The following is a 144,179-nucleotide window of genomic DNA, read 5'->3' on the forward strand; positions in this document are numbered from 1 at the left end:
TAAAGTAACTTTTCTTCTTAAACCTAGACAGCAATCCTTGCTAGATTATTACATCCATAAAGAAAGGAGTTCTTAAACTTCAGAGGGCATAAAAATCATCTGGAGGCTTTTTAAAAAACCCAGATTGCATGTAGCCATTCTGCACAGTTCTGGATTAATGGGTCTGAGATTAGACCCAAACAACTGCATTTTTAACAAACACCTTTAGTGATTTCTCAGTCAAAATGTCAGAAGATCTCACATTAAGGTCCAATAATAATTTCGTTATGTTTTGAATTTTCCAAGATTCCTTCTAAGAGGATTTTTTAAATTAAACGTATCAAAGTAACATTGGTTAATAACATTATATAAGTTTCAGATGTCCAAGTCTACAATACATCATTTGTATACTGCATTGTGTGTTCACCACCCAGAGTCTGGTCTCCTTCCATCACCATATGTTTGACCCCTTTTATCTTCTTCATCTTCCTCCTACCTGCCCTTTGTCCTCTGGTAACCACCTTAGTGTTTGTGTCTGAGTTCGTTTTGTTCATTTGTTGCCATGTGAGTGAAACCATGTGGTTTTTGTCCTTTTCCTTCTGAATTATTTCACTTAGCATGATACTCTCAAGATCCATCTGTGTTATCACAAATGGCAAGATCTCAATCTCATCCTTCTAATGGCTGAGTATGACGTGTATATGTGTACCATATCTTCTTTATCCAATCATCTTTTGAAGGACACACGTGGCTTCCATGTCTTGTCCACCATGAATAATAATAACACAGGGGTACATATATCTTTATGAATAAATGTTTTCAAATTTTTCAAGTAAATAGCCAAAAACAGGATTGCTAGGTCATATGACAACTCTAGTCTTAATTTTGTGAGGAACCCCCATACTGTTTCCCATAGTGGCTGTACCAGTTTACATTCCCATTAGCAGTGTACCAGGAGTCCTTTATCTTAAGAGGATTTTTTTAAAGATTTTATTTATTTATTTATTTATAGAGAGGGGAAGGGAGGAAGAAAGAGAGAAATATCAATATATGGTTGCATCTTGCACGCCCCCTGCTGGGGACTTGGCCTGCAACCCAGGCATGTGTCCTACACTGGGAATCAAACTGGCTACCCTTTGGTTCGCAGGCAGATGCTCAATCCACTGAGCCACACCAGCTAGGGCTTAAGAGGATTTTTTTAAACAAAGATATTTGGGGAGGAATTCAGTGTGTTTAAATCTAGCAAATAGCAAAAATGACCAAAATTGGTTTACTAGGCATGATGGGCATCTGTTTCCTTGTAACAAAAGCCGTATGTACAATCATGAAAGAGAACTCTCATATTATTCTATGGATACCAGGCTGCCAGGGCTCTTGGGGACACTAAAGGCATCTGCAGTGGTAGACAGCAGAGGCTGGCTCTTCAAGCTACTTGCTGTCTGGGCTGAGAGATACATACTGGTTCCATATACGGCAGTTACATTTTATCTGGTCATGCTGAGCACTTTGAGGGCATCTCTCCCATAGTGCCTTAAGATCACAGACTCACATATTTATTGAATAAATTTAATGGATAATAAAATACACCAGATTCTTCTTCTGAAGATACCTTTCCCTCACATTGGAAAATATAACTTATAAAAGTGAAAACAAGGAAAAGATGTCTAACCTTTATGCAAAATACCATTTAGTCTGATATTTCTAGACTGAAGTACTAAAAATGCCTTTAAAAAATGGATTTGAAGATCTACAGTTCATATTTTCTAGAAGAGCTCTCAATTACAATAAGCTTTTATCTCCGTTAGGGTCTTTGGATTAGCTGGCCCCTCCCTCTAGAATGCTCTTTGCTCCTGTGCTCCCATCCTTTTTGGCCCAGATTAGATGACACCTTTGGCAGAGGTCTTCCTGAACACCCAATCTCATTCACTTTTATTCCATCAATCTCTTTTGTTTTTGTACAATAACCATCCAATTGTTTTACTTTTATGTCTACCCTCATGTCCACTGGACTAGAAGTGTCTTGAGGTTAGAGGTCAACTCTCTAAGTTTACTGCTGTTTTCTGAGTATCTATAAAGCACCAGGCACTTTGTAGGTAATTCATAACTTGTCAATTAGTTGAATGCCAAAAAACCAAGAACTGCTCTTCTGGGATTATTCCATTGCAAATCAGTAATTTTTCATCTTTTGCATCAAATTCACCCTTCAGAATTCGGTTAAAATCATGAAACCCCTTCTTAACATAAATTTACATGCACAAAATTTTGCACATAATTTGAGAGTCCACAGACCTCAGGCTAGGAAATTGAGTCCTAAAAGTGTATGTATAAATAGTAGTTTAAAAAGTTAACTACAATACTGAGCTAAATATCACCAAAAAATAATTACTATAAACACTGGTGCCTTAATGTTCAACATTCATGATAATAAGTTATATATTGCATGTTGCCTTGGGAAATTTTGCAACCCTCTGAAGGAAAAACAAGGCTATCTATAATAAATGTTGTATATTTTATTTATATGCTGGAAATGATTTAGGCTTATAGAAAAAGGCTAATAAATATACTGTGTAGCCATATAAAATATGTTTCAAAAAGGTAAGGAAAAATAAGTCAAAGTCAAAAATAAGGCTAAGAACAGAAGATAGAGCCAGGAAAGACATTCACACTCAAATTCATGCCATGAAATTCAATACTACTGCTATAAGATTAGTAACAAATTTTGTTCTAAGTTTTTTTTAGCAGCCAGTGTGAAGCAAAAATGATCAGTTATGCCTTCCAAAGGGTCATATTTTATATGTGATTATACATGAATATATATGTATAGTACATGTGTTTAACAGCAAACTACTTATTTATTTATTTATTTAATGCTGCACCTGAGGATATGTTTTTATTGATTTTAGAGAGAGAAGAAAGGAGAGCGAGAGAAACATTGATGTGAAAGAAAAACATCAATCGATTGCCTCCCATACGTGCCCTCACTGGGGATCAAGCCTGCCACCTAGGTATGTGCCCTGACGTAGAATCAAACCTGCAGCCTTTTGGTATATGGGATGATGATCCAACGAACTGAGTCAACCTGCTAGGGCTAGCAAACTGCTTCTTAAAAGAAAGAAGCATGAGTATAGTGATAAGAAATATCAATTATATTTCCCGTGTTTGTTTTTGGCAAGAACCCCTGTACCTAAGCCTGAAATAACCCATAATAAAATATTTAAAAATTAAGATTTTATGGCTCTCTCTAATTTTTGTTAGGAGTAGGCCTTGCAGAAAGCAGCCTCATTAAGTCAGTAAGGCCATCCTAGAACTCAGGTGAGGAAGGCTGGGGGATGGATGGACAAGGGAGAAAAAAGTTTTTCCCCATTTTTTCACACCCCCATCAGTCCCTGCAGCATTCCGGCGTCTCTGTTGTTACACACTATTTATTTTTTTAATTTAATCTTTACTGTATTTTTTACATTACCATTTAGTCCCATTATACTCCTCTCCTCCAGCGATCACCACACTGTTGTCCACATTCATGAGCCCTTTTTCCTTTTTTCTCAATCCCTCTACTCCTTGACCTCCCCACTCCCACTAGCTGTCATCCTGTTCTCCATCTGTGAGTCTTTCTCTGTTTTGCTTGTTAGTTCAGTTTGTTCATTAGATCCCACATATGAGTGAGATCCCATGGTATTTGTCTTTCTCTGACTGCCTTATTTCACTTAACAAAATGTACTCCAGGTCCATCCATACTGCGGCAAAGGGTAAAGTTTTCTTTTTTAAGGCCAAGTAGTATTCCATTGGTTACACACTATTTAAATGAAACACCTGAAGCTCTCATTCTCGCCTTTAAGGGGTATGCACCTGGGGATGTTGACTAATGCAAGTTATTCTAGCTAACCTTAGTTTCCTTGGAGGGAAGTCCAGTGGGGACTTCTCTGCCTTCTTCTCTCTTTTAGAGAGCAAACACAATAACTGGTTTCTCAGAACATTAGGTGGATTTGAGGCATTCTCTGAAGAGCTATAAATGGATCACATTGACAGCTTTATTTGTCATTCTTACACGGAATGTGTTTCCCCCTTTTGTGTTAAATCAAAATCAGATGGCATTTCTTATTTCAATGTGGAATTTTTACTCTCATAATTACAAGAGTTCATTTATAACTGATACATTCTAATTTGCAAAATTTGTGTTTCATTATTAGGGGGTCTGTATTTGTAATCTAACCTAGGGAAAACAACTTATGCAACATTTTCATTTTGTCTATTTGATGAGATCCTGATGCAGTTGCTAGAATTCTGTCACCATATGGAAGCAGCAGAGACAATTACATTTCATGTAATGACATGGATTTTAGAATCAAGCATACAAAAAAAAAAAAAGAAGAACCAGCAGATATCCTGAATGAGACACTTAAACTTTTTTAAAACCTTTCCTCCTTTTTGCCTTCCCAGCATGTCTCTGGTCCTAGTCCTCCCTTCCTCTCTTTGCAATGGCCCTTGTTCAATATATGCAGTGGCAAAAAATGGCAAGAATAGAAATGAAAAGTACTACTTTCATATCTTAGCATATTTCTTGTATGCTAAAACCAGTTGCTCCAGCCCAGGTGAAATTTTCATTAAAAACATCCCAATCATTCCCGTTCATGTACTACTGAATCTATGTGAGAAAGGAATCCCTCCTATTGTGATTTCTTAAATCCATCAAAAGCTTTTAGTGTTCTTGTTATAGATATGAATACTGGGTTTATCTTTAGAATTTTTAAATGGCAGACCAAGGGTACATTTTTTTTCCACTGAATTTATATTTGTTTATTTTCACATTCATTTCATCTACTCATGTTTTCAATACAATCATCTTTATGAATGAGTACTCACTACATGCCAGGCATTGTTAGGATGCAATGAATTGCATCAGGTATTCACTGCCCTCATTTGGCCTAAATGCTGATGGGGAAAACAGACAGTAAAAGAATGACACAAATAGGTATGAAACTGAAACTGTTCTAAATGCTACAAAGGAGAAATACAAGGTCCTGGAAAATGAGATCTCAACGTATAGCAGCCAACTAGGCAAAGAGTATAGGCAGAAGTCACGATGTATGGAAAGCAGAAGAGAGCAGTGCAATGCGAGAGACAAAAAAAGTCAGGTACTTGCAGTACAGAGAGCAGGGGTGAACATTTTGAATCTAAAGACGTAATCAGAGGTCATCACGCACCGTGGCAGGCTTTTTAGCCCTATCAAATACTGTGCCTTTAACCTAGGACCAATTAGAAGGATGGGGTGGGCTTTTTTTGGAGGTGGGGATTGTAGTTAACATCATCAATTTCATATTTCAAAAAAATACTTCTGGCTATACTACAGAGTATTAGCTGGCAAGGGGTAAAAGTTATGTAAACCAGTTGAACTTTTCAGCAAAGATACAATTGGTAGCTTTCCCTAGGGGAAGAAGGATGGGATGTTGGTGATTTCTAAAAAGTCAATAGATTTAAGAGATATATAGGAGATAAAACTAATGAGCTATCTTCTGAGAAACTGTCAGAGAACACTGGAAGGGGAGCAAGTTTGCAAAGATAAATGCTAAATTCAGTGCCGGACATGATGAGTTTAAGAAGTCTTGGATACATCACAGGACAGGGCAAACACTTATTTGATCATGGCTGTGGGGCTTGTCAGAGACCTCTGGGGTTGGACATAAACTCATGACTGATCTTCACATTCATAGGTCTGGATGTGACTGATATGACCCATAGATGGATCTGATTGCCTAGAGAAAGGTTATAAAGTAAGTCACCCAGAGGTAGCAGAGTGGAAGTCAATATATCAGCACAGTGCGCAATGTGATGTGGTATGAACTGAAAATGAGAGGTAAAAAAATAAAGATAAGCCTCAGTAATTATTTGCCATAGTTTGGCTACAAAGAGGGAGAGGTTGGGGAACACAGCTGAGAGAGAGATAAGTGAATGAGTAAGCACTTACTCATTCAACAAATATTAAACTAGCTTATATGTGCCAGGCATTAGGATGGGGACCAGAAAGACATTTTCCATCCCTAATGGGAGAGCTGCCAGAAGAGGGAAATTGAGAGATATTTCTTGGGAGATTGGAAGTGAGATCTCAAGGAAGCCAAGAAAAACATGTGGAGTTCAAGAAAGAGGCCTCCTGCTGTGACTTGTTGCACTTATATAATCATGTGATATATTTCATGTGATAATCTCAAATCCATAACTAAATATTTTGTGATCTGATTCATTACAACAAATTCAACATTGTCCTCAGATATAAGCCCTTACTTTTTATAAAATCATCAAACAAATGCTTTAAATAAAAGAGAAAAATAACACATCCATCTGTGCTCGGTTCTCTTCTTATCCTCTTTCCTTCCATTCCTTCCACCTTTCAAATGTGAAGTCTTACGATTGTCACTTATTAGAAAACATTTTCTAGAATGGTGTTCTTAAAAATCATCAGATATTCTGTTATTTAGAGAGTATGCACAACATTCAAGCATTGAATATTATCCTACGGAAGTCAGAAATTTAAATAAAGCAGGGTTTCCCTACTAGATCATGAGCTTTTTGAGAGCTCTTGACCCTGCTGTATGGAGTTATATAAAATGAAGTGAGAATACTATCAATGAGATTTTTGTAGTAAGGCGACAGTTAAGCATCCTTGGGTATACGAAGGAAAGTACAATGAATTCTTACTCAGAAATTCCAGAAGATCCCCGAAAGAGGTGGTATTTGAACTGGGTATTAAAAGACAGACATTTCAGAAGCACAAAACTATTGACCAGAGTCATGGAAACAGGAAACAGCTTTTGGAGGGAGTAGAAACAGTGAGGAAAAGAAGTATACTGTTACTAGAAGAGTTATGTGGAAAGTGGAAAATGTACTGATCTCAGATCTTAGAAAAGCTCTGCTGAGAAGCTTTAGACTACATTCTACAGGGACTGGAGAGTTGTTATAATTTTTCAAGCAAGTAAAGAAGCATGAGGTTTAGGAAGAAAACTGAAGTCATCGTGAAAGTTGGGAAATAAATTTTGGAATCAGGGAGTACATGAGATGGGAGGCCATTGCTTTGAAGGTAGATGGTGGATGGTGAATTTCTGATATGACAATGGCCTTAGATGTGTAAAAGGGAACTAGAGCTTTGTGTGGGCAAAGTAGCCACAATCAGTTGCATGTGTGTGTTGTGGAAGGGTGCAGTGATGGAAACGGAGAATTAAGATGATGCCAAGCATTGACGTCAGAAAGATTTCACATATGGACAGAAAAGCAAATTTGGGAGATGAGGGGATGAGGATCTAGCCTGGAAAAATATTTTTTAACAAAGATAATTAAGCCATGGGTGTGAATGAAATTGTTGCCAAGTGGAGAACCTTGAAGAAGGCCCACATGTAAAGGGAGGTAGAAAAAGAAAAACCAGAAGAGGGAAATTGAGAGATATTTCTTGGGAGATTGGAAGTGAGATCTCAAGGAAGCCAAGAAAAACATGTGGAGTTCAAGAAAGAGGCCTCCTGCTGTGACTTGTTGCACTTATATAATCATTTGGTTGTGCCTTTTCCCTTTCTCCTCCTTTCCTTTTTGGAATGTCTCCCCCAGCTGGGCTCTGCAGCTGTCAGTACAGTACTACACACCAGCACTGTATCACACATCAAAAGTGTATCACATCAGTACTGCATCACACTTCATCTTACAGTTCTAGCCTCTATTTATCAGTAAGCAGCAATCAATGGCTTGGTTCAGAAACTCCTCCTCTGTTGAGAATATGACTTCAGTAAAGAAGTTCCTCCTATGTTTGTTAGGAAGGCACAAGGGAAGAGAGCTGGATGATTTGTTAATTGAGAGTTAGTAGGTTTATGTTGAGGATTTCCCTAGTTCAAGCTTCAGGTTTGTCTCTAAGAAAAATATAAGTTTTACAGCAATAACAACTACCTCCAAGCAAAAGTACTGTTTTGCCCTTCAGTTTCCATGGTAAGTAGTTAGTCCCACTCTTGTTAAATAGAATAGTCCATTTTATCTCAGTTTTTCTGTATCATGTTTTACATGAAAATTTTTTTCTATGGATTTCATATCAGAAAGATAAAATACTTGGTTTCTTAGGAGGAATGATATATTTTCTCCTTTCTAATAATAGGAGTTATAGAAGAAATTGTTTTCCTTTTACTTAAATTACCAAGAAATTCAAATCCAAATTATAACGTCCATCAGTTCAACTACTAACCACCATAGATAGTATGTATACTTCCTCCTTTTTTTTACTCTCGACCTTATTTTATTTTCATTCACATTTCATTATTTTTCCTTTTGGAAACCATCTCAAATTCTTAAAGAGACAGGGTACAAATAAATACTTTCATTGTTAACTAAAGGTCTTTTCACACATCATCTCATTCCACCATCAGAACAGTCCATTGACCAGCTGGTACCATTACTTCCACCTGAGGAAGAAATGGAGCCTCACTGAAATTAAGACATAAAGTTCACCCAGACAAATACTGAGCAGGATTCAACCCCCAGGACTTTCTTGCTCAAACTTTTGTGGATAGCTGGTTGATTTCTAAACGGCATATGGCTGACTGATAGTTCTCATTCAGGTGAGAAATAATCAGTGACATAAGAAACTAGTATTGTTTGAGCAGTCTTCTTCTTGACAATGAAATATTTCATGCTTATATCTCCTTCCCAGGTTTTGTGGCAATCAAGAAGCACGTGGAAGGGGCCTCTTTCATCAAGGGTTCTTGATTAGGTTATGAAAATGGAATTGAAGTTTCTTTTCCCTCTTTCTATGGTAAGTAACTACTGATCTGGGTAACAGAATTGGCATTTCCTCCATCTCACTCTCTCTCAATATTTACAAAAGAAATGGAAATGCTTCTTGTGTGAAGATGATTTAAGAATAATCTCCACATTTGTCTCCAAAATGTTTCATAAAAAAAAAAAGGCAATATTCCATTTTTCGGTTCAAATGTGGTTTTTATAAATTCTAGTTTAATATGTTTTATCTGGTTTAGAATTTGAGTCATTTTGACCTACATATGGGTTTTGATCATTAGAATAACATAACTTATGTACCCACTTGATACACACTTCTAAAATTCTTTGGTGAATAATGTCTTAAGACATAAAACTGCCAGTTATTCTATCATCAAAATGGATTTATGTGGGACTAGGAGAAAATTGCAATTTGGTACAGGCAATTTGGTACAGGCAATTTGGTACAGGCAATTTGCAAGTTCAACTAGCAAAGGTGAGGAACATTACAGAGAAAAAGCAGGAATTTGGGAGGGGCTTGTTTTGCAAGACCACCGGGGAGAAAACAAGAGTCAGGGCAGTGACAGTTTCTCATTGGGTGAGTTGCTGGACAAGGAAGGAGATCTTCCTTCCTGCTGCAGTTGTCTAGTAACACGGCTTTACAAGGTATCCCCTCCTGTTGACATGTAATTGACATGGAGTGGTAGTAAGTGATGGCTCCCTCTTCTGGCTTCCTGACTCCAGTTTAAATGAGATTTCCCTATATTAGTTTTCACTGTAGCATCTTATGCAGAAAGTGGACATGTGGACTTTCAAAAGTCATGGCCATATACAAGCATGATTTAGAAATGCCAGATTGCTGTGAGGTGGCATTTCCCTTCTCCCAGATGCTCTTGTTTGGAGCATCCACTGCTTTGGGCCTGCACACTGACTGCCTTTAATAGGAAACACTATTTTTTTTTTTTGCAAGTTATACAGTTGAGTCATCCTAAATAAACAAAATCAGCTTTTGAAGAAAGGGTCCGATTATTGAATTCTTCCCCGCCTCCCTCGCCCCGAGTATTGTACCTAAAGGACTTAAAATGGTTTGAGATTATTAATCTCCTTTGTCTACCCACAAAACATTTATTTTCACTCTTCCTTGTATTTTATTTTTCTTTATATGTTCTAATGCATATTTAAGAAAAAATTATATATGTAGAACTGTGAATATTGTAAAATTTCATTTATTCTAATAAATTAGAAGGGTTGGTGTATTTGAATTTGTAGGAAGGTTGAATTACAGATAAGTTTTAAACAAATGTGTCTTTTATTACTTTAAACTACATATGGTAACTTCAACAAAACAAAGTAGAAATCCTTAAGGAGACCTGCTATAATAAATCATATGAACATTTTGTTATTAGCATATAGATTAGATGTATGTAGGAGCTTGTAAAGTGCCTGAGGTTCATTGAAAATAGTTTATTCTGCACCTAAAAAGTGTACATAAGATTGAAAATAAATGTTTAAAACACCATATATTATCTACCTACAAATAAATGTGATTGCAAAGCAAAGGTAAACGTCAGCCCAGCTCATGAACAAACTATCAAAAGATTTTTAAATTTACTGAAGCACTAAATTAATGAGATATTACCATGTGTGCATAAATAACTTAAAGGATAAAATTTGCTGATCCTTCTCTCATATGGGTATTTGTGCTAATGAATCAGGATCCTATTTACACTATTAGTCCCCAAAGTAATTGCTTATTTGAGGAAGTTCTGTCTTATGGGTTTTCAGTTAATTAAACCATTTACATTTTATACACACATTTTAAATTCTCAAGTCCTATTTTTCATAAGCCTGATTCAAATATGTTCGTGTAATAATACTTCTCATTAAGTCACTGGTCTTTCATTTTTTAAATAACTTTCAGAATAGCCATATGCATAAAATGCTTATTAATTAAATCCACTCAATATTTTAGAAAAGTCAACCCATTAAATGTTATTTTTTTAGTTTAAATTTTCCCATTTGTAATGGTGATTACTATGCTAAACATACCACCAATTTCTAATTTTTCAGTTAGCTTAATTTATTCAATAATTTTTTTGCTTTGATTTTGCATGGCAATTTACTTCTAGTAATGCTTTTAGAATTTCAAGCAACCTTTTCCTAAAGAGCAGCTTTTTCAAGGTATGTGCATATTAGCTGATTGATCTGGCCAACCCGATTGGGAGATCTCTAAAACATGGAGCAAAACGTGTCTAACACTGAGGAACAGAGTACAATAATTAACAAAGTAAAGGATGTTATAAAAAGCATAGTTTCTCATAGTGTCCAAATATTTGAGAAGTTGGGAATTAAAATACATAAGTGATTTAAAAAATTGTAGAATGCCTTAATCAAGCCCAAGCTATGGAAATCTTTCAGTGTTATACTAGTTTGGAAGCTTGGAAAAGCTACTGAAGCTAAAAGAGGAGAAGCAGAGGGACAGGCTAAATGGGGTGCGGGGTGGGGGGGGCGGAGGAGGAGGAGCCATAGGATTCATGCAGTGGGCCCAAGACTAAAATCAGAGACCGTACAAGGTCAGATCCTGGGAAGGGCATATGGGCCCAATTTGGAAAGTAGATCTGAAATCCAAGTTTGAAATCATACCTAACTGAACTGTTTCTAGGTGGTTATTAGATGTTTATGTAGTTTAGTTTATCTAAGTATATTAGTTCCTCTTTGCAAAGAAGTCATCAAATGCAGAGTCTGGATACATTTGGATTCAAATGGCAGCCTGAGATAATCTATGAATAAAATTTTTTTTTAAAAGTAGAGTACCAAGTGGAAAAAAGAAAGAAATAGGTAAGGAGGGAAGAAGGGAGGGAGGGTGGGAGTAATATCCTAAAATCAGGACTATAACATTTTGTCCTTTTTAGCAGTATTGGACAATAATGTATTTTTATTGTCACCTTCACAGGAGATATAGGTATAAAATGCAAAACAATTTTTTTAAATATTTTATTTATTTATTTTTAGACAGAGGGTTAGGGAGGGACAAAGAGAGGGAGAGATGCATCAATGCATGTTTGCCTCTCATGCACCCCCTACTGGGGACCTGGCCCAAAACCCAGACATGTGCACTGATTGGGAATCATACTGGTGACCCTTTGGTTCGCAGGCCAGTGCTGAATCCATTAAGCCACACCAGCCAGGGCAAAAAATGGAAAACAATTTTTGATAGGCTGAAAACCTCATACACTTTCTAAAAAAAATAAATAAATTTCATTCAATTAAATCTTACTGATTCATTCAAGCAATGATTTATGGAAAGCATAATACCAACAGACTCCAAAGAAGGCAACATTTTCTTTGTAGCTGGAATCACCCTAAGGAAGCATTTCTTCTCATTTAAAGAAAATAAGAATAAAGCACTTGTAATAGCATTTGTATAAATTTTTAATACTGAATAAAATATTAGTGTTTAGTGTAATATTGATTCTCAATGTAAAACTCCTCCATAATGGCATGCTAATTGGTTAAAATTAAATCAGACATTCAAAAGCCCTGAGAATAGACCATCTAACACTTCTAATTTTTTTCATTAGTTTCCAGAATTCCAATTAAAATGGAATTGATCTGTCAAATAAAAGGCCATGATACAAAACTAAGTTATGTGCCCTATATTATGGGTACCCCTCCTTTTCCCCACTGCTCCACCCCTGTGATGTCATATAGGAATAAAGGGTGGGAAAGAGGGCAGATCTTCCCTTGTGTGTTTTAACCACAACAACAGCATTGAAGAGGCAGGCAACCTATGCACATTCGTATCTCTAATTTACTAACTGTGAGACTACAGGCATTTTATTTAAACCTTGTGGAGCCACAGTCTTCTCATCAGTAATATTATTAGTCTAATAGTACCAACCTCTTAGAGTTACTAAGAAAATAAAACAGAGGATTTCAACTGGGGTTGATTTTGACCACCAGGAAACATTTGGCAATGTCTGAAGACAATTTGAGTGTTGCAACTGGAGCGGGTGGGTGTGCTGTAAGTAGAGGCCAGAAATATTTCTCATCTTCCTAAGGTGCACAAGACAGCCCCCAGCACCAGTTAGCTGGCCCAAAAGGTCAATAGAACCAAGACTGAGAAACCCTGGAGTAAAGTGATACATGTAATGAGCACAGTGTTGGGTACACAGTAGGCCCTCAAAAATATTAAAATAACTACATTGTTATTGTCACCTTTCTTTATGTTAGGAGGAACTCCAAATCATCCCCATGGTATCAGAACTGAGTATGATAAGTAATTCAGTAAGCCCACCCCAGCATAGTCAGTCATGCATACATGCTAAGTCATCTGCTTGGAGTGGCCAATTTTTAAATGCCTTCAGGAATGAAATGACCCACTTAATATTTGACCAGTCTAGCAGACTCCTAGATAGAACTGTACCAAAGTTCATGGGCTATCATTTAATTTGTACCTTCTTAGAAATTAGAAGAAAATAGGAAAAGACAAATAAAAGGTAACTTACAATACCAGGTAATTATTACTTTTTAACTTCTACTATTAGTAATGGCTCAGGGGTCTCCTGATGATCATTTACTTTACAAAATATTTGGACACATGGGTAGCAAATATGGTCTGGGCTAATATAAGATCCTAATTAACTGTTTATATGGTACATATCAATTTCAAAACCAGTTCACTGCAACAATATAGTTTTAGCTTAATGTTAAAATATTTTAAGGATGGAAAACTTGTTTAGTGCAAAATTTTTTAGGTCAAACAGACCTGAGTTTGAATTTCAGCTTTTTAGCCTTCAAGCTGTATGACCTTGAATAATTTGTCTGACTTCTCTAAGCTCAGTTTCCTCATCTGTTTAATAGACATAATATTATATGATAAGGCTAGTGAGAGAATTAAATGAGACAGAATTTGACATACAGGGTGGGGCAAAAGTAGGTCTGCAGTTATTTGTATGGAAAATAATACAATAATTAAGAAATAATAATACAAGAATAAGCTGTTTTGCATATTCACAACTGTAAACCTACTTATGCCCAGCCCTATATATTAGTAGTGACTAAATGGTAACCGTTATTATTTTCATCGTTAATATTATTTCTTCTGGAGACCTTGCATTACATTGAAGTTATTATCATGGCCATGGGTTTTCATTGTGAAGAATAATTACAATGTGCAGGTACTTTTTTAAAAGCTTTTATTTATTTATTTCTAGAGAGAGAGGAAGGGAAGGAGAAAGAGAGGGAGAGAAGCATGAATGTGTGGTTGCCTCTCATACACCCCCAGCTGGGGGCCTGGCCTGCAACCCAGGCATGTGCCCTGACTGGGAGTTTAACAGGGGATTCGAATACACAGGCAAGCACTCACGCCACTGAGCTGCAGCCAGGTGCAGGTACCCTATATTATCCGAGGAAGCTCAAATTACTTCCATTACCTCAATAAACAAAAACTCTTAGACTTATTTCAATAAATTGATATAAGAAAAAAGGAAAATGTACATGTTATACATGAAATTTCCCAGTGAGAATTTTTTAAGGAAAAAGTGGATTTCCTAAATTAAAGACTGAATGATATGCACATCTTTCCGGCATATTTTAATATAGCTGATAATCCACTTTTTAATTAGCCACCTAATTATAATTCAATAGAAATTTCCCTAGGTAAATGTAGAACCTACTTGAGAGAGAGAAATGGCGCTCTGAGTGGGCACTCCTACTGTGAATTTTGACACTTTTTCAGGTCCAATTTGTTCTAAACCTAAATGGCCCAGGGGAGATGGGGAGAGCTCTGTTTCATAACCTAATAATTCTAACTGCCAGAAAGGCTGACTATAAAGCTCAATTCACCTTTTGTCAGTATTTTTATTTCTTCACTTTCTTTGTTCCCTGGAGAAGACCCAACTATGTTTTTTTTCAGTCTTCCCGTGACTCAATGTTTTATATTTGACAATAACAACATTTATGATTAATCTAAACTATGGCTCCCTTCATTTTTCTTGATGGCTCGCTTTCTTCTAAACTCAAGTTTCCCCAACTTCCAACTCCTGAGAAGCAAAGAACTAAAAGGTACCTGAAGAGACAATCTCCGCATCATAAGAGGCACTGGTTTGATCCCACAGCCTAGGCTGTATTACAAAGGGGGATTTTTCACATATTCCTTAGCAACAGATGTTCGAAGTTGTCAGACTTTAATGTTTGGTTTTTTTTAATCTCTGGTTGTTCATGTCCTTAGTTTAAAATGTTCTCAAACTTACCTCTTGGTCCTACAGAAATGAAAATGATTGCTTTATTGAATTGTCTCCAACCAGTTTTAGCTTTGTGTTGTTACAACTTCATTGTGGTCGCATATAATTTTAAACTATTATCTCATAAATTTCTGGCTCCTAGTCATTAAATGTATGCAGAGAGAAGGGTTGAACTTTTCATTTTAAATAATCTCCTTTCTTCCACCCTTGCCCATTAGAGCCTATTTTCAATAAAGTATAGGTCAGGTCACTTTGCTCCTTAACTGAAAATTCTCCAGTGGCTCCCTGTTGGAATCAGAGTGAAGGCTACAGTCTAACAATGGTCCTCAAGGGCATATATGTTTCAGCCCACCCTGACCGCCAGATCTCCGACCTGTGCTCCCACATTCACCCCACTCCCATCACTCTGACTTCCTTACCGTTCTGCCAGCACCCAGGGGAGTTCCGGCATCAGTGCATGTGCTGTTTCCTGTTTGGGACACACTTGCCCATGAAATCCACATGACTTGCTGCTCTCTCGTATCCTTTAAGTCTTTGCTCAGGTTTCAACTTCGCAATAATAACTCCATTGATCACCCTTCTAAAAATGCAACCTCTTCCCACAATTCCTATTGTCCTTCCCTGATTGGTGTCCGTAATATCTGCCACCCTCCAATAAATTATTAATTCTCTTTCTCCCTCAACTAGAATGTAAATTCCAGGAGAAAAGCAATTTTCATCAGTTTTGGCTAGTTTATCCCAAGCATCTACTCCAGTGTCTGGTATGCAACAGACACCTGATAGATATTAGTTACACTAAATTGAATTATGTAGAATTACACCCTTATTGACTCTTATTTCATTTCTCTCAAAGCCTTAATTTGCCTTCTGTTAGTTTTATCTTCTGGTGTTCTGCCCTTATTACGTATTGTTCCTTTACAAAAATTTTGATTCTCCCTACCAGTGGGTTAGATTTAGGAGGTGGAGGAGCAATTCTGCTGTGTTTTCTTTTGATCACTGACAAGCTTTAACTGGGATAAGATTGCATTTTAGCCATATTCCCTTCCCTATTATTTTTCCTGTCATACAAGGAGACTCTTATCACCAAAATGGTAAATTGACTAGCATAAATTAGATTCCTGATCAGAACACTCTTGGGTGAATCCTGATGCAAAAGAAGAGGCAGATACAGATGGAAGTGTCAAGCTCTATAAATAGTCAAATGAAAGAAAATGGGAGGATTATTTTCCTTTGGACCTAGGAATGCTTTTTCTAACACACATGTTTCTAGCATAAATATTAGAGCCTTAAACCTAATTCAAGAAAATACCTACCTTCTGATGACAAGAAAACCATAAATATAGTTCATGACCAAAGATTAGACCCTGTTTATTATTGCTGGTAACACATGATACACAGGGGAGATTTGGCAATATTTCAGACATCTCCAGTCAGTCATTTATCACTCCAAAGTTGAAGATGAGAGGTATTTCTTTATTAATGGCCCCAATAAAAGGAAGTGAGTAGAGAAACATCTGATGTTTTTTATCATTGAGAGTCAAAGGAGCATTGACAATATTAAAAATGTGCTGAGTGGATTACAGGCTTTGTATAAGCTGGTCTTCTAAATAATAAGAGTCCACTTATTTAAAAAGTAGCTGAGGAAGAATAGAGGAACTATGTTCTGTGTTGCTTATTTCTCCTTAGCTCTGAAGCCTTTAACATTCAGAACAGCATGACGGCCTTGAGAGGCTGCTGCTTCAGGCCATGCGGCTGTCGCAGCACAGAAGGTTTATGCGGCAGATCGGTTTCATACAATATGCAGAGACCCCCCGCACCCCCTGCAACTTAACATTACTTCCCTATTTCAATCTATAATTTATAATAAACCAAAGTACAGAGCATATTAATAACTTCTCCCTGATTAAAACATTCAAACCCAAGTTCCCTTCATAACTACTATGTCTATACAAGTGAAATACATAAAGCCCTTTGAGAGAAGACTTTAAAAATGGGGTTGGGGATGTGAACAGTGAAGAACTTTATCTTAGGAATGGTGGAAGTGAGCCACTGAAAAGTTTTTAGTATTATATAACCAGTAACTTATGTGCTGCTTTGCAAAATTCCAAAGATGCCATTAAAATTAAATAAAAAGCCTCAACTTGGTTTTGTATATGCTTCAATAGACAAAAGGATATATTTAATGCAGAGGATGTTGAATCTGAATTAGTACAAATATTATTAAATTTAATGTTCACACTGTACTTTATGGTTTATAAACTTCTAGCAATAATTTTATATATTTTCCCTCACAGCAACACAGTAAAATATATCAGCATTTTATTTTTCCCATGTTATAGATGAGGCAATCTTTAATAAGTGATCTATTTCTTTCCTGTGCATATTGGTTAACTGGTAAATGATTAATTTATGTCTACATGAACTTCATCATGCAGAGTATTTATTTTAGTGAGAGTTGGTATTTATTTTACGCGCAAAGCATTACAGTGTCCAATTATATATGCATGTTTTAAAGTCAGTAAAGCAGCCACCAATAGTTAATGCAGCATTAAGTCAGAGATTTTAAATCACAGTAAATTCTGAGTTAGGGTATTTAAATCAACCCTCTTTCTCCCCCCGCTGATTCATGCGGGTAAGAAATGATCCTTCTATAAAATGTTCACGTAGCACCTGTCCAGTGACACAGGAAAGGTGTGTCAAGAGTTTCAGAGTTTAAAACCTTAACTGTAAAATAAAAGAATCGAAAGGTTTATAATTACATTGTGCTAGAGTGGAAGGGTAAACAAATGTGACCATTTAGATCTGCCCACCGAGTAACTAGCGATTGTGTGGCTTCCATCCCACCCACTTCCTTCCTTCCTTCTTTCTCTGCTTACATTTCTTCCTTTGGTTTTCTCTGTCAATTTCTGCAACAGTAAGATGGTTGTTGCAGCTGCTTATATGGAGAAGTCAAACTAACTGGCACACATAAGTGATACATTAAGATTTAATAAAAAAAGGCAACGTCCCCTGCATTACTATTGTTTGCATTATTTGTCCATATTGTACTCTGCTGAGCTGTTAGTAAAACTGATTCTCTAATGCATGTCACACTGAAAGTCTGTGGTTCTCAGAATACTTCTAACACTCCTCTATTACCATTTTACTACTTCAGTCCTATAATTTAGAGAACAAAGCACTAAAAAGATCAGTCATTTTCCAAGTCTAATTTTTTAATAAATTAGAAATGTGCTTTCTTTTGATTAGAAGGTATTATATATAATTCTCCTTCATTTATTAGTCGCAAACTCTTAAATTTGGCCAATAAAAGTAATATTTTAAAAATTCATTGCAAAGAGTCCCTGCCCTAATTTCGTATGCAGAAGTTTCTCATAAAGTCTAAATATTGGCATGTTAGCTGTCAAAGGCAGATGATTTAAAACACATTGTGTGTGCTGGGTATTTAAACTCTTCCAGAATCCAGTAATTGTCTCTTTCAAAATTAAAATGTATTTTGAAACCAGGAAAGTACTTAAAATCCAGGAAGTGCTATGATAAGAATTTTATGAAAATAATTTTATTATTAAAAATCTGTACATACTAAAAAATAAACTTCATTACCTAAGATCTACCAATAAGACAACATATTATGAAATAACATTTTTAAATTTGTATGATCTGCTACAGGATCCTTTATACAGTATCTACTTAATTGGGACATAAAAGTTTTAAAAATGATTTTTAAAAATAAACAAGGAACATTACTACAGAGAAGATCATTGAAATATTCTCCTTGGGCTCCTTGCTTAGAGATGAGTTAGAAAAGGAATCAGCACTTCAATGTGAAGTTTTCTAACAGAATTGTATATGCTCAACCCTTAAATAGGTACTGTGGATTATTTTCATATAATCTAGAGACATATATCTTAAACATAAATTCGGAGATTTTAGACATAATATTCTCTGTTATAACAATAGAAAAATACACATATAATCAAAAGAAAAATTTTGAATAGTAAGTATAATATACAAAGAAATTTTATTCTTTTTAAAATCCTTCCTACTAATAAATTATCCAAATGAAATGCTATTATAGCTTTCTTTGTATGCCACTGTTCCAATACCTAATACCTCAGAGCTCTTCCCAGTCTAAACTTTTTGACAGCATTTATTATTCCCATTTACATTTATTTGACCTATATTCCAGTTTCTAAATTAAGTATATAATTTTCCCCTGAGAACTCCATGTCCTTATATAGCCATACAGGAGAACTGTGAATTTATATCACTTTCTGGGGTAGCAATAAACTAAATGGGCAGAGAACCAGATAGGACTCCCTTACACTTCCTCATTTTCCACAACCCCTCATAGAACATGAGATACAAGTGAGCGTCTCATTATTGTAAATGCTGAACTGGGCTTGGTTCCCAGGTTCTCAGTCCTGTAATCCCAGAATCCATTATTATGGGGTTTCTGTTTTCATTGATTGTCATCTTTTTATGTAATTCTGTTAGCTTTTACTAAAAAGAAACATTTCGAGGAGGGTTTCTTACATGGGAAATCTGGAAAATAATGTTCATGCTAAGTAAAAACACTGTATTCTTTTTTCAAAGAAAAAACGTACATGAACTCAAGTATTTCTGATTTTTCAGAGCTGCATATGGAGAAGCTGCTGAAACTCAATCTGTCTTCCAGACAAAGTCAGTACAGCATTTACACAATTGTTACCTAGCATTTCCAGGCTCACTAATAGAAAAAAAAGTACTTCAGCTTAAAATTTCAGCTTTTAGTCTCCATGTAACTTAAGAATTCTTACAAGTACATACTCTTACAAGTAAGCATTTAAGCATTCTTGTCCATCAGAAGTTGGTACACAAAAAGGAAAGTCAAAAGGGCAAGTGTGGGCTGCGCCTGCCCAGCCCTGACAGGGAAAGAGGATCCTGGCCCAGAACACAGGTCTCTGGGCCACGTGAGCAAATGTGCCCCTGAGGGAGAAGAATACTCCATTAGGTTGGCATGGCTTTGAAACTTCATCCACTTCCACTTCCCACGTATTCCCATGGTTCTAAACCCAGATTCACTTGTTAATCATTTCATTGATTATAACTCCCCTTCCCATATACTTATATTCACATCTATATACCTATACTTACAAGGAGAAACTACAGCAGTCAATATAACTCATTAGCTTGATGGATGCATTTCTTATTATAAAGTAACATATTGGCATTCTGCTATAAAGAAGCTTTTTAATTAAGGTAAATATTGTCAATGAGATCATTTTAAAGTCGTAACTTGAGCCGCACAGAGATAGAAGTTCCGTCTCTGGAACATAGGACTAGTGAGAGTTTTTCCTCCTCTACATTTGCTTATAAAATACAGCCACGTGCATACATGCTATCACAAAGCCTTCCTTACCCCACAGGAAGGGAAACTGATGCTTGCAAGAAATGATGGTGATTTTACACTTTCCTCAGAGAAATAAAGTTCCTTGTGCAGGCTCACCCAGCCAGTAAGTGACAGAGATGAGATTAAAACTTAGGTCTGACAGATGCCCTATCAAATAAACTTGTGTCTTTACTTTCGATCTCTACTAGCAGCAGACCTTGTCTAGAAGAAGCAGATAAAAGAAGGCTGCTAGAGAATAAACCCCAGTCCTATTGCCTATCCCTTCCAAACAAGTCTAAACCCAAATGTCACACCCAAGAAATGGGTGTTCTGTAACTGGTACTCTTATCTCCATGGACATGGGGAGGAACCTTGTCTGATAACTTCACTATACGTATATTTTAGAATCTGATTTTTAAACAAATGCAACATAAAGATATTTGTTCATGGTAAACTTAAGAGTTCAATGCATACTACTTATCAGGCTATTGGGAAGCAAAACAAATGTTATTTCATCAAGAAGTTTTCTAGTTCTCTTAATATCGATGTATATCTCTTTATTTGGTTTGCTATGTAATTAGTTATGAGCCCAGTTTCCATTATTACATTCTGTTAGTTGAAATATAGTTTTATTTCCAAGTACATATTATTTTGTTTACCTAAAACTAATCTGAAAAGGTCTTAAACCTATTTAATTGGAGCTGTTAAGGATAGAGCTGAGAGTACTCCTGACTACTTATAAGCTTAGTGATGCACAGGTAAAATATTTTAAATTTTGACTATGCATGCTAGGTATTAGGAGTAACACATCTCATGTTAAGGAGATAGAAAAACATTCTGGAGATTATTTTTTTCATCTTAAAGAATTATAGGTATTTAACAGCATTCATTAAGTCATTTAGATTTAACTTAAGGAGGTCATCCTTCAATCTTCCAACTCAGTTAACTATTTTACCTAAACTAGTTCAAACATTAGAACATTTTCTTTAAGGAAAGATTATCACTGATGATTAACACTGTGTAGCCTATACAGGAATTCATAGCACACACTCTCTCTTTGAATAAATTCTTTCTAATATCCCACTCAAATCTCTTCCAAAATATCCCATATCATCATCACTGCAATATGTAATACCAAATATTTGGTATACATTACCAAATAATGTAATACCAAACTGTCTGCCTTATTCTTAGTTTTACACTCTTTTAATGCCTGGTCTTAATCTATATTCTTTTCTCCATTGTGCCAGGCCTCAAGCTTTCTTTCAGACCAATGTTTCTTAATGTGTCCCACCTGTATGCAGGTGTCTAGGCTGTTTCTTTTGAGTATAAAACCCAAAGGCTGTGGCCCTCCTCATTGCAGCTCTGATGTTACTGATATAACCCCCAACTAATTTTTTCAAAATTCCTTCAGAAATTAAGCACTCGTTAAAAACCACAAAACAAACAAAAGAAGGCTAGCTCAAATCAGGCTCAAATGCAGTTTATGCTGAAAATTTTCAAGATTAAGTTTTCTCTCTCAGATGCTATTTTGAATGGAGATAGGAAGATGAACTAAATAACCTTTGGATGATCCCCCAGCCCTGTGATTTTTGTGATAATCTTAGCTTCCAGCATCTCATTTTCTTCAAACAGTAAAATCTAATCTGCTTCAAGATGTGAGAGTGTTTAACAGATGAAAACCTTTTAATAGAGGAGAGATTCTGCTTGTTTTCTTGAAAATACTTCCTTAACAATTGCTTACATTTATATTTGAGACAACCCATAATGAATCACTAAATCCAAAGAAAATTATAAAAGAAAAATTAACACACATATTATGTAATGACACGCAATTTATTTCTTGACGTGCCTTTGTTCCTCTGCATTAGAAACATTTACCCCTACAGGCATGGTTACAGGACTCATGGACTCTACTTTCTTAAATCTAAAATCATTCTTGCTTTCTATTCTATTTAAACAGGAGAGCTTTGTTAACATCAGTGGACATTTTACTTCCAAATTAAACTACCGTCTGAGCAGGGTTGCCATAGAGCAAATTACATCAGATGAGCCTGTGTGATGAAGATTAGCAGTAGTTAGATTAAGCAGTCCTTGAGTTTGCCATTCAATCCACCACTACTGACTTTGTGTAGTAAACCAGTGAGGATACTTGAAAGTACAACAATTAGGTTACTAGTTTTCAATTCTTTTTAGTCAGTTATTTTGGTACCTGTGGAAAACTTTAGATTAAAAAGTAAAAAACAGACCTCTCGCATATCAAATGGATGATCTACTTGTCTCTAGATTCAAGTGCTAATATTGTTGTTAATTACATCATTACTACTAATAATGGCAACAATAACAACATTCCATTAAAAACTAGCTACCTTGAGCTAATCCCTCACAGAGTTTTACATGTATTATTTATATTGAGTGATCTCAACAAGTTTTTCCAAAATAAAAATGGTGAGTTACTCATATAGTCTGAGGTGTTGTTTGTTTGTTTTGTTTTTTTTTTTTTTTTGATATTGACCCTGGGCATCCATGGGTATTTTTACAATGAATTGTTCAGCATTTGGTTGATTATTTTTTGTTGTTGTTGGCTTGGTCCAACTGCAGTTCAGATGATATAGAATGAACATAGAAATCCATAGCATTAATCTTAAACTGTAAAAGCCCTATTTGTATTGCGACACAAATATAAATGTAAAGCAAGCAGAAAAAAAATGCTATATAAGCTCTTTTCTGAGCTTAGTATTGTTAGAAAATATTTAACTCATGTTGTTTGGTACCTTTTTGATTGTGTGTACTGTAAGTGCAAAAAGAATTATGCTAGGACCAAAAATTATTCTGAAGTTAAATAGTAAACTATTTTTATCAAAAAATGTAATAGTTCTTCAGGTAAATGTGCACCATTGAACTTAAGAAAATTATCAAGAGCCATGGAAAATAGAGTTAATATTCAATACAGATCTGAATTGTATTGATCAGCAAATATTTGATATAAGGCACTACAAAGAAAAAAAGTATGTTGTTATTAATGTTCTTTGTTTCTTGAGTGTGTTATGGTTGAAATAATGGTTTTATATACCTAAAGAGGGTAGCATTTCATTGTGACAAATATAAACTGCGACTATCACACATATCACATCGGCCCCACTGTAATCAAAACTGGGAAGCATTTTTTAAGCAATGGAATAATTAGAATTATCAACAACCACCACTTTTTTTTTTAATCCTCCCCTGGAGATATGTTACTGATTTAAGAGAAAGAAAAAAGAACATCAGTGTGAGAGAGAAACATCAATTGGTTGCCTCCTGTACATGCACTGTCCAGGGATCAAACCTACAACCTAGGTATGTTCCCCGACTAGGAATCAAACCCACAACCTTGTGGTGTACGGGACGATGTTCCAACCAACTAAACCACCCAGCCAGGGCCCACCTATATTTTATCATGGCACTGAGAGAAAAGTTGATACTATTATAGGCAAATGATCAATGATTATAATGGCATTTTGCTAAATGGCAGACGGCACAAAGAGCAAGTTTCATCCATAGCACTGAATGATCCCTCTACCAGACAGAATTGGAGACCCCAGTGGAAATGAATCCAGGTGATGGTTTCACCCACTTGGCCTTGTATGTTTTAACTAAGTAGTTACCCTAGTTGCTGACATCAAGGAGGCAGGTAAATATGAAGTGCTAGATGTAGTCTGCTCTCTAGGGCTCTCCCATTAGGACAGGTGGAGAGATGGTAAGATCTCTATTGCTTCATACCACAATCCCTAAAAGTACAGTCAAAAGTGACCCAAAATTCCTAAGTGCTTCTTAAATATCTAAGCCAAGTCACGTGTGCCCCATCCTGTACCTGTGTAGTTTTGAGTTTTTATCTTTTTGTTTTGGACCACCATAAACTTCACATTTATTTCCATTAATGTTACCTCATTAAATGTGTTCCATCCCACCAGTTTAATTTTTCCGTCAATTTGGAAGGGGGAGTGTATTCTAATTCTGCCATCTTATTCACTAAGTGAAATCCTAACTCATGGCATTGGTAAATCTGAATGGCATACTTTCTATTTATTCTACTGCCTGATTTTTTTTTTAAATTTTGACAATAACAGGACCAAGACATCACCATTAAAAGTGTCCTTCCAGACAGTGATTGATCATTCACTGTCATCCTCTGGGTGTGGCTGTTAAACAAGTGACCAATGCCCTTGATTTCTAGTTCATATTTCTTCATCTTAGCCACCAGGATGCTATATGAGGCCTTGGCAAATATCCTATAGAAATCCTGATAGATTAATTATCTCCACTGGTTAGCCCAGTAACCCTTTCAGAGAAGGAATGGTGTTCATCTACAATATAATCCTTGGGGAATCATTTGGAGCCTACTTGTGAGCCTTATCATGGTTGATTTGAGGCCCACTGATATGTAGGTTCTGAGAAACTGCCTCCCTCCTCTTTTTAAAAATCACATTTATATTTGCCAATCCTTTGCTGGTATTGGCACCTGTCCCACTTTCCACAGTTCCTCAAAGATGTTCAGCAGTGGTTTAGTTGGTCTCATTTGCCACAGAGCCCTCATATTACTCATGATCCCTGGAGCTTAGCAGAGTGTTTAAAACATAAGAGGTATCTTGCTATTTTTAAGGATCAAAACATGCAAAACTTGGTATTTTGGTGGTTATATCCATGTTTTAAAATTCTGAAATAGGAATGACATATGTCTGGAGACAAAATTCATTTGTACACTACATTAGAAATTTGAACTGGGCAAAGAAACACTCCCAACATCTGTCCACATGCCACACCTATTTAACACCTATCCAAGTTCTATTCCTGTTGTAAATGACATTCCACAGGTCTCTAGAAAGATTATTTGCATTCCACCCAGAGACAGTATGGGCACTAGCTTTCCTGATGAGGAACACGTGGAGCCATATTTGAATTGTTTGGTATAGGATGGAGGAAGAAGAAGTATGGCTGGGCCCTGGACCATGTGGCCCAGTTGGCTGGAGCGGCCCTGCAGACTGCAAAGGGCCCAGTTTCGATCCCCAGTCAGAGCACATGCCCAGGGTGCAGGTGTACAAAAGGACCACCTGTCGATGTTCTCTCACAATGATGTTTCTCTCTGTCTCTCTCTCTGTCTCTCTCTCTCTCTCTTTTCCTTCCTCTCTCTCTATAAGCAATGAAAAAATGTCCTCAGGTAAAGATTTTTTAAAAGTATGGGTGGCATTAAAGAACCTAAGAGGAAGGTGATAGGACATCAGAGGAATAGAAAAGGACACGGTTTCCAGGCCTCATCCCTCTGTGCCCCTAGGACAGGAGTTCCTCTGCTCCCTCTTTCTTTTCCTCCAGGGCCAGTTTCTCTGAGGACCTGGCCCCTCTTCCATCAGCATAACATAATCTATACCTCTCCCTTCATCACCCTCCTTAAAGAAATTTAAGCCAAAAGGACAGATTTTCACGTGGAAGAGCTAAAGATAACAAGCAGAAAAGGTGATGGCCAGATCTCACATTTCAATAAATTTTGGTAATTTACTAAGATTATGCTCGAAATAAGTATAAAAGCATCAATACTGTCTCTTGGCCCAGGGCAGCAATCATTTCTAAGTGATGAAAAGTTGAATGCCCAGGGCCACAGCTCCCACCAACCAGAATCCTTAAAGTCACCCTCTTAGACCCTCTTTATTCATCTTCTCTCCCCTCTTAGCAAGAGTGGTCTATCATTGCCACTCCAAAGATCAAACTCTCCTTGACAGAGACAAAGAAAACAGAAATCCCACAATTCTGTTCTCTTTCTCATCCATCAATGTTATCATCATCTCTTAGCTGCAGGTCCATCTTTTATTGGATCATAGTGCCCCTTGAACTTAAAAAGCAGACAAACAAAAATATATGTATACTGAGATTTTTTTTTAATTGGTCTCAGATCATTTGGGATTTTTTTCTTTATATTTGCTATTTCCTTGCCTGGACAGCTCTTCACCTGGCTCTTCCCAAGGCCATTTTATAGCATTGAAGCTTCTGGTTAAGAGTTGCTGCCGTCTCAAAGAGGACTTTGAGACTACCTGTCTGAAGCAACCACAACACATTGCTCCCTCGCCTCTTCCCTCGCTTTATTTTTCTTAAAAGCACCATTGCTGCCTAGAATTAAAGATATGCTTTAGTTGTTTACTTTCTTTCTCCCCTACTGTGACATAAGCCCTCTAATAACAAGGACTTTGTCTTGTTCACATGGTGTGGTGTCCCCAGTGCCTGAAACAGAGCTGCTACATAGAAGTTGCTCAATACACACATGCTCAAGGAATGAAGCAATAAATGGATTATTTGAAGCAGAGATGCAGAGAAACTAGAAAGATTATGTAAAAACCACCACAGTGGTTACTTCTTTATTATTTCCAACTTTCTTTCACATCAGAATTATGTGAAACTACGTGGTAGAAATTGTTTTAAGGGAACTTTTGTTTAACTTTTTAGATTATGACATAATCAGAATTGTTTTGATCACCTGAAAACCACTTTATAGACAAGTTAAAAATATAAAGAGGTAAAACTTAAGAGAAATTACTCATAATCCTTATACCAGAGAAAAGTGCTATTAAGAGGTTTGGGGCATGTTTAGAATTTTTGCAAACCTCTCAGTCTTCCTAAGGCATTTTCCTTTTCATATTCTCTCACTACAGAATTCTCTTAATCTGTTTCCTGAACTTTTAAAAATCTGCTCTTACAAATTTGCCATATTTGTCTGATATTTTTCAGACCCCCTATCCCATCACAGTTTTTAAAACTATATTTTTATCGTTCTATAAAATTCCTGTTACTTGTTACTTCTATGTTGTCAACCAGTTCCCCCTTGTTAGAATTCAATTTTTTTTTGCACTATTAGTTCCTCCATTCATTTCCTCAAATTTTTGGAAAATGAAATTGCCAACAAGGCAGATCCATGACCTACCAGATGTCCTGAGTTTAGCTGAAAATGAATTCCAAGACAGTTGGTTATAGACTACCATCAATACTGTATCTCATAACACACGTGTCTCTTTTGGAATTAAGAATTTATTCTACTGTTATTGATATACCATAAGAATTAAGGTAATTACAAGATACTCAAAAGAGACTTCCTAAAAAAATCTGTTCATTCATTTATTCAACCATTAATTATTGAGGACTTATTATGTAACAAACATAATAGTTTGAAGTACTTGAGATACCAAAATGAAAGCAAATAATATACTACTTAGAAAAAGCACACCAATTAATTCTTTCGCAAATATTTACCAAACTCCTACTATGTGCTTGGCACCATGAGTAACTCTTCCAAAATATCACCCTTAATTTTCTCTTAAAGCAAAATACTTACTTTCAAAAGCTTCATTTTAGTATTAGTTATTTAAATTCTCCTTTCAGATCTTGAAAGGAAAGAGTAAATTAATTTCTGCCTATCAAGTACAATTACAATAATATTATCACAAAGTTTTCAAGTTTTATGTAAGATTGAATGACCTGAGGGCATTTTAAATTGGATCTACCACGTAAAAATCACAAGTTGATCTTTCCTCTTCACTTTGAATTAGTGAAGCTTCTTTTTCCAGAAATAAGTAACAATTTGGCAACTTTGGAAATATTTGCATATTTTCCTCTGTACAAATTAACTTTAGTAAGAAATAATGAAGGAGCTGGGGTTTCTGGAGAATTGAAAGCTAAAAGCTTAAAGTATAAACAGTGACTAACATATTAGTCATAGTGAGCAGCTGTTCCCTAATAGGACAAGAAATAACATGTTAAAATACTGCAGGAAAATTAGGATAGACAAAATAAAAAGTTTTTATCTTCTGAGAGTGACTCTAAATTAGGTGACTCTAAAAAAGTATGCAATGTAAAGATTTTTTTAGGATTATACAGCTATCCTTGAAGTAATTTCAATTAGTTTCTAATTGCCTTCCTTAATAAAAATTGGGTAGACCAGATAATTTTCCAAAGTCGTCTCAAATTTCTTGGTGTAAGAGACTTTTTTCATTTTTCCACGCATCCCCTAGAGGGCAGTGGTGACCCAAAACACAGGAAAGGATTTTCTGTCTGGTTCCCTCTCTGGCATCCACTTTCACTCCAGTCCCTTCCCCATTTCTCACAGGTCTTTTGTAAGCAAGTTGGCAGTGGTATGTTTATTTCTGAGTAGCAAACTAGTAAAATCCTTAAATGTTAGGAAGGGACATTGCAGGAAGTTTATTTTTACAGAGACCAGAAAAAAAAAAAGGAACATATGAAGATTATATTTTATGCTTGTATACATCATTTAATACACACACACAAATACACACACCCTAGTTGGTTTTTTTCCTTCATTTGTCGTGCATTTTGAAGTGGAAAATGATGTGGGATAGCAGTGTCAAAGCTAAGAAATCAATGTTGTTTTTTTCCCCCTTTAGTTGGTTAGGAAAAAAAAAACAAAACATAGCATTACTGAATGCCTATTAATTCATTCAGGTACTCATTCCAGAGTTAACCTATGTGTAAGATACTCAATATATTAGAAACTACATTTGGTAATGTGAGGCACAAAGAAACTACTGCAGGGAGCTTATAATTAAGAAAGTGACACTAAGTTGCAAGATTCAGGGAAGGGTGACAAAGGAATATACTCAAGGAGTTACCGACTTTGGTAGCAATGTAACATAAAAACCGTTGCTTCTTTTATAAATGTTTTGGATTTCTTTTGGAGGCTCACAGGTCCAAAAACCTTGCCCTGGTCCAACAGAACTTTATATTTAACTTTGTATCTAAAACGTGATGACAAACCACAGGCAGCTTCTTAAACAGGGAGAGCCTCAGTGTATGTTTTTCTAATGCTGAGGTTCTCAATATTAATTAATGTTTCTATTTAAATATTTTATTCTGCTCACAGACATTTTTATGCAAAGGGTGCAACTTTCAAAACAGCCTTTTTGCAAGGCTGCCCTAAAAGCCTTTTATAATACCTGTGAATTTATCCTCCAGGATCTCTTTCATTGTATTTGGGTTATTTGCTGATTAAAACTTTTTTATTCATTTTTATCTTGTGAAATTAGGAGCAAGATATAAACCACAAGTATGTGAAGGAAAAGATTAATGATGTCAAGAGTTATAATGTAGTCAATATTTACTGAGCCATTTGGGTTTTCTGTGTGAGGCAGAGGGTAATAATATCTGTCTACCTGTAGAGCAATGAGTGGCTCTGAAAACATTCCTGCCATAACTTTTGGTCAAACCAAATGGTGAGGCTTGTTTATGTGATTGCTTGTTTATGCAGATGGCTTTGGGTGGACATTATACATATTTGCAATACTTCCTGGGGAATTTTGCCATCACATCTGTAGCCGTGCTCTGCCTTACAATCAAGACTTTATTGAGATGTTAGAAAACGGACTTTCAGTCCTAACAATATGACTGGTAATCATTTACAATGGTCTAATTTTAGAATAGGAGTGACATTTGTTTAAGTATATTAAAAATTGTGCACATTTTAAGTGGCATTGCTTTAAAAAGTTAAAGTAGCAGAATCAGTGCTGTCAGTATACAAGTTAATGTTTACGAGGCCAGGACTAATCCAGCAAGGGGACTGTTAAATATGAATTTTTTAAACTAGAATTTATTTCTATTTTCCCAGACAGGAATAAGCCCACTGTTATTTCCCAGGCTGTAGTAAATAATCTTAAGACTTTATCAAAGGACAGTTAAGCTTCTAAGCACTTGTCAAGTGGCAAAGGTCTTTAGAAGAAAACAAAAAATTACGACTGTTTGAAAAAGACCTAGACATTTACACGAGACAGTTTATGAGAGGAAGAAAAAAACACTACATAATTTACTTCTTCCTGAAGGTGTGGAAATTTCCCCTAAAAGGCAAAAAAAAAAAAAAAAATGTTTGAAGAAAGAGTAGGTAGAAGAGCCAATTTGGACTCCTAACTTTATTTTGCATTTGCAGTTTGAGGTGAGCCTATAAAATGGCTACTGCATTAATCATTCCTTTCTCCTGCCAGTTCTGAGTGCTTATATTTAAAAGAAAAATATAACTGTTGTGTATATTTTGATATATTATTTGTATAAAAAGAGCCTCTTTTTTCCATTGGGAAGAGTTATATTGGAAGTCACAGATAACCAGGTGATTTTAATGTTGGTTCCAACAAAGAACCACAGACAGCTAACTACACATAAGTCTTATAACCAGCAGACATTTTTGATCATGTTGCTCATTTTGAAAGCTTCCACTCACACCAGTCCTACTGATGAATCTTAAGGAGCAGAAAAATGGTCAATTTCTTTTTAAAAATTATAAACAATCATTATATTTAATAGCATTGCAATAACATACCAACAGAATAATAATAACCTGTGTAGCTTGTAAAAGCACTTCCGCTCACAGCAGTGCTGATCCTCAGTGAATGTAGTTAAGCCCATCCCAGGCATTTCTAAGAATGGGAGAGCCCCGAGGGCTTCCCAGGTCACCTATCTTGAAAATTACCAAAATCTGTCAGACAAGGTCTGTTCACTCTGAGTCTAGACTACAAGACCTTCTAGTGAGGTTGTATGTACTACATCACTGCATTCATTTTATTATACAAGGCAGCCTACTTAGGTGTTGATGGAACATACACAGAACAGTGCTATTATTATGTGCCAGGCAATGTACTCAATGCACAGGTCTCCCTCTGAGAGAGGAGAAAGCAGAGTCCCAGAGAGGTTAAATAATGCACCCAGAATCACACAGCTAGGGAGCAGTGGAGCCAGGTGTGTCTGATTCAGGTGGTCCAGCTCCAAAGCCACACTACCTGCGGGAAATGCACTTCCTTTTCAGTGCATTTCTAGACTGCACTTTCAGTCTAGACTGGGCTTTCATTCCCCTAATTCTATTTTAAAATCGCCACACAGTTCTGTGCTGACTTTTGCCTCGCTGCTGTAGTTTTCACTGGGTACAAGGTTTTCTACATGCTCCAGATCATGTTGGTGTGGGCTCTCTACTGAGTGTAATCTGCATGCATGGCACAGCCTCTTTTGAACATCAATGGAGGACCAACTGAAGTAATCTGGGAAGCCGCCCTCAGGGCCCTCTGAGAATGAGGGTCACCCCATCCCTCTTCCATTGGTTGGCTGGATGACGGGGTGGCGGGGAAGAGGGCCTGGGTAAAGTAATCTTGACTGTTTGAGTACAGGGATGAGTTCTGACTCCCCTACCCATAAACCCAACCCTCAAGTCAATAAATAGACAAGGAAGAGCAATAGAATGTAGTCTGGAAAAGACTCCACAATCCTGCTCTCACCACATCATAGTGACAAGGCTCTCCCTGAGGTAGGAATGATAAGTTCGTAGGTAGTAGAGGTGGTAAGCAATGGAGTAGCAGTTAAGGGCACCAAAGGGTGCAGGCCAGCAGAGGCAACCAACCTGCCAGTACTTCCTGAAAGGCCAGCAAAAATGCAATCCAACTGTAATTTATTACAAGCTCTTCATGACTTGAGCTATGATATGATTGCAAGTAAATAAGAAAGCGTCAGATGGTGGGGGCATGATACACAAAGTAAAATCATTTAAACCTCTCTCATGAGCATTTCCAGTTTAAATATTTGGCCCAACCAAATATTTCAAAGTCTCAGATACTATAAATATTACTTTGGAAAAAAAAGCAGTCATGTATTTGATACAACATGTTATGTTGCAAACGCAGATGATTAAATTTCCGGTTCTCTACGGGGGTCCTTTGTTCGTGTGAGCAGCTTATTTACAACTGGCAAAAACCACATGTCTGGCTGTGGACGTCAGACTCTGTTGGGTTACTTAGATAAACATACTATTTGATTAAATTTACTAGTGTAATCAATAGGGGGTTCTGGTTGTCACATTAATTACATTCTATGGAAATTCTATGGACACATCATTTAATTAAAATTTTCACTTAGTACTTATCAGAGTATAAGAAATGTCATCATAGTTTTTTGCACATGGTAATGAAATCATTGGTACATTACCAAGATTAAATCATGAAGAAATATCTAACCTTCTGTTTTCCTTCCTGCTAAAATTATCAAGCTTCTTACAGTACCACCTCTGATGACAGGCAGAATATACAGAATTTCAAAGCTTTCCACAACATCTCCATGTCAGAACAAATTAGTATTCCCAGTCTACAATTTATCGTTATTGCATTTTAGAGCCTTAGAGCTAATTCTTAACAACATTAATAACATCTACCTTTATTGAGCGTTCAATATGTGCAGTGAATGTATTAAGCATTCCACCTACACAATTTTATTTAATCTCAGAGAAATACTTTGAGGTTTCTTTCCATTATATAGATGTAGAAAGTGAGGCACAGGTCACATAGATGTTAAAAGCTAGATCCAAGACTGAAACCCAGATTTGACTCATCCTGAGATCCTTCTAGTCTAACCCACATATTCCGTAAATACAGAAACAGACCCAGAGGGATAATCTGTCTTTTCAAAGGGCATACAGCTGGATAGTAACAGACAAAACTAGGGTTCAGGTTTCTACCAGTTATCTTTATTGCAAAGAGCCAACACTATAGGCCAAAGCTATTCAGCTTTTTATCTTGTTGCATTTCTGTTTCAGCATAAAGTAGCCAGAGACATGTAAGTAATATCCATTATCACTGCTGCCTATGATATATAGAGCAATCACATTTTTAATGGACCCTGTCTGAGTCCTTGCTTGTCTGCATAGCTCTTAAAGAGGTCTGGAGTGAATCTATTGCTCACTTAGTAGCAGTCAGCATTTGGCTTAGTTCCTCAAATGGTAGAGTTCTGTGGATTTTCCTTTCTCCCTTATCTCTGGAAAGTTTTCCTAGACATAGTCATACTGTAGCTCCCTATTCCAAGACTAAGAACTGTGACTGTTTCATAAAGAAGTCTTCTATTTTAGACAGCCTTTCCCTTGCTTTAAATACTCAGACAGTTTTTTTAATCATGAATGGACATTGAATTTTATCAATTGCTTTATCTTTATTGAGATAATCATGATTTTCTATTCTACTAGTATGGTGATTTACATTATTTATTTTTTTAATGTTAAACCAACCTTGCATTCCTGACAACTTGGCCTTGACATATTATCTTTTGTTAAATTGCTGGATTTGCTAATAGTATTTTTTCTTTGCTAATATTTTATTCAGATATATGTGTGTCTATGCTCGTGATATCCTTGTCAGATTTTGTCATGAGCGCTATGCTGGCCATGTCTTGGTCCAGATGGTGGTCACAAAGGTATTTACATAAATTAAAAGTCATTGAACTTGAGATATTAGACACTTTGCTCTATGTAAATTATACCTAATTTAAGTACAATTTTTAAAAACTCATTCAGATGGTATCACCTTGTCCTGAAGCCAGATTCATTTGAATGTTATTCAAGGCTTCTGTCTGTTTGGACAGCTGGGTAATCCTTGCTATTTTACCTTGTGCATGGCTACACACAACTACTTTTAGTTACTCAAATCTATCATATTTTTTTCATATTGTCAGAAATGTGCTGATGCATTTCATTCAAGACAGAAAGTTCTCTTCCATACCTGTCTTTCTCCATCCAGGAGAATTCCTTTCATCCTTCAAGGCTTAACACAAATAATGTTCCTTCTAGGAAATTTTCTGGAAGATTCTGTCCCCCTCCCTCGCCACTGCATGAATGAGTTAATCCCTTCTCTATGCTGTCATTACACTGGGCACAAACATTCTAGCATACAAAACAGATCTTGTGTGTGAGTATTTCTGTCTCCTCTGTGGGATGAGAGCTCTTCTAAGTCTCTTTCTCCTTTGTGGGTATCTAAGGCACAATAGCATCCAACAGGGGTACTTGACAAACATTTATTGAAAGAATAAACGTATGCTCCAACATAAAAATTGGGGGAAAGTGAAGATTTTAACATGGTGAAGTTGTTACCATTCTATAAAACCAATAAATGAATGAATGCCTCCTCCAAAACAAAAAAAGATGTGGTATTGTATTTATATATCACTGTATGGCAAATTAGCCCAAAACTTGGAGTCTTAAAACAATAACCATTTCACTTATGTGCTCTAAATTCTGCAACTTGGGGAAGGCTCAGTGGGGACAGCCCATATGTTCCACGTGGCATCAGCTTGAGTGGCTGACTTTGGGCTGGCACATCCACTTCCAAGATGGCTTCACTCACCTGCCTGCCAGCTGGGAGCTCAGCTGAAGCTATTTTCTGGGACTTGGCTTCTTATCCACAGGGCCCCTCTATGTGGCTAGGTTAGGATTCTTAAGAATGGCAGTCCCAGTGTAGTCCACCTTCTTACATAGCATGTGGCTTCCTCTGGAGTGCACAAAAGAAGCTGCCATGCCTTCTTAAAGCTTGGGCCCAGAACTGGTACTGCTTCTCTTCAATGATATTCTATTGGCTAAAGCAGGTCACAGGGCCAGGATCTCCAAGGAAGGACAACCCATGGGCAGGAATATCACAAGGGCTGGTTCATTAGGGGCCGCCAAACTAACACACTAACATGGTGATGATGTTGCTATATTAACTGTAAAAATCAGGTCTTTTTTTTTTCATTCAAACTCCTACTCTGTCCTCTCTGCTGAAGAAGTGGTTTGTGGTGGATATTTTGTCAGATTTTACTGAAACAAAAATATTTGGAAATTCATTTTTACTTAATGTTTTAATGTCAAACTTGCCTTATAGATCCTGTTATATGCTTACTCACCAAACAAAAAGAAAAAATATAGCTCCTCTGACCTATGCAATATTAAGGCCCCAAACCCTTTTAAAACTAAAACCTGTTGGCTTCTTTTGCAAGAGGGCTGGCTCAGAAACTTTGGTTTCTAAAAAGAAAAGAGTTTAACATTTTTGTACTGGAAAATTTTTCAGAAAAGGTAGGGCTGTATCAGCATTCTTTGTAACACAGTGTGCTCAAAGCTAAATGTTTTCAGGTGTATAAGAATGGAATCAAGTCAAGTTCCCTGTGACTTCTTCCTTCAAAGGTGTTGACTTTTTTTACTGCCTTTAGTTTAGCATTAGCCTTTTTGTTCTTGTACTGAGTCTTTTAACCACATGTTCTGAGGACCTAATTATTGACTTTTTAATCCAATTAACAGTGGGGTCTGTGTCTGTTTTGGAAAAGCACAGAAAGCACACTCACAAGTAGTGTCTGCTCACAGTGAGTCCTTCCACTTTGCAACAGTATGGTATGGCAATTATGAATTTGGGTTTGAATTTAGACTTAGAATGTTAATCCTTGAACTCCTGTTTCTAAGAATGTAATCGTTCACAAGTGGCTTAACCTCTCTATACCTCAGCTCCCCGCTCTCTACAACGGAGAGGACAACAGTACCTTCTGGGATTGCCATGCGGATTAAATGAGATAAAGCATGCAAAGCATCAAACAGAGTGTCAGTCATGGGCCTGGAGTAAGCATTCAGTAAATATTGTTCCTGTTACTGTCATTGGACAAATTGTTAAGAATACTCTATCATTTATCCAGAAGGAGATTACTAAATTTGCAATTATCCCAAAATCTTGAGGTCCCCCCTGACCCCACCGACCCACCCCACTTAATTCACTTTGGACCTGCCTTTTAGCATTCTCAGTATCAATTACCATTCGATTCAAGTTGGTTTTAAGGATGGGGGAAGGAAGGAATGTGAGTTGACTCCTAAGACTTAGTAGTGGTTACACCACTGTACCAAATTGTTTGGGAGCAGCTGAAGTCACTCAGAAAGGTATTACCAGCTTATTCAGAAATAAGGCCCAACTGTAAAACTTTTGTAGAATCCCACATGATAGTAGTTCATTACTGTTTATGAAGAAAATTAGTGGATTAAAAAAAGTTATGAATTTAATAACATGTTTAAATGCAAAATACTTCACCAACCATGATAGTGCACAATTAATTTTCAAAATAGTGATGTTCTTTTTCAAACAAAAAACAAGCTTGGTGCATATGTGAGTTCCTGTTTCCTTTGCATCAAACACTGGATGTGTTTGAGTATCACTGACAAGTAATGCACCACAAATTTAGACTAAGAGAATGCTTTCTAATTAATACTGGGGCACTACTTCTATGCTACCCTAACTAACTATAGTGTTTTATAGTCAACATTGCTGGTATATACTGGACTGCCAATTTAAGTGAAAGCATTTATGCTGTGTAATGATAGCTGGCAATTATCTGTGGGTTGGGATAGCCCAGGGTGGCTAGTCCTTAAATAATTGACTACAATGACCCACATGCCGGCCCAGTCAGAGGGAAGCCTCCACGTTAAGCTTTTTGGAATGACTGATCCATCAGTACCCCGTATTTGTATCATTTACTCTGATGTTCACAAAGTGTGTTCAGTGGAACACTGGATTGTTGATCACAAAGAAGGGTTCCTTAGTCAAATAAGTACGGGCAGCCCCCACACAAGATTCTTTCTTTCTTATAAAGGCATAATTTCCTTTCATATAGAAATGCCCTGAGAAGTCTTCCAATAAGAAGTTCATTTAAGAAAACAATAAAATATAAAGTATTTCTAAAACTTACTTGACCATGTGAATATAAATAAAGGACTACTCTCCTTTATTAATAGAGTTTCACACAGGGCTGGTCCAACAGAATATACTTTGGGAAATGCTACCTGACTAATTTATCTTTCTATTTACATTCTAATTCTAAAAAATGCTTGTCTACTTGCCTTTCATCCAATTTTTCTCCTCTCTCCTCACCCTTTCCAACCAGACTGCCAGATTTAGCAAATAAAAATACAGGATACTGAGTTACATTTGCATTTCAGAAAAACAATGAATATTTTTTAATATAAGTATGTATCAAATATTACATAGGACATTAAAATGTAATTAGGTGTCCTGTATTTTATCTGGCAACCCTAACCCCAAGTCAAATGAGAGCCATCTATAAGTAATTAATGAAACTCAGCTTAATTCAGTCCTAAGTACATGGAAGTAAGTCATTCAATGATTGTTGAATATTTTTTTAATTTCTCATAATAACACCAAGTATGAAGCACTTTTTGAGACCACTGTATCTTTGGCCTTTTTATAACAATTTCAACATGAATAGCATTAATTGCTCTGGAACTCTAAACTGAAATAAACTCTTTTATTCCAATATGAGCTCTTTCATATTACAGATGAGGAAACAGCCCTGAGAGGAGGGACTTGACTCACACAAGGAGTTGATAACAGTCAGTCTTGAGTTCTCTTTACCTAACTTTCAAGCCAATGATCTAGGCTCACAACCAGGCTATCTTGACTGTTGTTCACTGTATTTGGCAGGGCTGAAAAAATACCAATCCCAACAACAACAACAAAAAAGTGATAAACTGGTGTTTTAAATTATAGAGCTATCTAAGTTTACCTTTTTAATTAATACAGTCACAATAAAATACATTAAAATAAATTTAAAGCTTAAATTGTGCTGGATATGTTAATGTTTCTTTTATCCTTCAGAAGGCACTTCAGTATTTCCCCGTGTCTCAGTTGCTATATAGTATGCAACAGTACAGAGCTGTCTTTGTGTGACTATGTGTTTCTATTTATAAACTATTGTTCAGGATATATATGGGTTGTTTTTTTTTTCATCCATTAGCCACCTCAAATGTGTTATTGAGAATAAACAAGCCGAGCAATAATCACACAGTACAAGCAGTAATGCTCATTAGATCAACAGCTATGACAGGCCCCTTTTTATAAAAAGCGGTATAACAATTTATATGCACAGGAAATGTTATATCACCTTTATTATTTTTAAAAAAAGGCATTGTCAGGATTGGAGTATTGAAAACTGCTAAGGAAAAAAGTTACAAAGTCACTTAGGTATTTCCTTTTGTTTCCCGTGAGTGTCACACTTAGTAACCATCTCAAACAAATACCTTTGTCCCCTCAGGTGCCATGTAACTTAGAGAAAGGAGTGAGGGACTCAGGGTCTTCAAGGAGGAACTCTGGGTTGGCCAGGAATTAAGAAAAAAGAAGCATCTCTTTAACTAATGGTCTCTTATGTGTCTAGCTTATTCCTTTTCTAGATAGATGCACACATTTAAATGTTAAGAGATATTCTTTACTTGAATACTTGGGAATGATACCCTTACTAGGAGCCTAAGTCCCTGCCTTGCCCGGGCTGCCCATGAATTTAAATCAAACTTCATACTCACATCATCTGCTAGGATGGGCTGCATTCTTCCTGCATAACCTTCCCGTATTATCTCATCACCCTGACATTGCTGGCCCAAGGTGAAACCGGCGTAGTGCCCCACTCGTTTCATTAGGAAGTGGAGCCATAATTCAATTTCTTAAGGAAACATCAAGGAATGAATTGGAGATTACATTGTACATTTTTCCATAAATGTTTAGTTTTACGGGACATGGTGGTGGTGAGGTGATATCACTCATAGACAAATGACCCTCAGCTGTCAGCTGGCTTGTCAAGGACCCTGCCAGATCTGACAATGACATCTCATGAAGATGAACCCTCTTCAGCTCTACTTGACCTTTCGCCTACCTGAGGTTTCTGAAATGTAAAGTATTAAGGTAATTTAACTGAGTTTGATATCAGTTTAAGAGAAGCTGCAGCCCATTAGTCGTCCTATTACTCAATGTGGTATTATGCATTGTAATCAGCATTACTTTGAATGAATAAGGAATGGTAAATATGAAGTGCTAATTATATGAAAGTAGTTTTTTCCCCTATGAGGAGTTCCTGCTTTAAGATGAATAATATTTAAATAGGTATTTGAGCTCCAGCAAGTGAGTTGACCTTTCTTGTCCTCCGTATCCTCATCCATAAAGTGGGGATGATAGTGGTACCTTCTGCATAAAGTCATTGTGAAGAGTTAATGTGAGTGTGGAAGCATTTAGCATCCTGCCCAACACATTGTGGGTGCTTGCTAAAACATTAACTAGTATAATTACAGATTAAAAAGTCAGTGGTGACCTTAATGTTTACTACTATTATTCATGTACCGTAGGTACCTTACCTGTTTATTACACTTTATTCTTTGCAAAATATTTTCATAATCTCCAATGTCTTTTCATAAATGACCAAGGTAACGCTGGCAATGATTACAGTGGAACAAATAAAAACATGAATCATAGTTTTCCCTTAAAATTGCCACAAAGATGGCATCTTGTATCTACCAGAGGTTATAACTACGGTGTCTTGTAAAAGTCTTATCATTTACCATATTAAAAACCACCTACTACGGGCTCTCTTGCTGTTTGAGGCACTATGGGGGTGAAAACACAATGACACTTCCATGTCTTCCACCAGAACTTCAGTTTCCTCTCAGACTGATGCTGTGATGGCAAGCGAGACTTTGTGCCCAACCCTAGGAGTCATCAGTTTATATTTACAAGCTAAGGGATGACGCACCTTCAATATTGATCTGACGTGTTTAACTGCTTATAGCACTCACTTGCAATGCAGTTAACTATGTGTCCACAAAGGGGAGTTTACCAAGTGGTAAATTAGAGGTCATATGAAATATTAAAGTAAATATCAATATTTACAGAGCTAAGAAGAGTGTGCACTGTGTTGGTGTCAAGATGTTCTTGAGTCGGGTCCTCTGTGCTTTTACATCAGGGACCATTATAAAGGGAGTGATGCCAATTAAGGAGAAGCCTCACAATTCAGATTGTTTCTGGGGACTGACTGGTTATGTGTCCTTCCAGGTCACTGGAGTTTCTAAAAAAATTATCTCCTTTTAAAGGGGCACCTATACATAAGTTAGTGTTCTATGCACTAATTTACTTCAAAATATTCACTTCCACATGATCAGAAGATCAAGGTTAGCATTCTGGGTTAAGTAGAATTCTGGTTTCCCCTCTGCTAACATGGAGCAAGTCACCCTCCAGGAAACTTTATTTTCCCATCTCTCATGTTTGAGATAATAATTCTCAAGGCTGTCATGAAGATTAAATGACATGTATATTAGGGAAGTTTGGTAAATGGAAAAATGCGATATGAACTGAGGTGGAATTATTTTTCTGAAATGGGCTGTGTGTACATATGTGCGTGTGCAGTCCATATATTTTTCTAGTTTCTGCATGTAGTTTAGCTCACTTCTATAGATGGAACAAAATGCCGCAATTTCAAGTCATTGGCAGAGCAGAAATATCAAATACTATACTCTCTATAGAGAGAATTTGATGGAGGCTATTATGTATAATGCTTACAGTCAGCATTTGGGGGATGAGTTGTGGAAATGATATAGTTCCTATGTGATTGATCTTCGGTGCTCCCAAATCAAATGATACCTTGTGCCACACATTATTTTTAAATGGCCTCATAATTTATGAGTCATTTTTAAATTTACCAGTGTGTACAGAGCTTCACATTTTATAAGACATTTTGCACAAACATTATTTCATTAAGTCTTCTTAACAACTTTTCAGAAAGTTATTATTCTCATCTTCATTTCATATATGGAACTCTAAGTTGCTATGGATTGAAGAGCTAGCACAGGATTGCATGGCTGGTTAGTGGGATAGTTAAAAAGGTACAATCTCATTTTTCTGTGCTTTTGACTACCCTGTGCTCCCTTAATGTGTGTTTAGGAATTTTTTTTTAACTTGTTTCATGAAGAGAAACACAGTTTTGTATTTTTTGTATGAAACAGTCAGTCAGGCAAGATAGTCTCAAACATGCTATGACTTGTAAATCTTTTCATTTATTTTTAATTAAGTTGAAATCTAGCATTAACACCTTCTGCAAATATTAGGAATGTAGTTTATTCCTGAAACAAACGTCCTTTTCACATGCAGATTTTTTCCAGTACGGAATCATATTTTTACTCTAAAAAAAATCAAAGATACACATTGTGCATTAGACTGTTGTTTTTCCTCTTTCTAGAGGTGTGACACACGTACTTTCCAATTAGTAATGCCATACTAAACAAAGCCAGACAGATGCCCATAAAAGCTGTTTGCACCCCTCTTATGCATGCTGAGCTAGACCAGTGGAACACCACCATCTTGGTCAGAGAGATTTTGACAGGAAGAAGACTGTAGTTAGAATTGTGGAGCTTGCATAATCACATTTTTACCAAACCAGCCCCACCCCCAACAGAAAACCTAATGAATGGATCCATACAGGAAAGATTTTATGCAAACGTGCACAAATACTTTTAACATGCTAAAAGAAAAGCGTACCTTTTTGTTGATTTCCAGCTCACAAACTATATCCACTGGTGCTCAGAAAAATAGGAACACCAATGAAAATAAAAAGCGTTTTTGCCTTTGTAGAAATGACAACTAAAGAGCACACAGTGTTTGAAGCTTCTCTCTTTAAATGGATAATTATGGAAATTTCAGGACTGGATCCATCAGATTAGCTTAAGTAGTCATGTATTCATCTATAAATACATATAAGCACTTTTAAATATATTTTTAAGATAAATTCTTTTGAACGTTTTTTAAGAGCATTAAAAAATATTCTCCTAGAAATGACATCAGGACTGACAGCGATAACTGAACTAAAAACCCAAGACTGGGGTTAATTTCCACTTGTAGTTCTTAAGTAAAGAACATCTCTTTCAGTTGATTTCCACAGCCAAGAATAACTCAGATTACCCCAGAACAGTGGGCAGAAAATAGGAGCATCAAAGATCTCAAGAGCTGGCTTGAGTAACACCTGAGGTAAATTCCCAAGTAATCAAAATCCCACACAGCTAAGCCCCTTGGGCTGAAGGGTTTTCACACTTTCCCAAGTAAAAGACCTATTAACACAGATTCACGCAAAGCCTGCCTGTGTTTGGAACACTAAGGAGGAACAGAAAAGAATCACGGTGGGAGCTTATCCATGTCGTGGCTGTATCAACCACACGAAAGCTGGGGAAGGGGCCTAGGTGAATGCAGAGCATCATCTGGCCCCACTGCAGTCTGCCAGCTGAGAGGAGCATCTACTCTAGCAGAAATACTACAGTTCCCGAACACGAGAAAGTGTTTCAGGAGGTCCCTGGAGGATCAGGTCATTTTCTTTATGACCTTTACTATTTAACATTAACGAAGGGCCCCAGAGCGGGGTCAGTCTTACCTTTCTGTCATTAGCTGGGGCCGCCGCTGGCCTTTGGGGCCCACACTCCCCATCACCTGGCGGTGGGAGCTAGAGGCCCAGTTCTTCTGGGAAGCTGGAATGCGAGACGATCTGTACAAGGAAGTCCGCACTAAACCACTACAGCCTAGGGTCCAGAGGCCTTACTCTGTTCGAAAGTGCAGAAGTGTTTCTCGAAAAGCCAGAATACCCGAAAATGTGAGTCAGCATGTCGACTATGTTACCAGCCACTTCATCTTTAGAGTACTGGAAAGTCGTGAAAGCCACCGTGTTAACTCCAGGAATCGTCTCCCACAGCTGTTTTTTTCGTGTCTTGCTACCAGACACATCTATTCTTAAAAACGGGCGTTAAGAGTGAGTTTATTCTCTTCCACGTCTTCAAACCCCAGTAGTAAAAACTCTCTGCAACACCCGAAACTAAGGTAATAAATGCCCTCTCTATAGCTAATGACAGCATGGAAGGAGGAAGAGACCCACTGCCCAAAGGGCTTTTCCCCGCAGGCGTGGGTTGCGCGGTTGGGATGTGTTGGCGGCTGGAGGCAGTGTCCGCATCTGCGCCTGCGCAGAAGCCAGGACTCGCCTCCTGGGGCTGTTGCCACGTGTTAGCGGGCTCCCAGTGTCGGTTGGCCACCAATGAGATACACATGTATAAAAAATAGCGAAAAGACCCCATCTATAGCAGTTTTATGTAAGTACTTGAGTATGCTTTACGTAACTACCTGAGACTATTCTGTAAAATAGATGGCAGCAGAAATGCTGAACGGTAGTAATTGAATTTAAAAGTTATCTTGAGGTAGTGTTTAATCTGCAGTTTGAACAATCTCATGGTCCGAGACTATACTTCTTTAAAAACTCTCAAAACTCAGTAGTAAAAAATAAGTAAACAATCCAATTATGAAATAGACCAAAGACAACAAACAGATGTTTTAGCAAACAGATATGGATGGCAAACGGGCCGCGTGAAAAGATTTTCAACATTATTAGCCATCAGAGGAATGCAAATTAAAACCACAATAAGATGTCCCTACAAAACTATTGACCAACTGACATTTTTTAAAAAATAATGATAGTACCAAATGCCAGTGAGAATGTGAAGAAATTAAATCTCTCCTACCTTACTGATGGGAATGTAAAATGGTACAGCCACTCTGAAATGTAGTTTGACAGTTTCTTAGCATATGACCCAGCAACTCCATTCTTGGGCATTTATCCCAAAGAAACAAAAACTTAAGCTCACACAAATACCTATATACCAATGTTTACAGAAGTGTCACTTGTAATTGTAAAATACTGGAAACCACTCAAACATCTTTCAATGAGTAAATGAAGGAACATACTCTGGTATGATAGCAATTTACTTAGCAATAAAAAGGAATGAACTACTGATACATGCAACATGCTGGATGAACCTCAAGGGCATCATGTTTAGTAAAAAAAAAAATCAATCTCAAAACATTACATATTATATGTTCCTATTAATATAACAATCTCAAAATGACAAAACTCTAGAGATAAAGAACAGAAGAACAGCTGGCGAGGGACACAAATACAGAGGGGAGGCCTGATGGAGTACCGCTGTGATTATGGAACAGTTCTCTGTCTTGTAGATTTTTTTAATTCTATGACTTTGGTAAATATTTACCATAAAAGTTAGCCAAAAGTTTTTACACCCACTTTGGTTCAGTATAATCCTGAAAATACTTAAATAAATAGTGTTGGTTTAATTATGCTTAAATAGCCATTTTTATATTTATTAAAAGCAAACAGTATTGATTTCATTAGAAAACAATTTTAGCATACAAGCGTGAGTTATTTTGTGGCAAGAAAAAGGACAGGGATAAATTCATGACAGTGATTCTGGAGATTAATTTGCTCTTGTTTCCTTTTTCCCCTTTTCTGTTGGCAAAATAGAGTCTGTACTCCTTGCTGCAGTTTCTCCAACTTTTCCAGGATTTGGGGTTTCATGTGTAAAATTGGGAGCTACATAGCATCATTGTGGCAAACTGTCAGATCAGTGCCCTAGTCCGGAAGGACTTCATAGAATAGTGACTTTTCCTCTCCATATCTTAATAACTGTTTATATCAGTTAATTTTCCTAAAAGTTTTTCCGGTCAGTTTCTCTGAGATTAAGGCATCCAGCTGGGCAATTTCATGATAACTATTTGTTCTTTGCCCTTAAAGAAGAAGCATCCTTTGGAAGGCCTACCTGAACCTCAGTGCTCCCAGCGGGTAGAAGGCGACATCTGAATGGTAGCCTACCTGCCACCTGGAGTCTTGTATAGGTGTCTTTCTGGTCCTAGCACCTACCTTGCTTAAGCATGCCACTTTACTTTTTAAAATGTATTACTGAGGAAATGAAAGAAACAGGAAACGCAGGTTGTCAAAAAGCAGGTTAGTGATAAAATAAGATCTTGGCACAGGCTGACCCAAGTGCAAATGCAATGTCAAAATCTCAGAAAAACTATTTATTTCTGCATGCCTCAGTTGCCTCATCTATAAAATGATTATGATATAAATAGCATCTACCTCATCAATTGTTGTGAGGATGGAGAAAATATGTTTTAATCCTCCCAGCCCATTGCCTGCCAGGAATGATGGCTGTAATATATGTTGATTCGCATTTCTTTTGAGTTTCTACCCTGTTTCTTAGCCTTCGTGGTAGTTTGAAAAGATTAGAGACTGATAACTCCATTTCCAAAGACAGTTCAATGAAGATGACTTAAACAAAGCAGATTCCCCTTAATACCTTTTCTTTAAAAAACTTTGAATGTCACTATATTCTGGAGTCTCTGGAGTATTCAGAGAGCACCAGGCAAGCCTTTGCCTCTGAAGGAAATATAAACTAGTGAGGAAGGGTAGGAAGGTAGGAATACTCAATGGACTAAAACTCATCAGGGGAGCCTGGGAAGGGAGAGTAAGCATTCCATCTGGAAAACTGAAGATGGTTACCTGGAACAAACTGAGGGTTTGTTTGCTTTTAGGATTTTTCCCCCCTGTGCTGCTTCTTAGGGGATATGGCAAAGAGATCACCCTTGCAATAAAATATGGCTCCCTTTTTCCCAGCCCTCAATACCTCAGAACATACTACCTGAGCACCTCTCGAGGACTAAGGGCCCATTGTTGCCATCTTTGCATCCCCAGCTCTTGACACACAGCCTTCTCAGTAAAGGTTTATTAAATGAATATACCCCTTAAGGTAGCTGAACATATCAATACCATTGCTCTCCAGGCTGGGAGTGAGAAGGTTTAAGGCACATCTATTTTAGCAAGCCATCTCAAAGCTCCTTGAGGGCCCAGACCAGTTAGATTCTGTTCATTGTCATCTCCTAAGAACTTGACAGGGAGCCTGACATACTCTAGGCACTCCATGTGAAGCATGCAAAGATACCCCTGGTCTTGTCCTCAGAAGTCACAGTCAGCCTGAAAGAGTGAGAAGGTGGATTATCAGGGGTTTGCAAGGATTCTGACAAGCCATGAAGAGCCAGAAGTCAATTTCACTTCCTCACTCAGCCATCTGTTGGAGGCTGTAAATCGCCTCCTTACTGGGGTCGGGGGCAGCCGGTGCGTCCTTAAGCCCTCTGCGGGAATCCCAAGAGCCAAGTCACCGAGGAAGGTAACCCGGAGGGGGGAGCCCGCCAGCACGTGCAGCCGCCCAGGGGAGGAGGAGGCTGGGCTCACGCAGCCCTTAGTCAGCAGCTGGGCTCGTTTTTGAAACAAAAGCCAATGTCCTCCCTCGGAGTCCGCGGCCGGTCAGCTGCTAGGGGAAAGCAAGCCATGCTGCCCAGCCGGTTAGTGGCCCAACTTACTTTTCCAGAGCCTGGGACAAAGGGCCAGCAGTTGTATGGGAATGGGTGGGATGTTAGGGATGGGAACCGGGACACAACCGGCATTGACCTGCCCCTCCCAACGGCTTGGGAGAAGGGCCGGGGTCTTCCACGCTCTGCGCATGTTTGTCCCGGGCAAGCAGCCCCTGAGCCCGGGACCTCGTCTGCGTAAAGCTGAGGCACCTTTGCCACCAGCACCCCAGCGCCCAGACACACCAGGCCTTGGTTTCATGAATGAAATCCAATCGTGTGGATATAAATAGCCGCGAAGGCTGCTAACGTCACAGTGTGAGCGGCTGCCGCCACCGCGGCGGAGCTCGGTGCCGAGAGCTCTATTCCGCCGAGCTGGCCCGCCGGGAGCGGGGTGGGGGCAGGAGGAGCAGAGGAGGGCTGGGGGGTGGAAAGAGGCGAACCCCTCTGTCCCCGGACAGGGAAGAGCGGCCGCGGCGCTGGGCGAGCCCGCCAGGCGAGGCAGTGCCATGCTGCCTTTGTGCAAAGTTGGGCGGCGGGCGGCACGCCGCGCGCAGGGGCCCCGCACACCCGCGACCGCGCGCAGTCGTGGCTGCTGCTGAGTGGCGGGGGCCCCCTCCCCCCGCTCCCCCCAGTCCTTGAAGGCGGAGAGAGCTCGCGTCTCGCTCGGCTTCAGGGTAGGTTCTGTGTCGTGAGTGCGCTACGGTATGAAACTTCTCGGAGCAGCCGCCGCGGAGCCCCCACCGCCCCGGCCCCAGCGGGTGGCATGTGGGGGCCCCGGGCCGCGCCACGCGGTAAGAAGCGTCCCGAGAGAGAGTTGTGGGACCGAGCTGCCTTAGGAGCCGCCCTCGCCTCTCCGAGAGGCCGGGAACCCTCACATCAGAGGCAAACAGAAGAGATTTCTAGGAGCGCCCGCACAGCCGCACCCCTAACTTAGAGCTGAGGAAATGAACAACAGGCATCCCTAGCAGGCTGGCTGTGCCAGGGAGGGGGTGGTGCCGCGCCGGCAAGAGGGCTCTTATCCTCGGAAGGATGGTGGCAGGGAGCCGGAGGTCCCGAAAGGGGGGATACGCTGGCTCCTTAGGCGCCTGCAGCCCCCATGAGTTGACTGGTCAGCCCACAGTTTGGAGCTCCCAACCCCCAACCCCGTGTCTATGGAGTCTGTTGTGAGTTGCTGTGACAACAGTCAGAGCTGCCATGAGGGGCTTGCAAAACCTCTTACCTAGTCTCGGTGTGCTCAGCTTTTGAGGGAACAATGGGGGTGGGAGGGAGTGTGCAGACAAGGGAATCCAACCTCCTCTCCAAAAAAAGAAGTGAGAGGAAGGCACAACTATGTAAAAATATATCATTAGATCCTACTGTTAGCTGTGCCATTTCTATCCTCAGCAGTATCAAACATCTCAACTGAGGAGCAATGTCAATATTTAGATTTGGACAAGCCAGAAAGTTAGAAGCGAGCGCCAAGCACAGGGTTTTGACTTGGCTTTGCACGTCAGCACACAAGCTGTGCCTTTCGAGCTGACTGTACACATTTGCTGGGGGAAAAAAATGCATGAAGGTTGATATACACACAAAGGCACCCAGACCTTACTAGGAAGGTCTAGGAAGACCAAAAGAGCCTCCTTGACTTTGAACTTCCCCCAACCTGCACTGGTTCATGCAGCTCTGTTGGACCCCAGCCAGATGCTCAACTTGAGATTTCTCTAGTTTGGGGCTCTCCCACCCACAGCCAGGCTGTGCTGCATATTCTACACTGAACTATGTATCCTCTCTAAACTGCAAAGATAGTGTTATCAGTAGATGTCATCTTTGTATACCTTCTCTCACTATCAGCAGATATACATAGCCAATAGTCTCTGTTTGATCTCAGGCAAGCTCTAGATTTCTCCAAATATACACTAAGTTCGTTTACAAACACTCTTTAGAAATTGGGGGTTATATTTCATTTCCAATAACTTCATAGATGCCTAAGAGAGTCTCTGGTTGCTAGAAAATAAACATAAGTTCTTGCCAATGTAAATAACATCCACATACTACTCTGCAGGTGGAGTGAGCAGTAAATTATTACATTAAACAAGGTTTCCTCTAAGATTCCTGGTTCATACTTGGACATTTTAGTGGGAAAGAGGTTTAGCCAGTTAATTCCAATCTGGAGGACTGAAATAATTATGAAGCAATAAAATCATAGCCAGTATTCTTCTAAACTTGCCCATTGATTGTCATTTTCCAAAATTTTGACGGTAGTGTAAATTCGAATTACAAAAGGCTGTGTGTGACCAAGAGGTGGAAATAGAAACACAGGCAGTTTGATGTCAGTCGCTCAATTACACAACTTATTGGCCATTCAAATATAATTTAATAGGGAAAAAATCATTTGGACTTTAGGTTATGAGAATACTGTCTAAAAATATTATTTTGGAGGAACACCATGTCCACATCCATGACTTCTGTATTATAAAATGCCTATAAGATTTTCCTTGTTCCTATCCTTGGGTTTGTGGCCAAATGCTTTTTTTGTAACATCCCTAAATGCTCAGAAATATACTTTCACCAATGCTACAAAATATTAACCTAGCTATTTCAGGATGTATTTTACCCAAAGAAATGCTACTTTAACATTAGCACCTAGCAAAAGTAAAGCAGATTCTACCACTTTGGGATGGAGGGAATGAAAACAACGTATGTTGAAAATTTTATTGGCTCCCCATGTGCTCCTGGCAAGCAGTAGGATTTATAAAGCATGTCTCTCTTTTATGTAGGTAAGTCCAGCTGTGGGCAGAGTGGTCTGTTCTTCCCTTCCAGCAAGCCAGGTTAGTGTTTTTGTACAAACTTGTGATCACAGGTTAAAACTTGTGTCTAATTCTGAGCATGCATTTTTAGAGCAGGTTTCTTAGTCAAGTTGTCTTACAACAATTTGTCTTTGTCATATTTTAAAAGAATAATTTATGAACATCATAAGTTCAATGATTATTGAAATTATTCTCTTTGTGAGGAAAATGATACTAAAATGGACTTTAAAGCAGTTTATTCTTTGTAAGACTTTTTTGGGGGGAGAAGGGAGGGTCTGAATAGCTTAGAATACTGCAGACCTGGGTGCTTGATAATTGAAGTTTTACTTCTATCCTAATCTCAACATTCTAGAACTAGAAGAAACTTGAAAAAATAGTTGACATTTTTGAGCATGAACCAAAGTTCAGGTAATGCGTTGCATTCATTACATTTATGTTCTTATTCTGCATCTAAAAAAAAAAAACCCTTTGATGTGAGATTATTATCTTGACTCCAAAACAAGAGGTGAGGAACTGGAATTTCAGAGAGGTTAGATAATAGGTTCAATTCCTAGTTCTAGTAAATGGAAGAAATAGAATTTAAAAAAAAAAGTTCTATCATACTCTAAAACCTAAACTCTCTAGTTGAAAAATTTGTCTCCCATAGGGAAACTGGGGCCAAGGAAGGTTAAGAGACTTGCCTAATATAACTTGGTAATTAGAGCTCACATCATACTGTTGTTACAAAAAAAAAATGTCATTTTCTAAAGTAATGCAGTGAAATAATAAGTATTCCTGTCTACTTTCTGGCATGTGACTGTCAAAGATTGGAGAAAGTTTTTGTCTTGAGATGTTTGGTCTTAAGGAACTTACAAATAGATTTAAAAGGCAAGATTGTAAACATTCATGTATGAAAAGATTAGAAACTAAATCAAGATCATATATACCAAAAGGCTAAATGGCAGTCATTAGTGCACTTATGAGAAGTTCAGCATTTTCCACTCTGTGGAATTACTTTGTCATTGCAAAAAATATTCCAGTACATATTTTGTCTGGATAGATGATAAATGGGTGAGTGTTTAAGGAAAAGACGGAATGTAGAATTTCAACCAAACATGGAGAGATTTTGCAGTCGTGTAGAACCACTAAATTACAGCTGAGCATCTCAAATTCGAAGGTGTTATTGCTTCAAAAGCATTGTAACAAAATTGTGAGCTGTTTGAATCTGCATAGTATCTTTGAGAAAGCATTACAACTTGGCATGTTGCTTAAAAGTACAGTATTCCTTTTAGAACCTCAATTTGTCTGAAATGTGCCAGGTAATAGATTTGGATACATAATAGATATATCCCAACCAAAGTCCTGAAAGTGGCCAATATTTAAAGATTAAATAAGACATTTTGTTTTTGCCTGGGTTCATAGCCTTCTCTTCCCCCCTTTTCCCTACCTTTTATAGAATGATTTGTAACATTTTTTATCCTTCTTAGGGAGTATTATGTAAAGGAGTATTAAAAAAGGAATGGGAGCAAATTACTAAAGAAAACCTTAATATATCATCTTTTTTTAATGTACTAACACTACCAACTCAAGCTAATAGCCCTAAAAGCTTAGTTAAGATATACTTTTAAGTATGTAAGGAATGGTTATAAGCTGTCCTATGACACCTTTGTCCAGTAAAAGTTGTTATATAGTTTATCATTACAAAATTACACTATACTTGGAAGTTATTATATAGTATATTAATAAAAAAGAGCATTATTGTACTGGGAAGATCCCATTACAGGTTGGGATCTCAACATCAACTGATATTTAATCATAAATATATCAGTATAGCAATTATAAACCTATAATAACTTAAAGAGTAAAATTATACTCTGAATCATACAGTGTTAGCACCAAAAGAGAGCTTAGAATTTGTGTGATATCTCTTAATGATAACTTAATTAGCAATCATTGCTTTTTTTTTTAACATTAGAAAGTTTTAGTTAATATGATTGACTCATCTTAAAATATGACTGGAATCATTTAAAATTTTACTATGTTTTTTGCTCAGGAAATTTACCTGTATAAAACAGAAGAATTTTTTTTTAATCTTTCCATTGATCTTCATTTTAGAAAATAGGCAGTTCAATCTCAATATTATTACTTGGGCTTCATGTAATAGGACTGGTTCAAAGAGTTCAGGTGGTCTGAATCTGTTTCTCATGTTCATCTTTTTTTTTCCACCTAACCTTTTTGACCAACCTCACAACACCAGAACAAAACTTAGATAAAGAAGAAAAATTAAGCCACAAAAAGTAGGGTATGTAGAAAGGGACAGGAAGTGGCAGAGTGTGTGAGTAGAGGTGGAGGAGAAGGGAGAGAGAAAACTTTGAGGGGGAGGGCAAGAGGCGGTCACTCAAGCAGATGGCATGTGTGTGGATTAGTTATTTATATGTCATCATCAGAATGGTTTGGTTGGGTTTTTTTGTTTTTGTTTTTGTTTTTTTGCCTTTTATCCACTGATCACTTTATTTACAGGGAAACTGTAACTCATTCTGGAGTTTAGATGAAGTGGTTTGGTTTTTTATTACATAAGCAAAGTGAGTCACCTCCTCCTCTTCCTAGACGCTTTTGTTCCTGTGCACATAGGGCAGAAATTGGGCAGTGGACAAATAAGACACTAAAATGAAATGTGGGTATGACAGCCACTGTTTCCAAATGCCCAAGGAAACTCTCTGGTCTTCAAATACTTTGGTAAGGTTTTACCCACTAAAAGGTGAATTAAAAAGTTTTTAAAAAGAAAGAGAGAGATTCCAGTAGGTCCATAAAAAGCAATTACATTTCTCCCTTCCATACCTGAGTTTATTTATTACACAGACACAGTTCATGACAAGTTGCCCATTCTAATGAGGTTACTATCTCAGGTTCCATCCCCCTGGAGAAATTTCCCTTGAATTGATACCCAACCATAGTTCCAACTCTTAACTACCACTGTAAAAACAATAACCAGCACTTAATGCTCCTACTAGAAGCCAGACACCTTTACTACATGACAGCTAATGTTCATTATCAATTTCAATTCTATAGAAGCAAAAAATAGAACTCAGATATGTTAAGTCAAAGAGCTAATGGGAGGTAGAACTTGGATTTGCACCCAGATCTAAGAACTTGTATATATATTCATTTTAAAGGAACACCTAGAAATAAAAACAACACTTAAACCATTTTATTCCAGGTTATTACTGCAGTTGGTAGAGTATAGGAGTTACATAATTATTTTATGGCTTTAAAAAAAAAGTTTAATGTAACTTGAACCATGTAGGAGGCTGGCTTCAACAAATTTGTTAACTCTTCAGGTCATTCCTAATACATTTTGATGGAAGTCTCTATCTTAAACAGTTGAGTCGTGGGGGGTTGAATCACGGATCCAGAAAAGTTCTTAAGGTACTCAGCCCAACCTCATGTATGTGAAAAAAAAACTGCCACCTAGAGAAGTGTTATAACCTACCCACTGTCATAGTTAATAAGTGACACACCTGGAATGGGACCCAGGCTTCCAAGTCCCAGCCCAGGGCTCAGTTCTATTACATAATGGTGGCAGAAAAATGCCGAGTCATCTAAACCCTCCAACTTAGCCAGAATTACAACTATCAAGTACATAATACTTCTGAAACCTAAGATACATCCAGAAATGGGCGATAAGAGGATCCAGCAAGGTAAAGATATGTTGGCTACTAAGAGAACCCTCACTTATCTTCATTGGCACTGATATAGAACAATCCTTTCCTCTTATTCAAGACATAACAGCCCGATACTCTGACCTCTGCCAAGCTTTGTTGAGCAATTTGTTTTAATCAAGTAAGGAGCTCTTCAGTTTTGTCTGTGGAGCTCCAGGTTTTTATTAAATATGTGACATGGCTGAAGCACTTTCTTGGAACCTCATTTTTCTATCTGTAAAATAGGGACAGTATCACCTCACCCAGAGGATTATGAGGATGTTGTGAAATCACACATATGGAGCACATAGTAGGTGTTTTCAGTAAGGGTTAGTTCTCTTACCCATCCTAGATTATTTCAGGGGAAAATATTATAACACATTAGGGCAGTTATACTTTTTTACCACCAAATGTACTGGAGTCAGTTGAATTCTGATACTGCAATGGACGGTTTTAGTAGCTTTTTTTCTTGGGTGAAAACAGGCGCAATGTTCTCTCTGGTACCAGTGCCCCGATCACAATTCTAATTGATTTGTTTTCTTCATATAGGGTTGCCAAAGTTTACTTGAATTATTTCACTGTTCCAGTTTCTGCCACAACTAATACCAAGCTCCTCTTGGAGATTTGTGGCTCTCATTTCCTTCCAGACACTATTTAAGCATCTAACGCGTTTTCCACATAGACCTTTGCATCTCAAAGCAGCTATAATATTTTCAACCAAATAACTAAGAAATTATTCCCAGAGAATATTATTGCCAGCAGAACATTTTTGCTTTCAATTTCAAAATATGTGACACTTTCCTCCCATCATTTCAATTAACTCTAGCGTCGAATATTTTCTTGTGTGCAGGCCCTGGCTTTGCTTTTTGTCCTGCGTGGCTGACTGGTATTTTGATAGGAAAAGCATAAGCACTGCCATTTCCCCCTTTCACCCTCAGCACTTGATAACTACCCTGGCCTAAATTACATCTCTGGGAAGTGTTTCATCACACTCCTCTCCCCAGCTGCCACACTTCGCCATGTGGCACTTGCTGCCCTGCTTTGACTTTTCAGAGCCAAGCCCGTGGCATCATGTCCTATTCATCACATACATGGAGGAAAGCTACTGTGTTTTTTCTTTCTTTCTTTCTTGTACTTTTTTTCCTTTTTAAATGAATAATCTAAATGGCCTAGAACAACCTTTATTTTCCCAGTAGTAGAGTTTTCCTTTCACTATTTGACAAATGTTGCAAGAGGTAGGTCCTTTTCTTCAGGTGCAGGGGTAGCAATTTGTATTTTCCCCAGGTGCTGTGACCTGGCTAAACTGGTTGTAGATGCTTAAAGATGCATCTTAATGGCCAGATTGTCCCTAACCTTATTACTAATTTCAAATTGGTTATATAAGTTTCAGTTCATACCAAGGAGTTTATTTTTAAAGTAGTGCTTCTCAAACTTTAGTGTGCATGCCAATCGCCTGGGCATCTTGATAAAATGCAGATTCTGACTCAGGAGTTCTGGGGTGAAACCTGAGATTATGCATTTCTCACAAGTTTCCCACGGATGCCAGTGCTACCACTCTGAGGACCTCATTTTGGGTCGTGAGAATCTAAAGTACAGTCATTACTGTATCTTATGCTAAAACTCATGCCTTATAGGCCCTAAGACTCCCACCTTATTTTGTTTGCTTGTTTCTTAAATCATAGTAGAGAGCCATGGAATCTTAAATATGGGAGGAATGTAGACAGAGGTGTGCTGGTAAATCAACCAGCTCTCTGGAAAAAAAAATGCATTTATGTGCATACATAAGCTGATCGTAAATTTTACTGACATAAAGAATGTGTGTAGCATATAACTTACAAATAGTAACAAAATATACAATACTCTTTATTGTAAATTCCATATAGCCTGTTGGGTTTCACAGAATGTTTGTTGCCTTTTGCAGAACTCTTTTATCCAAAGCCTGCCTATGGTACAGTTGATGAAGAGGTGTAATTTTCATATAAATGTTGGCTGATAGTTTTCTTTGTTAGTAAGACAAAGGTGAAAAAACAAAGACGTATGTCAGAACTGTGTACATTGATTAAAAATATAAATGACTTCTTTACTGAATCAGGTAATTGTTTTTAAATACTCTAAGGATATTTCCTTAAATGTGCTATTCACAATGTAACAGCTACACATATGATACTTTTAAGTTTGATCTACATTATTAAGTTTTTAATCATTTTCTTAAGACAATGAACAGATCATTAAAGCTTTAACATAGTGGTTGCTAACTTCTGTGGTGTAAATGCTCCACCATCGCCTATTTCAAGCTATCATTAAGGCAGTGCATAGAGTTGCGAAGAGGTGGAAGAGTAACACACCACTATACAGTATTTTCGTCATGCAGATAAAATTGGCATAAATAACCTCAAAAATATAGATAACAGTAAAATGTAGTAAAATAAATAGAAAATGATGATTTTTGAGTTTTTAGTACCTCTCTTTTAGTATAATTTATTTAATCAAAACTTTATGTAATTTAATTTTTAATACTAAGCCTATTTTAACAGGTTTGCAAAATCCCTAAAAACTTAACCACTAGTTCTCATGGGGTAATAAGGACTCGCTCTAGCATACCACTAGGTGTAAGTAATCTGGTCCAGTGATTCTCAGTCTTTGCTATACATTGGAATACCCCAGGAAATATGTAACCCATGGTGTAAGTAGGTCTGGATTAGGGCTCAGGAATCTCAATATAAAATATTTTATTGATGTGTATCTTATTTAAAGAAAAATACACAAGTTGTAAGTATATTACTTAAAGAATTTTCACAGTCTGGACATACCCACATAACTAGCACCTACATACAGAAATAAAACATCACCACCCAGAAGACTTCTGAAACCCCTATTTAGTCACCACCTAACCAAGGTAACTACTATCTTGATTTCTAATGCCATCAATTAGTTTCACCTGATTTGAGCTTTGATCGAAACAAAATCTCTTTTGTGTGAGGCTTTTCCCTCTCAATGTTATGTTTGTGTTCTGTAGCCGTAGTTCACCCGTTTTTAGTGCTGTGTAATACTTCATCCTATAAATAGACCTCCATCTTTGATTGCCTTCTCTACACTCCTTCTCCTCTCACTTATTTCTTATATAGTATGACCAAGGCCATTGATTCTTTCATATGACAATGAGCTTTTAGCGCCATAATCCATGAAGCTGTGCTTCCTTTCAGCACAGAATATTCTCCTGGCTCTTTTCAGATAGGTTCACCAGCTCCCCCTTTCATCGAGACATCTGCTCTTATGCACTCTAAATGAGGATGAAATTTGGCCTCACATCAATAGCATGAAGAAATAATAGACATGATGGAGATGTAGCCAAGGCTAAATTTGGCAGCGGATCATTCAGGCTCCTAGAAAGAGGCTTCAAGGAAGGGAAATTGTTTCCCTTTGTGTGTATTAAACAAAAATCAACAGTGAACACCTAGAATATTTTAAATTCTAATATGTTTGAAAAATCTGTTTATTTGAAGTAGACCAGGGACTCTCTTCTGGAAGAGAATTGAAATCTCTCAAAGTCTGTTGACATGATCTGAAAAGATTAGAGAAGGAGATTATCCTGTTGTGTTGTTTCTACCCCTGGTGTTCAGCAACTGTTCTTGTTGCATTGTTCTAGACAAGTGGCTATATAGTTTTCTTGTTTGGGCCTATTGAGATATTAGATTCCTCTTTGATATAAGTCAAGGGAGTTGAATGACTCTGAGCTCCAAAATGATATTGATGATGAGTGGGATGTCTGCCCAGAATCAAAAGTTTCCATGAACAGCAGGACTAGTTCCTACTATATGAAAGGCACTTCACATAAAGCTCTCGCGGTATGCAGAGAGAAGATCAAGAGTAGACATTATTCCATGTAATAAAAGAATATTCTAGTCGTGGGTTTTCCTACTTTCTCACCCTCACTTTTTTGTAAAACTCATTGTTATAAAAATGACATGTCCCTTATAGAAAAGATGGGATATATAGATAAGGAAAAATAAATAAAATCAATTAAAAGAGTAGCTGGCATTCATATTTTAATGTATCTCTATCCCATATGTTTTTGTGTATATTTAGACACATAATATTTAAGGAATGGTGTTAGTCCGAAAATATTTTTGTAATCTTTTTTTCTTTAAAGATTTCCCATGAATATCTAACTATAACAATAAATGTACTCCTGTAACACATTTTGGGTGGTTATATACCCTCTTATTATATGGACATTTATTGTTGTTGTTGTTTTAACCAATCTCCTGTAGTTGTATTTCTGAAATTGTTTCCAGTATTTTGTTTCCATAAACAGTGATATGATGAACATTCCTTTAATGTAATCTTCTTGTATACCCTAATTATTTTTCCAGGAATGAAGTCTTATAACTGATGAAAGTTGTAAACATTTTAAAGTCTTCTGAGTGCCAGTTGCCATCCTGAATAATGGTATAATCTTCCATTCCCACAAATAGTGCTTCATCTTGCTTTTTAAAAATGTTCATGTAATAACTTCCACCAAGAGTTGGAAAGTATAGGAACATGTCCTGAAAATACTAGCAAGAATCTATATATTGATGTCAGCCCATAATCTTAAATAAAATATGAGATTTTAAGCAGTCTGGGTTTTGTCCACCAGCACTTTTGCATTTATGTGATAACTTGGCTAGGAAATTCTGGGGGGAACAAAAACAGTTTTCTTCATTAGCTTCAGTCAGAGCATAACCTAATTCTAACTGTCATATTATAGTTTCATAAATGATTAAATGCAATTGTGTGATTGTCATCATATCTGAAGGTTTCACAGCAAGTGGTCTCTCTGGTACTAAAAAAGCTGGCCCAGTGACATCTTTAGAGAATACTTTGAATGAACAAGTTGCTACAGAACACTCCAGAGACTTTTTTTCATAAGGATGGATTTTTAATCATGTCTCTTCTATAGATTTGATTTTAACTTTCTCAGACAAAAACAACTTTGGCTGTTTAAAGGTTTGACCAATATTTTAATTATTAATTCTCGACAAAGCTTCCTGACTCAGCCCTTAACAAAGGCTCACCCACATGAGGACTATAAGCCCTCCAAATCCAATGTGTAGGGTCTTTTGTTGCTATTTTTACTTAAAAAAATTATTGAAGTAAAATATACATAGCAAAATGTATAAAGATATCAAGTGTACATTTTGATGAATCTTTTCAAGCAAACCTACCTATGTACCCAGAGCCTAGACCAAGGACACCACAAGCATTCCGCTCCTCTTCACCACCCCACTACATCCTCAGTATGTTTGAAATGCTTTATGTTTTATGTTCAGGGTAAGTCATTCATTTATAGAATTTGATTTTTCACTGAACCCTTACTTTATATGAGGTAGCTGCAGTCAGCTGTGGTCTAGCTATCTTCGTTATAACTGAAGATATATAGAATCTGCCTTTATAAGTAAAAATTATAACATAAATTTGTGCACTGAGTATATATCAATATGTGTTTGTGATTTGCAGGTACACAAATACACAGTAGGCATACAAACAAGTTAGGAATTTCTTTCTTCTTAATGAGTGTAAAGCTGAATTAAACTATATCGATCCACACCTAAAATATTTGATTTTCACAGATTAGTTCGTGTGCTATGTGTCTAAAAAGTGTCTTAAAATTGCTCATCAGTACTGAAAGCATTGTCTTTGAACACTCAAAATTTAAGAGCCAAGGATTATTCATCTTCTTTATGAGACAGAATTTTACATATATGTCCTGGGTGTCCACACCTGTCTCTATATCATTGAATTTTTGTCTGATACTCAGCAAGATATCTTTAGTTAAGAGTTTGAGTCAGGAAAAAAACAGGTTTTAAAGGCTCACTGTGCTTTATAAATATATGGTTTTGAAAAATAATTTATGCATCATCAAAAATCATATATTATTATTGAATTGTATCAGTGTATCCTTAGTAAAATAAACAACCAAGGATTACACTTACATACTCATTACTTTTGTTAAAACTAAAATATTTTCCCATTATAGAAGTAATACATCTTAAAATATTATTCGGTCATAAAAAGTAATGAAGTACTAAGACGTGCTGCAACATAGGTGAATTTGAAAGCATATGAAGTAGAAGACAGACACCAAAGACCACATATTGTATGATTCTATTTATAAGAAATGTCACTCATATACAGAGAGATAGAAAGTAAATGAGTGACTTCCAGAGCTGAAAAGAGGGAAAATGGGAATGACTGCTAGTGGGCACCAGGTTTCTTTTTGAGATGATGAAAATGTTCTAGAATTAGATAGTGAGAATGGTCATACAACTTTGTGAATATAATAAAACACCCTGAATTGTACACTTTAAAAGGGTGAGTTTTATGGCATGTGAATTTTATCTCAGTTTACCAAAGAAAGGTAATATATTTTCACTGCAAAAAATTTGGAAACAAAAAGAAAGTAGAAAAAAATGCAACAAAATATAGTCCCATTATCCAGCAATAATCACTGATACCTGTTTAGTATCTCCCTTCCATTTTTTTTCTCTCCATGTATTATTGCCATAGGAGGAAGAGGTTGGTGTTGCTTCTCTTTACATGACAGAGATGCAATTATTAAATTATAAGTATTCATATATTAATGCTCACCCATTCCCCCTGCCCCCCAGAACAGGGTGGATCCCAAGGCAGATTCATTTAGTCGGCAGAGGGGAATAATGGATAGAAATGCAGTTAAGAGAAGAGAGAGCAGTGGCTGGTCCTGTAGGAGGGGAAGAAGAAGCACCTGAAAAGAAAAGATCTGGAGTTCTTCCTGAGAGGCAGAGAGACAGATTCAGGCAGTTGCTATGAGACGTGTAACTCTTTTTTAGGAGTTTTGCTGCGAGATGCCTGATATATTATGTAAACCACATTTCAGATACGTCAACTGTGCTAAGATGGTATTCAACTGAAAGACTGAGGAAGAGGTCCCAATTTTATCTGAGTTACACATACTTGTTTAGTTTATGTAGTTTTCATCAACTGTATTTCAGATTACTATCCTGCACTTTCCCTTTCATAGCATAACATTAGCATTTCTACTATTGGAAGCACAACATAAACATAATATTAAATAATGACAATGTTAATAGATAAGACTAATTGAGCCTTCTCTTGATGGCAGGCACAGTGATTAAAGTACTTTACAAGCATTATCTACTTTAATCTTTACAACAACCCATTGTGAGAGGTAATTATCCCCAGTTTAAAAATAAGGAAATAGAGGCTTAGAAAGATTAAGCAATTTGCCTACTTATAGCCTCAGCTGCTGTTAGTTTATATACTTGCATTATCTTATTTTGCATGATCAAGCACATGGGTCAGATTTTTTTAAAATTTTTCTTCTGCTGTTTCTTACAGCGTATCTACTTCAGTAGACATTTCCTCTGTATCTTTATCTAATTGCCTGTCCTTTTTAATGTGTCAGGGTTTTTAACAGACCATATGTTAGGTGGTCTCTGTTTATTCAATTCATATTTTTTAAAATAAAGAATTTATGCTGACCAAAGATCGAAGTATATTCCAAATGCTTAGATAACCGTAGGCGCTGTCTGAGACCAAGGTAGGCCTCCATGGTGAGCCGGGAACCAACCCTGTTCCAGAGTACACGGCAACGCTGTTCAGCATGGTACAGTTTGAGGGAACTTTTGAAAGTGAGATAAGGACAATGATGAGTAATTTCATCACTGAAGATGTACCAGTGTTCAGTCTTAGAGGTTGCACGCCCTCGCCCCACTCCCTCTCACATTATTATCACAAGATCAGTCACTCCTGTTGCAATGTTGAAACTGAAATGGCATGGTTGAACAGGCTGGAGGAAGAAAACACAGAGTCTTCTCCGTGCTCAGTGCTATCTGTCTGGTCCCTTCTAAGCACGGGACAATCACTGGGGCTACTCTTTGCCCATGGTGGCATGGTGGTTTTCTAATGGCTTTCCAGGGGCTCCACAACCTTCCCTTTCCACCCGTGTCCCATGTCAAGCCAGCTATCATTATTGCATATTCCAGGCATCCATCCCAAAGGGCATCCCGCTTACCGCCCAGGCAGGCTCTGTGCCCTGTGAAATAAATGGGCCTTCTGCTGGCCTTCCGTGACTTCCTCACTTGGCTCCATAGAAATGAACTTGGCAGAAATCCTTCAAATTTCTGGTATATGGTTACTCCTTATCTTTAACTTCTGGTACTGTCATGAAATCTGCTATCTAAGGTTAATTTTAGTGAGATATGTGTAGAAGGGGATCCAAAGCACTTGTTCTTTCAATGCTATCTTGCCTTGCAGCCCAGCTGGTTGCTTATTGTGATGTGGCTCTTTTAGCCATAGATTGAACTCCCTCATTCAAGACTCACTTTCATTTCTATTGTAAATTGTTCTTTAAATGTGGTGAATACATGTGCCTCCCTTTTCCCCTTTTCCTCCAGCCAAGTAGTGGCTCACTAAAAAGCATTAGGAATTTCTTTTTAATTAGGATGTTAATGTCTAAAAGTGGATGTGAACTTTATGAGACCCTTATAGGTAAATGCTATTAAGATTCATAAATTGGTTCTAGGCACTAGAGTACAATAAAGGATCATATTCCATTTTTTTCCTCTAAATCAGATCTGGCCCTAAACCACTCTTGCCAGCCTACATTGGGGCTCTGCCCTGCCCCCACCTTTCCGTTTGGTGAAGGGGCCTGGTCCTTGCTCCCTGGTGGTTCCCATGGTTACTGATGCTTTTCCTGATGAGGAGCCATGGCTGGTGCGATGCCATCTGTCAAACACCACTCTCATGATGAGTCACACAGATGTCCCTCAAGGTGTTCCTCTCGCTGACTGCAGGCTTAGCCACATGCTACTGTTTTCGAGGCCACGGGCTTAATGATCATTCATCAGAGACAGCCGAGTGCAAGTTCTCTGCCAGCCCCAGGTGGAAGTTTTCCTAAGGAGGGTCGAGTGGCTGTATTTTTATATTCTATTGAAATAACGTTTATTGAAAGCCACATATGGCCACGGCACTGAGAAAAGATTTGAGGATTTAACAGTGACTAACAGTTTCTGTTGTCAAAAATGCATAATCCTGGTGGCTTGAAAGCAAAATAAATATAAGCACAATTATTAATATTACAAGTGGGGATGAAAGAAATACAGTATAAAGGAAGCATGTTTTAAGTGTATCTTCTTCCAAAATGTAAGTTGGGTCCATCTACTTTGCTCCATCTCTGCTGATTCCATCCTGGTCCAAGCTGCCACGCTTTCTCTCTCAGAGACTTTCAGAGCTTCCTACCTGTTCCTTCTGCCACTGCTCATATTCCCCACAGCGTGACCTCCACACAGCAGTCTCAGAGATATCAGTGATACTTCAAAAAAGCAAATCAGAACCTCTTACTTCTGTGCCTGCAGCAATTCAGTGGCCTCTCACTGACCTGAGAATAAGTCCATTTATTTTCATTTAGAATAAAATCCAACTCCTGTCTGTGGCCTAAAAGGCCATGTATGATCTGGCCCCGCCTACCTTTCTAACCTTCCATCTCACCAGCTGCCCTCATTCTAGCTTTCCTGGCCCTGCTTCCTTTCCCCTCTCATGAGTAGACCTTTTTCATTCTACAGAGAGCAGGAAAACGGGGCTTCCCTGCAAGCTCCCACCCTTTGTTTTCCCCCGTAACACCCATGTGTTTTTTCTTCAAGAAGCTTCCCAAATGTACGATTGCATCTACCTGTTCAGTTGTCTCTCCTCACCTGACCATGAGGTCCATGAGGGCAAGAACTACACCAGGCTTGTTCACTACTGTACACCTGGAGCGCTGGCACCCACTAAGTGCTCAGTCTGTATTTCTTTAACTAATTAAGACTGCCAGAGTCCTAAATGTGGAAGATAATTCCAGGAGCAGGGTCAAGAGAAAGGGCTTTTGAGCAGAAGTAATGGCAAAAGGAAAGTCATTGAAGGAGAGGTTACATGGCATATTTGTAGATGAAAGTAGACTGAGCAGTGTATTTAGAACATAGCACACAGTTTACTTATGGTGGTTTTGAAACCTATCTTGGCATTTTTATGCATCTTTTAAGCTAAATATTTTATCTATTCTTTATTTTTCAATTGGAGCAACATTTATTAAGTTGCAATGGATAGATAGAAAGTTTCTTTCTAATCCTGGCTCACTTTGCCCACTGACGTTGAGTTTAAAAGAAAATACTAGAGAGAGCGTGAGCTTGTGTAGGTCTCCATTAACACAGGGCTTTGGCAGGGTGATGAGTGGGTGTTTAAAAAAAGTGCCTCTGTATTGCTTGCATTCCCGGACTTCTATGCAGTGTCCTTTCTGTTACTTAATCTCTTCTGTTTTCTGTTTTAATCAAAACTTTCAATTGAAGAAAAATAGTGTTGATTTGAATGATGAAAGGCAATTTTATCTTAGAGCTATATTTCTGTGAAGTTTTGATTTAGGAAAGCCCAGCCCAGCCCTGCCTGTCTCCTTCCCAGCCCCAGACCCATTCTCCATTCCAGCCGAGATGTTTATATCATGCATAACGCAGCTCCTGCCTGCCTAGGACTGGTGATTAAGAGCTCAGAATAATGAAATCTGCACAGTTGAAACTTGGCTGTTGGCTATAGTTATTATGCAACTCTTAACATTTCCCTTTTGTTTCTGTCAATAATATAAAATCCTCAGTTTTTCTTTCAGAACGAACTCTTCAAATACACTAAAATTTGTTCCACTAGTGCTTTTAAATAAACACGTTAAAGTATTTCTTAATGTTCAGATTATATGCTTTTCTAAAGGATGAGAAACTTGAGTGGTTGTGCAATAGCATTGCTCAAACTGTCTACGTGAACAGCTGCAGGGAGCTAAAAGTACAAGGCCGATCTGTGGGCCTTAGATTTTTGTCTTTAAGCAGATTGCTCACCATGCCTTGAGTAAAGTAGCAAATATAACAAGAAACACAGCAAAAGTCATGGTAAAAGGCAGCATATTCCAATGGTAGGGTGATTCAGAGCAACTAGGAAATGCTTAATGAGATGTCTTAGACAATTATAAACATTTTTCTTCTCACCCTTCCTAATATCTGAAATTCAGATGTTAGAAGAGACTCACACTTCACCTGAATTCAAACAGTGGCTCTAAACTAAAGTGCATCTCTCTGGAGCAAGCATAAATATCTTGAGTTTCGTCAGCCACAGTGCCCATGATTATTGAGTTACAGGACAGGACTCCTTGATGGTCATCTAGTTGTAGTGTGACTGAGGGAGTGAATGTGTCCGACACTTTCTGAGAGCCTCTTAACAGAGGAACAGGACATCATGAAGGCCATTATCTTGAGGACAGAAGGTGGAGATGAGGTTGCCCCATAGGAAGGGAAATTATTTGAGGAGGAGACCAGGGCAGCTATGGTCACATCCATGTCACTGTTTTGCCTGTGGTTGACCCTAGCAGACAGTGACAAATTGGGGGGTCTCTGGCCCAGACTGAGCAGTCAGAGAAAGCTATACAGAAGCAGGGCATTGCATACTCATGTATTCCAAGCACTTCAGCACATAGCAGCACCCCAAAAAGGCTTGATGACTCATTATGTGCACAAGATAGACACTTTGAAGTTATAGCCCAGGAAAAAAAAATTTCACAAATCTCCATTCCATGAGTTACTAGTATGGGGGAAAAAAATGAATGTGCACATGTGTGTTTGTCTCTGTGATTGCTTCTTCTAGAACCACTTATTGGTAAAGAAGAGGAAGTACATTAGTGTGTGTAGAGATAGGGAAGTCAGGAAAGCTCTTTAGAGGAGGTAATGTCTGAATAACGTTTTAAGGAATGAATAGAATTTGCCAGGCAGAAAGGAATGGTGGAGCGTTGGCAGAGAACATATGTGTAAAGGCACTGAGGTAGCAAACATTTAGAATTTGGGAGCCATTTGTGTGGCTAAATCATGCTATATTAGTTTCCTATTGCTGAAGTAACAAATTACCAAAAATTTAGTGGCTTTAAACAACACAAACATATCGTCTTATAGTTCCAGATTTCAAAAACCTGAAATGGGTCTCAATGGATGAAACTCAAGGAGCTGGCAGATGGCATTCCTTCTGGAGGCTTGAGGGGAGAATCTGTTTCCTTACCTTTTCCTTCTCCTAGAAGTCCCTACACTCCTTAGCTTTGGCCCTTTTCCCCATCTACAGAGCCAGCACTGTAGCATCTTCACATTTCTCTCAGACTCTGACCTTCTGCCTCCTCCTTCTACATTTGAAGTGCCCTTATGATTGTATTGGGCCTTTCCTAATAATTCAAGATAATCTCCTTATAGTAAGGTCAGCTGATTAGTAACCTTAATTTCATCTGCTACCCTAATTCCCCCGTGCCATGTAACAGAACATACTCATAGGTCCCAGTAATTAGGACATGGGCATCTTTGTGGGGCAATTATTCAGCCTGCCACACATGCAGTACAAGGTGTTGAAGGTGATATGAAGAGAAAATATCATCCATCCATATCAGGCCCCAATATCAGGGGCCTATAACCTGGTATTTTTTTTACATGGAGGTGTCAATGTGCTGCAGTTTTTCTGTGGGCATGTTTCAGTTAACTACTGCTACATAACAAATCACCCAAAGCTTGGTGTCTTAAAACAACACTCTCTTCTCGTGATTCTTTGAGATTTGACTAGGTGACACCAGAGCTGGCTTTATCTGGGCCCCCTTATAAAGCTACATTCAGCTGGAGAGTTAGCCAAGGTAGAAGATCCAAGATGGCGTCACATTATATGCCCTTTGGTGAGGCCATTGGCAGGGCTGCCTCAGCTGTTCTCACTGTGAATTTTCATTCTCTGCGAGGCCAGGCCAGCTTTCTTAGATGACGGACCGCATTCCAATGTCATGCAGGTAGAGGTACAGGGACTCTGGACTTACACAGCATCACATTCTTTTGGGTGTGTCCATTCAGTCACAAGGCACTCAAATTCAAGAGGAAGGGAAACAGATTGCATCTTATGACGGCAGTTGCTGCAGTGGCCATACTTCATCTAGCACAAGAGGTAAAATGCTTCTGGATTACAACAGCATCCAGCACATGATCAAAAGTATGACTGGCTCAAGTAGAGTGTGGCAGATATCGCTGCTGTTGAAGACGGCAAGAAACTGTGAGGCTAGGGTGTGGGGAGCGCCATCCTTGAGCCCACAACAAGAAAGCTGAGTTGGTGGTGAATGTGGAGAAGGGACCTGAAGTTCAGGAGGTGACAGTAATAATGGCATGGGCAGATGTGGGATAATTAAGTCAGATGGGGTCATTGGATAGCCAGGAGATCATGGCCTCTATGTTCTACCTCAGCCTTATCGATGGTGGACACTAGCACCCAGAGCAGGAGGCAGCCTTGCACCACCCCACCAAGTCCTTCACTTGCCAACCTCCATATTGTCTTGTGGACTTGCCAGTTTTCAAAGAAATTTACCACTCCTGATTTCCAGAGTGTGCAGGTAGATTTTTCAGGTATTTTAACCTCAATGCCTATGTTCTGAGGATTCAGTAAAAGTATGACATGAAGTTCAAGTCAGTTTTGAGTAAGAAGACTACAAAGCTGCTATAGTAGCAGGTTACCAATGTCAGTTCTTCTAGGTTTTCTTTTTCTTTTATACCTTCCCTGTCTCCTCAGATGTGTACCTAAAGGCAAAAGGGTATCTGCATAGTTCTGCAGGATTTACGGTGGTGAAATTTATTAATAGTGCTAAATGAATAATATTTATTACCCTCATTCTGGGTAAATAAAGATTAGAAACCAGATAGTCATTATCCAGATGGTCCCAAGAGCTCATTCAACCATAAGAGTGCCAGATATGAGTAAATTAGAGCCCATAACAGGAAAAATAAAATTGCATATTTTCATAATTGCTACCATAATTTAATGTTCACTTGTATATGTGTAACAGATGAACAATTAGTTTACAACAATACATGTGTAGCATGAGTTTACATCTTTGGCTGTAACTTCATGCCCTTATAATGCTTTTTAGATTATGACAAAATAAATTTCTACGCATACACACATACGCTCACACACACACACACACACAGATCTTCAGTATTTGAAGATCCAGAAAACCGTTCCTGGAAATTCCATGTCTACAGTGCTTACCAGGGCTGTGAATGTTTAGTTCTGCCCTGCCTTTTATTTCCCCTGCATGCTGTCCACTTTGCACAAGGTTCAGCACCTTTGGCAGTCACCTCGGTTGTGAGCAGATTGCTAGAGATTAGAGGACTCATAGATGTTATTCTCACCTTTGACACAGAAATTCTTTTTAGGACTGTGCATGAGATGTGTCTATAAATAAGTAATGATATTTTTGTAATCATAGCTGTAATATAAAACTAGGAGGGCGTTGGTCCCCTCAAAGTAAGCAGTCTCCTATAAAAGCTACACAGCTACTCCAGCAGAGCTACCATGTTTCAAATTATGGTGGGGGGAGTCCTCTTTGAGGGGCTGTTGTCAGAGCTGGTTTGCAAGGCAACGCTCAAACCAACTCTACGTTTTTTGTCTCGTATCTCAATTTTTACTAAATTCATGCATTCACCAAATTTTAGGGACTAGCTCTCTGACTTTTAATTGGCTAAAAAAAATTAAATAAAATAAATTACACTCTCAAAAGAGTAAGGTTTTCCTCCACATAAGGCATTCAAAATAATATATCTCAGTTTCCAGAGTGTGAGGCTCCCAATGCAGCCTGTTTTTCTGGCGCAGGCTGCCCCAAGCTAATGTCACCAGAAACTTATTGAAGACTGTTAAGCATTACCATTCTATTCCAGAATCTAGAAATGCCTCCTAAAAAAAATTGTTAAGCTCCTTTTCTAAATCTACTATTTTTTAGTTAACTGTATCCTTCTCCCTCCCAGAATTTTTTCTGCCTTCTTTGCCTAAGGTCATCTATGCTCCATCTTGTATTTATGTTCTTCATTTTTCAATGACTTACCCTTTAATTGCTCTACTAAAATGTATCCCTTTTATAGATCTTTGTGATTATTAATCCAATTCTGGTCTTCCACCTGACTCAATTTTGTTGTCATCTAAAGGCAATCATCTTCAGTATCTTGATTATAATTTTTGAAGTCACCTATGTGTTGGGTATGGCACCGGGACTGAAAACATCAGTTTACCTAATCCTCACAACAACCTTAGGAGATTCCTACCTCACAGATGAGGAGGCTGAGTCTCACAAAGGGAAAATAACGTGCCCAAAGTCAAATGACTGGGAAATGGGGAAACTAGGATGGAAACTCACATCCATCTAAGGCAGGAATTTCTCAACCTCAGCACTATGACATTTTGTTGTGTGGGCTGTACTGTGCATTCCACTGTGTTAGCAGCATTTCTGGCCTCTACCCACTAGAAATCAGTAGCTCCCCCAAAACCATTGTGACAACCAAAATATCTCTAGACACTGCTAAATGTTCTCCGGCTGGTACTTAAGACCCACTAATCTAATGCCAAAGTCATGCTTTTGCCATATTATCCTATTAAATAGGGAACTAGTAAAACCATAGAATGTTAAGGCTAGATTTTAAAGAAATAAATATTAGGAGTTACCACACCTGGCTGATCCTCAGAATGGGAGATTTGTTTAAGATTCTTTTCCCACCCAAGACCTTCAGAACAGTATTTGCCAGTTGGGCAGCAAGTATCTATTTTAAGCCTCTCCACGGCATAGAGACCACAGATCAGATCCTAATCTCATCCCACATCTGTTCCTTGAATCACTCCACTCACATCACATAGTGCTCCGGCCTCTGGTTTATCACCTCCTGTGCTGGCATTACAGGAGACAGTTTCGTGTTCAGATGGTCCGAGCTGTGAAAAAGCATTCTTCTTAATATTCTTCGTTCTATCTCTCTTGCTATACTCCTAATCTCATATTATGCACGTGATCATTTTTCTCAAATCAGTTCAATTATTGAGTCCCCATTATGTAGTAGGTCCTACAGCCTCTTCACCATTATGGCCATTAAAACCATTATCGACTCTAAAAATGACCATCTAACCAGTTTTCTCCGTTGGACAATACACTTCCTCAAAAGGGTGATTACAATTCATTAAAATCTTAAATCTTAAAATCTTAAATTGGTTGGCCGTCCATCTAATCACTACCGGAAAGCAGTCTTCTCCACATTTAGTGGCAGCAGCTTTTCCCCTTCCTCTTGACCCCCCCCTCCCCAACTCAGCAATTCTCTTTAAATCTTTTTTAATGGTTTCAGGAAGATTCCAAAGTAGTTCCTCATCCTGATAAAAACACTCTTTACCAAATGTTTCAGATTTCTGGATGAAAACACAAAAAGGAGGAGAATAAAAAGAAATATATTGCTTAATGGTGCTGCTCTTGGGAATATATTTTATTATGAATGTGATTAATAAAAATCAGTCAGTGGCTAAATATAAGCTAATTAATGTATCAAATGTCAGTCTTACAATTTACTCTTTAGGAATGTTGGGTAGTGCTTTCTGCTTGAACTTCTGAGTCTCCTCTATGTCACCACGATAGTCGAAAACCTATAGAAAACTGCTCTCCAATGGGAGGTGTTGAATCATGGGAAGACTGTGAGGGCACGGACACTGGTATTGCCAAGGTAGCATAGGCCCTAATGCCTGAGGTTAAACCTGCAGGCAATGAGTTCTCTTTAACGAGTCAACGTGAGTAGCTAGTGAGCTATAACAGTGCTCCAGCAGTCCTGACTCGTCTGGATGGATATCCAGTAGGCAGATTGTATTTAGAGAAAACCAAGGAGAAAATAACACGTTAACCAGAATAAACCGTTTGGGGTCAAAATAACAATCCAGTGTTTTTGTAGTTGTGTGAGATATAAAAAGAAAACTTAAGTTTCACTTAGGCTTAGTAAAAACTACCAAACTTCCTGCTTATGCTTGGGCACCTCCCAAGCAGTCCCTAGACAAAGAGAAAACTGTCCAAACCCCTCAAGTCTTTGATTGCTCTGGAAAGCCTAGGTGTCTTGAATGTGGTGTCCCACCCTCTTCTTGCAGAGTTGTATAAATGGACACTGACATGGACTACGAAAGACCCAACGTTGAAACCATCAAGTGTGTGGTCGTGGGAGACAACGCCGTGGGGAAGACGCGCTTGATCTGTGCCAGGGCATGTAACACAACACTAACACAGTATCAGCTGCTGGCCACCCATGTACCAACTGTGTGGGCAATTGACCAGTACCGGGTCTGCCAGGAGGTAAGATGTGCAGAGTTTCTTTAGAATCCTCAGGGAGCATCATCGCTACTACCAGTCTGATTTTAAAAGGGGGATGCAGGGGTGTGGCATTACTGCATTCAAAATAAAACTAATATTTTTAATGGCACAAGAGAAAACAAAAGCACAATGCAAATTTAGAAATATGGCTATGGTATCCTGAATGAGGTGGTTGAATCATGTGATTCCAGAAAGAGAATTAGGCTTAGTTTAAGTCCTGTTAGGTGGAACGAGAAAACTAAAAGTGAGTGAGTCGGATGGGCATTGAGGGATGCGGATCCAGACATCCTTCTCCTGGGAGCCTTTGAATGGCTCTGAGCATGAATGTTCTTTCTCCTTCAGGTCTTGGAACGTTCCCGAGATGTGGTTGATGAAGTGAGTGTTTCTCTCAGGCTTTGGGATACTTTTGGCGATCATCACAAAGACAGGCGTTTTGCATATGGCAGGTAAACCCGGAGTAGTCAGCAGTTGAGCTTGACTACAATTTCCTTCCCCAAACCCACAGCTGCTTCATAAAGCAACAGAAACCACCTCATATGGCCTTAAAATGTGTTGGGTCCTGCACTGTGTCTAAAAAAAGACCAAAAAAAAAAAAAAAACCCAGAAACAACAACAAAATGACATTGTTTCCTGTTGTCAAGAAAAGCAGTCTGCCTTGCCCCTCTGTTCCTCCCAGGAAGTACTTGACTAAAAACAACTAGAGTGCTAGTTAAACTAGGATGTTTGCTAGACAGGAGTCCTCTGTGCCCTCAGCCTCGGGTGGCTTCGATTGCTGTTTTCCTGAATAATGCTTTATTTGCTTCTGTTAAAATGTTTTAAGTTTGCTTAGCACACGGCCACCCCACTTCTGAAGGTCTCTTTAGTCTTTTCATGACCATATTTGCAGTCCGATGTTATTTGCTTTGGGCTTTGTTATCTAAGAAGTCTATAACTTTTATGTGAAGGTCATTTTTAAAAAGAAAGAAAAATATCTGTGAAGTCCTTCACGAGGCACATGTCCAAATTGAACTAAAGCATTTATATCTATTTTTCATTCCAAAAAAGAATATGAAAAAGGGAAATCCGGTAAAGGGAAGACTGATCTAAAAGGACATTAATATGAGTAGGAACATGTGCCTTAACATATTTAGAAATTTCTTGTCCCCCTAACTCCAACAGACTCTTTGTGACAAGCTTTCTTAAAGGCTATCTTAGGCAATGTGTTATAGCTATCGCCAGATAAGGGATTATTTTTTTACCTCTTAATTGTAAATTAACACATTTCAAGTTTATAATTCAGGTCTTATGGATCGGTTCCCTTGTTACCGTCAAACATGATGTTACCTCATAGAATTGATTCATTTAGATACTCCAAACACAAGAGTTACTCCTTGGTATTGAGATGAGCATTTCTGAAAGTTATCTCTATTTCTTTAAGCCAGTAGCTCTCTGCAAGCCTCTGAACACACTTTTATTGGCATTTATCCAAGTGGTCTCAAATACTGAATAAACCACTGGAAGAGTTTGCCCATTGCTGAGAAGTCATTTACATACTGAAAGAATCTGCAATTTAGACAAGTTTGTTCAAGGGAACTCAGAAAGAGGCATATGAAAGTAAAACATTAATTTTAATGTAACAAAACCGTTTGGTAACAAGGACTTTTGAACTTAATACTCAGCATCATAGATACTTTTCTTCTCCCTAGTTTCTTGTTGTTTTTTCTTTCCTTGACTTTCTTCATTTTTATCTTAGTTGCCATGTTAGTTTTTTACTTTGTGCAATAATTCCACAAACACATACAGAATAATGAACCTGCTTATAAGTACTATGCAATCACATTTGTAGTATCTGTGGTTTTTAGGAAATATAATAAAATGTTCACTTCAAGCAAAGTAAGAATATACATGGTCATTTTGAAGGACCTAAATATGAGCTTACTGAAACTGGGTTTTGCTTCTGCAGGCTGGTTTAGTACCTCATTGGTTTTTTGCCACTTGAAATGTATGCTTTTGAAATAATGAATTTTAACCTGGCTCTACAATGTAAAAGTGGTATGATGGAAATATGAAGTTTGCTTCATTACCATGTGAGATTCCTGCTTAGGATTGATTTAATGGCAAAATAGCCTTCATTGATCTGATATTGACAGGCATCTACATTGGACGTCGACCAGCTCCTTCCCTGATATTTCTGGAGTCATTTTACAACTCCTCATGCCGGTTCTCATTCACCAACAAAAACAAGCAGCTTTTTCATGTGACTCCATCAGTTCAAAGAGCATTGTTCTGCTCCCTTGTCTGGCCTGTTTGGTTCTATGAACTGTAACCAGTTCCCCCTTTGATGGAAACAGGATGCGCTTCCCCAGCCAAGTCTGATGCTCGGCGTGGCACACAGGGGCTTCAGGAAACACCCCCATGTTTCTGGCCGAGCCCTCAGCGCACCTCACTTTACGCACGTGTTTGCACCTTGTACTCCTGTCTTTTCCAGTTCTCCACACCCTCCAGGCGTTCTGCCACCACTGGTGAAAAACAAAAACCAGAGCTGTTCTGTCTTGGACTGGACTCCAGTATCTTTCTGTAAATGCTAAAAATTGTAACGCCATATTGATATAGCACCACAAAATTACATACTGTGGAAAAGTCTGATAGTAGTAGGAGGTTTCTTTTAGTCAGTATATGGCTCTTAACCATTGCACTCCATTGCTGTGTGAAAGCTGCTGAATTTCTTTATGACTTTCATTGTTAGCTTCATATAATTTGTGAAGGAGAACTCTCCTAATGGCACAGTTCCTGACAACCAGTTTGGTTTGTCAGCCTGTTCTTTGACTGACGTTTTTACTATACTTGGTGTGGATTACACGCCAGTGAGATGTGATAGATTCCTTATACTTGGAAATATACTTGAAGCCTTTTTGAAATAATTCATTTGATTGTTGTGGTGACAGTGAGAGAAACCAGATTCCTAGCGAGATGGCTTAGACCTCCCCTTCGGTCTCCTCTGCTTCTTAGCACCGCCCGAGTTAGTAATTTGCCCCCTCAAACATTCTTTGGCACGGACAAGCTCTACTTTGCTGAGTGGATCCTGTGGGCCAAGGGAGTATCAGTCTCCTAATTTGAATGTGCAATTTTCCTAGGATGGTATAACTATAACCAGAATGGTGTTGCTTTTTTTATGATAGTCAACTAACGGTTTAAATCATTTTTTTAGCCAACTAGAATAGTAGCTTCAATTTATCCAAGGCCTATAATGTGCCAGTCTAAATATTTGGTGCTTTGCCACCATTAGTTAAATTATTCCTTTTAGGAACCCTGAGAGGCCCAGATTACTTCATGCTACAGTTGAATGAGTTGTGTTCTTTTATTACCGTAACTTGCCCACCAGTGAGTTTCGGAGGTAGATTCAAACTCAGCTCTGCCTGACTCCTGGCTCCCGGCTCCCACTCTCTCTACTGCACCAGGCTACCTCCCCTCATTATAAACAGGATGCAACTGAAAACCACTCCACTTTGATGAACTAGATGTCTATTTGCAGTTTTGTATTTGTACAAAGACTTAGAACTAGAAGAGATCTCAAAAGGTCATCTGGTTGACTTCTTTTCCTCACAAAGGGAAATCATCCATCCAAGAAAAAGCAGTGATGGGAAGAAGTCCTTCTAGTCGCTGGAGATGAAAGGTAGCAGAGTAGCATCAGCATCCAAACACTTAACACATTTGAGATCTGTCAAACCCTCTCTTGTCTGGAGCGAATGACTCCAGCTCTCTCATAGCCTGTCTTCCTACCACCTCCTTTCTATCCACTTTTGGATGAACTTTTGAAGCTCTTTTCTGGATCTTTTAAAATGTCAAGAACAAAACTGTACATAGAAACCATGACTGTGATCAGCTGCTCTTTGTTTGGCAAGAAAAGAGCCTCTTTTAAAAGGGATATCACTCAACTCAGAGTTTTTTCCCTGGAACTATTTTAAGAGTGAAGCATTCACACTTAGGTACCTGGCATTGAAAATATAGACAAATAGGATGGACCCTGCCTTCAACAGGACACCTGGGCCCCTCTGCTCCTCTCCAATAGTCACACCACGCATAAATAACTACAAATTGTATTGTTTCCTTTCATTGGAAACTTCCATCATTGATCTGCCTCAGGGTCAGATAACCTTCAAACACTTAAAAAAGCCTATGGTGCTGAAGGTGGTGGTGATAACAGCAGCTATGATTTAATTCGGGCTCCCAGGAGCCAGGCATGTGAGAGGTGCTCCACAAATCTTGCCCCACTTCATTCCGGTGGTGACCCTGCAAAGCAGGCTCTCTTCATAGTTGAGCAAACAGGCACAGAAAGGGGCCAAGGTCAGACAGCTAAGAGGGAGTGAAACTGAATGTTCCCTTTCAGTTTTGTCTGACTGCAAAGCCTGTATCTTCCCTTTCCACCATGCTTTTGTGGCTGATGATGATGTTTGATCACACATTTACTTTAAATTTATTCCTGGTGCAATCTAATTCCTGCGCTGTTTTTTGTGGACACTGAAGACCAGCATTCACCATCTGTCAGCAGCTCTAATATTCCATTGTTCCTCTGAAGTTTTTATATGTAGCAAACAACTTCATTCTTTCAGTGCAGCCATAAGTAGCTAAACATGAGTTCTTTCGCTCGGAGTCCTTTCACCTGCAGGAAAGATGATATATTCAAGTGAACTTTCTGAAAGTAAGTAGGAATCTTGGGCACAGTTGTTCCTTCATTTCTGCAGGTTCTGCCTCTACAAATTCTACCAATAACAGATTGAAAGTATTCGGGGAAAAATGTAAATGTTGTTGCTGGCATGTACTATGTAGGTAATCCTATGATGGTTGCATCTGTACTGAATATGTACAGACTTTTTTTCTTGTCGTTATCCCCTAAACAATATGGTATAATAACTATTTACAAGCATTTACATTGTATTAGGTATTATAGATAGTATAGAGATGGTTGAAAGTATACCGGAGGATCTGCATAGGTTATATGCAAATACTGCACCACTTTACAAAGGGACTTGAGCATCCTCAGATCATGGTATCCACGGAGAGTCCTGGAACCAATCCCCCATGGGTACTGAGTGACGACTCCTTTATATGGCATGCTTTCTCCCCCAAATTTAACTTAAGCATGCAGAACCACTGTACTTGTCCTTCTACCCAACAGTTTCTGGGCATATTTTCAGTCCAGTTGGAATCCATTTATTATATAAATTATTCTTACACTCTGATTTTTCTCAAATGTTATTAGCTCCTATGAAAAGTAAAGTACATGTTTTAGATGGTAACATTAATCAGAACTGTGGTTTCTGTGTGTCTATTTAGATAAGGTGGGTCCAGTTTCACACTGAAGGCACATGTAATCAGATACAGCATGAATACATCCCATTTTGAGTGCTTGGTTGAGGCCTTTTAAAAAATTCAGGACTATGGCTGACCAGTGTTTGTGTCTTTGTCTGGGATTGGCTGTGCCTGTGGTTAATGATGAGGGAGAGTCAGGAACAACTAATTGTGTCTAGCTAGAGTATCTTCAAGTAGCTCTTATTATTCATGGCACATTCTAAACTCTGAGCCAGAAGTAACATTCTAAAGATGATTTCAGGATGGTAAAAAGCTTGTTTGACAGAGAAATATGTCAAGGCTGGGTGGAGAGGGGTGGACTAGGGCCAAGGCTAGGGTGAGGTGAGTAAGGCATTCCCTCTTTGGTCATAAAATATAAGTAATAAGCATTTTTAAAGATAAAATTATTATTACTGACTTTTTATTTGTGTCTCAGGCTCACTATTGCACTGTTAGTGATATTGAAATTATTTAAAATTTTGGTATTTTGTTCATCATGGACTTTTCCCCTCTAATTCTTTTTAAAGATAGGTTTCATCTGGATTACTGAGGGTTGTTTTTTGGTTTTTGTTTTGTTTTGTTTTGGCACCTCTATAAATTTTGTACTTGAGGCAAGTGCACCCAAGACCTGGCCCTAATGATGGACTTTATAAATTGATAGCAAGGTAGCAAGGGGAGGAAAGTTAGCAATGCATGTTCTTTATGGGAAAGTAATCCAAACCACATTTGTAAATGTATGGATCAAAGGGATCTAGGAAAATTCTTGCAACTTATGTCATAAAGATATTGAGTTTTATAAACTGCTGTGGCATAAAGGACTAAGACCTGCCCAGGTTATAGAAAACAGTAGAAAGAAATGAGAAAAACATTTAGTTGGACCAAGGTACAGTAATGGTTATTCCCTAAGAAGTTAAATTAAGACTGCTCTTTCTCATACTTGAGTATGTCTAACCGCACTGGTTATTCTGGTTTCAGAGTTCTGGGGAGAGATAAATCAGCAAATTTGAGCTAGTACCTGCATGATGATGAAACAGGTAGTCCTCAGGCCATGCTTTGGTAAACATGACCATGGAATTCTCAGGGTGCTCTTCACTGAACTTCAGTCAACTGGGAGAAATCTCTTGAAAATTAGAGAGAGAAAGAGCTTGTGAGTAAAGAAAACTAAAGAACACACACTGAATGATTCCATTTCTCTAAAATTCTAGAAAATTCAATCTAATCTATAGTGACAGAAAGTGTATCACTCATTGCTTGGGAAACAGGATGGAGGGAGGAATAAATTACAAAAGGACACAAGGAAACTTCTGGGGTGATGGATGTTTGTTACCTTGACTGGGATGATAGTATCAAGGATGCATACTTATGTCAAAACTAATCAAATTGAACACTAAGTATCCAAAATTCAGTGTATTTCAACTGTATCTCAAAGGTGTTTTTTAAATAGAAATATTTTAGGAGCAATAAAAATAGTCTATGATATGTGAGAAAATTTGCATGGTAGACAATGTATTTTAATTTATTGAAGTTAAAGTTAGTTCTCATTGAAAACATAAATCATTTTTGTGTGAACTTAGGGGGGTAGGAAATGAAACCTGTTTTTTAACAGCAGAATATGGGAGACGGAATGTTTCTAGACTCTCAAAGCTAACAGTAGGACACTATTAAATTGTCCCAAAATCATCTTGGTTCCCTTGCTGATTCCCTTTTCCAAGAGAGAGTACTCAGATGTGGGGATTTTAGTCTGACCAAATAGCCTATGTCTTTGGCTGTGGTTATATTTGTATCTTTTTCTAAGAAAATAAATTTGACCAGGTACCCTGTGATAGCCAAAGAGAGAACGGCCGCGTTCCATGAAAGTTTTCCATGTCCTCATCAAATAGTAACAATTTTGTCCTTCTTAGTGGGCTTGTTCTGGAGCTGGAGGATGCGGTAGTCACCTCTGGGAGTATACAAATGACCTTCTGCATTTGACAGTCCGTCACTGGCTGGGAACTGGGTGCAGAGTGCAGCAACCAGGGGTGTCCTCTCACTGGGGTAAGCAGTTTAGGGAAGGAGTGCAGCTCCGCGCTCGTTAATTTCTCTGGCTGCCTGCCACCTGCCTTCCCAGGCTCATCTCTCGCTCCAGGCATAACAAGATATTCGTAGTTCATGGTCCTCTTTTGCCTCTAGGCCCACAAACACGCTTTTCGTCTACATAGAAAAATTACAGTCCCTACCCCATGTATTCTTCATCTACTTAATTACCACTAAGGTTCTAAGAATTTAGAACAAGAGTCACAAACTCCCCGGCATCCCCTTCATCCCTGTCACCTCCGGAATCCAGGTGAAGTACCTCTCCTTTGTGTTCCCATGCAATACTTTGGCAAATCTCTGCTGCATCCACGTTTGAAATTTGCTCCATAATCGTCTCCCATTCCCCTTACCCTATTCTTCCTAATATCTTTAGAATAGAGATTTTTGTCTTCTATTCAATGACCCCCATGCCTGGGCCTGGTACATAGTAGGAGCTTAATAAATATTTGTTGAAGGGGTGCATGAATCTAGTGATCTTATAGGAGCCAGGATCTACTAGGACACTTACAGGGAAATATCATTGTAACAAACTCTAAATGATTTCACTAGGTTGAATTTTATGTTTGCCCTTTTAAAGTAAGAATAACAAATCATGTATCAATCTGCAGGGAAAGAGGACCAAAAGCCCTGCTGCCTAGCCTCCCTTTCAGGAATTAGCAAGTGAAAAGATAAGCTGTGATGCCAGGAGAAGAAGGAGTGAGGCACAGTCAGCCACACCCCTAAAACCTCCCTTTTTCCCTCAGTATTTGGATTTGTCATTTTTTTTTAGAATGACTTGTTTGAATGTGTATTATTAAACAGAGAATTACTTGTATTAATACCAGTGTTTTTCCAACTGTATGTTATTTCTCCTCTGAGTATCATTTCCAAGATCTTTATAAGAATCATTTAAAAAAAATAATTATATATATAATTATTCTATTTGCCCAAAGATGAGGCATTAAGTAGAACAATTAAAAGTTGATTATTACTGCTTTGTGCTCATCCAAAACAATCAAAACTACATTAGACTAAATGCTTACAAATAATTCATAAAGCTGAAGGTGAGGGAATTTTATGGATTATATAGTAAAGCATAGGGGTGCGGTGATGCCATATCACCTGGAACACAGGAAATATGTCTGCCCCACCCTGTGCCCCCTCCACCTGATGTTCCACACTATCCTGCCTGCTCAGAACTGGTACATCTTGTATTGTAACCGGAAGACAAAATACCCCAAGAGCCAGATTCCCATGCCAGACCCAGCCCTGTCCCTGGGATGAAATTGTCCTTGGGAAGAAGCTCTGCCAAATGAGATAGCAACAGGGCTTGACTGACAACTGGGGTCACTTGTGTTCCAGGAACTAGAAGGCTGCTGGCGGCCACCCAAATACTGGTCATGGCTGGGAAAGAAGGTCTTTTGTGGTTCAACCCAGAAAAGCATTGATGAACCCCAAAGATGCCATGGGAATATGAATAATGAGGCCATTAGATGGGTAAAAAGAATCAGGAGCATATACATTATTCAGTACATTAACATGGTGCTGTTCTGCCTTCTTTTTTTACCTTTATCTATTACTACTAAATAACTACAAGCTTAACAACTTGAGTCACATCTACCTATGTGTGTTGACTTTTCCCCATGGAAGAAGAGAAAACATCAGTTCACAATGTTTCTATACTGGAATCTTCTGATGAAGAAATCTATTTCAGTCCATACAGTTTTCCCTTTTAAATTAGGTAAGAAGAAAGAGACTGTTGAGCAATTCTGCAGTGTCTCCAGAGGATAATTCTATCACCGTCTTTTAGCAATTCCATATCAATAAAGGACATGAACTGGGAAGCAAAAAGGAAAAGATCTTTGGATGAAAATGTCCTGCCATTCCTGTTAGCTGCAATATGAGATTATGTCCTTGGTGACTTTGAACCCATAATCAATATACTTGTCTGATAGTAATTGGCATTTTACAGTTTATAGAACACTTCCACAAGTATTTTTCTTAGTTTTAACAACAAACTATTAGCAACATTTAATGCTGCTCATTCATTGGAATCCCACAATTACTCCATTGCTTTATTCTCTACCCAGAATCTCGCTGCCCCTGGCATGTCGTATGTAGAGCATAGTAAGAAGGACAAATTACTGAATTATGGGGGAAAAAAAGCAAATTAGCAAATTCTCTTTTAAAATTATCACCTTGGCTATCTTTCTATTTTAGTGATTTTTTAAAATTTGGTTTTTGGCATTTTTTTAATGATGGTCTATGAAATAGAGTGTGTTCCCTTAAGCCTTAATTCTGTGTAACTAACCCAGAATTAATTCTGAAAGTAGCCTGCCTATTTCTTTGCATTTTCTTTGCTTCTAAAGATAATCTAATTCCTGGAAGAGATCATTAATCCATTATTATTCCGGTGTTAGGAAAGTATCCAATTAGATTGGGTAAATGGATTTTTTTAGATAAATTCAAATAATTTTTAAAATGTATTACCTGGTTAATCTTTGCTATATACCAGAGATATTATATTACTGTCTTTCAGCAATAATTGTCTGAAGAAATATAATAGCTCACATACTATTTTCATTCTTTATTAGAATTCTAACATATCCCCTGGCTTATTTTAGCCCTAAAATCATTTCTTTTAGACTTTGAGTCTGCAAACATATTGGCGTCTATATTTTTTATCCTCCAATATCTGTTTTATATTTGATAAGCAGTAATTGAAGGGCTCTTTTGTTACAAATGCTGTATTGTGTACAATGGGAGAGAAATTAATAGGGATAGAACAAAATCCCTAAAAATTAAACTCGTAGACTAAGAGGGAAGACAGCACATAAATAATTACAATTCAGTGTTAGAAATGCTCAACTATAGATGTCAGTACAAGCAACAGGGAAGAGAGAAGATTGCTCAGGGTTAGCATTCAAGCATCATTCTCAACTCCTCTTGGTCATATCCCACACCTGGTCCATTAACGAACCCTGTTGGCTCCACCTTCCACATATATATCGAATGGCAGCCACTTCTTATCATCAGGTCCCAGGCCAAAGTCACCAGCATCTCCCGCTGGATTACTATCTCTCACTGGTCCCCTCCCTCCCCTCCCCTGTTCATCCATCCTGACAAGCCCCCCACCACCACCATTTAGTCCGTTCCCATTATAGCAGTCGGATGATCCTTCTAAAACATAAATTACGTCATGTCATTCTGCTTAAAAACTCCCAGTCGTCCATCAGCTCACTTGAAGTAAGAGCCAGGCACCCTTGAGACCCTCCCTATGTCTGCCCAGCACGGTCCCTCTGAGCTCAGCTGTATGCCCCCTGACCACAGCGAACATCCTAGGTGTGCTTCTGCCTCAGGGCCTTTGCACTAGCTGTTTCCTTTCCCACTGTATTCTCCCCCAAGATACCAAGCTACCTTCCTCACTTCCTTCAGGTCTTTACTGAAATGTCACCCTCTCAGTAAGGCCTTCCCTGGCTACATTTCAACAACTTCTGCTCCCCAATATTTCTGTCTCCACTTCGTGCTTTATTTCTTGTTCAGCCTTTGTCACTGCCTAGCATACTACATATTTTACTTTTTGCGTGTGTGTGTAGTCTCTGTTTCCTACTGGACTATAAACATGATGAGGATAAGCACAACGAAGCCAGTGATTTGTGTCTTTAACTAATTGCTATGTTCCCAGTGTCTAGATTACCTGGCGCGCTGCAGGTTATCAGTTAATGTTTATGGAATAAATGATTGAATGCTTATTGATATTGGATAAGTGACTTAACAAGTTTTTGTACCTTTGTCCATTCAAAGGGGATTGCTGAGAGGCCTGGGTTAAACTCCCTTTCTTACTGAGGTAGAATGATCTTGCTGGTTTATTTCAGAAGAGTCTGGGAGGTTAATCCCAGGGACCTCCCACCTGACATGCTAGCTGACACAAAGGCTTTCTTCTGTCTACAGCTGGTCTTGCTCTCCGGAGAAAGCATTAACAGTGTAGGAAGGAAGTTCCTCAGTCATTTAGCTTCAGGGAAAGCCAAAGAGAAACGGGAAGGACAGGGGGAGCAGGAAGAGCATTTATTACCGCAGTTGCACCTTCTACTGTTAAGCCTTCATGTTGGTGCTTCATGCTGTCATTGACCAGGAATTCAATGAGATTGCTTAAGCTCTTTCTTCTAACAAATTACTTGCACTTCACCCAATCTCACAAGCATTGAACTTTTTCTGATGATTGTGTGAGGTGTAAGAACATACTAAAGAAAGCATAGATTGCTAAGGACAGAAACGAGAATACCAAGTGAAAAACAGCCAGTTTCCATTGGATGATAACCAACAACCTTCTAGGGCAGGGCCGTTGCCCCCTGTGATATTTGTACTATGATGGTAGAGCCCACCATTTGTGAGACTTGAGTATTACTGACCTCAGGGTTTGGTGGCATTGGTGGAGTGTGGCTATGGCTTTCTTACACAGCAGTGTGCACTGCTCCGGTCCCATTTTTGGAGGGTGGGGGAAGACTGGTTTAATATGTTGCTTCCTACTAAACATGCAGTTACGGGCTTGGAAGAAAGTTGCGCATGCTAATCACTCCCAAATCTGGATATATTTCAGGATGTTTTCACAGTTTTCCCCACATAACATCTGTACTTAAGAAGCCTCACTGCTATTGGTAAAGTATTGACTTGATTTCTCTGCTCACCTCCAGGGCGCTGCATGGTCCTGCCCTGCCAGGTGCTCCCCTGCAGGCCTCTCCATCTTCCATGAGTATGAGCTCACACAGCCATCCATCTCCAGGTGGTTATGTTCACCATCACTGACAACTCCCTCCGCATCTCATACAACCGGGCTGCTCCCCTACTAAAATTTTCCAAAGCCACATGTTACACATTTCTTTCCTCTGCCATGCTCCCAGCTGTTTTGTGCTGTTTTGATCTGTCTGTTTGCATAGCGCTGTCAGACTATATGCATGAAAGGTGCATTGTTGATATGAATGGTTTTGAAAATGTTTCTGTGAAGAGCCTACCTTGATTATTGGCAGTGGGGGAGGGAGTTTGAGCCCCAAAAGTGGAGATCAGAGACTCCTACTTGAATCTTTGCCAAAGGGGGACAAAAAAACCCCATTAAAACATGATTAGGATCTCTACCCATATAAAGGATATGGGAGTTTCTGCAAAAAAAAGAAGAAATAATAATAGGCAGTAGCAACACTTGAAGAGGTGGGATCTTACCATAGAACAAAAGGGCTTAAAAATGTTTTTTTAAATAGGGAGGTGCTTCCAGGCAAGGCTCAGGTTAATATAATTGTTAGCTTTTTTTTTTTTAGTCACTAAGTACAAGAAACCCAACCAGAACTAGCACCTTGAAGAAGAGCATTTGGCGGTCCCACTCACAGCGATCTGGAATTCTGCATGGAATACACTGTCCTTCACATCGCCCATCAAATTAGCCTGATATTAGGCTCTTGGATACAGGATAATTTAGGAATTCTTTTTCACTTAACCAGATAAGGAAACTCAAGGCTCAAGGCTCCTTAGCTGGACAATGGTGACAAAATACATGGGACTAAAAAAGGAAGACACACTAAGAAGACAGAAGCACTTTTGTGATAGAAAAGAACTTAAAAGATTCATTCCTAATAACCAATCTGTGACATTGATTACCTGCCCTTTACAACCACTTCTTCAAAGGATGAATTTGGTATTTCAGATTGGAAAAGCAGTTTAGCTTCTCGTTGTTTCTGTGATCTTTTCCCACCGAGCTTGCTGTGTTTGATTGTAGATGTTATAAAGACAAGCCTTGAGAACATGTGTGGCATTGCTGTTTAAAATCCAACTTGGGCCAAGATATGTGGATAAGATGTACTTTTTTCAGATTATTCCTTTTAATTCTCCAACAAAGATTGGTCCCAACTTTGCATGAACTCCTTATGTTATCCAAATATCTTTGCCAATCTTTTTGCATGCTATCTTTGGCCAGTGTTCTCCTTGAAAGATCACTGAAAAAATATGCTTTTTTGTTTGTTTAATATCTGAAGAAAAACTGAGGTTGGCTTTATCAGCCCAAGCATTTTTGGGTGACTAGGTCTCTTTCTGTGCCCTCCCCGCCTCCTACTCCTCCATGAAACTGGAGATGCACTGTGTTTCAACATATAGATTTACTTTGGATTAATTTTACTTAACTAATCAAAACATTATTTTATGGGCATTATTTGATACGTTAGTATCCTAGTGGAACTTTTATGTTGATATTTCCCCTTAGGAACAAGAAGAAATCATGTTTCCTCCAAAAAAAATACACTTTCGTAGACAAGCAACTGAGACTCTACGCTCTTAAATCTTTTATAATCCTGGTTTTCTTTAATCCAATTACTTAGCCCAGTCACAAAACAATACATACATATATTCAAAATATTCCTACCCCTTCTCAATATTCAAGTTCTGGAGTTTAGAGTTTTGTTTACTTTGTGTTTTGCCTCTGAATTCTCTAATTCCTGTGCTTTCTACTCCAAATAGCTGTAGGACTCCATTTAAATCCTATCAGATTCTCTTTACAGATGAAATAGGAACCCTGAGGTCATTTCTAGGCTAACCTACTACCTAATATGTGAAAATGTCCTCATCACACTTCCCCCTCCCAATTATTTTTAAACTAGGCTCTTCAAAGTAAACGCACGCACGCACACACACAGAGCCATAGAAGTAAAAATGCTAAAAGTTCTTTTTCTTCTTATCTTTCATAGGAATGGCATTTTTAAACATGAGCTTGTGTCAGACATTGTACAGTCTCCACATGGGAATGAATGTTTTGATTAAAAGTTAATATCTCTAGTTCCTTGGAATTCTGCCTAAAGCTGGAGATATTCCACACTACAGTTTTTGTGCCTTCTTTGGCTAGATTAAAAAATGGCTCAAAATCTAGAGGGAATAAATGGAATTCCAAAATAGTTACTTGACTCTATAGGTGTTTATGTCACAGAAGATACTGATGTGTTGAGAATTTGGAATTAGAAAAGAATGTTGAAATAAAGAGGAATGTGTTAAAGCAGCATCTTCCTATGGTCCTGTCACTACATCCACTGACCTGTCAGCCTTTCAGCTAAAATTAGGGTTTGAGTACTAAATCCATAAGGAAGGAGATTCTGTATAATCTGTACACAATGTTTTCTTAATTTGCATTTATGTTTAGCCCACGAAGGGTTAAGCCACATTCATTTAAGCAAATATGATATTTTAACTTTCAATATAAAATTACAGGGACAGATTCTCATAGATGTGCATTAAGAAAGGGAAAAAAAAATAACTATCCTAAGGATACAAATAGAATTCTGGCTCAGTAAGTTATTTTAGCTTCAGAGGTAATGATGCTTTCAGTACAATCCCTTCTCTTTATCATTCTTTTGAAGCCACATATTTACAGAGAAGGGAATTATTTTTCTAGCTTTCCAACACCATTTCCTACATTGAGATAGCGATATGACATAGTCAGAAGCTGGGCCCTCCGGACCTGCGCTGTGTGACGGCATTGTGCTACTACCATCGGGAGGTTCCATTTTTTCCAACCCCCAAGGCCCTGTCTGTACTTGTTTACAGGTCATCGGGAGAGTAATATGTGTTCAGTGGCATGAGTGTTATCATGGTAACCTTGGCAACTGAGCTAGCTCTGATTTCAAAACATCACATGCTGTATCATAAAATTAGATAACAGAATTGACATTTAGCTACATGCCTGTCATATAAATTAAGCTCTGAGAATGATTTTCTTTATGGCCATGCACCTTAATATGGAAGTAGAAGGCGCCAATTAGAACAAGTTTATACATATATATTCTAGTCCACTTTTAGGTGCTGAATACATTTCCTCAATTTTTCTCCATAATACGGAACCTCAGATATTGCCATATTTTTCTCCCTGTGCCAAAATTCATGGTGGCTTTATTTTATGATCAGGATGAAGCTTACAGCAGAGCTACATCAGATACCCTATATAAATAGGATTCTGAATAATAGAAAACTGAGCTCCTAAAAAGTGTAAAATTCAAAGCATTCTGTTATTTATGCTGATTAGAAGTAAGACTGTGCACCAAATATTCTACTAAATCAGAACCCCAAAGACATGACATGCTTCCCTTTCATTATTTATGAATATTTTTACACATATTATATTTTTCAGTATTCAAAAATCTTTATTTCAAGGACATTCTAAACATGCAGATTAACACATTCATCTACTTTGAGTCCTAGGTCCTCTTTTATTATTTGTAATTATTTTAATCTTCAGATTGTTTTCCTATATTTCTGGGGGGGGTGTGTGTGTGTGTGTGTATGCTCATGAATTACAGTTAATGTAAGCACCCTGCAGTTTTCTGCATTGCAAATGATTATTTTTAGATATTGTTATGATTGCCTGGATATATTTGTCTTCATTGATATATAGGAGGAAAACTCATTAATGATGTAAAAAAAAGGTGTTTTGATTAAATTTATCATAGGTTTTTTTTTTTAATTGAAGCAATTGTGAATGGGATTGTTTTCTTTGTTTTCCTTTCTGACAGTTCATTATTGGTGTATAAAAATTCAGCTGATTTCTGGATATTTATTTTGTATCCTGCTACTTTACCGAATTCAGAACCTGGAACCTTCTGCCCAGGTGGTGAATGTTAGGGCCTGGCTTTCAGTGTATGTTTCTGGTGACCATGGAACTTTAGCTGTTGTTCTTTGAATTAGTTTCTTCCGAGTTTCCAACATATACAAATCCCTTTATTCATTTCAAGCTCAAAAAATAAAAGAAGGTGTTTTGATTCATCGACTTAATTCTTTCCATTACATAAATGATAAAAGCAATACATTAACATCTAATAAAATTGTTAGAGGTTATTTCTTAATTGAGCTGCAAGATAGTCCTGAATCCTTGGGCACAACTTTTCCTATTCCTTGTACTCTTCTGTCTCAATGTTCTCAAAGTCATCATTCAGCATAATTTTAACATAGAATGATGATTTATAATTCTTATTAAAGATACCTTTTAGCAACTATCTGTCAAATACCATAATTGAACAACTGCTTCTAGAATGGTAAGTTATTATATAAAAATGGAAGATCTTTATGTCAAAATTGACTATAAAGCAATTTTTTCCCTATATACCTGCTATGTGTCACAAGTAACATTTGAGAAATCTGCTTCCAACATGTTCTCATTTTAGCCATCCATCTAACCCTTGCTGGTTTTTCCCTATATACCTGCTACCTTCTTACCTTATACCTAGTAAAGAGTCTAAATTCCTGAATATTAAGAAATAGATCAGTAGTTGTGCTTTCTACATGTGTGTGAAGAAGGGTAGAAATCCTTCTGTGCATTTGGCAACCTTGTTCTGCAAATACTGTTCCATTTTCAGTAATGTTTAAGCTGTTTGCTTTATCTCATTGGGTTGAGTCATCATGGCCTTTATGTTTTAACTGGTAAAAGGTAGTTTGTATTATTTTTTTATCTTGAAACTATTTCTTGTGATGAACAGAAATAGTTCAGCATGTTGTGGTTCCAGGACTGACTCAAGTTTGCATCACCATCTGTACTATACGATAACTTCACTGGGAGCTTTTCAATGCATAGGCGTTCTGTAGTGCAGTATGGACATGAACTCAGGCTGTGTTGGTGCTGGACTCTGGGGGCTTATCAGGCTGTTTGCATGACTCCAATATGTAATTTAATATCTAGTCTTTTTTTTTTCATTGTGACATAATTGGCATTAGATGGATGGGAATGAGAAGGAGCCATAATGATTAAAGAAAAAAAGTTAAAAGGCGGTACAGCTTTTTTTGTGATTTCCTTTTAGGTCCGATGTTGTGGTCCTCTGTTTTTCGATCGCTAATCCCAATTCCCTAAATCATGTGAAAACCATGTGGTATCAAGAAATCAAGCACTTTTGCCCCCGCACACCTGTTGTCCTAGTTGGCTGCCAGCTAGATCTCCGCTACGCTGATCTTGAAGCTGTTAATCGAGCCCGACGCCCTTTAGCAAGGTAAGCCAAGGTACTCAGTGTTTCCTGTGCTGGCCAAATTAAAATGTGGAGGTAGCAGATGTCTCTGTAGCCTAGAGTTCTGTTCTGTGATGGCCCTGGGACCCCATCCACCAACCACACGCTTCCAGTCAGCTTACTGATCAGAAGGGAGTGTGTCCCGACCCCTCTCGGGCTCCCCGTCACCTCTTAGGTAGGAACTCATTTTTCTAAAAGGTCGGCCAGTGCTTGAAGGGAATTCTGTAATTATGATGTGGTGTATAGAAAAGTGCTTTGAAATTTGTAAAGTATTAAACAAAATAAATGCTAGCTACTGATAATGTCATTCCTGTAATTATGATTATTATAATAAAGTTATATAAGCAGAGTCATCAGCCACAATTTTTGGCCCCAGGAACATCAGCTTCATACACATAAGCATATCCAAGGGTTTTAATCTTCTCGTTTTCCTCAATCCAACCTCTGAGAATATTTCATTCCCAAGATGACAGTGTCCAGCTTTAAAAATTGTATGTAACTATAGTTGCAAAACAACAACACTTTTTTAAATATCTCTAGTGATCATATTTTTAAAATGAACTAGTGATCACAAGTTTAAAAATCAACTCGATGGAGGACTTTTTTCACCCTACATAAAATGTGGTTACCAATTAGGGGGAGTATGGAATAAGAGTTTTCAAAATCCTATGCTCCTTTAATAAATGTTACCTTTATAAAAAATAATTTTGTTTTATGTCTAACAACATTCCTTTCTGAAGAGCATAGCTTTTTGAAAATGCTGATACTAATACCTTCCTTCAATGTTTGCTAATATGCTTGTTACAAAATTTTGTATGGATACAATTTTTTATGCTCTCACAGCAAAAGCAAATGGTACTTTGTTGAGAAATTTCTGTTGTTCTGGGTACATTTTGGATACCTTTTCTGAAAACATTTCATGTTAGATTTTCACAATCCTCTATTCTTAAGTACACAGACTAGGAATTGAATATTAGAAGCCACAGAGAAGGAAAGAAGACTGATGGTAAATGAGAGACCACCCAGCCTCAGAACTTTCTGGATAAAAGAATAGGTTAAGATGACCAGGCCTCACAACCACGGGCATGTGGAGGACTGGAGGAGTTACACAGTTCTGCAGGACGGTGGAATGGACGAGGCCCTTCTATAAAGCAGTTCTGAGGTTGCATAAAGGAGGCGATATTTGAGCTCAACCTTGAAAAAGTGTCCTCAGTTAGTGATCTTCCAGGCAGTCCCAGGAACAAGGAGCAAAAAATGCCCCCAGGAACAAGCCTTGACATTTCATTTTCTTCCCTGCACTTCCCTCCCACTTCTGTGACACGCTACAATTTTTCCTCTTTTCAATCCAGGTCTTCTCAAATCCAAACTCTACCCAGTATTACCTTATTTCCCCTAAGACTAGTGACTGTCGCACACACATTATCTTTGGACTTGAAAGCCAAATATTTATTTAGGAAGATCAATTCTTAAGAGTATGTCTCAAAGTCAAGGGTGCATTTGTCAAGAGGATGACAGATCACATCTTACCTTTGTTCCAGATTCCATCTGTGTCTTTGCTGTGGTTATGCAATAATCACAGAACTATTCTACTTGTACTGCTTCCAAAGGTTTGGCCTTCCTGGGTTTGATTAGATTGTAAATTTGTCTTATGTGCCCGCCCAAAAGATGTACAGTGTATTCCATGAGCTTTGTGGATCTGGAGGAAAATTTTTTTTGAAGAATTGCGGCTAAGTCACACTTGTGTTATGTAAGGATTTTTCATGCAGGAGTGAGAACTGTGGGCTAAAATGTGGAGAGTGTGAAGAAACACCAGTTAAAAGATTAATGCACTCATCCAGGCAAAAGATGATGAGGTCCTGACTAAAGAGAATGGAAGAAAAGGGAAGGGGAAAGATATGAAAGAAGATGCACAAATCAAATTATGGAAAACATATTGAGCTATTGGATATGGACCATTTAATCTACACTCTGACTGCTTAGTAGAGGTCTCTCAGCAACTTGCAAATGTGACCTCAGTCAAACCCTTAAACTCTCTTCCTCAGTTCCTTCAGAATGTAAAATGAAAATAACACCCATAGGGTTATTGTGAGGCTCAAATGAGAAAATGGACATGGATTCATTTGAAAGTTATAGAGCAAAATTTAAGCATAACATGACGATGGTGGTGGTGATGATAACAGTTAACATGGCTCAAGTAATAGTGGACCATGTACTGTGCTAAGCATATTATCTCATTTAAACCTCTTAACAGTCTTTGAAGATATAGGTACTCATTATTATTATTCCTCTTTTACAGATGACAGAACCAACACTTAAAGGGATTAAGTAACTTTCCCAGGATCAAATAGCTAGTAAATGGCTGTTACCTCAGTTATTGTAGTCACTACTGAAAGCATTTTTTTCCTATAGTCATAAGTCCTTTATGTTTGAAAGGCTAGAGGTTGGTAGTAAATTTTTCAAGAGCCTTATTAAAAGCCTGCATAGGACTTGAAATGTATAATTCAGTTAGGTCCTTAGATAGACCCTGGTTACTACTTTTTTCCTAAAATAAAGCTAGTAATAACTTCTTAAATATTCTCTTTCAGGCCCATAAAGAGAGCAGATATTCTGCCCCCTGAAAAAGGCCGAGAGGTTGCAAAGGAACTTGGCATACCATACTATGAAACGAGCGTTTTTGACCAGTTTGGAATCAAGGATGTGTTTGACAATGCAATCCGAGCGGCACTGATTTCCCGCCGGCACCTGCAGTTCTGGAAATCCCACTTAAAGAAGGTTCAGAAACCTTTACTTCAGGCACCATTCCTACCTCCAAAAGCCCCTCCACCGGTCATCAAAGTTCCAGAATGTCCCTCCACAGGGACGAACGAAGCGGCCTGTTTACTGGACAATCCTCTGTGTGCCGACGTCCTGTTCATCCTTCAGGACCAGGAGCACATCTTTGCACACCGAATTTACCTCGCTACCTCCTCTTCCAAATTTTATGACCTTTTTTTAATGGAATATGAAGAAACCCCAGACTGGAATGAAGTTGCTTGTGAGAAGGAGAAGCAGAGCAGTGATTTTCAGGAGTGGGCATCGAGTGTTGACCCAGATGAAGAAAAGGAGGAGGGCCCCCCAAGGACACCTCAGGCTGACCAGTGGGAGTCCTCCAGCCAGAACCTATTCCAACAGGAGCCTGTGAAGCTGGAAGCCGAGGCCTTGAACCTGGAGACACAGACTTTGGCAGGCTGGAGTAAGGGGTTTATTAGCATGCACAAGGAAATGCAAGTCAATCCCATTTCAAAGCGAGTGGGCCCCGTGACTGTGGTCAGGATGGACTCATCGGTCCAGCCAGGCCCTTTCCGGACCCTGCTCCAGTTTCTTTACACAGGGCAACTGGATGAAAAAGAAAAGGATTTGTTGGGCCTGGCTCAGATTGCAGAGATCTTGGAGATGTTTGATTTGAGGATGATGGTGGAAAACATCATGAACAACGAAGCCTTCATGAACCAGGAGATTACGAAAGCATTTCACGTCAGGAAGGCCAACCGGATAAAAGAGTGTCTCAGCAAGGGGACGTTCTCAGGTGAGGGGGTCCAACGGCCGTCGTGGATACCTTTGATTATGTTTGATCAAACATTAGCCACACATAAGTAGGTGAAAAGATAACTGTTGCTAACACATATGAATACTTATTTTTCCCTACTTGCCTAAGTTAGATATATTTACTTATGTAATTCTCATCAGACTTAAGGGCTAAATCCCATTAGCTCTATTTTTCAGATGGGGAAACTGAGGGACAGAGAAAGTTGGGTAACGTGCCTGTGGTTACGCAACCTGTAAGTGGTAGAGCCAGAATTTCAACCCAGCCTCTCCCCATGCAGTGCCATGAGATCACAAAGCTTCTGAGGGTAGGTGAGGCTACCCCGACCCTGAGCTAGTCGGCTTGATGCCTACAGTTCCCCTTCAGGGTTCGTTCCTAACCAAATCTGTTCTCCACTGACCCTTAGCACTGAGGGTCAGTGACAAAAATCAGTGACCTCTTGTCCTGTGGCCACTGAAAAACTGGAGGCAACTTTGGTGACCCTCTGCGTTCCTATCAGGAGTGCCTCATCTCTTTCCATCCTCTCTTCTTTTTTGTTCTCACACTCCTTTCTTGTTCCTTCTTTGTCTTTGATAACTATGTGTATCTGCCCACAGCGTCCTTACATAATTGCTTAAGCACGCAGGTGGCCTGTATCCAAGATGAATTACATAGCCATGCTTGTACTATTTTTGTTCTGAAGTTGTCCTCTGGGTGTGTGTGTGTGTGTGTGTGTGTGTGTGTGTGTGTGTGTGTCATTATTAAAATTTGACTTCCTGACTTCTGTTTATATGTATACTTCATTTGTGTCTTTATCTTTCATAATGCCTGCCATGATAATATACATTTAGTAAGTGGTTACTAAGGCTATTCATAAAGTTTAAAGCTTATGAGTAATATTTACTCCAAACATTGACCATCATGGTATAGAAGCAGTCTTGAAAGTTAATGGGAAAAAAAATGTTCAAACCTGCAGCAAATTAAGCAGTGGACCTTAACTAAAGTCGATGAAATCATGCTTTCCTTACCGCAGAAACGTAATGACCAAATGCAGTGGGGAAGCCTCAACTGAATTCTGTTTAAGAAAAAATAAAAGCCATAAAATACCATTTAGGGATAATTGGAAAATTTTTAATATGAACTAGATAGTGGGTGATATTAGGGAATTATTTTTAATTTTCTTAGCAGTAATAATGGTGTGGTTATCTAGGAGAATGTTCTTATTTTTAGAAACTCTTGATAAAGTAGTTAAGAAGGAATTGTAATACTCTCTGTTAAAAATATCTACATACGTATAAAAAGTACACACATATACACACATATTGCTGAAGCAAACATGGAACAATATTAACGATGAAATAAATGAATTGTTATATTATTCTTTCCACTATCGTAGATGTTTGAAATTGTCCATAATGGGGAGGAGGAAAAAACTACTCCTTTATGTTTCTTTACGGTTTAGAGAATTTGTGTCGTGACACTATGTGTGAGTGTTGACCCCTTGATCCCTGGAGAACATGCAGGGAGTTGGGTATGACACGGGCAGAGGCTGACAGACAATCACTAAGTACAGCCGTGGAAGAGAGAGTGCCAGAGATGCAGACCCATGAATGTGGGTGGAACTCTCAGCGAGCCTGGCTCACGGTGGTGTTTCCTCATTCCTTGGGCAGATGTGACATTTAAGTTGGATGATGGAGCCATCAATGCCCACAAACCGCTGCTGATCTGTAGCTGCCAGTGGATGGCTGCCATGTTCGGGGGGTCGTTTGTGGAAAGCGCCAACAGTGAGGTATGTGCCTTCTGAAATGCCAAAGCGATGTCTTCATAAATGTGCATGTGTGTTACGTATAAAGTGTTTCATTAGCCAGATGACTTCAATTCTTTAGCTACTTCCATGAACTAGTTCCTTAGGCAGTGCCTGAGCGTCAGGTCACCCTCTTCTTCATTCTGCAGTTGTGAAAGCCATTGTTTATTGTTCCCTTATCGTGTCTGAGCCCCTAAGCGCTTTACATGTGTGTCCTTTCATGCCCATAGCTCTCTTCCCTGAAAACATGACCAGCCGCACTTTTTAACAAATGTGCCCAGGCAGAACCCGTCTTCCTGAAGGTCAGGACAGTGAACGGTTTCTTCGGTCACATCCGAGGCCCAGCTCTGGCCCTGACCAGATGGGGGACCTCAAGAAACCACCTCTTTGTGCCTCATGCCCCTCATCTGCAAGATGAGGGATGCACTAGATTGCCCTTGAGGTCCCCTCGAGCTATGACACTCCCTGTGGTTCTGCCCTGACTAACCCTCTCTGAGGGTTCGTCGACAGTAGGGAAACAGTAGCAAAGCAAATGGTTACCCCTCTGGACACATCTCGCAAAGTGTTTCGGTCTAGTGAAGCCCCCGGTCACCTGTCAGACACTGGCCTTATCTCCGAAGGAGGGATATTCTTATAGCAGAAGAAGCTGGATCTTGCAGACCCTGTATCTTCATCTTTTTATAAACTCAGTTGGAAAAGAGAGGAAAATTTCATTCAAACCCTTCTAACTTTAGTCTAGAGGTGAGCAAGTGTTTTTGTTGAGTTTTTCAAATATTTTTTGACTATCTTTAAAAAAAAAAAAACACGGGACACCCCATCAAGTTTATTGTCGTAAGAGGCTTGTTTTGCTTATCTCAGCACCTCTCCAAAGTTTTAAAAGAAATACAAAATACAATGCCTAACTTTTCGAAAGAGATGCTCACACCAGAAATCTGAGCACCCCCATTGTGACCCAGGAGCTTGCATTTGCATCCCCAAGTAGGGAAACAGGATCCTAGAATCACAAGCCGATGGCCAGGGCAGAAGAGGAGGTCACTGGGCCACACTTCTGCTTCCAGAACAAACTTCAGCTGCTGGACCAACCCCCATCAAAAGGCTGTCTGCTGTTTGGAGAAAAGACACTAGAATACCCTGATGACCTCTCCCGGTATCTGTCAGCCATTATGAATCAGGAGCTTCTCACTTGTAACTAAATGAAAACTTTCCTGTGCTGTCAGAGGTGTTTTGGAGAGTTGCTACTGAGACTACTCCAGCTCGTGCAGGCTGCCCAGGAAAGGAGCTGGGAGGCTCAAAATCAGCTCCTCTATGTAAGAGCAAGGTGGCCTTGGGCAAGTGATCACCTTTCTGCACTCCAGTCTCTCTATCTGGAAAACATGGTAATAGCCCAGTGTGGTTTGAGGTAAAACAATGAATACTTGCAAAGCATCTCATAAACATTACATAACTGGTGGCTCTCATTAGTCTTATTTTGATATCAACAGTGTTGATTATATCCTTGCCTCTTCCAAAAAAAAAAAAAAATGTGAGGAAGCCACCGATTAGTAAAACTTCATCCAAAGAGCATTTCACTGACTTCAATAATCTCTAGTGATAAAGAGACCAGAAGCCTGCTCCCCTTGTCTTTCCAGCTCACTGAAAGGCCTGCTGATGGTGCTGTGGACAGCCTGCCTGTGATTAACCCAGCAAAGTTGATCAAGGTCGGGAACCCAGGCACAAAGGGACACTGGCAGAGCTGACCTCACAAATGCTAATCCCCTTTATCCCTTCCCAGAATGGACTGTAATTGTCTCCAGATTAAAATGTGCAGGAGAGGCGACCAAAACAAAAACTTGGCAGCGAATGTGAACACCCACATATGTGGCTGTTAAATAGCCTCTCCGGGAGGCCGCCCTTTGAGCCCTGCCCCCAAAGCCCCTGGAAGAGGAGGTCGCCCACCACTTAGAGCTGTAGCTGAGGCTAATGACAAGTATGTATAGATTCAATCCAACTCAAAAGACAAAGACCCTGGAACCAAGCAACCAAAGGTCTGTGCCAAAATTCCTCTAGCCAATATATGAAGAACGCCATGAGCGGCTGGTATTCCCGCCCTTTTTCACTCCTTGTCTTTATCTCCAGTATAGACTACAATAGTTATGTAGTTTTGAACTTCAGTCTCAGCTTGACTTTGGGCAAGTGACCAGCCCTCTCTAAACCTGGGTCTGCATCTATAAAATGGGGATAACAGGAGAACCTTCTTCAAAGGGCAGGCAGGGCATGAGAGTGGATATGTAAAGCATCGAATTTGGTGCCTAGAACCAAATGCTCAAGGGTTCTTAGTGCCTGTTATTCTAGAGGATTCTTGTTAAATGCTTACCAATGAGGAGTTAAAGACCTTTGTCCCCTAAGTTAAAGCCCCCAGTTCCCTTCCTGGTAGAGATGTTATAGGGGTAGGAAGAGCACTCAATGCCCAATAAACACTCCAGGAAACGCTTCAGGGTTGATATGGGCCCATGTTTGCATTTGGGATTTGTCTTCTCTAGGCCATCTTTTAACTCTGTTTTGTATTGTGAAAATGTGACTTCTCCAACAAAATTCAGCCTATTTTTTTGCATTAGTAGAATTTACTTGCATCTTCAGAAAAGAATAAAATATGCCCATTGATGTTACTTTGGGGTGTTTTTTTTTTTTTTTGGTCATTTAATATTTAAGAAGACACTATTTTACATATCTTTTTCTCATTACTTTTAATACAGCAGTAAGCATAATTCTCTCCCAGAGGTACTCAGCAAGTGGTTTATTAAAAATGCAGGCCTGGGTTGTGGTAAGCAATGCTCTGGATCTACAATATTTTCTCATTCTCTGGGAGACTGTCTCTAATTATAAGCCTAATAGTCTGAGCTGATCTTTGCAATTAAAATTTTAAACCAACTGAACTGGAATATGGAACGTTGTTTAGAGTAGCATTATAGTCTCTTTTATTACTTTTTTTTAAAGCTACATCAAGCAGGTAGAATGCAAAATTCTTAATTCCATTTCTTATGAGCTTTATTTATATTATTTTTAAAAGTTCTATAAAATGGTCTCTTTATAGTTATACAGTACATTATAAATGTTGAAGTTACAGACACAAGCTTTAAAAAAAAATCAACCATGAGAAAAAAAAATGTGTGCTATGAAATTGCTTTTAGTTTATTCTTATGTGCTGATTACTTCCAAAAGTCCTTAACATTATTTTCCAAAAAGAGCCATTACTTCAAAAAAAATATTGGCATCATTAGCAAGAAGAAAGCAGCAGGTCACAAATGATTACTAATGTCAGAACACTCCAAAGACATTGAGAGTATTGAGGCGAGGCTGCTTGCTAGAATCCGTCATCTCCTGCTGCCAGAAATAAATTTTTTTTTTAATTTAGGATGTCCATTTTGCCATGACTTAGAACCCACTCATACACACACACATACACACACACACACACACACACACACAGCTAAAGTCATCTGAATATCATCAAAATCCATGATCTCAGTGAAGAAGAAAAAACTTTCAATATCATCTATTCCAATGTCCCCCATGTAACAGATGAGTAAACTGAGAGTCCTACAGGGTGAATGATTTGTCCAATGTCATACAGCCTTGTAGTGACACCCCTGGGCCTGCCCCAGCCTCCTGCCCTGTCCTTCAAGCCCTTATTTTTAGAAGTAGCAGACACCTGCATCTCTGAGAGAGCAGGGCTTCACAGGAAGCTCTGGGACCTTTTACATTTATAGTTATTAACACTTTATAGCACTTAGCACTTTATATAATGTACTTTGTACTTTCTCATTCAAAATGGCTCAAATTTTAAAGTTTTACAACCTAATTAACCTTCAGTTACCTAGAAAATTGCAGTGATCCAAACACCATTCTAGAGAAATAAAATTTTGCTATCTTCTCATACATACAAAAACAAGTGGGTTTCTATAAATAAATTCATGTCTGTATAAGATAAATGCATGTGCATGTAAACATTTTTATGTTAGATTCACTAGAATAGCAATTAATTACAGTACAATGGCTTCTTTATTTTAAAATAATGTTAGTAATAGTTTCTACTTGCCAAGTTCTATCTATTGCAGAGATTGTGCTAGAAACTTGAAATGGTCACACTTGTTAAATCATTGATAGTAATAACCCATATACCTTAGTTATAGAATCATAATTGTTTGCATTGGCTATACAAGGGGGACCCAAAAAACCAGAATTATCTTCTGGAGGGCAGGCCCCTTGTAGTACAGGCTTCCCCCCACTAGGTGAGTGTTCTGGGAACCCAACTGTGTCAGTGGGCCAGCTGGTGTTGTTGTGAGAGGCTGCATTCAGCCTCAGTAAATATTTTTTTAAAACTCTTCCAGTGTGTTTGCCTATTTCATGATGGGTGATTTACAAGTGCACCTGCCCACACTGCACTGAGTGTTCAGCAGTTTTTGAGCAAAAATGGCATGACCCCTGTGTCCCACCCTCCCTGCTCACCCGATCTTACCCTAAGCGACTTTTTTGTTTCCCTGATGAAGGGAAACAGTTTGCCAATGTGGAAGAGGTGAAACAAACAAAAAAGGCAGAAGCACTAAAAGGCATCAAAATCGATGAGTTCAAAGCTGTTTTGAGCAGTGGAAAAAAGTTTTGATATGTATACTGCATCAAATGGAAAGTATTCTTTGAAGGTGGCTAAAATTTAAACTTATAAGAATAAATACACCATGTTTTATAAATAAATTCCAGGTTTTTTGGGTCCCCCCTTGTGTATAAAGGAGGGAGATAATTTTCTAAACATTTATAGGAATTTTTCTGTGACTTTCTTTTGATACATTAAGGGAAAGTTCTGTCTGAAAGGATATTCCCTTTCTGAGGTGGCTGGTGGCGGTGCGGGAGAATACCGTAGAAGGTTTCTATGGCGTTAACAATTCTGGAACTATACCACTAGGATGCATTGGATAAGAGCCCTGTGTGTGCGTATACACACATGCATAGATACATACATATATACATACAGAAAAAGAGAGCAGCATTGGATATGAAATATAGATGTAATTATATATAATTATAGGTTTGTATCTTTATATGCTGTATAGAGAATTATTAAATACCAGAATTAAGAAGTTTATAACTGCTCATTCTCTTGAACTTAGAAATCTAATTCATAAAGGCTATTAATGAAATGTGTTGTGTTGTAACCCAACCCTTTGCTCCCTTGCCATAAAGGATTTCTAGTACTGCACGGCAGTTCTGAACATAGACTTTAGAATTATACTCCCTGGTTGTTTCAAATCCCAGTCATTACTTACGAGCTCTGTGACCCTGGGTATGCAACTTAACCTCCCTAAACCTCAATTTCCTTATCTATAAAGTGGCAAAAATAATCATCTCTTCCTCCAAGGATCAAATTAGATAATGCATTTGGATGGCTTAGCACAGTACCTTGTGCAGAGGAGGCCTTCAAGTAAGGCTAATTTTTATAATCATCATCATTCCAATAGTAAACATCAGGGCCCCTTTCAAGCAGTTGGTGACCTGGAGTGAACAATAGCTGCTGTACTGTGTCTATCCCCATTCACTGATCCGCGCCCAGACCTCCAGAACTCCCTGGCTCTATGGCAAACTCCAGCATGTATTTATATAGGTAACAACTACGGGTACTCAGGAGGGAGATTAGGGAAATCCTACAGAGGATGGTTTGTCTTACCAATCAGCTATTCCCCCCGGAGTCCCAGGCGAGGATTTCTCTGGATTCTCTCAATCTACCGATACCTGTTAATATTCCAGTAGTTCTGAATCTATGTGGTTGTGCCACAGAAAAAATAATTGTGTGTATAACATATTAGCATATATTTGTAGAATGTTGGGTTCAAACCAGTCGCTGTGGCAACTCGGGTGGTCGCATATCCTCTGGTTTTGACATCTTAGAGAGCTGGGCTCTATCGCGTCGGCAACAGTGTAGTTTGCAGCTCTCCCCAACACCTGTCATGTTGCTAGGAGATTTCTCTCCCCACAATAGAGTATTATAAGGTACTTGGCAAGAAGGGCCCATAATGCCATCGTACATTTATAGCCCATTTGTCTGATTTATAAGTCCAAATAGCCATTTAAAAATTCCAAATCAGGCTTTGTCAGGCAGCCCCACTCTTTTGTCATCTACAAATCAAACTGTTATGTGTAAAGCTGTAAATAGTGAATGACTTCTATACACAGCCTCAAAGCAGGTGTTTCAGACTTGCCAATATTGAATCACACAATTGGGATATTTATAAACAGGATAGCCTGAAAATGTGCCCACTGCTTTCTTCCTCAGAACTTAGCTTTTCAAATAACATTTCAGGTGTATCTCCCAAACATAAACAAGATGTCAATGCAAGCGGTATTGGATTATCTCTATACCAAGCAGTTGTCACCTACCTTGGACCTGGACCCACTGGAATTAATTGCCTTGGCAAACAGATTCTGCCTGCCACACTTGGTTGCACTTGCAGGTAAGGCTGATGACTCGGGGCCATGCAGTATCCGACTGTCGTATTTATCAAAACCACATTTAAACAAAAATAAGGTTTCCAGGGAATGAAATCAATTTTTATCACCTGGTATAGGACAGTCTTGTAAAGGATGATATGAACTGATCAAATGTATCAGACAGCCCAATTCAATTCAACAAATATTTTTAAGCTCTTCCTTAGTGGCAGGCCCTGGTAGGTGATGCAAATATAAAACGATGGGTAAGGCACAGCCCCTCTCCTCGTGACCCATGTTCCGTGCACGCTGCCTCATTTGTGGACCACAGAATTTCAATGAACACTCTTGTGTCCATGTTAATCTTCATAATGTGCACTCAGACACAGTCTTTAAGAAAGAGGCAATAGGAGAAGAAGTAGTTAAGCACATAAGCTACTCAGCCAGATTGCTTAGGTTCAGGTTTTGACTCCAGCATTTACTGATGCCATACTTGACTTAACCACTTTATCTCAGCTTTCACTCTCTTTAAAATGGGAAAAATGGTATTCTACTGTAGAACTGTGGTGAAGATTCAAGAGTTAAGTATCTGGTACCTAGTCAGCATTATGTAAGTGGTTTTCTTACAGCTATTTTAGAAAATGTTCTGACATTGTCAAGATCATTTTGGGAAAAAGAAAAAAAAAGGGGGGGAAACTTGGCTTAACTTCACAAAATCTTATGTATCATTTCTAGATTTGTTCAGTTGGTAAGCTGAAGCCGGTCTAAATAGGATATATGCACTCAAACACCTTTTATTTATATTTAAACCTTCAGCTTCGTTCACCAGTGGTGTCAGTTCACAATCTGGGCGTTTATTGCTACATTTAGTTGACTCCTGTTAACCGTGCAAGTGGCGATAGTGCCTGTGTTGCTTCCTGGGCTGACCTCTGCACACAGAAAAGTGCCTGGGGATATTAGCTTCTCAATAAGTATTTGTTGAATCATTAAGTGAATGGAAATGAGTGTATGAACAAACCAACCAGGCATAGTTGTGTTTGATTTCTTGGTAATATCTTTTGGAAAAAAGATTTATTTCTCTTTATTTCTCCGTATTCCACATTTCTACTACACTCAACCAACAGGATAGCAGAGTCCTTCCCCACCCTCCTTCTTCCTCAGAAAGCAAGAGAGAGTTGAAGCATTGCTATCTGATTTTTTAAAAACTGTTTTTAACTAATACACCTGAATTCATAGGTCTAATGGAGTACGTACTGCTTCTTAAATAGTAACTCTAGGAAGCCGCGATGAGCAATTTCCTTTCTCAGAATATGTGTCTCAATCATTTGAATCTTCACAGCCTTTACAAGTATTTGTCCTTTAAGGATAAATTGGATTTTTTTTTAACAGTCAAAAGCAATTTGGAGCCAAATCCATTGAACAAGGTCTGTGATCAATCTCAAAGTAGTGCCATTTTTTCTTAAATATTAATATGGTTATAAAAACATGGACCTGATTTCTCCATGAAAGAAACTGACCCAAAGAAACCCTCTCCTATGAACTATAGACTTCTCTATATGTTTACTTTGTTATTAAATGCTATTTATTACTGTTATAATTATTTAGCATATGGCTTCCTAGGATGATTCTTTTAATCATTTAGAATGTTTGGTGTGTACTGTTTAATATAAATACAGAGTATTTAGGATAGTGTCGAAAAGCAGTTTCTGGGGTGAAAATGCTTTGCAAGCCAAAGTGTTGAATGAATATCAAGAAATGTTGCAGTTACCTAAAATTAAAAAGCCTGATAACTTCTCTGGGAAATTTAGTTCCAGATAGCTCTATGTCAACCTAGCTGAAAAACGGTGTACCAAAGAAACCACTGAAATCTAGATGCCTTATTGACCAGATAGAGGCACATTGACTCCCAAGTATTTAGAGCCAGAGCAGAAAGTAAGCATGATTGGGCAATATACTGGATAAGAAGAGCAGATGCAATGATATAGATGGGAAAAAATACAGCAACTTCAAGGAGCTAGAAATGCAGGGCCTCGCCTACCCACTCCTGTCAATCCCAGGGGCAGGTGGCAGCCTAAACGGAGGCACGACAGCTCAGTCTCGGAACCACAACTCAAATTCAACTGAGGAGCCTTGGGCACAGCTCCCAAGCAGAAATGGCTCTCCCAACTGGGGTTTTGTCACTTCTGGCTGATGGTCCCCCCACTCGTTAGAATCTAAGAGGTTGGACAATATGTCGCCCATCGGCAGCTGTGGAGACAGACGTATGCAGTCACATTTTTAATTGTGCATATGGACTCATTCCTGTTACTCAGCCTCTCCACTGTCAGAAAGTGCTGAGAATTAGAGTGCAGTGAGTGGGGAAACTGCCCGACAGGAAGATACCAGAGGGTCTAGGGAGGTCTAGGAAGGTGCTTTCTAGGGCAGCACTGTCCAAGAAAACTTTCTGCAGTGCTGGGACGTTCTGTGTCTGCCTTGTCCGATACCCATGCGGCTATTGAGCGCTTAAAAGTGGCTAGTGGTGGTTAAGGACCTGAATTTTTTTAATTTTATTTAAACTTAAATTAATTGAAATGTAAATAGTTTTGTGGCCAGTAGTTACCATACTAGACAGTGAAGGCCTGGAGGGAGGACTCTGCCTATTGAAATAAGCTATGAAATGTGCTAACAAGTGTCCCCAGAGTCTTTGGTGTAATGGCTGGAGACCAGAGCCCCATGCGCAGAAAGGCCACACATCAGAATGGGCCTTAGATTCAGTTAGGATGGCTTCCAGGACTGTATTCCCTACCTCCTCCCCTCTTAGGTGGCCCTGGACCAACCCCTCCAGGCGAGATGTCTGGCTTGCAGAGGAAGGTTTAACTTTCTCCTGTTTCTTCTCTCCCCCAGAGCAGCACGCAGTTCAGGAGCTGACCAAGGCCGCCATGAGTGGTGTGGGCATTGACGGGGAGGTGCTCTCTTATTTGGAGTTGGCCCAGGTTTGTAACACTTTGCTTTTCACCTTTTAAGTGTGTTCGACCGGCTCATTTAATGCTGATAAAACATTCCACTGTTGCATCTGTCTAAATAAAGCTGTCACCACTGAGTCACAGAGGCCCCTGTGTCCACTGCGAAGATCTGAGAGTTTTACATTTCATGCATCATTCACCCTGCTGGGCTTCCTTTGAAAAGACAACAAGGACTTCACCCCCACACCAGCCCCATTGTCCCCCGAGGCATCAGCTTCACATGTGGGAGAACAACTCGGGGCGTCCTAGGGAAAGGGCTGTCTCTCCTCTTTAAAATTCCGAGACGTGTGTTGGCCAAGATCAGTTTCTAGGATTCCATGGAGTCCCACTCGGCCCCACATCTCACTGCAGCTCCCCGGCATTTTCTAAAATCCGCACTTGTTAGTATTGACCACGTGACTCTGTAATCCCAGCACACACTCGTACTCTTCTTCTCTGGAGGGTCCGAGATCCGGCTTCAGCTTTGTCACCGAATAAGTTAATCAAGGAACAGAGATGAACTCTGCCTCAGTTTCTTTATCTCTAAGAAATGAGGATGGTAATTCACACCCTATTGACTTACAGATTATTCTGGGAATCAGGTGGGAGAAAATGTTCAAGAAAGAGCACTGAAGACTGGAAGCCCTCTCATTGTGCACGGCACATTAGTCTGTGCCGCGGATTACCTAGTCCCTGGCCTAAAATTATCAACAATGAGTTTACACTCTGAAGGAACTAAGGATAAATCTGTCAGTCTTTTCTTTGGCCTGTTGTCTTTGGCTTTCTCTGTTCCCTCTTGTCAGTTAGGGCAGGGATTTACTAAGTCTTAGGTCAGGCAATTTAAATCGATATTTCTCAGTCAAGAGAGAGGAGGTGGTTTCGGGGCGAGGAGGAAGGCACAGAGCAGGTGTTACTCGGACCACTCCAACTGTGGCCAGAGGAGATGGCTCAGGCTCAAAAGGGGAAAAGGTGGAATAAAACTTTACAGCAACCTGTTCAGTCTGTGAAGTGTTGGTAATCTTCTCCCTCATACTAGTCATCACTCTAGGCAATTATAGGCAAGTGAGAGAAATAGGTACAAGCACCTATCAGTAGAATCCAATGTGGAAAAACAACCTAATGTAGGTTACAATAACAACTGAGAATAGACGTCAGTTGCAGTAGGATCAGCAAGCCCCCATTGATTGTCCAATCTTGGAATTTGGGGTCTTTTAAACAGGCCTGGAGGATAGTCTGTGATGTATGCTCTGTCCAATCAGTATTCCTCCTAGAGAAGATGCAATGATGCAGAATATTATATAGAGCCAGTCCCTTTGAGCTAATGATTTGTAGTCGTGTCTCTCTGTTTGCATTGTGTTCATGCTCTGTTCCCTCCCCCACCCTGCCCACACATTCACCCTGCAAGGAAATAATATGATTAATACTAAGCTCTGACAAGCCTTGGGAGGACGAGTTTAAAATGCAGTCTCCCATATCTTAGCTCATTCATTAGTTCTGGTAAGTATTTAGCAGTCAGCTTGGTGACAGGTAGGACCCTGACTTGTTGCATTTTCTAATTTCCATGGTGTAAATTTCGCATCTGACCAATTTGAACAACATGAAGTCACTGAACTCAGAGTAGGTAAGAAATACGCACAATTGACTCTCCTGAGCAGGTGCAAATCACCTCCAATACACCACTATCTCAATCCTACTTTCAGAAAGAAATCTAATATCAAAAGCTGAAAGCATCAACTAAAAGTGCCTGTGATGCTGGGGTTGTGATTTTCAGAGAGTTTCTTGAGTTAGTTTCTAAAGACTTTGCCTTTTTTCGTGGCCTTTGGGCAGGGCCATGTGGGCCCCAGAAGAAGCCAGGCTGTAGGTTTCAAAGTGTCCTCTAATCCAAGAAACTTCAAGAGCAACAGACAACAGAATGGATGTCTGAGAAAAGGTACAGACTAAACCAGTGAGGGAAGGAGACCTGCCAAATCTGGGGAAGGAATGGGTAGTTGACTGTCAATATTTGAGCATCGGGCCTTTCTCAGTCACAGCTACCTCAATGCCACGTCCCTGAGCACCTGCTCAAAAAGGAGGGGTGGAGTGTTCAGATCCCTCCCCTCATGCCCCCACCGCCTGCTCTTCTTATGTAACCAAAGGACAGGTATAGGACAGTCACACATTCCACGGTCTCCTCTTTCGGATCTTTGGCCCCAGCAAGCTGAGCTCTGACATGCGACACAGAGTATTGTGTTGCCCAGGCTTCCTAAAACAGAGATGACATTGCTGTTTTCTGCTGTTGGCTGGTGCCTTCCAGAGGCCACAGTCACTTATCATACTAGAGGGCCAGGTGGCGAGGTGGGTGGGAGGGCAAGACGTACTTTAAACTCCTGATCTGATACAGTGATTATTTTTGGTGCGCCGATCACAGGGGATAAGGGAGTGGTGTGCCAAACGCTATCCTTGGCTTGGATAAGAACCACAGTCCAAGTCAGAACAAGGTGTTTACTGAATTAGTGTACAGGCCTTATTTCTGGGGCCCCTACATTTGCTTCCTGTTTGTTTGTGGCCCCAGTCTAGAAAAAAAGAGTCTGACCCATTTTTGGTCACTTCCCTGCAGTTTCACAATGCCCACCAGTTGGCCGCTTGGTGCCTACACCACATCTGCACCAACTACAACAGTGTCTGTTCCAAGTTCCGCAAGGAAATCAAATCGAAATCTGCAGGTGAGACTTTGGGGTCCCCACTTATCCAACTCTTATCACCTCTTACCGAATCGATGCCCTCCTTGCCCTTGACAAGGAGCATGGCCCACAGGCAGCGACCTTATGGAGAAATCCTGTGACTGGCTGGTGGTCACATATCCGTGTGACATGACACAGGGCTGTAGGTTGGGAATTCCCTTTAGAGGACTTTAAGCTTGTGGTTTGGGTGGAGTGGGGCTCACAGGGCCCTTCTGGGGAGCATGCTGAGGTTGCCAGCTCCGCCTTGTCCAGAGAGGCAGGCTGAGGAGCAAGCTTACACACTAAATCAAGTGGTCCTGGGTTCAGGTTCTCTGTGCCCAGCTCCATGACTTTAGGGCAAGGGATTCTACCTCTCAAAACTTCAGTGTCATGGTCTGCAAAAGACCTCAGTCACTGTCCCAGCATATCAGGTGTGGAGAGGCTATATAAGATAATCATATATGTGACGCTTTAAACAGAGAGCCTAGCACACAGAAGCAATCAGTGAATGAACAGCAGTGTGATCATCCACTCCTTTCCTTCACCAGACAACCAGGAATACTTTGAGCGCCACCGCTGGCCCCCTGTGTGGTACCTGAAGGAAGAAGACCACTACCAGCGTGTGAAAAGGGAACGAGAGAAGGAAGATATTGCACTAAACAAACATCACTCGAGACGAAAGTGGTGCTTCTGGAATTCATCTCCAGCAGTTGCATGAGGAGGAAGAGGAAAAAAAGTCAGTAATCCGACACACCATGTTTAAAAGCACTACTGTAAAATTAGTCTTATTATTAGTGATAAGATGTAGTTCAGGTTTCAGGCATTGATCCTCCTCCACTTTTGTGCATTTATCTTGGTTGGGATCAAAGCACAAGCTCACCATCAATGAGCCCGGACAAAAAGGGAAGTTGACAACGCTCACTGCATTCCTTAAACTTACATGTATATTTTTTTGTTAGAAGGCTTAATAAACCTCGGTCCGTTGTTTTGTTTCTTTTTATACAAAGGAAAAAAAAAACCCAGCTTTCATGTTTCAAATTCCAAATTGGAAAATATTTTTATATGGTCTCTTGTATTTTGTTGAAATGAAAATACTGTGTATTACTTTATTTTACAGGCCACAAATTAACCATGAAGTCACCCTGTGATTCTCTGTGCCCACAAGATCACAGAGCATTATTACATAATTAGAGGGTTATCCTTTTGTTGTGAAGTAAAGGGTTGGAATGAAATTCCCCAAAGTGCAAGTTAGAGAGTGTTTAATCTTTGTTCTGCCAAATAATACTGGTATAATTACCAAGTCAACTCCAAGAATGTGTATTTACAATATTTGCCGTGTTAAGTGCTAGTAATTGTATGGTTATGTGTGCCATGTAAAATATAGTGATATCAAACCCTCTGTTGTTTAAAATGTCTAGATTCAAGACGATAATCTTTATAAGCATTAGAAGGGCTTATTAAATCCCAGCACTATTCAGGGCAAACTCACTGGTGGACCTGAATACAAAAGCTACCATAAGAGCGTTGGTGTTTGGATTGCTGTGTTAGGGTGTATGTCTCTCAGCGTTCCTTGATCTTGCCATGCTTCTGCATGCAGATTCTCTACTGACTTGAATCTAGTTGGGTAAGGGCAAGGGTCCCCGAACTCTGTCCCACTGTCTGCAAGCTTGTCACATCTCACCACCAGAAACAAGCTTCCTCAGGTCTCTCACCTGCGGCCAACTTCATTTGTAAGACATTTTTTTAACTCTTCCCAGGGAAAATCCATGTTGCTGCAGAAATAGGCTAAGGCAGACCACCCACCCCTGCTGAAATTCAGCGGGGCCTGTGAAGGCACAAAGCTGGAGGCTGGGTGGTCTGGGGTCCCTGCATTCTCCAATGCAGACAGGAATCTTATTCCAAGAGTCTAGGAAATGGTGCTATTGTGAGTTCATTCTGACCCTTTGTCATTCTGAGTTTTCAGTGTTAAAATACAAAGTACTGAGCAAGGGAGCTTTTGAGAGGCAGTCAGTCATTGCTGCTCTGTAAATTAAAACTTTACAGCACTCATACAGAGCCTTTTAAGGTTCCATACCTACCATGGGATGCTGGGAAGCTTGGGCTTATTTTGTTAGGACGTCAACTTATTGATGCTAAAGGCTGTGGACTTCCCCCCTCGCTTTCAGAACTTGGAAAAGAGACCGTTGAGTCTGAACCCCAAGGTTGACAGTCATATGCATTTGAAACCTATCCAGATTATAGATGGGCTTTTATTACCAACAATGGAAACATACCAGATACAAGAATTTGGAGAGGCCCAGAAATGCATCACCCTTTCATTACAAGGGAGAGGAGAAGTAGAGTATGGATGGATGGTTGTAAATGCATTTGCTTTAATTTTTCATCAATAGAGTTGCAAATCATTAATGGAAGGAGAAAGGAGACAGAATGAGAGGATAAATGTCAAGACTCAGGAAGAATCGGCATATATCCTGTCATTAAACGATAGAGGCTGATTTTCAGTGTGTAGTCAGAGTTGAATTCACACAACCAAAGCTCCCATTTGATTGTAATCTTGCCAAAAATGTAGTGGACATATAAATGAACCTGGGGTATAAGCAATAATATCCACTAGTGTTTGTTATCAGCTACTTTAACCAAGTGGCTGGTTCATTTGGTTGATACTGACTATGGCCTTTAACCATGGTGGTTTTGTGTTTTTTATTTCACAAAAAAGCCAATAAAGTTGTTTAGCTATAAAATGCCTTCAGTTTTTGTTGTGTGTGTTTTTTAAAGGACTACCATCATTATCATGCATGTAACGTTAATGGCTTTTTTAAAAACTATCAAACATTAAAGGGGCTGGATTGTGGCAGTTTGTGTGTGCTCTTGTAACAAGGGAGCTTAAATGACCGACACCTTTGTCTTAGGTATTGCCCACCAAGATGTAAATAAGGGGTCTGGTTGTTTGCTCTTGGCTAATAGGGTTATGTCACTAGACATGGTACAGCACTGGAAAAAAACAAATGATGTCTCTACGCTAATGGACTTATTATAACCTGGGTTTGGGCAATTTGCCAGCAATTAAGTGAAAGGAGGCATTGGTGGGCTCATGAAAATCAATCTTTTCAGAAGCACATCTGAGAAAGCCTTTAAGAAAATGTGTAAACAATTTCTGGCCTTCTAGGTGGTGTAATGTTTACCCAAGCTCAGAGGGAAGAAGAGTCTCCAATGAGTTCTCATAGGGGGACTTTTCTGAATGGCAAGTTTTCTAAAACTTTATGGGAAGGGGTTGACAACTGAAAAAGAACTGCAGGAAGTGAGATTTCCAGTGCATTCCCATACCTTTTAAAGGTGGTGGTCCAGACCATGGCACCTTTTACATAATGCATACCAGTGGAGTCCTACCTATAGAAATTCAGTCTAAGTTTCTCCTAGGCCAAGGCCTGGCAAATCAAGAATTTCAACAACCCTATGTTGACACTGTGGGAACCACAAGTCCTACTGGTTTACAGATAAGTATTTTCATTATGAACATTCAAGAGCAAGAATTTAGTGTAGTTTCTAACTTTTTTTTTACATTTGCTTCCATTTTATGGTATATCAGTTGTCAAAAGTCAATTTTTCATCACGTGACATTAGCTAAGTAAAATGCATTCTACTAATCAGGGAAAAAACAGTGAATCCCAAGTTCCAAAACTATTTTTGAGTACAACATTTCTGAAATTCATGCTTTTCTGCAAGCTGAAGATTGACCAGAGTTTTGGTTGGTTTTTTTTTTGTTTCTTGAAGAATGTGATTATTGCATAAAAGATGTGAAGTTAGAAGCTAGCCAGGGAGAATGTGTTTGTTGTGCATGTGTGCACGTGTGCATGTGGTTAAGGAATCAGGAAGCAGCATAATGGGGACAAAAGGCTAAGAGCAATTTACAAAAAAGTAAAAAGAAGAAGAAGGGCCACTGACAGAAGCCAAGGAAGCAGAATTAAGCACTCTGAGCCACAGATGTGCTCTCTTTCTTTTAAAATGCTAATTTATAAGATTACTCTGTATCTCATGACTTTATTTTCAGATGAAGACTGTCCTTTTGAATTTCCATTTAGGCAGGTGATACATGCGACATGAAAAGGCACTGGTGTGGCAAGACCGGTGACCTCCTGGCAAAGCAACGCTTCAGAAGCAAGGCCGGTCCCTCCAGCTGCATTTGAAAACTCCCACCCTATGCTGCTAGTACCTCTATATTATTTTTGCTTAAACCATTTAGATGCATCTTTTTTCACTGGATTCATGGGCAGGTGCCTCATCAGTTACTTATTTACAGACCACAGTCTACAAAATATGGAAATCATTTGGGAGTAGATAACCTGGGTAGAAATGAATCAATCATATAGTTACATATGCGCAGACTGGAAAGTGTATAAACAACAGTAGGAAACATGAAGTGTCTTGCCAGTGATTCACCATTTCTCTAGACATGGGGCATTGCAGTAACAAAGATTTCCAACAGAATGCAGATGATATGGGTAATAGCCAGTGGTGGCCCCTGGAAGGAGTATTTAAATTATTTGAGTCTGAATACATTCTCAGTTTCAAAGACAAGACTTGTTATATTTTTTGCAGGTATTCAGTGAGGAAAGAACTTGATTTATTTCTCTCTGTTTGGAAGCCAACCAAATTTTTAGCATTTTTCTTATTTTCTCCCAATCTGATAAAAGAAATATCCTTTTGGCTTGTTGATTCACGGTAATCTCAACTGGGGTGATAATACCCACGAATGTTGAGTTTAACTGTGGTGAGAAAGGATACACCTCTCTAAGCTTTAGTTACCTAAAAAAACAGGAACAGGTTTCCACTGAGTTTTTGGTGCAGAATAAATGAGATGATTTAGGTAAAACACAGTGCCTGGCATGTAGTAAACATTCAGTAAATGAACCCATGTACTAAGCATGTTAACTGCCAAGGCAAGAAATCCAAGAGAGAGGGCAACACTGCATGTTACAAAATAGAACAAGGTGGTCTTCCCTGATCATTCTCTTAAACCAAATTCCAGCCTTGCTGCTTAGTGCTCCATAACTGATTAAAAATTAGAAAATAAGAGCTATGGGAAAGTAAAAGAAAATAAACTGGAGCAGAGGTGTCCAAACCTTTGGCATCTCTGGGCCACGCTGGAAGAAGAAGAGTTCTCTTGTGCCACACATTAAATACATTGTGATATGTAATCACAAAAAAAAAATCTCCTAATATTTTAAGTAAATTTACAGTTTTCTGTTGGGCCACATTCACAGCCATCCTGGGCTGCATGCAGCTCACGGGCCGCACATTGTACACCCCTGAGAGAGAAAAGGCAGGTAGGTGGTGGCAGAATAGAGGAAAGCGTGGCACTTTCCAGGAGGACAGTCCCGCTCGCTGGGCCTCCACTGTCTCTGTGGAAGGGGCTGGGCCACCCCAAGGCCAAACTGGGCTGAGCCTCTGACTCATTTGCAGTAGTTTCTTTTTTATTGCTCCCAATCATTTTTTTCTTGTTTTTCTTAAAAGTTGGATGCAGGTCTAGTTTGCCAGACTCTTCAGTGCTCCTCACTGCTCAGCACTGTCATCTTCAGTCAATACGAGGGCCTCTCTTTTTTATTTTTTCCTTCTTTTATGATGTCCAACTCCCATAATATTTTCAGTGCATGTCTTTAAATGTGTGGGCATCCTTCTATATTGTGTTGTTTCGCGTGTGTGGTCATTACACAAATGGTTTACATAATTTCATTCTGCTGCTTTTAATACTCCACACTGATTTTGGAAACATAGCCATGTTACAATATGTGCATCCTGTCTTTTTTTTCCCCATGGCTACTTAGTGTTCCTTAGACTGCTTCTACATTTTACTCTCCCATTTCACTGGTGATAAAACCACTAGTCAAGTCAAACTCCTTGGCACTACAATGAACTGTGTACATGCCCTGGGGTCCAGATCTGAAAAACAGATTCCAGGTCCTGCTCCTGAGCTGTAGATCAGAGCATCCTGAGGTGATGGACGTGCATGAGAACTCATTGGTGATTGGACTCTTATGAAAATCCTTCCCTGCTGCCAGCACGGAGTTGATATGATTCTACGGAATTTAAGTCATAAAGAATCTGAAAGTCTCTGACCAAGCCCAGGGCCTGGCTGTTCTCTGGCTTAAAAGAGGAGACACTGGGCTCTACTCCCTGCCCTCTTAGAGGCTTGGAGAGACATTTCCTGATGGTGAAAATTGTCAAATATTGGAATAAATTAGTCAATCCCATCTGGTCTTGGTATTTTGTGTCATCTGAGCCTCATGAAAGGTGAGAGAACAAGATGGCTTCTCAAGAGCCTCTTGAATATTAAGATTCCTGATTTTATGCCTTAAAAAAATTTCTATTGAGCTTATATGCACATCTATTGAATATTGCTAATTCTGTTATCTCACAAAAGAAGCCTAAAGAAAGAGTAACCTGTCTGTGCAAGTTCTGTAGATTGTTCAAGCTATCTGAGTCTTTAAGGTCCTTTTTGACCTTTAAATTTTGTAGAATCGTAACAACATGAATATAAAACTTGCCTTTCTTAGTTCCCTGCTCTGGGTGGTAAAGCACAGAGCAACACCACTTAATTCGTTAGATGGCAGGTATTAGGATCACTGTGATTTCTGTCCTAGCCCCAGCTCCACTGGGATTCTTGGACCTTACTGCCACCACAGCCATATATCTGAGAGATTCCTTTAAAAATAAGTAGTCATAGTAAGTGGCCAAATATCTGAAATTTCCAACTCTTAGAGAAATGGAGTTACTAATCTTTAAAAAAAAAAAAATAAAGTGGACTCTCTCCCAACAGATTCTCTGCTGCTACTTATCCTTGCTCTCATTTTGCTTCGTTTACATAGATAGCCCAGGTATGAGGCCTTGGTATGTTAAGACATACTTTCATGAGCTTTTTCAGTCTTAGTTAAATGTTTCTTCACTGTGCCCAGGGGGATAAATTGATGTTCCAAGTCCTGATACCAATCTATCAAAGTCCAAAATACTGATGTGAGCATCGTAATAGTAGTTCATTTAACATTTTTGAGGATATATTTTGGCCAAGCACTATGACAAGTGCTTTACATGTGTTTACCTATTTAATTCCCACAGCATTACCTTATGGGGAAGGTAATGGGTTCCCCAGAAGCAGACCCTGAGATAAAGATTCACATGCAAGTGATTTATTTAGGCAGAGCCCTTAGGCAAGATGAACTAGGAAAGACGAAGGAAGCAGGAAGGTGAGAAGCAAAGCAGGGGCGTACAATTTCAGGCAACCCCACTCTCAGCCTGGTCTCAAGGAATGCTCTAGTATAAACTGCACTTCAAAGCGTTCATGTCCCTGCACCAGTGGTCAGAGGCTAGTGCTGCAGGCAGAGGAGGGGTAAGGAAATAGCCTAAACTCGTAGGCATTTTAGGCTCTCTGGCTTTGGCGAGTTCGGGAAAGTGGCTCCAAGGGCGTGCAGGAAATCCTCTAATGAGAGTCACACATGTGGGCTCTTAAAGGTAATCAGAATAACACAGAAGCCAGGAAGGACACCCAGGAAAGCAAAAAGCACCCAGGAGCATCTAGGAGGAGCATAGACTGATCGGCCCACTAACTTCTGTTTTGAACTTCTGAAAAACAGCCTGGACTATTTGATGAGGCACGCAGATGAAAGTTTTGCGTGCTGATGAGTAAATATGGATGGAAAACATTGCATCTTCCTTTGCTTCTATGTCAAAAAGCCTCTGAAATCAATTAGAAGAACATTAAAAATAATACTTTTACCTTGGTTAACTTCAAAATTACAGAATCTCAAATGCAATCATTCTTCCAAAAAATGTACACAAGACCTTACTTGAAAAGGCATCATTTAATTTTCCCTAGATTGTGCAAAACAAATTTAATAATGATTTACTTTGAACCTAAACAAATTTCTGCCACACAGCATTTTACATATCAAGCAATTTCTGAAATGTTATAGACATCAGCAATTTCTGAAAAAGGCCCACGATGGCAATTCTGATTCTCCCACAATTTCCCACCACCTATCTACACACATGCACAGAATCAGTCCATGAGAAATGGTCGAATACCAAAGATTGAAGGCAAATTTTGAAATTTTTATTTCAATACCAACTGCTTGGTTTTTATTTAGCATACCATAAGACCTAAAGTTTTTACTCAGAGCCTTAGCATTGGAACTTAGATCTCACGCTGAGCTTTAATTAATAAACAGAGCATTCCCCCAACTACCCAAAGGCAAAGCAACCCACAGCCATAGGCAGCATCTCCCCTTGGATCATTTATCCATCTTATTCAGGCAATTCTATGGAGAAAAGGATAGTTTTGTCGATCCATATATCTTCTTGCAATTTGCTGGGGGAAGATGGGGAAGTAAATATCTGACTCATCCCAATGGGGTATCTTTTTTTTTGTTTGTTTTCATAATTTGCATTGTTTCTGAGTGATATATTTATAATAGGGGTGGATGATGTTTCTATGTGTGGTGGTAATCTTTGTTGAAAATAGTCCTTTTCCAAAAGTGGCATTCACCTCTGTTTCAATGGGGATGTTCTTCTTGACTATGCAGATTTTAAAGCAGAGAAGATTGTATTCATAACCAGTTAGGATATATCCCTCCTGTTTCGAAAACTTTTGGTATGAGCAAGGCCCTCAAATGACATGTTTCTACTTAGAGTGTCTTGACCCCAAATCTACCCAGGAAGTCAGGGCCTTTCAGGTTAAAGATAATTCCAGACTTCATTTCTCCTAAAACAGACCACCCATTCCCAGCCAAATTCAGTAACAGGTTCACTTTGATCTTCAGTCTGGAGGAGTGTGTTACAGCTGCTGCGCTTCCATCCCACCCTCTCTCCCTTACCCGGAGCCTGAGCCCTGCTCCTAGGCCAAGCCCTGGCCAAATTCCTTTTGAACATCATCATACCATATGAATGCAGATGACGCAAATGAAAGTCTGGGACGGTTTGAGGTGAGATGGGTGGAAAAGGTCTACTTTTTAAATCCTACAGAGCTTCATACTGAACATCTCATAAGCCCAAATTTCTGGCATCAGAACTAACTTCCTCATCTTCTATATTTTGTCTTCTCTTGTGAAGCTTGTGATCATATATCGATTTAGTCCTCCTCCTATCTGGCCAAAGGGCTAATCTAAAGATTATTACAAATCATTTCAACTCATCTAAGACTCTTTGAAGTGTGAGGCCCAATCTGCAACCTCAGAGAGCATCTAGTACCTAGCTGGGCACACCCAAATAATAACAAGACAATAAATGAACATGCCAAAATTGATGTTACAGACCAGGTATGGAAAATAGGTTTCATTTCATCTGCTAACTCAGATCAGTAATGCATGATTGTGTTGTGAGTTATTCTGAGGCATAATCCAGGCTCCAGGGCAAAGAATGCTGGGGTTGCTTAATGGTGTCTGACACGGCTCTGGAAGAATGAACTAATGGCATACTTGTCAAGTTTTATTCACTCCTCAGATACTGACTGCACAGATACCTGCCAAATATGTGCAGGCATTTTTCTAAGTATCAATGTCCCTGTCGTTATGGAGTTTATATGCCATTGTGGGAGGCAGGGAATGAAAATCAACAAAATAAATGTGTATTTTTATTATGTGACTGCCATGAAAGAAAAAAGGAAGGAGATAGAAAATAATCAAGAACATCACCCTGACTGGTTGACTGGGCATCATTCCACAAAGCAAAAGGGCAGGACACATGCCTGGGTTGTGGGTTCACACCTTTGGGGCATGCGCAAGGGGCAACCAATTGATGTCTCTTTCTCACATCAATGTTTCTCTCCCTCTTTTTCTCCCTCCCTCCCCCTATCTCTAAAAATAACTAAAACCTTTTTTTAAAAAGAAAAGAATCAAGAATATCATTTTAGGGGAAAAATGGGCAAAGGTAGTCAAAAGGAACCAACTTCCAATTATAAAATAAGCCTGGGTATGTAAAGTACAGCACTGTAGTTAATAATGCTATATTGTATATTTGAAAGTTGCTAAGAGACTAGATCTTAAAAGTTCTCACCACAAGAAAAAAAATATCTATGTGGAGACGAATGTTAATTAGATTTACTGTGGTGATCATGTAGCAATATATACAAATAGTAAATTATTATGTTATACACCTGAAACTAATATTTTATGTCAGCTATATCTCAATTTTTAAAAATACCATTTTTGACTCAAGTGGTCAGGGACATCCTCTCCAAGGAGGCATTATTTGAATTGAGACTTGAATTGAGTGAGTCAGAAATTTAGAGGGGACAAAGCAGGGCTAGTTCCTCTCTACTTCACAATGTTTGGGACCTCAGCTAAGACTTGGAGTCCAGGGGCAACTAAATGGTTAGGGACCTGGGTCATCTGGTGGTATCTATACTCACACGTTTGGTTTATGCCAGCTCTTGGTGGAGACCTCAGCAGACCTGTTGACTGAAACACCTCCATAGGGTTTCTCCATGGGTTTTCTCTGCTTGGGTATGTTTAGTCTTTCTTAAAGAATGGCAGCTGGGTTCCAAAAGTGAGTGTCCCCAGAAAAGAAGGTAGAAATACAGTGAATATTTTTTATTTAGCTTTGGGAGTCACATGGTGTCACCTCTGCCATACTCCATTATTTGAGTCCTTCACAAGGTCCATCCAAGTTCAAGGAGAGAAGACACAGACTCCACTACTCAATGGGAGGTGTGTCAAGGTCAGCTTGTAAGAAGGACATATGGAATGGGAGATAGGGTTGCTGCCATCTGCCAGAACACCTTAGAGTAAAAGAGTTGGATGCTTTTCCAGAGCTGGCTGTTAATTGGTGATAGAAAGAAGATGAGATGGAGAGTCAGTGAGGGACTCTCTGTGCCCCAAAGGAGAAAAGGTAGAGTCAGGGCTCGGAGCAAAAGGAAGAAAAGCTCTACCACCACTTACTTTATTATTTGACATCTCCTTTCACATGCAAAGCCACTGTCAGGACTGCTCTTCAATTTTTTTTTTTTTTTTTTTTTTTGCCTGATTCCCTGCATTCACCCAGGCTCACTTAGACAGGAGCTCTACACGTGGGCAGCCACCATGTTTCAGCAGCTTCAACTGTCTGAAGATTATTGACCCCCATGAGGCTCTGCTGTTCTCATATTGGATCTCCCAGGTAAGAGCCTCTTGTAAAGCCATGTCTTCTCATTTTCCTCACACAAATTCTCCACAGAGGGTCTGAACATTTTTAACTAATTGCCTTTGGTTCAGTTAAAATTCAAAACACAAATATTTCTTCATAAATAATAGCAACAACAACAACATTCTTTTTGGGGGGAGGGACCAGAGAGCCTAAAAATCAATACAAAATACTGTCGGGGTGATGCTCAGATATCTGTGTTTTTAAAGCATCTGGGTGATTCTAATGTGCACGAAGGATGAGAACTATCCTAGCTGATCTGTCCTGACTCCTCTCCTGCCTGCTTCCCCTGCCGCTCCTTCCCTTGCTTATTGTATCCCAGCCCCACTGGTCTTCTGGACCAGGCTTTAATAAGCTGTGTTCTTCTCTTATGGTCTTTGCACATGCTTTCCCCTCAGCCATCAGATGCTATTTCCCTGGTTATCTGTTTGACTCACGGCTTCAGGGCCATAAAGCTTCAAGAAGCAGTCTTCTTTCTCTTTGGATGCCCTCCTACACAGGCCTCTTTGAGTTTCTATCCTTCTGTATAGCAATCTTCAAGGAGGCTGAAAGGGTTCATGTTATAACTAGAAGTAGCCATCCAGCCTAGAGTTGGAAAAGAATTCAGCCTTGAACTTTTGTAATTGCACACATCATGCTCACATGTCTGTTTTACCATCAGAGCCAGGAAAAAGTGACTTGACCTCCCACGTAGCTCCTTCTCTGAAAATAGTCTCTTGATGGTTTCTAGGTAAACTCATTTTCTGCCTTGACCAGCTCCCATCCTGGCTGCAACTCCACCCACTGTCCAGTTCCTCTGTGGTTCTGTGGAGCTGTGTGTGTGTTCAGGAGTGGAGTAGGAAGAAATTAGAGGGCCCAACATAGTGGTGAGAGCCAGAAGAGAGGAGTGGTTGGGGAGGAAGAATGTCCCCCTTCCCCTAGGGTAACCTTCCCAAAAACAAGCATCCTGTCTCATTTTATCAAAATCACTAACTTATATGTATTCTTAGGCATCTGGCATTATAGAGTTCCAGATGTTCTGTTCTTGGCTTTTGCAAACTTCAACGGGAACTGATATTCAGATCAGTTAAAATGAATGGAAACATGGCAGATTATATCGGAGACAGGTGTCAGAAAGTGTGTTCACCCAGTAGGTTTCCTGGAACCATCCAGTTGCCAGACTGCAAATATCTTGAGCCCAAAGCTCTTCAAAGTAGAATAATTGTTATTTTCATCACCACAGGAACAATTTTAGAGGGGATCCTCAGCCTCCTTGTCCATATTTCAGCAGTTTTCACGCCGCTCGCCACAATGGTGGGATCTTGGGGCCACACTCCAGAGTTTGCATCTACCCCTGATGGTTCCTCCCCTGCTGAGCAGAGGCCAACCCAGTCGGTAGGAGTGTGGCACTCACAGGACAGGGTGGCTCAGTCCCTCTTTTCTCTGCCTTGAGGAAGTGCAGGAAGGGCCAGGACTCTCTGATATTCCCTACTCCACAGAAAGAAGCTCTGGGTCAGGACTTCAAGATGGAACTGGAGGCTGCTACTCTCTAGGGGGCCTTTCCCTGCCAGCCACGGAGGTTTGAGCAGGTGACAGCCCCCTTCCTAAAGCCAGCTGGGCTTCCTGTGCCCATTGTGCCACCACCCATCAGCTCCCCAAAGAAAGGAGCTAAGGCTTAGGTTTGAGAAACAGCAGGAGGCCCTCACTTGGCCGAGGCCCAAGTTGATGCTCAAATCAGCTTTACCAGGAAATCCTGACATTTGGGGTTATTGGACACTCGGCACTATAAATATGGTTGAGACTTTTTAAAAAATTTTTATTGCATTTATTGGAGTGACACTAAATAATAAAATTATGTAGGTTTCAGGTATAAAATTCTATAATACATCATCTGTATATTGATTTTGATAGTCAGATTTTGATTGCCTTTGGTCATTTGTATCTTTTCACTACCAGTTAAAACCTGGAAGGAGGAAAATACAACTAAATGATCCCCAAGCACCAAACTACTAACTTTATTTTTTCTCTTCACTCACTATGAGCCTGGCGCTCTCCTCACTCAATTCCATTGTGTTGGTCCTACTGCAGACCCTTTAGCGAGGTGAGTAGGCAGAGGCTCAGGGAGGATGTAGCCACTGTAGGAACAGGCCTTACCAGCCTGTCTGACTCCTAATTCTGCTCTGCAGTGCAATACTGTACAACTTCCCATTTGCTTAGCAAATGAGAAAATGACCCAGAGAGGCTAAAGAACTTACCAAATTTACATACTTATTACCAAAACAGGGATTTGAACTCACTTCAGTACTCTCTCACTTACTTTATTTGTACGCTGCATTTGTTTGTTTGTTTATTGGAGTTAGACAAATTTATCCTCAAGTTCTTAGAGATAGATAACATTAGCCATGTGCTATAGACCTAATGTTTGTGCCCTACTCCCACATATGTATGTTGATACCTAACCCTCCATGGGATTATATAAGGACGTGGAGAATTTGGTAGGTGACTGGATTGTGAGGGTGGGGTCCTCATGAATAGGCCGAGTGCCCTTATAAAAGGAACCCCAGAGAGTTCCCGTGCCCCTTTCACTATGTGAGGGCACAGACGAAGGACAGCTGTCCCTTAACCAGGAAGTGGGCCCTCACCAGACACAGAACCTCCTGGCACCTTGATCTTAGACTTTCTATCTTGCAGAACTGTGAGAGATAAATTTCTGTTGTTTAGAAATACCTGTGGTACTTTTATTGCAGCAGCCTGAATGGCCTGACACATTATAAATGCTCTAAAAACAAACAGAAAAAATCGGAGGTGGACAGCTCTATTGATTATTAAAATATCTAAGGAGGCTTTACAATTAGCACAGTTAATATCAGCATAAAATAGACAGAAATGTGGAATAGAATAGAAAGTATAGAAATAATCAACATATGCACGAGTTCATTTGTCCTATGATTAAAGTTGTACTTCATATGAGTGAGAAAGAGATGGAATTTTTTGATAGTCATGGAACAACTGGATAGCCATTAGAAAAGAAAACATAAAATGCTCCATACTTCCATATCGTCTTTAACTTTAGAGATCTCAGTGTAAAATAAAACAAATATAACCATAGAAATAATACAAAACTGTGGGTGAACTTCTTAAAAGTGGGACAATATTTATTCAAATCTTCAGGAAATAAACAAAATGATTGAGTGTTTCAACTATATAGAATCAAAATTTTATTTATGAGGATCCTGAGGGTCAGGGTAATATAGTAAGTGACTTACCCCTGACCACACAGAGAAGAAGCAACTGAGTCAAAGGCTAGTTTGACCTTATTCTCAGATATTTCTCCATCTTGCCCACCATAATTCTCTCTTCAAACTGATAACCCTCATGTTCTCTCCTTGAGTTCATAGCTGCAAACTGTCTCACACCCACAAAGCCCTCTTATCATTACATGCACAGAGCCAAGATATTAGGTTCCAGGTTTCTTTGAATGAAATGTGCATCTCATTTCCACTTCACTGGTTGGCTAAAGTTTAACCTGTGATGGGATTGTGAAGTCGTCCAAAGTTCACCGTGTTGTAATCTGCAGGTATAGGTAACAGATGAGCCCCAAGTCTGGCAGACGTGGGCTCTGTGGCTGTATCTTTGTTTTCTGCAGAGGCAGGAGGCCAGCTGGACACAGTATTTCTCTGGTAACCCCTGTTCAGAAGACACCCCCTTGGGAGAGATAACAACGACATAGAAAACCCTGCCCTCAAATGTCTTGTCAGCAAATTCAGAAATTAGGAGGATGGAAGGGACTTTAGGTGACTATAAACCAACCACCAGTCTTTCAGGAGGCATCAGTGTGAACCCAGTAAGAGATCCCAGGTAACCAATGCCAACGTGTATGGCACAGAGAACATGCTGGGGCTCAGAAAAAGGCAGGATCAGAGGCAGGCTGATTAAGGTCCCCCATGACCAAGACAGATGACTAGTGAGAATCTTACCCAGTTCCCATTCACTATTTATCCCCACCCCCTAAGACTTCTTCCTGCATACAGCTGTGTACAGCATTGATGTTCTAACTGTCATTACTCATAGCAGATCCTATAGTCTGTGTTGTTGTTTGGGTAAAGGCTCTGAAATGTTTCAGACTCCGCTTCCCCAGCTCAGGCAAACATGCCCCTGGGCACTGTGGTATTTAAGACCTAAGAGTACCATGCTTGGCATCCTGATACTTAGATGATGAGTTAAAACTGAAAGTGAAGATCCAGTCATTTAGTCAAGTTGCTTGGGGTCACAAGGCAGGAATACAGAACCTGCAAATCACAACAATGAGGATTTGTTGCAAGGGTCCTTAGGTATATGAGGTCTGTCTGGGAAAATTCCAGCCATTTTTAATATAACAAAAATGGCTTGTGTTTCATTGATGTACCCTGGCAGCCAAGAAGAGTGGACTGGAATGTGCATGCATGAACACGTGAACAACGACTTCACTGTACTAGTCAGTGGGGTGGTAGATGCCATTGAGTGAGCATGTGTACTGTGTGGCCCTGGCATTCAAAATAGCTGAACGAACAGAGCAGTGAATCTGCATCCAATTTTGTGTTAAGCTTGAATGTTCCTCTGCAGAAACTATTCGTATGATTCAGAAGGCCAAAGCTATGGGTAATTGGTGATTGGCAGTTTGATCACAACAACACACCTGTTAATGCATCACATGTCCTGCAGAGTTTTTTGGCAAAACATCAAATTACCCAGGTAAGTCAGGCCCCCCGCAGCCCAGATTTGGTGCCCTGTGACTTGTGGCTTTTCCCAAAACTGAAATCACCTTTGAAAGGGAGGAGATTTCAGACCGTTGATGAGATTCAGGAAAATACAACAGGGCCGCTGATGGTGACTAGGAGAACTGTCCCAAGGTGTCTACTTTGAAGGGAACTGAAGCATCATTGTCCTATGTACAATGTTTCTTGTAGCTTGTATCACCTTCAATAATTGTGTCTACTTTTAATTTGACATGGATGAATACCTTCTGGACAGGCCTATGTAGGAGGGAAATATTTGCAGTCATCTCAAGTCTCAACTCTCCCAGCTCTGGGGGCAAGGTGGATTTGCAGACACTGGGAAGGGGCACAGAAAGACCTGACATTCCCAACCTCTGAGACCCACTCTCTCATTGTTCCCTCAACATTTATCCTTCCCAGAAACAGAACTAGTGAGGGTGGTTCTCTACAACCAGGTACAAAACTCCTCTCTTGATCAGAGTCAAACTCCTTCACTCCCAGGCCATTTGCCTTTTGGCTATCAAGATGGTTCCGAGTTCCAGCCAGCATAGCCAGGAGAAAACCAATTTCATTTCTATTAGAAAGCATTGTACATGAATTATGGAAACAGGGAAGGAAACAAAACAGAACAGATGTGTGTATGCACTTTGATCCAAAGTGAACTATAAGTGTCAGTGAGATTTTATGGACCTCTCCTTGTCTTTTCCCTCTGCAGGGGTGTCCAAAGTTTTGGCGTCTCTGGGCCACACTGGCAGAAGAAGAGTTGTCTTGAGCCACACATTAAATACACCAACACTAACAAAGACTGATGAGCAAAAAAAAGGTTTTAAGTAAATTTACAAATTCGTGTTGGGCCACATTCATAGCCATCCTGGGCCACAGGTCACGGGTTGGACACCCCTGAGACAGCTACTTTAGTTCTTACGCCTTTTCTATCTTTTTTGCCTGTCTCTAAGATCATTCTGTCTTAAGCCAGGATGAGAATAAAGTCCTCTCCCCTCGGTAGACACCCAGTGTACAAGGCCTGCCTGTGAGCAGCAAACCTGGCAACAGGGATCCAAGGCGGAGAGGAAGACTAGGGGTAAAAAGGATGAGGGAGCGGGGCAGAGTTAGAAGATGTTAAGAAATCGTCCAACCACAGCCCATTGTCACTGGTGATGGTCATTAATAACACATGGTTCAGAGCTACTTAATTCAGGCAACTGTCACTGCCCTGCTTAACCACTCTCGTGGGATTGTGGTGTGTACAGTGTTGACGCTTCAAGCCTGCTCCACTATAGGAAGGAAGAAGGGGCAGTCATATACCCTGGATTCAGTGCTCTCTTCCTTAAGGCATCACCCCCATAGGGAAGCATACCTGATAGCTTTGATTCTTCTGGAAAGGCTATTAAAGGCTCTCCAACTAACCACATTCCCGAAGCAGTGATGTGTGGCGCTCTCAAACATGTCTCATCTTTAGTATTACCCAGGGAACATTTGAAAATTTCAGATTTCCGGGCCCCACACTTTATCTACTAAATTAGAATCTTTGAAGCAGGGGACAGCTTAGGATTCTACATTTTTAAGGTTCTACATGAAATTCTGATGATCAGGCACTTTGGGGAACCAGCTAAACTTAAACTGAAATAAAAGGAGGACCTGGAGACTCTTTGAGGTATCTATTTGTACAAGTAAATGCATGTTCGAAGGTTCTTCCTGACAGGGTGAGTTAGTGTTTGGATGCCTAGAGTAATGAAAACTTTGTGTTGAGGGGTGAGGAAGAAGTAAGGAGAGCACATTATGACCAGCTGGCCCTACGAACTTTGGTCTGCACTATGGAAAAGGGTGGTACAGGCAGAAAACAGGTAGCAACCAGGCAGCTGCTTTCATAATGTGCTCTTGTCACAAGCAACAGAGACTCTTTAAAACAAATAGAAAAACATGGAAAGTTTCTTCCAGTGATGTGCTGAAGCTGACACATACAAGTTTAGGAAAATCAATTTGTTAAAGTTTCAGAAATTTTGCATGCCAGTTGACAAGTTGGTATCTTGCAATCAGCCATGGTGAGAGTATTTACACCACAGAAATTGGAAAACACTACTAATCAGGGTCAGTCTGTCCTCTTTTTTTTTCCCTGGAGAACCAGTTATTAAACATTTATTAGCACCTGACTGTCTTCTTTCCATTTTTTGGGAACATAGTGTATTTGGTTCATACATCATTTGGAAATCAGCTGCACAATCAGGGTGTCGCTGGGGCAGTGATGAGCATGAAATGCCTTCCTCAAGGAACTGGTAGGCAGGTGGCATCAACAAGCAGGGAAAATCAAAACAACATTGGAATACTGATCTGATTATATGTGAACCATCTGAGGACTCCCAGGAATAATCTGGGAGGCTTCTATAGGAGACACAAGTCGATCAAATGTGGACCTGAAGGCTAGTGGGGCCTTCTTTCAGCTCATGAGTGAGGGACATTGAGGTTGCAGTAGACACTCCTCTAGGGCTCCTAATGAAACTCTCTGTGACCTCTCCTCAAATAGTGCTGAAGACAGGGAGCACATTGCTTGGCCTGTTCCATTCCTGGTCAGCTCTAGTTTCTGGAAAGCTCCTTAGCACATCAAGCAGGGGCTTGCTTCATTATCATTTCCCTCACAGTCCCACTTTTCACTGGACTCTCCCGGAGCTGCTCCAAGAGAAGCCATATAAGGAGGCCATGGCTCCTGTAGAGTGAGCACTGCCCCCGCCCTACGAGAGCACCTTCACAACAGTCACCCCTGGGGCTTCACCCTTGCCCATGACCCCATCAGAGAGAGTCTTTGCCCAAGTTTGTTTGGACTCTTGAATATGCCACTCCCAAGGACTATGATAACAAAATAGCATTTTCATCGAACCAGGTTTTCCTCTCCTTTCCCATTTAGTGTAATCTCCATTATTCTTGAACTCTTCCAATAGCCTTCTTTTCTTCTCCCCCCCCCTTTATTCCCCTCCACATTGTACTGCCCCTCACCCACCATTCCCCCCTCCATTTAGTTCATGTTCATGGGTCATACATATAAGTTCTTTGGCTTCTCCATTTTCTATACTATTAGTAACCTCCCCCAGCCTATTTCATACCTACTATTTCTGCTGCTCATTCCCTGTGCTTTTTCTCCCATTCTCCCCCCATTCCCTCCCCACTGATCTCCATTTCTATGATTCTGTTTCTGTTCTAGTTGTTTGCTTAGTTTGCTTTTGTTTTGGGGGGTATTTTTTAGGTTCAGTTGTTGATAGTTGTGAGTTTGTTGTCATTTTACTGTTCATAGTTTTTTGATCTTCTTCTTTTTCTTAGATAAGTCCCTTTAACATTTCATATAATAAGGGCTTGGTGATGATGAACTCCTTTAACTTGACCTCATCTGAGAAGCACTTATCTGCCCTTCCATTCTAAATGATAGCTTTGCTGGATAGGGTGACCTTGGATGTAGGTCCTTGTCTTTCATGAGTTTGAATACTTCTTGCCAGTCCCTTCTTGCCTGCAAGGTTTCTTTGGAGAAATCAGCTGATAATCTTGTGGGAATTCCTTTATAGATCACTGTCTCCTTTTCTCTTGCTGCTTTTAAGATTCTCTCCTTATCTTTAATCTTGGGTAATGTAATTATGATGTGCCTTGATATACGCTTTCTTGGGTCCAACTTCTTTGGGACTCTCTGAGCTTCCTGGATGTCCTGGAAGTCTATTTCCTTTGCCAGATTGGGAAAGTTCTTCATTATTTTTTCAAATGAGTCTACAATTTCTTGCTCTTCCTCTTCTCCTTCTGGCACCCCTGTGAATCGGATGTTGGAATGTTTAAAGTTGTCCCAGAGGTTCCTAAGCCTCTCCTCATCTTTTTGAATTCTTGTTTATTCATTCTGTTCTGGTTGAATGTTTATCTCTTCTTTCTGCTCCCAATCATTGATTTGGGTCCCAGTTTCCTTTCCTTTATTGTTGGTTCCCGTATATTTTTCCTTGTTTCACTTTGCGTAGCCTTCACTTTTTCTTCCATTTTGTAACCATACACAACCAATTCAGTGAGCATCCAGATTACCAGTGTTTTGAACTGTGCATCTGATAGGTTGGCTATCTGTTCATCGCTTAGTTCTATTTTTGGAGCTTTGATCTGCTCTTTCATTTGGGCCATATTTCTTTATTTCAGCATGCCTGTTCCAACAGTCTTTTTTTTTTTTTTCAATTCCAATTGAAAAAGCTTTGCTGCCAGAGGTGCAGAACTGATTCTGTGGAGCAGTTTGCACACTATAAGATGCTCTAATTTATTTATCTGAGAAGACCCTACCCTGGGGCTGGGCATCGAGCTGGGCCAGGAAATGCAGCGTTTCTGGGTTGCACGGCCTTGGAAACCATGGGCCTCTGAGATAAGGCCAAGAGGGGGCCCATAGCAACCTGAGACTTCCTCCCCCAGGAGCTCTCACACCCTCTCTGTACTGGGTAATGAGTCTGAGACTCCAAAGACTCCTGCCAAATTCTACTCTGGCCAGCTCCCAGCTATAGGAATGCTCTCAAGTAATATTTGTAAAAATGGATTCCATTGAGGATGTTAAGCCTTCTGAATGGGCATACCTCACTGGGCTTAGTTTACTTTGAATAAAATGCATGGTGTGGTTGTAAAAAGATGGACTTTCCAACCAGATACAATTGAGTTCAAATACCAGCGCTGCCACTAAAGAAGTGATCCCATCTCTCCCATTCTCTCTTTTCTCATTTATAGAATGGGCTAATGTGCAAATTCAATGGTAAAAGACCATAGGATCATCTACTGCAGTGCTTGGCACATATAAATGCCCTCGATAATGATAGGGCCCTCTGAGTACCAGAAGATTTTATCAATCTCTTCTACACCTTAACAGGGATTTTCTTCATTTTCTTGGCAAAATAAGCTGCTGCTGAATCTCTTTGGCCTTTGTAATAGGCAGGTTAATGCCCCTCTCCCCAAAATATGTCCATCCTTATTCCTGGAACCTATCAATGTTACCCTACAAGGCAAAAGAGAGTTTGCAGGTGTGATGAAGTTAAAGCTTGTGAGATGAGGAGGTTATCCTGGGTCACCCAGGTGAGCCCACTGTGCTCATAGGTGGGCACCAGGGTCCTCATAGGTGAAAGCAGGGGGCAAGAAAGGGAGAGACTGGGAAGAAGAGGTTAAAGCCAAAGCAAAGGTCTTACTGGAGCAAAGTAGGTTGGCAGGTGTTCGGCTGCTGGCTTTCAGGCGGGGGGAACAGGTCATCAACTGAGGAACACAGGTGAATTTTAGAAAATGGAAAAGGCAAAGAAGTCAGTTCTCCCCTAGAGCCTTCTAGAAGGAACTCAGACATGTGGACACCTCGATTTTAGCCTGGTGAAGTCCATTTTAGACTTAGGAGCTCCAGAACTGTAACAGTAAATTTGTCTTAGTTGTTTTAAACTACTACATTTTGATCATGTTTTACAATAACAATAGGAAACTAATGAAGCCCTCTTCACCTAGAACACTCACCAATCCCCTCTTCAAATTTTGTAGGATCCCTGGAATTCCCCAGCATGTTTCTGGCCCTACTGAATAGTAAACCACCCAACCCTGTCTGGCTAATGAATGCTTCTAAGTACATTACACATATTAACTTATTTAAACTCTCACCACAAATCTGTAAAGTAGGTACCTTATATCTGCCTTTTACAGATGGGAAACTGAGGCACAGAGATGTTAAGTAATTTATCTAAGGTCTATATTTCTAGCAAGTGGCCGGATATGTATTTGAACCCAAGAAATCTTTCTTCAGCACTCCAAGCTCTAAAGCACTGTTCCACCCAATAAAAAGTCCCCCATCCTGAAACTCAGGTGCTGGAAGGGCCCCATCAAATTTTGCCCTCCAGAGACTCACCCCCCAAGCGTGACCTGAGGTTTTAAAAGTCAATTTTCCCCTCCCTCTGGAGATTGGAGAGGGGGTGGAAGCCAAACTACCAACCCCATTTCTGAAATGCAATCACTGTCAGAGTCCAGAAAGCTTGCTTAGAAAGGAGCATTCAAGGTAGAATGTTTTCTCACATACAAATTGCCCCACAACCACACTAGGCTCTGCACTTTCCTGAGCCACATAAAAAGGTTCCAGTCATCTCCCAGCTGGCCAGGCCAGTGTGGGGACTCCTTGTGACAAGGCCCTGCCATCCTCCTGGACACTGCAGACTGGCCCGGACATGGGTATCAGGCAAGAGAAGAATGCAGTGAGGTGGCTGATGGGTTAGGAGAAGAGTTAATATTTGAAAGGTGCTCAGAACATTGTCTGGTCCACAGTAAGGCTGTGTAAGCATTTGTGTAATTTATTAATTGAGTTGCTTTACCTGGACTGAAGGGTGCTGGTGGAATAGTTATATAAGGCAGGGCTTCTCAAATTTTAATGTGTACACACATCACCTGGGATGTTGTTAAAATGCTGACTCTGATTTCAAAGGTCTGGATGTGGTCAGATTTTCTGTTCTAACAGGGTGATGCAGATACTGCAGTCTGTGGACCAGACTTTGAGTACAAAGGGTGTGAGGTACAGACAGCATAGACCAGGAAGCCAACCTCATTATGGAAAGGGATCATGAGGGTCCCATGTGTCCCCTGACAGCAGAGAGAGGTCTGTCCATTCAAGCCTTTCTCCCTTTCTGAGCGAGCGGTTCCGCCAGAAGGCAGCCCTCCCCTTGGCCAGGATCGTGGCAATGGGCCATTTCTGCTGAAGGCTGGCCACATCTCAAGCACGAATGAGGCACTTAGCCTGGAGGCCAAGGACGGAGTGGACCAGTAGAAGTTTAAACCCTTCAAAGCCTCCCCATCCCCTACAAAATAAACACCGAGCTGCTTGGGATTCACACCCACGTTGACACAACTGAGAAGTCCTGATCTCCTTTCCACCACACCAACTGCTTCCCAAACATTACTGGCTGTAAATAGATGGCTTCCCACGTGTTCAAACAATTTCTGTCACTAGGAAGTCCCAGCTGACCTTACATGCTCACATGAGGTATATCATATTTCTCTCAGCCCCGCAGAGTTCTCTTTGTGTCCCCTCCATCTTACCTCTCAAAGTGTAGTCCATGAACCAGCAGTGTCTGCACACCTGAGAGCCTGTTAGAAATGCAGACTCTCAGGCCCCACCCAGACTGATTGAATCAGAAGCTGCATTTCAGTAAGACTCCGGCAATTTGTGTGCACATTGAAGTCTGAGAAGCATTGGCTTAAGCCACTTCTATTTCTGTGTTTGTCAAAATGTTCACACCCGGCCCCCATCTCAACTTCCCTCCTCCAAATGGGTCAGCTTGACCTACATACTGAGTATAAATATAGCCTCTTCTCCCGTTCTCCTTGGTTACTTCTCCTTTCAGATGCTTCCAGTCCATTCCTCATCTTCTCTCACCAGGGCCAATTCTGCAATCCCACCCCCTCCTCAAGAACAAGTCAGTAGCCCTCATTTAAGAATCTTTGCAATAATTTTTCCTTGCTAAATAAGAAATCATTGACCTGAAGGTTGATACTGTGACCACACAAACTGGTCTACACAAGAATATGGTTGTGTAGACACCATATTCGGATGGAGAAAAAGAGGGAAGCCACCACTTGGGGATAGTTCTGTGTAGATAGACCTTTGTCCTTGCAGAAACTAAGACTGTAACAGGTAAAGCACAGCAAAATTGGAAGGAGCTGCTATTCCACACGAGGCACGAGTCAGGCTGACCCAGGTCATCCTGGGGCAGGTGGGGTTATTCCAAGGAGTCAGTTTTAGAAATGAGCCAGCAGAAAGGTCCTTCAGGTCCTGAGAGCCTGAGGATAAACTTCTAAGTTCACCTTGGAATGATTCTGGCCCCCTCTTCATCCACCACAAGCACACCCTCCAAACTTTTTGGTAACACAGGCCATGAAGCTTCTTAGCTTATATTTTAGTTTTTAATACAGTCTGTCAATTTCTCTTAGAACATAAAAATACATTCAGAAAATGTGTAATATAAATACAGATGCCTTGACCAAAGAAAATAAAAACTAGCTACATAAGAAAAGATAATCATAGGTCATATGTGGGTCATGTGAGAGATTGCAATCTACCAAGCACTATCATAAATACATTAAATGGAGAAACTCATGTAAAGCTTACAAATGTATGAGGTCACTCTTATTACCTTTATAGATGAAGAAACTGAGACCAGAGAAGTTAAGCCCAAGGTCACCTAGCTAGTCAGTGGCAGAATCCATCTCTCAGGCTCCGAATCATTACACCACACTGCCATCCTGAGGATTCTGAACTCTTCCTACAATTTGGTGTCTGGAACCTAGACTTCCAGAAGTCCCAAGAAAGAATATGACAGACAACTTCCATCCTTAGGGAGGGCTGAGCAGGAAGTAGAAGATACATGAACTGTATCTTCTAAATTACTAGTTCTTGAACGACATATTTCTGCACCCAACCCCAGGCTTTCTGAGTCAGGATCTCTGTGGGTACATGGGTATACCTGGGAATCAGTATTTTTATTCCCTCCAGTGATTCTGTTTCCCCAATCCATGAAGCAGCATTTAGGAACCATATTTTCAGATTACATATTATTCTGTGTATCTGTTTCCCTTCTGTTTTCAAGCATGTCATAAAGTCTCAGAAAATTTGGGGACAATTAGAGGCCAAGGTAGAGCAAGTAGAAGCAATTAGTATGAATTCGCCCAAGAGGTAGATAAATCTCAAGGACTGAGAGTTAAGGCTATCAGAATTAGTTGCCTGGACATAGAGAGGGCTGAGAAACATGCCCTCCATGATGATCAGACTCCATCCCCCCTGCATGTTATTATGTAGGAGCAGTGAGCTCAGCTACTACTCACCCTTTGTTCTACTACAGGCGCACAACAGATAGAGTCCCAAAGTATTGGGTAGTCTTAATTGAAACTGTATCAACGCCCAGTGTTTTGTTTAAGTGGATTCAAATTAAATATTAAAGAAAGTGTTCCCTGTAAAGAAAACAGGTTGATAAAACCTAGCATATAAAATATTGTAGTATAAAATCATTGTATGTCCTATTGGCATTTGTCAAGCCACACTTCCATCTGCCAGCACACATTTAAACTATCTGTTTTGGGTTGAACTGTGCCCCCCCAAAAGATGTTAAAGTCCTAACTCCAAGTACCTGTAAATGGGATCTTATTTGGAAATAGGGTGTTTGCAGATAATAAGTAAAAGTGCGGTAATTACAGTGGGCCTTAATACAGTATGACTGATGCCCTTACAAAACGGGGAAATTTGGACACATACACATAGAATGCCATGTGAAGATGAAGACAGAGGAATCATGCATCTACTAGCCACAGAATGCCAAAGATCGCCATCAAACCAGTAGGGAGATATGGTACAGATTCTCCCTCAAAGCCTTCAGAGAAACCAAATCTATCAACACCTCAGACTTCTAGCCCCCAGAACTATAAGAAAATAAATTTTTGTTGGTTAAGCCCCTCCATTTGTGACACTTTGTTATAGCAACCCAAGCAAACTAATACACCATCACACAACTCCAAGTTAATATAAGTCAACTGGACAATTTATATAATAATAAGCCTCTTAGCTAGGCTCCTTCTAAAGTGCACCCAGTTTTGAGAATCACAGATTTTAGAATGAAGCAGTGCATCATATCATAGTAAGGAAAGCCGTAGAAAGAAAGAGCTGGACTGAAAATACCAATCCCAAATTCTTAAAAGGTCATTTGCCGCCACCACAGTTTGGAGATGGACATAAGCAGAGAGGAAACTCCAGGTAAAAGTATGCTCTATACCTGATCTGTTGGCTCAGTTGTTTGGGCATCATCCCACAAAGTGAAAAATCGCCTGTTCATTTCCTGGTCAGAGCACATGGCTAGTTGCAGGTTCAGTCTCCATTTGGGGTACGTAACCAATCGATGTTTCTCTCTCACATCAGTGTTTCTCTTCCTCACTCTAAAAATAAATAAAATCTTTTAAAAAAAAATTTTAAAGTATGCTCTAAATTCCAACATTCTTGTTTGAGAAGTTATATTCATCACATGTGAGTTACCAGAACTTTTTCTGGCTCTCTGGTCTGAAGGTAGGGACCTTTGTTTCTTATAATACCTTCACTGCATAGTAGGGTGGACCCTTAGTATTTGCTCAAGAACATTTCTGAGAAAATAAATGAATGAACCTCCTCTCTAACTATTTCCTTTTAAGCTCACAACTTAATCTTAGCCATTTTAGATCACTGGTTTCCCTGAGCATGTACCCCTAATACACATTTATTTGTTATAAGTATACACTGCTCTATATTATAAAACACATAAAAAATATCCAAAAGATAAGATGAAAAATAAATATAATCAGAGGTTCTATGACATTCTTCTACAACTCTAGTGGATATTTTTACATGGCCCCCAGCATCCTCAACCACTACCACTGCTATAAAACTTATAGCTTAATGACAAAAGTGTCAAGAAAACATGAACCCAAGGCAATGGGGACTTCTCCCTAAGACCCACATAGGCATCACTGCTTCCAAACCCTCTTTGCTACTTAGTCTGCTTTGGTGAAAAGGGGACAAAGTCAAAGAAAGAAAAATGCCTCTTTTCAAAGGGAAGAAGGTCCTAGGTTCCTCTCATATTCAAATTCATGAAAATGTAAATAATAGGGACCACGTGGTTTGTTAAACAGATTTATTTAGCACAGAACCTCACAAAGCTGTTAATATGCTAATATACTTTGGAAAACCCCAGGAGGAGCTAGAGTCTGGTCCCCTTGGAACAGTTTAGGAATTCTACAAACTAGGACTAAAGGATTATATGATTCAATTTGTCTAGGCTCTCAGTGGTTAATCAGAGGAAGTTTTTTGTTTTTGTTTTTGTGTTTTCGCCCACCATCCCTGTTTCAGTGCTATCTCCCAACTTATTTGATTATGGAACTCTTTTTAGTAAAGCCTTTTTTACATCTTAAGGGAAATTAGTTTGAGATTAATGAGGTAACCAAAGAAAACAGTTACCTTAAATAACCTTCATTAAAAATATTCCATTTCTAATTCAAATATAACTAAAAATTTTGTTCATTTGGGTTGGGAGTAGAACTAATTTCTTCTAACAAATTTTCAGCAACTTGTAATGAATTTGTCATCAATTAAATTTAGGCCCCCAGGAGAGGGGTTAATCTGTAAATCCTACATACATAGTGGACGTAAGCAATAACAAACATAAGCAAATATATTTAGCTCTGCTCTCAGATACAAAACACAAACTAAAGATGGCTATGATTACATTAACAAGAAAGAGGACCCAAATAAATAAAATTAGAAATGAAAGAGAAGTAACAACTGACACCACAGAAATACAAACATTATAAGAAAATATTATGAACAACTAAATTAGCATGAAAGATAAAAAAGAGAAAGACAAAATGCTGGTGAATACAATGATTGTGTTGATCTACTACACTGTAGCATTTTATTTCATTGGAACAAACCTTTTGTAAAGCAATTTAACAATATATATTCAAAGCCAAGAAAATGTCTTATATTCTTTTACCCATTAATTCCACTTCTTAGAAATAATTCAAAGTCTGGAACCAGAACAAAAGATGAAAGAGGGCACTTTACACATGAATATATTCATTGCATTTTTATTTTTAATGGCAAAATTGCAAAAAAGCTAAATGCTTTATCCTACAGACAACAGTTAAGTAAATTTTGGCACATCTCCTAGAAGGAATACCATACAACCATTAAAATTTTAAATTAAAATGTGGGATACATAACAACAGAATAAAAAACTTATAATAAGAAAAAAAGAGCATGATACAAAATTGCATAACAATATGAAAACCATATGCCCACAGAGGATTATAAAAAGATGAGTTCTTATAACAGGCTGGTAAGACTCTGGATTATTTTTTTTTCCTAAAAATTTTGCAACATTATTATATTACTTTTTCCTTTTAAAAATATTTTTAGGAATATAAAATGTTTGTTGCCAACATAACACTGATGAAGTATCCATATACATTTTAAACCCAAATGAATCTCTGACAGGGTACAGAACACATTTTTCAAACATTCTCCCACTCATCTGTAGACACATTGAAATTCTACTAAATTCTCAATCATTCAAATTATCTTTCAACTTGAAAGCTGTGCTAAGGCCATTAGATAAATATAACAATTTCTTTTGCCCAGCATGATTATTTGAAGTAATTTTATAAAATTCATTCGGCTTTGGCTACACCTGGTAATTAAGTTCAAACATCCAGAAGAAGGCCGCCTCATCTCCCTGAGGCCCAGAAAGAATTTCAATTGCCATTTAAAGCTTCCAATTAGTTCACAACATAAAATTACAATTTACTTTTGATACTTTTTCCTCTGGGCTTTTTTTTTTTCTTTACCACTCTTCTAACCTATATTGTAATTATACCTGCTCAGTCTGATGCAAAACATCCCCTTTTCTCATGGTGAGCTTACTAAAATACAACCTGGCTGGCCGGTCTCTGTCCTAGGGAACAATGCTTGGTCCCGGAAACACACTGGCACTCCATGCTTCTGGGAGAGGCTCTCCACGGGCTGAAGACCTCCCGATCTCGGTCCCCTCCCTAACCCCTTGTCAGCTGGCCCCTGCAGCTGTATCACTTCCAGATGATAGGACTTGCAGGTTTTGTCCCTAATGTCTGTTCCATTTTTCTAACCTGATTTCCAGAATGACCCTTACTGTAATTCAGGAGCTGAAGGTAACAATTGAAACTTATCTTCCCACCACATGTTTTTCCTATAACCCGCCCTCTACCTATTTTAAGCAGATTGTCAAACCCTTCACAATTCCTTGCCTCTGAGATTGTCTCCTCACCCCCTACCTAGAAATCTGTATCTAGCTGAAGTAATTTCTTTAAAATACCTAAGTCATTAAAGAGATAACAAATAGTGCTTGAGAGAGAGAGAAGGTAGCTTTGGAGAGCAGCGAGAATGAAGGGAAAGACCACCTCCTGTCAATCGTAGCTCTCCCACCACAACCTCCCCTGCCCCCAACCCTGGAAAGGGAAGTGTATCTAGAAAACAAGGAGCAGGACTCTTTGTCCTTTGACTCTTTGTGTAGCCACAAAATTGTGGTCATCTAGGCAGCTCTTTCTTCCCAGGGGGCGGAGGCATCCCTCTTCTGGGCCCCCTGGTAGAGGACTGCACTTATCACACATGTCGCTATATTTATATTCATTAAAGAACATTCTAAACATCTGCTCTGTGTATAGCAACTTTGAGGCCTCAGGGAAATGCTTCTACCCATCTTTTGTTGTACAGCCTCAAATGAGCGCCATCTGAATCCGATGAAATTACGTGGGTTTTCTTACTGACAATGTCAGAGATAGGCACTGCTTGGGAAGGTGGGGAGGATTTGAGAGGAGAAAGAATTTAGGTGAGGAAAAAGACTAATTTATCTGTCAAATCCTTCCTTTGAAGTGGCATGAACGCAATAAATCTTGCAAACAAAATATTAATTCCCAGTAGTGCCAAGCATTCTTTTCCTTGTGTCTCTTCATGTCCCAATTTATAGTTACAGAGCAAGCCAACAATTAGAGAGGTTTTTGCAATATTTATGCTTGGTGGCTGAGAAACATTTTATAATATTAAAGAATTCATATTAGTCAAATTTTTTACACATGGGTCTAGATTGTTACATGCACAAGATGTCATCCTAATTTAATACAAGGCAACTAGAACTTTGGACACTAGATTTGTGAATTCTTTTATTAATAAGATTAAATTAAAATCTCAAAAGTAATTTAAAATTTAAGTCATATTTATATATCTTTGATTTATAATTTTTGATATTAACTTCATATTTTTTATTTTAATAGATAATGTTTAAAATCTGAAGCAAAGTAACTTTTTGAAAACATACAAATATTGTTAGCTTTTTAAATCTACATTTGCCTTAATTTTATATTTTTTTGATGAAAATCTATTCAAATTATATTTTTAATTCACTGGATTATTACTGTCAATAAAATATATTAACAGTGAAAACCTTGATTACAGGTGATTTTTGCTGACATAAATGAGAGGAGAATAAAGTGTATGGAACAAATACCTAATAATTTATGGCATGTATATTTGTGTGTGTGTATGCATGTATGTGTTTATTTTATTATTCATCTAATCATCACCAGCCCACTATGTTCAATAAAATGCCCAATCGCGTTCAATAAAAATTTTACTCATTCGTCTGGGTATTTAAGAATTTTCAATCATATAAAAATCTTAGCTTTAAATGTGTTTTGATTTTGTCATTATGAAGATATATTTCCACGGTCGAAGGACAAAATGCGCCTTATTATCCAATTCAGTACCTTGATTTATAGCTTCCCCACTTTTTAGATCTGTGGCATGAAGCCTCTGTCTTGGGCCCTTGCCACAGCCGCCATGCTGGAGGCCCTGCTTCCTAACCAGCTGGCTTCCTACACAAGACCAAGAGTGAGTTCCTTTGGCTCTGGTTGGGTCACATGACCCTGAACTCCTGACCCGTTCTGCCTGACCAGCTAAACGCAATACTCTGCCGGCCAGCCTGCAAGGATCTGCCCTCCTAAAACCTGGGATAGGATGGGCTCCGCTTGAATGTTATAAAGTGAATGTGACGAGAAGGGTCATTCCCAGCAGTAGATCAGGTTTTGTGAATTCTAACATTTTTTTCAGGTTGGGGGAGGGCTTTTTAAGGGAAAAAAATGCAAAATTACAAATTCAAAATTAGATATTGAAAGAAAATATTTCAAACGAGAAAAGAAATAAACCACAAATCCCAAAAAGCTAAGTAAGAAATACCACAATCATCACAAAATCTTCCCTAACTTGTCTGCATATATCATTGCTTACTTTTCCCTCCACTTTTTGGCTGATTGACGTGACTCTTTAATCACTTTTAGTACAAAGACTTCAAAATATCTTTTTAAGATGTTATGTATTTATTTTTAGAGAGGGGGGAAAGGGGGAGAAAGAGCGGGGGAGAAAGAGAGGGAAAGAAATATTGGCGTGAGAGAGAAACACCAACCGGTTGCCTGTCATATGCACCCTGACCAGGAATTGCAAGGGCAACTGTTCACTTTGTGGGTCAGTGCACAACTGACTGAGCCATACTGGTCAGGGCCAAAATATCATTTTAAAATAAGAATAGAAAGATTATTCAGTCCTTGTAGCATGGTTGATAAGGATGTGATTTGTTGTTGTCGTTATTGTTACTGATAGCTTTAAAATATTCTTTCAGCTTCGCAATCTGTTATTGGTGATTTTCCACATATTTTTATGGTTATTGCCAAATTTGCAACATCTCTCAAATTTCTTCTACATATTAGCTGGATAATTTCAAGACATTTCAAATTTTCTTGTCCAAATTTGACTCATCTTAAATACTCTGAATTGATGACACTCATTAACCAGGCTGCTGTCAGTGACCTTGCCATGGTCACTGCAGCCAGCACAGGAGGCAGGAGGAATGATCCTGGGATTCAGGAATCGCATTAGAATGCTAGCAAATTCTGAACGATAACTGAATGACTATGAACCACATAAATACATCCACTGAAACACAAACCAAATGTATTCCCAACTCAACTTCCCTAAAGCTGGATTCAAAACTATGTCTACAGCCCTTCTAACACCTCAGACACAAGAGGAAGTGTGAATGAGGAACATCAGAATAGAAAGAGACAGTGGTCTTAATCAATTGCAGTTAAAATTTCCCATTTTTGCATATTTTAAAACACATATGGTTTTGTGGTGCATTGCTAGGAACCCTCACAGGGCCTTAGAAGGGGCTTGTGTCAATGAGAAGCGTGGAAGCTTAAGGTTCAGTAACTTCACAGTATGTGCACCTCTGGTGGTTCCCCAAGGAAAATTTTAATGCTGTTTCCTGAAGAAGGAGGAATGGGTTCTGAAAGGCCGAAGCCGCAGCTGTCCACTTCAATCATTTTGGCTTTTATCCCTTCCATCAGTAAGTTTATCTTTTCCCTATGAATAAGTATATATCCTATGAAAGAGTTTTGCTGCCTTCAATTATAACACTTTTTTTTTTTTGGTTTTCCTCTGCTCTCCCTAAAATATCCCGTACCCCATCTTAATCTGACTAAACCACTCTCACCTTACAAGGCCCAGGCTAACTGCTGTCTTTTTCACCTCTGAGCTCCCCATACTAGGGCTTTCAAAATCTGTTCCTTGAAACACTAGCTCCTTGAAATGATCTATGTTTAAAAAAAGAAATGTTCTGTGATCAAACAGATTTGGGAGAAGTTTCATTTTTCTCTCTCTCCAATTCAGAATGTATATTAGCACTATGGGTTCTGAGAAGTCCTATACTAAAATAATATCATTACTGAGAGCTCATTCTGTATCGGGCTGTTCTATATGCTTTATAGGTCAGTTCTCACTTAATCCTCACTACTTACCCTACAGCATGCATTGATTTTACAGACAAGGAAACCCTAGGGTTAAATGATTTGACCAAAAATTACACAACAGGTAAGTGAAAGATCTGGGTTTTGAACCTAGACACTGGAGCTGTTGCACTATACCAGCCATGTGTTTTTGTTTAAACCCGGGCTTCCTAATATATTCCACCACAGGCCTCCCTTTCTGCACAACTCTTATTAGATCACCCATTAAAATAGGGTACATCCCATTAGCTTCATTTGTGCCTCTCCTGGGCCCCGTCCCCCTCTGTCTCCTGACAGAGCCGTTTATGTACGTTTATCATCTCCTCCAGGAAGTCATACACGCCCTTAAGGAGGCCTTCATTGTGGTCATCTTACCACCCCTCCCCCAAACCTCTCACGGCGTCTGACACACAGTAGGTATTCAATAAATATTTGTGGACTGACTACATATTGATAGTACTTTAAACTTCCCCAACTTGTATTGAATTTCTAAAGAGAGGAAGCAAATCCAATATGTTAAATGGTAACAAATGGAAACTAGAAGACTTCATACAACTTTTCCAAATCCTTTCCTATTGCTCCACTTCTGCTGTTTACCAAGTGGATAAGGAAATTTAAAAGCAACTACAAGCTGTTTTAATAGAGTTAAATTCAATTTGGAATCAGCACAGAGAAATAATATTTCTGAAGTCCTTTAACTGAAAAGGACTGGAAAATATATTAAATGAAACTCAGAAGAAAATAAAGCATAGCCTGATATTCACAGATTGGAAAGAGAATATCTAAAAACGCATTCTTAGTAATGTCTAATAATTCTCATAGCATAGAGACACATAAATGTTCATTTGGAATAACAACATCTCGATTCTGGTTTTTGCCCTTCAACCTGGAATAAGCAAGGAGCACCCTCTGAATGTCCTATTGTTAAGAGCTACCAGTGCAGAAAGAATTTTCATTTCAGAAGATTCAAGTTCAAAGTTCATGAGTCATCTTCTCCATTTCAATCACAATGCTGGTATACTTTTTATTGGTTAAAATGAATATTTCTTGCTGCATAAAAAAAAATAGCCTAAGCAAATTGGCACACTCACTTTCAAAGCTAATCCAAACTCATTTTTTGTACCAGCATAAATAAGTCACACCCAATTTTGCAATGTCTTTTAGACAACAAAACGGTTTCTCTTAAAACTCCCTTAGTCATTATAAATAGATCACATATCACGAATCCATATTACATGATTTTGGTTGCAAAAAGCCAGTAAAAATATTTAATATGGATAACTCTGAAGAGCAAGATGTTGACCAGATATTCTGCCTGCCAGGTAGGATTTCAGCTGTGAAATCAAATCCATCCTCCACAAGACGTCTGGGGCTGTCCAGCCTCTGCCTCGCTTTTGCCAAGCAGTGACTCCCGAGCGCCCCCAAAAGGAAGTACAGACCAACAAGCCTCTGCACAGCCTGAACTCTTCTGTCTTCTTTAGCTGGATTTCTCCCTGCTTCCTCCACATAGAACCACTTCAAGTTTCCTGCATAAAAAGTTTATTTTTGTACTTCCACAGTTTTGCTCAAAATAAAAATATCCTGTCAATTCCCTCCCATCCTTTCTCCCTCCTCTGAATCTCCCTGCCTCTATTTTGAATGATTATTTATCATTCAAAATAATGCTTAGCCAAGGAACTCCACTCCGAAAAATAAACCCAAGAGAAATAAAAACATGTCCACATAAAAACTGTACACAAATATTCACAGCAGCCTTATTCACAGTAGTCAAAAAAATGGAAAAAAACACACTTGTCCACCGACTGATAAATAGATAAGTCAAATGTGGTATATCTATACAATGGAATATTATTGGGCACTAAAGAAGTATGAGGCCCTGATACATGCTACAACATGCATAAATCTTGAAAACACTGTGCTAAGTGAAAGACCACATAGTATAAGATCCCATTTACATTAAATGGTCAGAATAAGCAAATCTATAGAGACAGAGTATAATAGTCGTTGCCTAGATCTGGAAGGGTTAGGGGAAATGGGAAGTGACAGCTAATGAGTACAGATTTATTTACTTATAGGGAGCATTGAAATTGTTCTAAAATTGATTGCACATCTCTATGAGCTCTTGAATTGTGTGCTTTAAATGAGTGATTTGTATGGTGTATGAATTATGTCCCAATAAAGCTGTCACAAAAACTGAAAACAGTGCTCAGGCATCACCACCCCCAGAAACTCTCTCTGCCTTTTCCCTGCACAATCTGTAGTTCCATCCTTTGATTACCTCTGTCTTTGGCGCATGAAATTTATCACCAATTTGTAACATTTAAGAGTGGTTATTTTACTAAGTGCTTTATACTCAATATCTTATTTAATGTTTTTAATAAACCTGTGATATATTACATTACCATATCTCTTTGTAATTAGAGACATTTTGAGGTGCTTTGATATTCAAGGACAGAATTTGCATATATGTGGTTTTCAGGGCTAATGTGGTCCAATGGGATTTTTTGTCTGATCCAAAGTCACAATGTTTTTAAAAACTTTAAGTTAATTGAAAACTTTTGAAATTAAATCTGGAAAGTTTAGATAAAAATCCATTTTGCTAACCTATCTTGCAACACAGGGGACCTAATGATAAGATTTAACCAGAGCCTTTACCTCAGGGAAGCTTTCTTCCACTTGCCACCGTCCTCCTTCCCCTTCCTACTGTCTCATCTCTGTTAGCTCCCTCGACTAACGGGTGCAGCCCGTGAAAGGGAGCGTAACAGAGTTCGTAAGCAGTAACTGCCCCTGCACCTCTAAGCTAAACCATCCAAAGACTAACATTTTACATTTTAGCATCTTTTCTTAAAGCATTTTTTTGGGCATATTTTTGCATAATTTTATTTGTAAAGTAAATCACATTTGCACGTCGTTTCTCATTTAAAATTATACCTTGAATTTTTTAATGGCTACATAATAATGCATTGTATGTATGTACCCAAATTTATATAGCTTGTTCCTAGTAATGGGACGTTTAAGTTATATCTTATTTTTCAGGTTAATAATGCTGCAGTTATCTTTCAGTAAACATTCTTTTTTTCATACTTCAAGTTACGTTCTCAGAGTAAATTCCCAAGAGTAAATTTACACTGTTAGAATCTTCATCTGAGTTACCAAACTGCCATTCAGATTGGACCGATTTCTACTCCTACCAACAGTGAGGGTTCATCAACCCATTTTTAATCAAGATTTTCTCCTCTGGATTCTTTTCCATTGTGATGAGTAGGGCTATCTATAGACAATCTGGAGAAGTCAAAGAACTGTCCTCAGTGCCACAACATTTGCTTTGCACTTGTTCATGCAGTCACCTCTATCCACCTCTATCCCGTCTCCCTGTGTCCCCTGTCCCCTGCAGGCCTATGGTGCCTCTGTCTTCTCCACCCAAACCGCTACTGAACCTGCACACTCTACTAAGGAGCTGACTGCTGGAGCCAGATTTATGAAGCAAGAGATAAATGGAGAGGTATGTTCATTTTAAACAGATTTTGCATCTGTAATATTCCCAGGAGCTACAAGGCTCATGGAAGGTCTTGGGGTAGCCAGGAACTTCCTAGGGTCCTTGAATCTCACCCACAGAAGGCTGCTGGACTGTTTTAATAACCTTTATTTATTTTTCCTGATTGTAAAAGTAATACATGCTCCCTATTAAAAAGGTCAGAAACTACTATCTCCAAAAGAATTAAGAAAAAAACAAAATCATCCGGGATTGCATCACCAGCTCGGCGCATTTGTTTGGAAGCCCCTGAACAAGCTGTACCGTCACCCGGAGCTCCTGTGCAGTCAACAACCGATTGAAGAAGCTGGGTCCTGCCTGTTTCTTTTTGATCATCTCCCCAAAATATCACTCAAAGAGGTCACCATAGTCAGAACCAGAAAAGGCGATTTTATCCCGCGTAAGCTCAGGAGGGCTTTTGGAAGCCCAGTCCAACAATTCTTCCCTTAGAAGACAGCGCGCTTCCTGTCTGTGTTCGGAGTCCAGTGGCATTTCCTGGAATTCAACTACCTTCCTCTCTCTACAGAGGAAGGAGACAGTTTAGAAAACCAGGCGCTCCAGAATGGAAATGCAATTATTGGCATAAATGTCTTTATACTGTATCTCTTGAGTATAATTATCAAGTACGTTCTGTTTTGCTTCTGGTTTAAGTACTCCTGTCCAGATATTTGACTCAGGTCAAGTTTTTGACCTTTTCTTATGCAACTAGGTTTTCCTTCGATTTGCACAGCTTTCAAATTAATTTGTCTTTGGGAGACAGTGTGGTGCAGTGGTTAAGGGCATGGGCCTTATGATATTGAGCTGTGAATGTGGCCATGGTGAAACAGACACTGTGGTCCATGGCTTGTAGGGATGATAAAGGGTACAAGTCCCTTGGAAAGCAGTTTGGCATGATCTATCAAAACTGTAAGTGCATATAGCCTTCAGTCTGAACTCTTTCTCTTTCTCAGCCACTTACTAGCTCCAAGGCCTGGCACAAAATTACAAAGTTTGTGACTTCTCCAAGCTTGAGATTCCTTTGCCTCATAAAAGTAGTATCCACAGATAATTGAGATACACCAGCCACATGTTTGAGGTAGGGCAGGCCCATGCACCTGCTCAGGAAGTGTTAAAGACCACAGGTACTACTTGCTCCTCATTTTCACTTTCCTCCAAGTACCCCAAAGACACCGATTCTCCTCCTCCAACTGCCAACATTCTAGAAACTGAGACCTGATTACCTGTGGATGGAAGAGGAAGGCCAGAGACTCGGGGGAAATCAGAGCAGGGTTCAAATCCCAGCGAAGTCCATTATTACTAACAGCATGGACTTGAGCAAGTGGCTTCACTTTGCTCATTCGTAAATGGAGGCAAGGACAATGTTGATAGCCACTATCTTGTATGGTTGTCGTAAGGACTAGAAATAATGTTTGTGAAGTGCCCAGCACAGAAAAGAGGAGACACTGAGTACATGGGGGTTATTTTGAGGCAGAGGACAGCGGGGGCTGGGAGAGATGGGGAATGGCTCATATTGCCTTACAGGACTAAGGAAACAAGTTACTGGGGAAGAAGAAGAGCCCTTGGAGAAAGAAAGTAAAACACATGCCTTAGGAAAGAAAGGGAAGAAAGGTGCAGGCATGTTCTAGAGCAATAGTGTCCAAATTTTTGGGGTCTCTGGGCCACACTCAAAGAAGGAGGGACACACATTAAATACACAAATACTAATGAAAACTGATAAGCAAAAAAAATTTTTAAGTAAATTTATGATATTGTATTGGGCCACATTCATAACCATCCTGGGCCGCATGCAGCCCGTGGACCCCAGGTTGGACACCCCTGCTAAAGAGAGAGTGTGTGGGCACTGGGTCATTTGCCTTAAGGGTTTTTATCTGTTTTCTAAAGGCAGGAATTTTAGGGGAGGTTTCAGGGGAGGATCTCAGGAGAATATTCATCAGCTTTCCAGGTGTGTCTTTTCAGGGCTGTGGTCTCTACTGATAGGTTGGCACTAAGGTAGGGGGTCATTAGTTATTGAATCTGGTCCTAATGTCAGCCATGTTGTCATTTTGTCTAGTTTTACTACTTTTCAGGGCCTGGAGCTGAAACACAAGTGAGGCCTAGATGTTTTCTCTAGTATAACCAAAACTCTGTCTCTCTGGTCAACAGACCCGAGGCTTTGTTCCTAACAGTATTTGGTGCTGATCAGAACTTGATTTTCCTGAGGGCTTAATGCTTAAAATAGTAGTTATGCAAAGGAGAAGGAGGCAGGTGAGTCAGGGTGCTCGATGAGGCCATTTTGAATCAGGTATCTGTCTCAGTTTCCCCATTCCACTTGCCAACGAATTTTCCTAGCTTCTTACTATCTTGTCTCACTCATTATCATTCTCAATGATGCTCAATAAAACAGTTTCTGGGTAGGTTACCAGTCCATAAAGACAGGGTGAACTAAACAACAAGTACAAGAGCAACCCCACGTTTTGAGCACTCCCTGTGTGCCACGCATGGTCCTTGACGCTGAGGCTACAGACACAAACAAGGCAGCTGAGGCCCCAGTTCTCATGGCACTTACACTCACTCCAGGGCACCATAAACAAATAAGCACAGAAAATCGGGACCGTGTTTGTGGGGTGCTGCCTGAGATGAGTACGAAGGTAAATTGCAAACTCACGTAGTTGGTTTAGGGTTTGAAGATGTTCTCTTCATACTGAAGATGTTCTAATCTCCAGGTTTTTTTTAAAGATTTAGGACTTCAGAGACATTTTCTTCTGAAGGAGAGGGGAGAGGTCAAGTTAGAGATCCAACCACTAGTTTAGTTTAAGTCTTGTCCCCTCCATTCACCAGAGCCTGTTCTCTCAACTCTCATGGTAGCAGCTGTGCTGGAAGTTTGCTAATTATCAAGGTCCTGACACTCTGGGATCCCAGTGATCAATCTGGCATTAACCATAATATCATTTTTATGTCTTTGCAGACTTTTTTTTTAACTCTCCCTCTCACTCAAAGCTATGTGCAGCTCTATGCATCATGGAGTCAGGTTTTTAGTATCCTAGACGTGAAAGGTCACATTTTTGGCAAGATATGGATAAGCAAAACCCCATGTGTGCCTATAAAACTAAATAGTTATTCCAAAGTATCTCTTAGTATGAGCCCAGGATGTTTCCCAGATTTTAAAATATATAATTTAAAATTCATGATTCTCTTGAGAAATGCAGGAAAGTAAAATAAATCTTCCCTTTTATATACAACCGCCTCAAGGAAAACAGAGTTTTATGTAAATAGCTGCAGATGGCAATGTAGCAGTATTACAATAGTGCCTATAAATTTTGGAGTTCTCCTAGTGGGCTCTGAACACAGGCTCTGAGTCTTTGCAAATTCTGTTCCTCCTCCTTGGAACCCTCTTCCATCCTTCCTTTCTTATACCTAATTCATCTGAAAATTTTCTAATTTTCCTTTAGTTATAACTGAGTTATCCTGTGATCTCCCCATACTCTGTTAATGGTCCCTCCTCTGTGTTGTCTTAGCAACTGAATTTTTATCAAATGATTTAAATAATGTTTACCACATTGTTTAAATAAATTTCTTTTTTGCCCTTGACCTAATATGTACAGAATTGGTTGAAAATAATCCTTGGT

The 144,179-nt window shown here is 39.3% G+C and overlaps 1 protein-coding gene across 3 annotated transcripts; it reads left to right on the forward strand.

Annotated features, from left to right (window-relative positions):
• Window positions 1–2,928: 2,928 nt before the first annotated feature.
• RHOBTB1 (Rho related BTB domain containing 1) lies at window positions 2,929–107,454 on the forward strand. Of its 3 annotated transcripts, none has more exons than XM_054572739.1 (11): window positions 2,929–2,984; window positions 8,654–8,755; window positions 69,637–69,838; window positions 70,199–70,302; window positions 87,052–87,237; window positions 89,838–90,817; window positions 92,485–92,603; window positions 98,947–99,097; window positions 101,955–102,043; window positions 104,649–104,754; window positions 105,300–107,454. In XM_054572739.1, the coding sequence occupies exons 3-11, from the start codon at window positions 69,647–69,649 to the stop codon at window positions 105,467–105,469; spliced, it is 2,097 nt and encodes a 698-aa protein (XP_054428714.1). In that variant the 5' UTR covers window positions 2,929–2,984; window positions 8,654–8,755; window positions 69,637–69,646; the 3' UTR covers window positions 105,470–107,454. The 3 variants fall into 3 exon arrangements, with proteins under 3 accessions (XP_054428714.1, XP_054428712.1, XP_054428713.1); XM_054572737.1 differs by lacking the exons at window positions 2,929–2,984; window positions 8,654–8,755 and adding exons at window positions 46,784–46,846; window positions 48,929–48,979; XM_054572738.1 differs by lacking the exons at window positions 2,929–2,984; window positions 8,654–8,755 and adding an exon at window positions 46,790–46,846.
• Window positions 107,455–144,179: the final 36,725 nt, after the last annotated feature.

This window comes from Pteronotus mesoamericanus, unplaced genomic scaffold (genome assembly GCF_021234165.1).
Source record: "Pteronotus mesoamericanus isolate MK-2021 breed Mesoamerican mustached bat unplaced genomic scaffold, CSHL_Meso_final contig_24, whole genome shotgun sequence".
In the NCBI taxonomy this organism is placed as follows: domain Eukaryota; kingdom Metazoa; phylum Chordata; class Mammalia; order Chiroptera; family Mormoopidae; genus Pteronotus; species Pteronotus mesoamericanus.

What these genes read in the sequence shown, in the direction of transcription:
- RHOBTB1 (XM_054572739.1), top strand. Translation starts at nt 69,647, where the DNA reads ATGGACACTGACATGGACTACGAAAGACCCAACGTTGAAACCATCAAG. An exon ending in CAGCAAGGGGACGTTCTCAG is followed by an intron (nt 90,818 to 92,484) that starts GTGAGGGGGTCC and finishes TTCCTTGGGCAG; the next exon opens with ATGTGACATTTAAGTTGGAT. An exon ending in ACACTTGGTTGCACTTGCAG is followed by an intron (nt 99,098 to 101,954) that starts GTAAGGCTGATG and finishes TCTCTCCCCCAG; the next exon opens with AGCAGCACGCAGTTCAGGAG.